General features: G+C 50.2%; 9 protein-coding genes, 1 long non-coding RNA gene, 3 other non-coding genes and 2 pseudogenes across 25 annotated transcripts; 9 read left to right on the top strand and 6 right to left on the bottom strand.

The window, feature by feature from the left end:
• The first annotated feature begins 2,021 nt into the window (after positions 1-2,021).
• LOC120690100 (beta-glucosidase BoGH3B-like) lies at positions 2,022-5,676 on the top strand. 2 transcript variants are annotated; one of them, XM_039972620.1, is made up of 10 exons: positions 2,022-2,197; positions 2,611-2,869; positions 2,960-3,164; positions 3,273-3,363; positions 3,484-3,626; positions 3,761-4,004; positions 4,091-4,195; positions 4,387-4,569; positions 4,665-4,869; positions 4,975-5,676. In XM_039972620.1, the coding sequence occupies exons 2-10, from the start codon at positions 2,656-2,658 to the stop codon at positions 5,454-5,456; spliced, it is 1,872 nt and encodes a 623-aa protein (XP_039828554.1). In that variant the 5' UTR covers positions 2,022-2,197; positions 2,611-2,655; the 3' UTR covers positions 5,457-5,676. The 2 variants fall into 2 exon arrangements, with proteins under 2 accessions (XP_039828554.1, XP_039828555.1); XM_039972621.1 differs by lacking the exon at positions 2,022-2,197 and adding an exon at positions 2,376-2,500.
• A 5,152-nt stretch (positions 5,677-10,828) lies between these two features.
• Positions 10,829-15,743, top strand: LOC120690099 (beta-glucosidase BoGH3B-like). 5 transcript variants are annotated; one of them, XM_039972618.1, is made up of 7 exons: positions 10,829-11,244; positions 13,158-13,621; positions 13,719-13,809; positions 13,914-14,059; positions 14,153-14,396; positions 14,478-14,582; positions 14,668-15,743. In XM_039972618.1, the coding sequence occupies exons 2-7, from the start codon at positions 13,197-13,199 to the stop codon at positions 15,532-15,534; spliced, it is 1,878 nt and encodes a 625-aa protein (XP_039828552.1). In that variant the 5' UTR covers positions 10,829-11,244; positions 13,158-13,196; the 3' UTR covers positions 15,535-15,743. The 5 variants fall into 5 exon arrangements, with proteins under 5 accessions (XP_039828552.1, XP_039828548.1, XP_039828551.1 ...); XM_039972614.1 differs by lacking the exon at positions 10,829-11,244 and adding an exon at positions 11,260-11,473; XM_039972617.1 differs by lacking the exon at positions 10,829-11,244 and adding an exon at positions 11,303-12,007.
• Positions 15,744-17,249: 1,506 nt separating this feature from the next.
• On the bottom strand, positions 17,250-27,248 carry LOC120690095 (serine/threonine-protein kinase TOUSLED-like). Of its 2 annotated transcripts, XM_039972610.1 has the most exons (16): positions 26,590-27,248; positions 26,218-26,307; positions 25,887-26,087; positions 25,684-25,734; positions 24,857-24,964; positions 24,726-24,770; positions 24,369-24,481; positions 24,071-24,137; positions 21,960-22,026; positions 21,476-21,573; positions 21,217-21,396; positions 20,604-20,814; positions 19,081-19,345; positions 18,640-18,694; positions 18,164-18,325; positions 17,250-17,748 (listed from the first exon to the last, which is right to left on the bottom strand). In XM_039972610.1, the coding sequence occupies exons 1-16, from the start codon at positions 26,806-26,808 to the stop codon at positions 17,653-17,655; spliced, it is 2,028 nt and encodes a 675-aa protein (XP_039828544.1). In that variant the 5' UTR covers positions 26,809-27,248; the 3' UTR covers positions 17,250-17,652. The 2 variants fall into 2 exon arrangements, with proteins under 2 accessions (XP_039828544.1, XP_039828545.1); XM_039972611.1 differs by lacking the exon at positions 25,684-25,734 and having other exon boundaries at positions 26,590-27,217.
• Positions 27,249-27,402: 154 nt separating this feature from the next.
• Positions 27,403-29,125, top strand: LOC120690097 (annotated as a pseudogene).
• LOC120690098 (universal stress protein A-like protein) lies at positions 29,113-30,308 on the bottom strand. The gene is made up of 3 exons (XM_039972613.1): positions 29,749-30,308; positions 29,446-29,671; positions 29,113-29,370 (listed from the first exon to the last, which is right to left on the bottom strand). The coding sequence occupies exons 1-3, from the start codon at positions 29,996-29,998 to the stop codon at positions 29,280-29,282; spliced, it is 567 nt and encodes a 188-aa protein (XP_039828547.1). The 5' UTR covers positions 29,999-30,308; the 3' UTR covers positions 29,113-29,279.
• Positions 30,309-30,432: 124 nt separating this feature from the next.
• LOC120690096 (tetratricopeptide repeat protein 4 homolog) lies at positions 30,433-33,630 on the bottom strand. Of its 2 annotated transcripts, XR_005681574.1 has the most exons (8): positions 33,216-33,630; positions 32,940-33,131; positions 32,662-32,862; positions 32,475-32,555; positions 31,505-31,652; positions 30,938-31,030; positions 30,709-30,846; positions 30,461-30,630 (listed from the first exon to the last, which is right to left on the bottom strand). XR_005681574.1 is itself a non-coding variant. In XM_039972612.1 (7 exons), the coding sequence occupies exons 1-7, from the start codon at positions 33,552-33,554 to the stop codon at positions 30,776-30,778; spliced, it is 1,125 nt and encodes a 374-aa protein (XP_039828546.1). In that variant the 5' UTR covers positions 33,555-33,630; the 3' UTR covers positions 30,433-30,775. The 2 variants fall into 2 exon arrangements, 1 of the variants encoding a protein (XP_039828546.1); XM_039972612.1 differs by having other exon boundaries at positions 30,433-30,846.
• Positions 33,631-33,702: 72 nt separating this feature from the next.
• On the top strand, positions 33,703-33,775 carry TRNAR-CCU. Its single transcript has one exon. It is a non-coding gene; the product is annotated as a tRNA-Arg (tRNA).
• A 5,271-nt stretch (positions 33,776-39,046) lies between these two features.
• LOC120690094 (kinesin-like protein KIN-12G) lies at positions 39,047-46,874 on the top strand. Its single transcript, XM_039972608.1, has 21 exons — positions 39,047-39,315; positions 39,489-39,644; positions 39,740-39,823; positions 39,932-40,051; positions 40,146-40,259; positions 40,712-40,804; positions 40,965-41,054; positions 41,182-41,252; positions 41,381-41,455; positions 41,584-41,671; positions 41,839-41,897; positions 42,004-42,067; positions 42,144-42,209; positions 42,338-42,490; positions 42,572-42,676; positions 42,789-43,024; positions 43,343-43,412; positions 43,512-43,565; positions 43,721-43,780; positions 43,889-43,968; positions 44,645-46,874. Exons 1-21 carry the CDS (start codon positions 39,205-39,207, stop codon positions 46,491-46,493), a joined length of 3,798 nt encoding a protein of 1,265 aa, XP_039828542.1. The 5' UTR covers positions 39,047-39,204; the 3' UTR covers positions 46,494-46,874.
• A 1,525-nt stretch (positions 46,875-48,399) lies between these two features.
• Positions 48,400-49,536, top strand: LOC120690091. The gene has a single exon (XM_039972607.1). It carries the CDS (start codon positions 48,634-48,636, stop codon positions 49,093-49,095), a length of 462 nt encoding a protein of 153 aa, XP_039828541.1. The 5' UTR covers positions 48,400-48,633; the 3' UTR covers positions 49,096-49,536.
• Positions 49,537-49,825: 289 nt separating this feature from the next.
• LOC120690090 lies at positions 49,826-52,586 on the bottom strand (annotated as a pseudogene).
• An 11-nt stretch (positions 52,587-52,597) lies between these two features.
• LOC120690093 lies at positions 52,598-56,939 on the top strand. Of its 6 annotated transcripts, XR_005681570.1 has the most exons (6): positions 52,598-53,504; positions 53,612-53,753; positions 53,972-54,114; positions 54,189-54,286; positions 55,012-55,071; positions 55,742-56,911. It is a non-coding gene; the product is annotated as an uncharacterized LOC120690093 (long non-coding RNA). The 6 variants fall into 6 exon arrangements; XR_005681573.1 differs by lacking the exon at positions 53,972-54,114; XR_005681568.1 differs by having other exon boundaries at positions 53,612-54,286.
• A 1,907-nt stretch (positions 56,940-58,846) lies between these two features.
• On the bottom strand, positions 58,847-64,830 carry LOC120690089 (transcriptional adapter ADA2-like). Its single transcript, XM_039972606.1, has 12 exons — positions 64,485-64,830; positions 64,157-64,400; positions 63,494-63,559; positions 63,296-63,421; positions 63,141-63,216; positions 62,206-62,272; positions 62,061-62,119; positions 61,886-61,951; positions 61,231-61,453; positions 60,765-60,975; positions 59,583-59,882; positions 58,847-59,441 (listed from the first exon to the last, which is right to left on the bottom strand). The coding sequence occupies exons 1-12, from the start codon at positions 64,535-64,537 to the stop codon at positions 59,235-59,237; spliced, it is 1,698 nt and encodes a 565-aa protein (XP_039828540.1). The 5' UTR covers positions 64,538-64,830; the 3' UTR covers positions 58,847-59,234.
• Positions 64,831-66,406: 1,576 nt separating this feature from the next.
• On the bottom strand, positions 66,407-69,117 carry LOC120690088. Its single transcript, XM_039972605.1, has 4 exons — positions 68,199-69,117; positions 68,025-68,113; positions 67,139-67,288; positions 66,407-67,042 (listed from the first exon to the last, which is right to left on the bottom strand). The coding sequence occupies exons 1-4, from the start codon at positions 68,932-68,934 to the stop codon at positions 66,794-66,796; spliced, it is 1,224 nt and encodes a 407-aa protein (XP_039828539.1). The 5' UTR covers positions 68,935-69,117; the 3' UTR covers positions 66,407-66,793.
• Positions 69,118-102,352: 33,235 nt separating this feature from the next.
• Positions 102,353-102,456, top strand: LOC120693672. The gene has a single exon (XR_005683128.1). It is a non-coding gene; the product is annotated as a small nucleolar RNA Z194 (small nucleolar RNA).
• Positions 102,457-103,951: 1,495 nt separating this feature from the next.
• LOC120693670 lies at positions 103,952-104,056 on the top strand. Its single transcript, XR_005683126.1, has one exon. It is a non-coding gene; the product is annotated as a small nucleolar RNA Z194 (small nucleolar RNA).
• Positions 104,057-123,272: the final 19,216 nt, after the last annotated feature.

The following is a 123,272-nucleotide window of genomic DNA, read 5'->3' as shown; positions in this document are numbered from 1 at the left end:
AGTCCGTGGAGTTTTTTGCACTATCATCTTATCTTTCTGCAAAAAACAATGTTTAGCCTAATGTTTAGCCCTTTTAAATGTAATATCAAGATTGCTCAGTCCCCCTAACAGTTCACCCTGGCTTCACTGACTACCGGCTACTCGCGGCGGTGCGGCCGTAGCTGGACGGTGGGGCCGGCCGGCACCTGCATGCATGTGCGCACACTGCTCGTAAAATGCTCGTGCCAGCATATACTGCCGGCCCCGTTCCGTTTCATCTACCCCGTTCGTCATTTCCACCGCATTTTTTGTTCACGTTCCGTTCATGTGGGCGGCTGTCTTGTGGCGACGTACTACTACACTTTGCACGAGTTTTGAACTGTTGAGAGCCAGAGCCTGAAAAAGGTGACCACTTGCCTGATCCCAGCACTCCAGCAGCATGCACGGGTTTCTTTACTGGTTAGCGCCTGCGGGAGGTGGCCACAGGCCACCACTTGCCTGTACCACAGCGTGACAACATCACCTAAACTTCGTGACCTGTTGCCTGTTGGGTGTGATCATCACAGACGTGACGACGGCGGACTCGTCGCCCTCGTGCGGTTACTGTTCTCGGTTACTCGTTGCCTGTGTATGGGGATGGATGCAATGCAGATAAAGCGTCCCTTGAGTAGGGGAGGGACAGAGGGCACGTGCTGTGGCGCGTCGCTATTATGGCTCCAAGTTGCGAGTGCCGCCTCTAGTAGCCTTTAGTCTGCTGATCCTTGGGAGTATTCCTCTTTTGCGGCTGCTGCAGCAACTGAAAGCTGCAGCCTGCAGGGTCTCCTCATCCGCTGCCGTGATCTCCTTTTCCGGGGATCAGATCGTCGTCAGGGAAAGATCACATCCTTCGCGGGAGATTTCATGACCGCGTGTGTGTGCCGGGCCGCCGGGACAACGATGGGAGGACAACGACGGGACATTCAGCGCCCGTGCGGCGCCAGACGCCCAAATTTCCCGCGCGGGCGACGTGGTTTCGTGCCATCGACAAGAGCCCGAGCGTTGCCAGCCGCCCGGCGCAGGAGGAGAGAGAGTCAAGAGAAGATCGCGTAGGGGCATTGATGAGAGCAGCGGAGCAACGATGGAGCCTCATCTGTTTTGATGTTGCAAAAAAAAAAAAGATGCCGTTGGCTAATACTCGACACTCGACCGTTGGTTAGTATAAGCCGACACCGGCAGCGTGCCAACGTCTCTATTTCTGGAGTAACCACTAATTAATCCCGCACCGTACCGTATTAACCAGACCGCTAATCTCGGCGTTGGCGTACGAGTACAGATTTGTTTAAGGCAGCTGGAGTAGTTAACGGGGTACGCTTCGCGCCAGGAAGACGTATGCCGGGGAAAGAAACCAAAAGCTGGAGTAGTTAACGTCTATTCAATACTTCCCCAAGTGGTTAGCCCGTCCCATTCTGCCATTCCACGGTCTGAACCTGGCGATGCAGAGCAAGAAGAGTGGAAGGCTTGGCGTGCTGAGACCTCCACCGCGTGGTAGCATACCACCTCTTCTGGTCCGGCGTCCCTGTCGTGGAGATGAAACAATTCGATGCCGGCCCGGCCAGTGAAGCACTATAATCTATTTAGTGTCTCGTGGACGAGCTGTCCCTTTTTCAAAGGGCTGCGCGGCGCAGGCACACTAGAATACTGTACTGCCCAAATATCCTAGCTCAGTGGGTAGAGTGGTCAGTGGGAGACGGCCGGATTGGATGATCGCAACTTGGATTAATGAATACGATGGCCGGGCTGATTAATCATGGCCGCTGATCTTACCCACAGCGACAATATCCCAACTGATTGGTGCCGCTCATGGTGAGCTGAGTGGTGGAGGACTGGACGTGGAGGTGGAGGTGGAGGGATCGTTATGCTCGGCTGTCGCTAACGACAGCTCCTCAGGTCTACCCCTACTAATCAAGGCCATGATTTCTTTCCATTTTCTTTGATTCTGTTGCCTCGGCATCCCCATGTCGGCGCGTCGCGCATGGGCCACTGGCCGGCTCATTCACTGGTGCTTATAAGAGGGATCGGAGGGGTTTCCGTTTCTTTGAGGACATTCTCACCTTTCCCAGGCAGCAACCGTTAAAGCTGTGGAGGAAGAAAGAACCTCTATGCGGTGCTTTCGTGCAGGAAATATTCCTGCCTTTTGTGTTTGAGGGGTGCTAGTTCCTCACTTTGAGTATATTGTGAGGTATTGATTGTGCTAGCTTCTAAAAGAGTCTTATGCCCATGATGTGGCAGTGCCCATAATATTCTGTTTATACTGCATGCATCGCCTTTTCTTTTATGCCGTCTCAGTTCAATCAATCAAGGTTAGGTAGCTTTGGGTTTGTTTTCCCTATAAACTTGCTGGGTTTCGGCAACTTTACGCGGTTTTGGACAAAGAAAGGGAGAAACCCACCTGGTTTTAAGCTATCTGCTCCCTTTGTGGCTTGTGCCTATTTTCTTGTTTATGATGGTTACAGACTTACAGCAGCATCTTCATCTTGAACTGGTCTAATATTAGATTTTTTTTTCAAACCAGAGAATTCTATTATTGTCGCACATATTTGTTGGATAAGTTCCATTGAACGTTGACTCATCTGTTTGGAATCCTTTCCCCAGGTCTATATATAGGTCGTTCGTCGTGATCAGAACCACACAGGCAAGATGGCGAGCTTGCACAAGATCACACTTGTTCTCATGTTCTGCCTGGTAGCCCTGGGAAGAGCAGAGTACCTCAAATACAAGGATTCCAAGCAGCCTGTTGCTGTTCGTGTCAAGGATCTGCTTAGCCGGATGACTCTTGCTGAGAAGATTGGCCAGATGACCCAAATTGAGAGGAAAAATGCCACGGCCGATGCATTGGCTAAATACTTCATAGGTATGCCAGCCATATTATTCTAACACTAAGAAAATGCAAAAGGTGAAAGACTGGTGAGTATGCGTTTGACATTGCTGTGCTGTTTTGCAGGCAGTGTACTGAGTGGTGGAGGCAGTGTGCCTGGTCCTCAAGCATCTGCTCAGGCTTGGGCCTCCATGGTGACTGAGATGCAAAAGGGTGCTCTTTCCACCCGTCTTGGCATTCCGATCATCTACGGTATTGATGCCGTGCATGGTCACAACAATGTCTACAAAGCTACTATCTTCCCCCACAACGTTGGGCTTGGAGCTACAAGGTACTGGCTGCATCTACTTGTCATATGCCTCCAATATGCTAGATTGATAAACTTCGAAATATTTGTCTGGTATCTACTATTATGTTGATGTGTGCCATCTTGTTCCAGGGACCCTGATCTTGTCAAGAGAATAGGAGAAGCAACAGCTCTTGAAGTTAGAGCTACAGGAATTCCTTATGTCTTTGCTCCCTGTATTGCGGTAATAGGCAGTTCTTCCTGTTGAGTTTGTCGATGACTGGATATTTCATTTCGGTTGTAAATGAGCCTTTCTTGTTATGCTTGTGAGCTCATTTCTGTACCTTACATGATATATTGCCAGGTTTGTAGAGATCCAAGATGGGGACGTTGCTATGAGAGCTACAGTGAGGACCCAAAGGTTGTCCAATCAATGACCTCACTCATCTCTGGTTTGCAAGGCGAAGTTCCGGCGAATGACGTGGGAAGACCATATGTTGCTGGAAGGTAATATACACCAGAGAGATAATAGTTGGATTATCTTCTTTTGGTCCTACTTGAGCCCCCTGTTTAAAAGTGTGAAGTAGTATTAGATTACAAGGCTGAACTAAATCGTTTTTTTTTACTGTCATACTCTGCAGTAAGAATGTTGCTGCTTGTGCAAAGCACTATGTTGGTGATGGTGGCACGTATATGGGAATCAATGAGAACAACACAATCATCAACACACATGGACTGCTGAGCATCCATATGCCTCCTTACTATAATTCTATTATCCGAGGCGTCTCCACTGTCATGGTCTCGTACTCAAGCTGGAACGGGAAGAAAATGCACGCAAACCATTTCCTAGTCACTGATTTTCTCAAGAACAAGCTCAAGTTTAGGGTCAGCTACTCATTACAAAGGCTGGGGATTTTTCTGTTTATATATTTCTTCAGCTACATAATCAGATTGCAACTTTTCTTAAACAGGGTTTTGTGATTTCCGACTGGGAAGGCATTGACCGCATCACTAGTCCTCCTCACGCTAACTATTCTTACTCCATTGAGGCCGGAATTGGTGCTGGTATTGACATGGTGAGAATAAGATAACCGAATCGTGTAGTTTTATATTTTTTTTAGGAATTGCAAAGCACATGCCTTAAGATTAGTCCATTCGACCTTTCTTTTCTTTGATTTAGAAAGGTTATATAGGTAGAACTTATAAATCATTATTTGGGAATGACTACTTGCCCCCTGCTGACCATGCCCTGAACGATTACATGCAGATCATGGTTCCATATAAATACACAGAATTCATTGACGATCTCACAACACAAGTTCAGAACAAGGTCATCCCCATTAGCAGAATCGACGACGCTGTTTACAGAATTCTCCGAGTCAAGTTCAGCATGGGTCTATTTGAGAACCCTTACCCTGATCCCAGCCTTGCCGGTGAACTCGGGAAGCAAGTGAGTTCTGAAAACCTGATACTCTTACTCTGAAATTGGCACATCTCATCAGACATGCAGTGTGGTTACTGATGGATTCCCTTCCATCTTGATAGGAACACCGGGACTTGGCACGTGAAGCGGTCAGGAAATCCCTGGTGCTTCTGAAAAACGGAAAGTCCTCGTACACTCCGCTGCTGCCACTCCCGAAGAAGGCCGGTAAGATCCTGGTCGCCGGTAGCCACGCCGACAACTTGGGCAACCAGTGCGGAGGATGGACAATCAGCTGGCAAGGACAGCCCGGCAACGATATCACTGCCGGTGAGTGGCGCTTCCTTTTGCGTTCTGCTCGCTGCTACTCTGCTGTGCAGTTCAGACTTTCAGATAAGGATTCCTCAATCTGAAGAACGATTTGCAATGGAACAGGCACGACGATCCTCTCTGGAATCAAGGCCGCCGTTGATCCGAGCACGCAGGTGGTGTACTCCGAGAGCCCGGACAGCACCGTGCTCGCCGACAAGTACGACTACGCGGTGGTGGTGGTCGGGGAGCCGCCGTACGCGGAGACGTTCGGCGACAACCTGAACCTGACGATCCCGGCGCCGGGGCCGAGCGTGATCCAGTCGGTGTGCAAGGCCACCAAGTGCGTGGTGGTCCTCATCTCCGGGAGGCCGCTGGTGGTGGAGCCGTACCTGGGCGACATGGACGCGTTCGTGGCGGCGTGGCTGCCGGGGACGGAGGGGCAGGGCGTCGCCGACGTGCTGTTCGGGGACTACGGCTTCACGGGGAAGCTGTCGCGGACGTGGTTCAAGTCGGCGGACCAGCTGCCCATGAACGTGGGCGACGCGCACTACGACCCGCTCTTCCCGTTCGGCTTCGGGCTCACCACAATGCCACGAAATGAGTGACGGGCTGTGACCCGTGAGGGTCTCGAATTGGTTGGTGGGGAGGGATTTGGGCTCGCCGCACACACATTGGGCTGTGTTTTTTTTTTTGGGCAACACACATTGGGCTGTGTTGGGCTTGTGGGTAATAACAGTGAGTGGTGCATTCTTCTTGAGGCGGTTGTTGTTAGCGTGGTTTTTTTTTCTTGGAAATGAACAGCAAGATCTGGCGCGTTGGATTGCATTCGCTCGCTCTGAGTTTCTCTTGTTCTCTCGGCGTCTTCGTGCTTCTCCGCGTGCAAAAGCAAAAAATGACATGTCGTGTGGCGGCCGGCGCAGAGCGTTGCTCGACGATCTTGCGGCAGCTTCAGCTCCGGCGTCCCTTTTAGAAGCGGAACAGCTCGTTATCGCTGGCCGGCGGCAGGCTGGGCCGGTGGAAATCTCTTAACAACGGTGATCAGTCAAACGCCCACACGGACCTGTAAATTTGTCCCAATTTACAGGTGAAAGGCTCACCTCTGACATACCTGATTAACTGATTGCCTGCTTCAATCGATTCTCAATTCCGGAGCGTTGCTGTCGACGCCACTCGCCGATTCAACCCTGGCCCAGTGGTGTTTCGAATTGTTTTCCTTTTGCTCTGGGCCAATTCAGCCGAGGAATTGGTAGAGATTCAGAACCACCTCGACCGAGCTTGGGTTCGCGCCATGATCAGCAGCGGTGTTCAGCTCGTTTGCCGGCTGCCCCCAGCCGAACGACCCAGAGGAAGAAGCTTTGCCGGAGACGGATGACCCAAGGTACGGCCGGCCAGACATGGCATATTGGCATGAAGCGGGAGTAGGCACTGGGATAGCGGCCGCAAAGCCAGGAAGGATCGCCATGGGACGGCCGGAGCGCGGCGATGCTCAGGCGAGCCATGGCGTTCGGAAGGCAGGGGGTGGACGGTATTTAAAATACCGTCCACCCCATGGAGACCTACGAGCCGTCCGATCGGACTTGTGCGGACCAGATTGAGCACAGCTCAGCAGGCGTCTTCGTCGTCAAGCTCCGGACGGTACCCACTTGGCAGCGGGTCAGCCGGCGCGGGGGAAGCGGATCGCCTGCTCCCTTGGTGGGCGAAGATCGACGGTGACCCGGGCCGTGTTAGTTTGTAGAGTTTTCGCAACCGCTCAGGCTCCGCCGCCGAGCCTGGTTCTGTCACGGCCGCCGCGGGCGGCGGGAGCTCTTCCCGGGAGCAATCTCTGAAAAATGCTGCAGCTAGCTCCACGCCGCGCAGGCGGCACGGATCAGTGGCAGCGTGGCGCAGTCGCCTGTTGCCGCGCGAGTCGAGGCCATGTTTGGTTCACATCACGAAATTTTTTAAAAAAAACGAATGCATGCATAGAGTATTAAACGAAATTTATTTGCGAAATTTTTTTACGGATGAATGTAATTTTTCGAGACGAATATAATAGCGGTAATTAATTCATGATTTGCTACAGTGATACTACAATAACCATTCTCTAATCGTGCGGTCAAAGACTTCATTAGATTGGTCTCGCGAATTTACCAGGAATCTTGCAAATGATTTTGTAATTAAATTTTATTTAATACTCTAAATTAGTGGTCAAAAATAAAAAAATCGCGAGAGAGGTGCTGGCCTGCTGGGCCACAGCTGAGCCCACAGGGTGCTGGGTCGGGGTCGCGAGGAGCGAGCAGCCTCTGGACTGGTGGACGCGCGGGCCGTAGCGAGGCGTGGCTTTGCAACTATTGGCAATTTGCAACTGCGTGCCAAGGTTAAGAAGTTGCAAGCCATAGCCATCCTGTCCCAGCTTAACAAGCTCCTCCTCCTCTTCTTCTTCACATTGTTTTCAAGGTCAAAATTGAAAGCTAGCTCCGGTCCCAAATTATGGTTTTACCTCATCTTCCCGTAGCTTTCGGCCAAGGACAACCAGATGACGTCCTTTTTGAGTGCGCAAACACGCTTATCCTATAGATGTTTGTCTGCTTGTCCCCGTGTCCCGTTTAACCGTGGCGCGAGTCATTTGCGTGCCGTGAAATACGTGTCCTCTTTTGTTCTGAAAACACGCACACGTATTGGTCGAACAGGAATTCAGGATTACGCCACCACGCAACGCAAGCCGGTGGATTAGGCGACCCACGTGGGAGTACATACTACTCCCTCTGTAGTATCTAGAAGCAGAGAAGGACACGAGCATGCAGCGACCCGCGTTCGTCGCGCCAAGGACGTCAGCGTCGACCGTTGGACTGATGCTAGCCCCGTCCTGATCAGGTGATCGTGCCCATCCGCACAAGCACAACCAAGCAAGCGTGAACGATAAACCAAGTCTGAAGAAGGAGTGCCTAGTTTGTTTGTGCAAGGCTAGCATCAGACTACCTCTCTCGACCGGCGACGGCAAGCGCGCGCGAGCTCACCCGGGCGAGGAGGAGCTGACTTAGGGGTTGTTTGGTTCCAGAGGCTTTTATTGTGCAGCTGGCTAGTGTCCTTGGGAAAGAACTAGCGGACCAGGGTTCAAATCCTGGTTCCTCACATTTGTTCAAGGTGGGTATTTAATACCTCCCTGTAGCCCACATCATTTTTCACCCGGGCGAGGAGACGCGAGAGCTAGCGTCGTCACGTGCGACGACGGGCAGGCGGAGACCGGCACCTCTTTCCAGTTGGGCGTCCTGAGTGGATCGGAGTGGGGACGTGGGGTTGGCTGGAAGAGAGCGCAGCGATCGTGGCGCCTGAGCGTCTCGGGCTGTCGGCGCATGCCGCGCATGCGTGTGTGAATGGCGGGCCAGCATTATATTTTACTGTGAGTAATAGCATAGGGTTTGCCGTACACAGACAGGGTCGGTGGCATGCCGCGAAATCTGAGCCCTCCAGTCTCAACTCTGCCACTCTGGGTGGGCGTCCGTTTAATGTTTATCATTACTAGCCTCTGAGGCTCTGACCCGCTTTGGCCCTTCTTCTACCTCTCGCTTTCTGTATAATAGGGTAGGGGAAAAAAGGCTTTGGCGCTGAAAAAAATTCTGACGTAATCGTTTTTTTTCTGGATTACCAGATTGATTTCGTTCCATGGATCGAGTACCCATGCACGTACGCTAACCACTTCACATCAGGGCTAGTATTTTCCTACCGGATCTCTTTGTTCAAGAGCTAGACAAGTCACGGTACACGACCAGCTAGCTAGCTAGGTCATTGTAGTGACGCGAGTCGTATATATCATTTTGCTTGCGTGCCGTGAGACGATGCCTGTCCTCCGGAAACCCACGCGTCTTACGTGACGCTGGTGGGGTTAGCTAGCCATCCACGTAGGAGTACGTTACGGCGCCCGGACGCCCCCATCACGTTCACGTACTCCTGGCCAGATCGAGGAGAAACTAACGCAGCAGGACAAGAACGTCGGCGTCGCCGATCGTACGGAGTTTGGCATCTCCGAAATGTGCTGCTCCGTCCTGATCGTGCCCGAGCGCGAGGACGCGTGAATAACGCAGAAGATGGGCCGGAATGGACGACTATCCTGACTGACTCTTTAATTTATCCGAGTATTCACCCTCTGGGCTTAGCCGGGTACATTCCTCCACCCGACTGTGGTTTGCCACACGGAGTCGGACCCCAGGGGTCCGGCTACTCAGCTCCTTAGAGCGTATTTACGGATAACTACACAAGTCTTGGCACAGTAGGAGTGGGTACCCCAGCTACAGGGTACCGACAGACGTGATTAGACACTAAATTGCTACAGTAATACTACAATAAATATGCTCTAATGATGGATTAATTAGGCTCATTAGATTCGTCTCGTAGTTTACGGAAGAGATCTGTAATTAGTATTGTGATTAGTCTACATTTAATATTTTAAATGTTGAAGATTTCCTTCCAAAAATCCAAAATGCAAAGTGATCCAAAATGCAATAAAGTTTTCAACTTGTGGGACTGCTGCTATATATGTAGGTTCATTCGAGTACTAATAACTAAATAAACAAACGTGGTTAGAAGGGGCAGGTCAAGGTTAAGATAGTGTGCAAGAGACAGGAATGGCAATTCTAGAATCGGTTGTTATTGAGCCATTAAAAAAACGTAGTTAGCCCTTAGCACAAAGATATTTAGCGAGCGTAACGAATTTGCATGCTTAGGATATGAGCGTATTACATTTCAGGGCGGAGGGACATCCACATTTTTCCGCAAACGTGATGACGCGCACTACAATTTGGTCCGAGTTGGTAATGATAAATGCAGATCTCAACTGCAATCAATGGAAGGAAAAAACACGGCGTACGTCCCTATCATATCATTCAATCATGCACGTTCCCTCACAGGATCCTCCTCTCAAGTCTCAAGTCCTCTCTCTCTCTCTCTCATGATTTTGCCTTCCGATAGAAGAAACACTGACCTGCTATCAGTTAAAACTTAAACGGAGGGGGGGGGGGGGGGTTAATTTCCACCGTACTTTGTCTTCTCCACTTCTTGAATAGTATCAATTATTCAATTTAATCTTTAAAAATTTGCTTCTTCACCTGTAGTAACGGGATCTGGGATGATGGCGACGATGGTGACATTTAGAGTTCAGAAATCATTGATCAGACAGCGCAATTACTGATAACAGATGTCCGGATGCTGCACAAGTTCATCATATTCTCTGTTTGGGGCTCTGGTCTTTTTGCATGCATGTACTTTGCCTTTCCCATAGAAGACTTATGGATTTTTCAAGCATGACAATTTGTTAGATGTGGCAGCATTATGCTTGCTGGCTCTATCCATCCATTGATACTAGTACATTGTAACTATTGGCATAGTTCAAGATGTACGCTGTATAATCCTCAACCAGGAAGAAGAAAAGGAAAAAAAAAAGGGAAACTCAAACAGCACAGCTCCCTAGTTCAAATATCAAAACACACATTCAAGGGAATCAAATCTTCCGCGTCTCCCAAACAAACAAAAAGAAACCTCCATCCAACACGAGAAGCCTAGAGATTTGCAAAGCTCTAGTACAAATCAACAAAAAAAAGTCCCCTAAACGTCTGTTTTTTTTGAAAAGATTAAACGTCTGTTTTGCAACTAACCGTTGGCTTTTCGCCCAAAAGCGCAGATCGCCAGAAAGAAGCCCGGACACCCAAACCCAACATGGCGCTCACGTTCCCCCTCCCCGCCCCACCTACCGCCGACCCCACGGCACGCTAGGCGGATCCCAGCCGTCCGATCCACCAGCGGACGGTCCGGATGCGCCCCCGATTCGAACGTTGGGGTTTATTGCTATTCAACGAGACTCCCCGCCGGGTCCTCTGCTCCCCTGTCCGCCCTGCCGTGCCCGCGCGTCCGTTGCTGCAGCGCTCGCCGGTGCCCGGTGCCCGTTCCTCGATCCCTTCGCCTCCTCCGGCTATAAATCATCGCGCCCGCCATGGCCTGACCTCGCATCTTCACCACCCGCACCACGCCTAGCCGTTGCGTAGCGCGCCTCCTCGTCGTCTTCCTCCCCCGCACTGTGTCGCTTGGCTTGCTCGAGGTGTGTTGCTTCTGCGCGCACTCCTCCACTTGCCGAGATAGTTTGCTGCCGGCTGGCGGGCAGGAGGACGGGAGGAAGGAGGAGCAGGATAAGCCTCCGCACTGTGCGGATAGGGCTCGGATTAGAGGAGAGGTGTGGTGGAGGAGTGTGTGCTGCCGTCAAGGAACAGTGCGGCGGGTTGCTGATTGGGAGTGGGACGCCGTCGCTTTCGATCGACCGGGTCCCCCCCCGCTGCTCCCCACCGGCCACCCGCGCCCATCTCCGGCGTCGTGGTCGCACGCAATCGGGTTCTTGTCTTGATCAAGACGACTGCCTAGCGCCAGCACGTAAGTAACTGCAGCCCCCCTGGCTCCTATTTAAATCTGGCACGGCCACCATGTAGTCATCTTCTACCCCGGGCCGGCCTCTCTGGGCTCTGGCTTTCCCCCATTTCCGGCACTGCTCGACCTCGCGCAACTCCGGCTTGGTTGTGGCGCGCTGCTCCGGCTGGCCGTGTTGATTTTCTGGGGGGGTCCCCACGGTCACATGGGGATGGGGATGAAACTGCTGGCCCGAGTGAGTCCTCAGCTTGGCAAAAGGAGAGAGCGCGGGATTTTCTTGCGTTCTTTCTGTGCTTGTTCACAAGGATTTTGTACTCTAGCTGACTCCGGCGGCTCTCCTCGTCGTCGTCACCTTGCAATCACCTTGGGCCTGCATAGTAGCCGTGGTAGTTAGTACTCGGTAACAACCCAGTGCCGGTAATTCTCGCCGCCGAGAAGGGAACCGGCCGGGGATCCGATCCATCACGGGTTGCTTTCGCCGCGCGCCCGCGCCGGAAGGCAACAAGCCGGGACGACGAGCGGGTCCTCTATCGCGGCGCGGGGGATATTTCCCGGCGGGAGGAGTGGCTCGCATTGGAGCTGCCATGGCGGCCGCGGTCCCTGCTCCAACCACAGCCTTATCCGCCATACCTCCCGCTGCCCCGGCTTCCTTGCTCCGTTATATAAAGCGCACTCGCCGGGGAGGAGGAGAAGGCACGGCAGCCTCCTGCTCGCCTCCTCCTCTGTTCTTCATCTTCTTCGTTCTTCACATCCGCCCTCCCTCTTTCTGGTAAGACTCGGGCGGTTTCTTGCTCCATCGAAGTAGTGGTGCATGCTCGTAGCCGTCGCCGTAATTGCACGAACAATCGGGCGCCGCCTGTCCTCATGTTGATGGCATGTAGCGCTGCGCTGGAGTTGGAAGTCTCGGAGGGGGGGCCGGCCGTTCACGCGTGTTGGGCTTTTGGAAAGGGGGGAAATGGTGGCTTTGTGTGAGGGGATGGGATTCCAAACGGTTGCAACAAACCCATTGAAGTTTGCTCACCTTTTTCGTCATAGGAGCTGTGCCTGTGCTCTGAAACGCACGGTGTAGTTGCTTCATATAAACCCAGGCCCCCCTGTACTGTTCTTGCCGGGCTCACACATTTTGTGGCACTGCAGGGCTCCATCTCTGCTTCTGGCGACTGATTGGTTCGTCCTCATGGCTCTAGCTCCCTTCTTCTTCATCCCTGGTTTCACTGCCTTGAAGCAGCAGTAGCAGTGCCAAGCAAATAGTTTGATATTATCGTGCTGGTTTTTCTTTCATTGCACACTAATCTCTTCTTCGATTCCTTTTAGTCTTTACTAATACGCACAATCTTTTGTTTTGCAATTGTTGCTGTTTTTTTAACTGTGGCCAGATTCCTGTTCAGCCAGCTGGTACTGTAGTGTGTAGTGTTATGAATTTACAGAGACTGCTGCAAGAAAACACTAGTCTCCCTAAATTTTTAATCCCTTTGTGTTTTATTAAACCATGCTGTTCTGTCAGCAAAACACTAGTTAAAACTAATGATACCATCAATTCCCATCATCTGGGGTTTCTCAGAGCGCCTATTGCTAGCGCAACGGCATGGATAGAAAAGGGCACCTTGATTGATCCTGACGGCCTACCAGTTAACTATTTGTTAATTACTCGTCCATGTCCATAATCCATTTGCAACTTGCACGCACTACCAACACATGGCACGGGCAACACAAGTCGAGCTAGGCGTCCTAATTAGTCTCGTTAGCACAAGCCATGATGGTTTCTTGGATCCCTGCATCTCTGCATCCCCGTTTCTTGCCGACGTTGACCGGTCATGGGCGGCGAGCTCGCCGGCCGCATCAGGTCGGGCGTCCTCGAGCCCCTGGAGGACCGCTTCACGGAGATTCTGATCCGGTCGCTGCAATGCTACGACGCGCAGGTCCGGAGGCGCCTCGTCCCGCTCCTTCGCCGGCACAGGATGGCGCTGCTCACGGCGCCGGCGGTGGCCGCGCTGCTGCTGCTCTTCTGGTCCGCGGCGTACGGTGACGCCCAGCTGCCGTACAAGGACCCCAGCCTGCCCGTGAAGGCCCGCGTCAAGGACCTCCTCGGCCGGATGACGCTCGCCGAGAAGATCGGGCAGATGACGCAGATCGAGCGGAAGGTCGCGTCGCCGCAGGTGCTCAAGGACAACTTCATCGGCAGCCTGCTCAGCGGCGGCGGGAGCGTGCCGCGGCTGCAGGCGACGGCGGCGGAGTGGGTGAGCATGATCAGCGACTTCCAGAAGGCGTGCCTGTCCACGCGGCTGGGCATCCCGATGATCTACGGCATCGACGCCGTCCACGGCCACAACAATGTCTACGGCGCAACCATCTTCCCTCACAATGTCGCGCTCGGAGCCACCAGGCAAGCACACATTCTGGATTGCATTGCCAGCAGCTTGTGTTGGCTTGCTAAGTTTGACTGAATTCCTCATGTTCCTTTGAACTGCTGCGTTGTGCAGGGATCCTGATCTGGTGAAGAGGATCGGTGCCGCGACCGCGCTCGAAGTGCGAGCCACCGGCATCCAGTACGCGTTCGCGCCATGCATTGCGGTGAGCATTCCCAATCCTTGAAGCGACAATGCCAGCTTCACTTTGCTCCTAATTGGTACTGCTTCATTGAATTTCATGGCGCTGATCTTGCTGTTGGTGGGCAGGTGTGCCGTGATCCGAGATGGGGGCGGTGCTACGAGAGCTACAGCGAGGACCACAAGATCGTGCAGGCCATGACGGAGCTCATCCCGGGCCTGCAGGGCGACGTTCCGCAGAACTTCACCAGCGGCATGCCCTACGTTGCCGGACAGTGAGTGAAACAGATCACGGCAGCGTCCGGTGGTGTTCTGCAACAACCATCTTGCATATATTTTGAAATGGCTCGCCCAAATTGATTGTGCAGGAACAAGGTGGCAGCGTGTGCCAAGCATTTCGTCGGCGACGGCGGCACGCACGACGGCATCAACGAGAACAACACCATCATCGACAAGCAGGGCCTGATGAGCATCCACATGCCCGCCTACCTGGACTCGCTCCGGAAGGGCGTCTCCACGGTCATGATCTCCTACTCCAGCTGGAATGGGATCAAGATGCACGCGAACCACAACCTCATCACCAACTTCCTCAAGGGCAGGCTCAACTTCAAGGTGAACAAAAACTGTAACTTCAAGGAGCCCATTGGTCTGGATCACGTGGTCTTGAGATGCTAATTCTTCTGCTCTTTGCAGGGCTTCACGATCTCAGATTGGGAGGGTATTGACAGGATCACCAGCCCTGCAGGGGCAAACTACTCCTACTCTGTCCAAGCTGGAATTCTTGCTGGCATTGACATGGTAGGCAAACTTTGCAGTTCATGATCTTGTTACTTGTTACCATGTCTTGGAGATGAAGCTGATCCATTGTTGTGATGTGCGGTAGATCATGGTGCCTAACAACTACCAAAGCTTCATCAGCATACTGACCGGCCACGTCAACAGTGGTGTAATCCCGATGAGCAGGATCGACGATGCCGTAACGAGGATCCTGCGCGTTAAGTTCACCATGGGCTTGTTCGAGAACCCCATGCCCGACGCCACCTTGGCCGACCAGCTGGGGAAGAAGGAGCACCGCGACCTGGCCAGGGAGGCGGTGCGGAAGTCGCTCGTGCTCCTCAAGAACGGCAAGCCAGGCGCCCCGCTGCTGCCGCTGCCCAAGAAGGCAGCCAAGATCCTCGTCGCCGGCACCCACGCCGACAACCTGGGCTACCAGTGCGGCGGGTGGACCATCGAGTGGCAGGGCGACACGGGGCGCATCACCGTCGGCACCACGATCCTTGACGCCGTGAAGGCCGCCGTGGACCCGTCGACGACGGTGGTGTTCGCGGAGAACCCCGACGCCGACTTCGTCAGGAACGGCGGCTTCTCGTACGCCATCGTGGCCGTGGGCGAGCACCCGTACACGGAGACCCAGGGCGACAGCATGAACCTGACGATCCCGGACCCGGGGCCGAGCACCATCCAGACGGTGTGCGGCGCCGTGCGGTGCGCGACCGTGCTCATCAGCGGCCGCCCCGTGGTGATCCAGCCGTTCCTGGCCGCCACGGACGCGCTCGTCGCCGCCTGGCTGCCGGGAACCGAGGGCCAGGGCGTCACCGACGTGCTGTTCGGCGACTACGGCTTCACCGGGAAGCTGCCGCGGACGTGGTTCAAGTCGGTGGACCAGCTGCCCATGAACGTGGGCGACGCGCACTACGACCCGCTCTTCCCGTTCGGCTTCGGGCTCACCACAAAGGGCAATGCGTACTAGAAGGGGATTGGTGGTAGCCTGTAGTGATAGGAAAATTGAATTTTTAAACAGTGCTCAGCTCACACTGTGGAGTAGCATCCACTAGATGAGCGGTCTCATTCTTATATGATAATATTGCTTTGATCTTTGTTCAATTCGCTCAAGGGCCGTTTACTTGTACGGTGGCTTGGCTTGTAGTTGAATCGAGTAGAAATCATATTTCGATTAAATGGACCAGAATCAGAAATGGGATAGGTGCAAAAGAAAACTGATGTCTTCACAAAATTCAGAGCGCAAAAAAAAAAGATGCCTGAACATTTTTCTTAAGTGAAAGCAGGAGACACTGCCTGAACATTTCGAGGCCAAAATAGATGGAGCATCTCAGAGCTAAAACGGTAAAACTGGCATCTGTCAACATAACTACTTAAGAATGGCTAGAAAGAAAATGTAGGAGATCCATGACCTTGGAGCGGACAGAAGAAACGAAAATATTTTGAGTACAACTAACCCCTGCATCTAAGTCATTCAATGAGCTATCCAAGTGACTTCTATCCATGTATAGTTCTGCAGCGGTGCTCGAGAACAAACTAGCACTAGAAGAAATATGACCAAAAAAATTTGGTACCTCGTGTTCCTTACCTCCAGAAATCGTCATTTCTCATGTTCTTTCAGACTTAGAGCCGTGGCTGAGCGTCTACAGTGTACCCGAATTAAGCCGTATTTATAGAAGCTATCCTGATGCTTGTTCTAGCCATACATCCGGCAGTGGCGGAACTGGAGGGGCTAATGTCTTTTTCCTTCCTCTCTCTATTTTCTTATTCTCCTCTCTTCTCCTTTCCTACTTCCCCTTGGGGGGGGGGGGCTGGAGCTCTCCCTCGGCCTCCTAGGGTGCGTTTGGTTGGAGAGCGAGATGGAATGGAGTGGTTCCATTCCTAATTCTAGGGATGAGATAGTTCTGTGCTTCATGTTTGGTTGAAGGGATAGAACGGGTCTATTTTTTGTTTGGTTGGAGAGATAGATATAGAACCGTTAGTACTCCATTAACCACCGTCATATGGGTCCGTCTGTCAGTCACCGATCCCTCTTCTTCCTCCCTCTCCCCGATTCCCTCTTCTTCCTCTCTCTTGCCCCAATTCCCAGCGTTGCCCGGCCTCATGCCGGCCGCCCCTGCCCGAGGCCCGCCTCGGCCCGTGCTCCGCCTCCGCCTCGTGCTTCGACCGCGCCGCCGCGTGCCGCCTGAGCTTCGTCGGCGGCCGTGCTCCGCCCGCGCCGGGGCCACGCGCCGCCCGAGCTCGGCCCGCGGCCGCGCACCGCCCGAGCTCCGCCGGCGGCCACGCTCCGCCCGCGTCGCAGCCGCCCTCTGCCCGAGCTCCGCCCGCGCTGCCAGAGCTCCTCCCGCCGCCCCTGCTCCTCCGCGGCTGCACACCGTCCGCCCGAGCTCGTGGGGAGAAGGACGCACGAGAAACGGGAAGTGACGGAGATGAACGGGAGCGAACTGGTTCGATGGATTTGGCTGAGCGAGCTCATCCCGCATATTGAGCGAATATTCGCTCGCGGGGATAGCTCCGTTCACACATCCGCGAACCAAACGAAGGAGGGAGCCGTTCCATCCCATTCCGCTCCCCAACCAAACACACCCCTACTGGATCCGCCCCTGACATCCGGCCGGGTAGGCATCAGTATCACCTCATGAACAGCCAGCAGGTCGAGATTTTTTTTTGAAGGTGAGCAGTGCGTTCACAAGTCATGCATGATTGTTAATTTGGCAGACCTTGCCGACAGTATGAACAAACAAAACCTCTACCATCAACAGGACCACTGGCCACCAGCCAAAAAATCACGTTACGCATGGGGAGCAAAGCACAAGGGCGTCAAGACATGTCACAGTACATGGACCGTTCAAACCAATGCCTGCTTCCTCTACGCTAGAAAGAAGCTTGGCCTTTGAACTGACGCCTTCAGGATTTCATGCCATTTGCTGTTGTGGGGCTGACTAAAATTTACAACATATACAATTACACCCTTTTTGGTCTTCTTGAGCTTGTGGAACCCTTTGCTCCTTCGCGAGAGTATCCATCCCCATACATATTCTCATTAAACAAGCAGCTACCCGCACTAAAATTTTCTCCTGCGTGGTGGCTACCGCTTTGCATATGAGAGATAAGGATCTTGGGCTATCGTTAGGACATCTGGCCTCTCTGATTGGTTGTATGTCAAGCAGCGGCGTATCAGATCCTGTGAAATCAGGTACGGATAAAAGATCAAACTGGCTCACAGATGACTGAAACAACTGTAGAATGGAAACAAAATGGGAACTTAGCACTGAAGATATCCTATAGTACAGCTTATTTATTTCATTTGTGGTAAGGAGAGATCACATTTTTGCCAAACTAATCAACATCAGTAGATCTCAGTGCAAGCTGAGCGCAGAATGAACACGCAAGTCAAACAAGAGGTAAAATGTAAATAACACAAATAGGGCTTGGAATTGAATAAACTATATAGAGCTAGATATGTCTAATGCTTTGACCAGTTCATGATAAAATTAAAGCATACACACTTCACATCTAAGAATTTTGTATTGATGGAACTGATTAGTGCGATGGATATGAGAAAATATTTACACCATCTGAACATATCGGAAACGGACCTTTGCTTCATTTGATACAGCTGGCTTCGAAGGGAATTCCACCCTGCGTGCGTTGATAATTGTATCTTCCCGAAGTATTCTCTCCTGAGTCTGATCATGACCAAAAGGACGCCTTCCAAAGAGCATCTGATAAAACATTACACCAGCTGACCAAACATCTACCTGCATTAAAGCAAATAGAAAAATTAATGCGACATTGCTAATCAGGATGAAGGTCAAATGTTAAATATTATTTTGAAAGTTGATTGAGTTCAGGAGGCTCATAAATGAGTCCAGACCTACACATACAGTTTTAGCTAGGGAGGATGTATATGGCTTTTACGTAAATTGGATAAAAGTAAACCACCTCATGCTAGCTCACACAAACTGTATCCCAAACTACTTACTAGTCTACTAGTGTGGAGTTGAGTAGAGTTAACTAAGGAAAAAGAAGAGAGAAATGCACCGCCGGTCCTCAAACTTGCAGGATGGCTTACCTTAGATGAAATAAATGGTGTTTTGCTGAGATCAAAGCATTCTGGAGGAAGATACCTGAAAAAAGAATGGAAAAGAATTGTTGGACATGCCTGCCATCCTAAAGGAACAATGGCCAAAAAGGAAAACAATGATGTCCTGCCATAAATAAAAACTAAATATATGAATTGCCCACTTGTTCAAATAAGGCATTATATGAAACTAAAAAGTGATCTAGTAGCAATGCAACAGTGACTGTACTCCATAAAAAACAAAAAGTAATTATTTTGGAAGGTTTAAGAATGATACACAAATGCCACAACTCTAATAGTAGCATGCATTACTGCACCAGGTATATTGCCAAAAATACAAATAGCTAAAAGATTCCATAACAGCAGGTAGCCTGAAAGTTTCCGTGAGCCACTGCAAACGATCAACTGGACAGGTCACACTGACTGACTCACCAATAGGTTCCAGCTCCCTGAGAAGTAAGTTCCATTCCCTGAGAACCAACATCATCCTCCACTATCTTGCTAAGGCCAAAGTCTGTAACTTTTGCCACACCAACCTCATCGAAGAGAACATTGCCAGGTTTTAGATCGTAGTGGATGATCTTTTGACCCCTCTTGTTAAGATAAACCAAGCCCTGAAATATTTGAACAATTATGATTCTTGCTTCTTTTTCTGGGAGAATTGGTGTTGCTTTAAGGACCGCATCAAGATCCTTTCCTGGATAAAAGAATAGCAATGAAGAGAACATTATTACATTTCACAACTCACAATTTCCTGATCAGTTCTAGAAAATTAGGAAGGAAAATCATCATTAAACACTCTAACCAAAAAGCTTCACAGGACTGACTAATATATGTGCCAAATGGAATGTATGTAAACTAAGAAGATAGTGTGCATTCGAAGATATTTTGTTGGTTTTCAATGAGACAAAATGTAACATGCACTTAATTGTGTCGGCAGTGGCTACTAAAACAGTTGTGGCTCAAAATAGAACTAACACGGAATTGTTAGCAGTCAATACAGCAGAGTTGGTGGCCCATATAGTTTTCGGAAGTTACATTCGCAAATTTATCCAAATATATCAACACAGTGCATGTAAATTAATGCGTGGCGTTTATTTAGCATTAATTTAGAACCACTAAGACTTTACAAACATGTATAACTAAAAAATATTGGTATGCTCATTATTATTTCCACTATTCTAGTGTAGTATGTAGCATCCAGGGCCACAACACCTGCTATTCGATAGTCACAACACCATAGCCTATTCGATGCTAAGAACCTTGTCCTCTCTATGCAGTGAAGTGAACTCAAGCTTTGTTAAGGAGTCCTACTAGAGTGCTTTTCCTACTTCTAGTATATTACACTCACGTGCTCCTATATACGGATACAGCCCCCATGGGGCTATTGTTCAATATAAGTCCTATTCATAACCCTTGTAAAAAAAAAGAGTCATATTCATAACAAGTTCAATGAATGTCATGCACAGCACTCAAAGACAACAACCAGCTACATTAGACACCAGAAGGATTGAAAACAGTCTAGCAAAAATATTCATTATCTCACAACTCTGATATGCTTTTAATGTTAAATAATCAAACATAGTGGCCTGTGACTGTTATGTGTTAGAGACTCGAGTTTTATTCATTAATTTCGACAATCTATCCATTACGCATTCGGTTCAATTTTATATGGGTCAGCAACTTTTCCATTACCTCTCCAAGAACCACCAACTTTTTAACTTAAAATGGAAAAAATTCACCCAAGAACTTGATGACTAATCTGGCCAAAAGCAATATATGCCTGGCAAAAGGTTGCTCTCTATCTAGCACGTCTGAATTATGAGTTTATGCCAGCATAAGACTAAAGACTGAAGTCCTCTGCATATAGGTAGCAGCAATACCAGACAAATAAAACAGAGAATCTATGTTGTCATATCAAAGAGGATTTAGAAAGTCATAGAAACATATAATACCACTGCAATATTCTAGGACGGTGCAGAATGTATTGTGATCAATCTCAAATATATCCCATAGCCTGACAATGTTTGGATGCACCAGAGTTTTGTGAATGTTATATTCACGAATTGCATGGCGTATGTAGCTCTGTTTTTTCTCCTCACTCCATTGAGCATTCAAACCATGAAGCTTGCACGCCACATATTTGTACTCCACCAAATCAAAAGCCTGCCCAAAAGAACTTATTTCATGTAATTGTTGGCACTTTCAACTCAAAAATCTATGAAGCGGACTCACATGCTATACCACTACACATTGGAGTGACTTCATGAGGAAGAAGATAGCTCCAAGAACTAGCTAAATGTTCCAACATGATATAACCACCAAAGCTAGTTTAAGATGGTACGATGTAAGTTATTCTACCACATAATTTTTCCACAAAAATGGGCCTTAAAGTAACACCTACCCTCTTTAAGCAGGTTCTCCTAATAAGGACACATATGTAACTAAATAGCTGCAAATTTCAGTGTTTCCTCTTTATAAGCAAAGAATGACTGCTTTTATATTGGCTAAGCCTAGGTTGATGTCTCAAATTTAGTTTACAATATTATTGGTAAAGCAAGAATCTACCTTGTAAACCTCACTAAACCCTCCCTTTCCAAGAAGATTCAAGAGAGCATAACGATGGTGAAGAATTTGGAAGTTGTTAAAGCGTGATCCATCTTCATCTCTGAGACGCTTCATCTCTCGTATAAGCCTCCCCTTTTCAAGCTCATACCGATCTCTTTCTTTTAGATACTGTTCTTCCTCCTGAAATACAGTCATGGAAAGCAGCTTAAGATAGGTGTACCTATTAGGCAAGTAAACCATGCCCAAAAAAAATGTTTACCCGTTTGATACTTGTTAGCCGAGATTTACATATTTCGTCCTGTAAGAGGATGTCCTCCTCAGACATGCTAGTCTCAGCATCACTGCCATCACCTTTGTCTGAACAGAAAGTGATTACAAAAAAGATAATGAATAACAAAAATGGAGAACAAAGGAAATAAATTGCCAGAAAAATTATACAATTAAGCTAGTATGCACTTTTTTTTATTTTGTTAAGATGCTATTAATTTCTATTGCGCAAGTGATAATGGAGGAAGTTTCCTTTGCACAAAAAGAATGAACTGGGATGTCATAAGAATATATCTACATCAACTGTTATTTCATTTCAAACCTTCTTCATGCAAAATATTGACAATTTGGCATGTATTGACATTGTGTGCAACTGCAAAACATATGCCAGATAGTACACTTTGAAGCTTATGAAGAATTCAAGTCGACACAAAGAAATAAAGGAAACATATGAATTTAAGGGGGAAAAGAATTACCAGATTGTCTTTTTTTAAGTGATTTACGATGCCTTTCAATAGTCTCTTTAGTTTCCAGCAAAGATTTCTGCAGAAAGATCCAGCATACATAAGCAACTCAGAAATTTGAAAATACATGTACCAGAAAGGGAAAAAAAGTAAGATGGTGTAGAAGGCAACAGACAAGACTATAAAGATATGGATTTCATTTATACAGTTCACACATGAGGAAGGACTATGATGATATGCTTATATAGGAAAGTAAGAATAAACAAGTAAAACCATAGATGATACCATGATTGATTGTCACAAGACTAGGGTGATGTCAAACTTAAATACTAGTCATCAACTGACATGAATCCAAGGTACATAAAGTTGCATAGCAGATTAGCAGTCAAAATTGTCTCAATACATGAAGCTTGGTGAAAAAAATTGAATTGCACAAATTGTGTCAATAAAATCACCCCCAGAGAACAAATGTGTTCTCTGAGAAAGATGCTCAGTATACAAAGGGCGTACCCAGTGCCGTAGGCTTCCCGCACTGTGCGGGGTCTGGGGAAGGGTTGTCTTTAAGCCCCAAGCCTTACCCACACAAATGTGCAGAGGCTGGGGCTCGAACCCGGGACCTTCCGGTTACAGACGGTAGGCTCTACCGCTGCACCAGGCCCGCCCCTAACTTGACCCTTAAGAAACCAATCTCTAAATTTAAGGAAATAACAAACCAATCTAATCTAATCTTTCCTAATATCTGGACGCTATTACTGTTCACGGCGTGAGCAGTACTTCCTACCCATGACATCTCCCCCCTCCTTCGAAGACAGCTCGCCCTCGAGCTGTGGTGGTCTGGTGGAGGCCATGGTTCCAACCCTTCATAGTCCCCTGGTAGCTCGGACATGCACGTGATGCTTATTTATCCTGGATCCCATGAAAAACCACCAAACTTGCCTGCAGCCATCCAGAGCCAAAACCAAGAATGTACAGATCTACTAACGTGGAGCAAAATGACGACTGGAGGCTCCATGTGGATGGTTGTCGGAGTGGCTCCACCCGTGATTGCCCCCCCTGCGCAGAATGATGTCCTGCTGCTCCGAGCAGATGGCCAGCGGCACCACAAGCACGAGTCCTCCGACGATGTTGTCCCTGCGCGGAACGATGGCCAGCGGCTCCCAGCAAGCCACTGACGTGCCGATTTGAAGGAGCGGTGCCGCCACCTCCGACGGCTGGAAACAGGTGCAATTTGTTCGCTTGGTCCCGCGTAGAAGCCGCGCCCGCTGTCGTGCGAGGAATCCATGTACCGCCGCCTGTAACTGCACCGCCGCATCTTTACGCCGCAAGCTCTCCTTCAACTTCAAGAGTACGGTTTGGATCTGTGCACAACAATCCAATATGTCGACACACAAATCCTTCGCCGAAGCTAATGGATCACCGGCAGCAGAAGCCATGGAATCAGATCGAAACCAAAGCTCTCTGATACCAGATGTTATGAACCTTGGTTCATTTGGGGATAGGGAGGATAACCATTGCCAGGAAGATGGCCGGGCAAAGTTGGCGTGGGGGGAGACTAGAGTATTTAAGGGATTTGGATTGTTTGTTCTTTCTTCCTTTCTCAAAAGAGATACAATCCCATCCTTATATAGATGGGCTGACTTGACCCTTAAGAAACCCTGACTTGACCTTAAGAAACCAATCTCTAAATTTAAGGAAATAACAAACCAATCTAAACTAATCTTTCCTAATATCTAGACCCTATTACTGTTCACGGCGTGAACAGTACTCCCTACCCATGACACCAGAATTGCAAACAACTAGAGTATGGAACAGAAGTTATCTGTACAAAGAAAGATAGAAAAAATCCAACACAGGGAGAAGATGTCCCCCTGCCGTTGGGACTACCGAACACTTTAGGAAGGTACTCACATGACCTGCAAGCACCTGGGTTTGAACCTAGGTGGGTGGACTCCCAACTGGAGGCTCTACCAACTGCTGGTCAGTTCTCAACTATCACATATCAACAAATGGACAACCATGGAAATAAAAGGTCTATCAGCCTACAGGTCAAACCATCATATGATATTGTGGCTAGCTAATATGTGTACGCCAGTAGGCATATCTATGGAGTTGTAGAAACTTACCAGGTGAGAATTAAGATCTTTTATTGCCTGTCCATCTTCCCAAGTTTCAGATATGATAGTTCCAGCTCTGAGTTAGGAAAGAGGATATATAATTAACAAAAAAAACCGCAATAGATTATCCATACTAAAACAGAAAAAGAGTGAAGAAACAGTGTTTGCTATGGTGTAAATTTTAGGAGGCATAGTAGATAAAGAGCTGCAGTTTGGGGAACTCTATGTGATGAAACTACTATTTTCCCAATAAAAGGATCACTCTGGATACTATTAAGAATCAAGCACCAGAACAATGGAAAATTACCTCATAACACCAACATTCCCAAGTCTGAAAGATTCCTGCCTTATCCTCATTCGGGCTTCTTGCCTCTCTGCTTTCGACACAGCTATCAGCAGATCAGACAGGACCTTCATTTGCTTCAGTAATGAAAACGAGAACAATTATTAGTACATGGGTAGCATGGAACAAATATATTGCACACAAAACTTCCTAACAGAATTCAAGATCATGTGAATAAAGAAGAAAGCAAGGTATTCCTTATAGTTATTCAACATGATATGTCTGGACAGTGAATATAGAAGTTTTCAGAATATAGCAGACCAGCGTAAGAATGGACGGCAGCTAAATAAAGTATGGTAAACCATAAGATAACATGCCAACCTTTGATCTCATTTGTTGATCATGATCTTTGAGATCCTTCAATTCCTAGCAGAATAATTCAAACCAAACATGTCAAAGGCACTAAAAAAAGGGCGTGTTTAAATGAAAATTGACAGCAAGCATCTCCTTACCTTTGCTAACCTATCACTAAGCTGATGATAATTGGTTGCTTCTTGATGCGATTTAGCAAGCTCCTCCTCCAAAAATGCAACTTTACCACGTAATATTGATAATTCTTCCTATTCAATGGAGGGTGCTTAAGAAGAGAGTTTTGAAGAAAAAGAAGAAGAAAATATGTTATACATGTTCTTCCTATCCACATGCATCGCAAAGTGAAATTGGCATCAGTAAAATATTTCACTAAGGCTGGACATGTCCAACGAAGGCCTCCTGAGGCGCCGGTGCGTAATGGGGTTCTTGAGCGGGTCGATAATGTAAAGAGGTGTAGAGGTAGACCTAAACTGACGTGGGATGAGTCGGTTAAGAGAGACCTTAAGGATTGGAATATCTCTAAAGAGATAGCTTTGGATAGGAGCGCTTGGAGACTAGCTATCAATGTGCCTGAACCTTGAACTTATTTCTTTCGGGTTTCATCTCTAGCCTACCCCAACTTGCTTGGGAAAAAAGGCTATGTTGTTGTTGTTGTTGCTTATGCTTTCTGACTTGTAAGGAGTAACTACAGCATATTAGCTTACAGAAAGTGAGTGGAAACTATCCCAGCAAATGTGAGGAGAAAAGAGGAAGAAATCATGTACAGAAGCCATCTGAAAGATTTCATGTTTATGATTTATGTATTAGACAGATCCAAAATAAACACATTCAGAAGCAGCAGGCAGATCCAACATAACATGAAACATAAGGTTCCAAAAGGACACATCCAGATCCATTCCATGATTAAGAAAAGATGGAGATATTTACAAAATTTAACAGAAGACAATGATGTCAAGCAATGACTTACCTGTGAAGCAGCTTTGTCGTCATGGCCAGGTAGAACACTCAATCGGGGTTCCTGATGGAACGTGTTCATGAATCATGATTAACAGGTTAGGATAAATTGACAAATTATTGTGTAATAGGTGCTATCAAACAACTGTTTATCGTTTAATGTTTTTTTAAATTGCAGAAGATCGAGATCTTGGTAGTAATAATTACTCAGCATACCTTGTTGGTTAACTTATCTAGTTGACCATTTGTTACAACTGAGGAAGCTGAAGTCGCTCGTGTTTGATCAGCCTTTGAGCCACGGCCTCGGCCTGTACCAGCACGACCCCTTCCGCGGCCTTGTTTTTTTCTATTTGTGTTGTCTGAAGACGGTCTTGAATCCATGACATCTAGAATCTTTGCTGCCTCATTTGCCGATCCCTGATGCTCAAATTACAAGAGGATGCACCGGGAAAAAAAATCAGAATCATGACTTTATGAGTCCGCCAAAGAATGCAGGAGAGAATCATATTACAGATTAACTCTATTTAGTCCCATCAGATGAGCCCACCTCAAAATTTCCAAGAGCAAGGATGTGGTCACCATCTGGAGATCTCGGACGCTTCAGGGTATTCTTTTGTATCAAGAATTCCTCACCATTCTGATTAGCAAAAACAGAAAATAATGGGATCAGGGCTAGGGTAAGGATAAAACTAGAGATGGAATTATCTGACTAATTTGTGGTCAGTTACACTAGCAAACTGCGTGCACATGTTTAATTAAAGAGCACAAATAATTCTGGCCAGCAAGAGATCATGGCATCATATGCAATGAACGAGCAAAGGACAATAGGAAATCGAAGATGCTAAGTAAGCACGCTACTGTACTTGGCCAGAAAAAAAGAAAAGGGAATTAACAGGGGAGCTCAAGGTTTTGGGCTGACATCGTCATCAGAAGAGGAGGTCTCAGGCAGCTCCTCCTGGTCCATGAAGGCAACGGTGGGGGCGGAGGCAGCCATGGGATGGTGCGGTGGTGACGATGGAGCGGATAGAGCCTTCCCGGCCATGCGGGCCTCGAGCTTGGCGAGCTTCGATGAAGACGGGTTGGAATTGGACGATAGGTGCTGCACTATATCCTCCCCTGCCGCCGACGAGCCCGACATTGCCGCCGATTGCGCCCAGGCCGGATCGCGCGCCCCGAAGCTTCTAGAAGAAGGAACCGAAACCGCGCGAGCCAGGCACTTCCTCTCTTCCTCCCCGCACCACGGCGCGCGTGCACACGAACCGGCAGGCGGGATCTATCTCAAAACCCTAGCCGTACATGCCACAGGCGACGGCGAACAGAGGCGGATGCAGCGTCGGGTATGCTACGAGCGGGCGGCGTCCGGCCCAGGCAGCAACCGCCTGCTTCCTTCCCGCGCTGCTGCCTGTTGAGTCGCTGGTCTCCGCTGCTGAGTACGGCGCGGCGGCGGCGACTGGAGCTGACGCCGCGAGGCGCACGCGGCGGAGGCGAGCCGCTTGCCTAGCTCGTCACGCCCGGATACGGAGGCGCGGCGGTCACCCACCTCTCTTTCCGCTCCCTTCCCCTCCCCTCCCCTCCCTTGCGAGCGATTCCATTGCCACTCTGCTTTTATTGCTGCTCCTTTTTTTCAGGCTCTACTGGGCCTGCTCCCTTTCTCAGGCTCTAATGGGCCTTCGAGCCAGACAGGCCCATCTACCTGAGTCCATAAGGCTCATTTTCATTTCGTTAAGCCCATTTGCTGCTCGTCTCGAAGTGGTGTGGGACTGCACGATTGCCCCGCGCCGCCGCCGCCTGAGTCTTCGCTGCGCAGTGGTGAATGCGATGGCGGCGAGCGGTATGGAGGATGAGAGGGTGACCGAGGAGGTCAGGAGGGAGGAGGAAGACGACGACGTGCCGCAGTTGAGTGCTGCTGCGATGGAGGCGCTGCGGGAGTTCCTGGCGGAGCAGCAGCGGCCGGAGGAGCAGGATGAAGGGGAAGGGGGAGGTCGGGTGGAGCTGGTGGCGGAGGACTGGCGGCTGAGCCAGTTCTGGTACGACGAGCGCACCGCGCGGGCGCTGGTGGAGGAGGTCGTCCGCCTCGTCTCCCCCTCTGGCTCGGGCTCCGCTGCCGGCGCCGTGGCCTGCATCGCGTGCCCGACGCTCTACGCCTACCTGAAGAAGACCGACCCCGGCGTGCCCGCGCAGCTCCTGGAGTACGACGAGCGGTTCGGGCAGTACGGCGGCGACTTCACCTTCTACGACTACAACCGGCCGGAGGATCTGCCGCCGGCGATGAAGCATGCATACCGCGTCGTCGTCGCGGACCCTCCTTACCTGGTATGGTTTCTACCTGGAGATTCCCTACTAGTATTTAATTATTTATTGGCATTTGATGTTAGTGTAAAATTCGAGGAGAAATGAGGATTCGTTGGTTGTGTAATTGCAGAGTAAGGAGTGCTTGGAGAAGGTTGCCAAGACAGTGTCTTTCCTCGCACAGCCTGAAGGTTCATTCCTGCTGCTGCTCACAGGTAACTGATGCTCGAGGCAATTCTGCTTCAATTGATGAGATTGGTTTGACGCTGAATTGATACTTTCATATTGTTTTGCAACCAATAAGCAATCGTGTTGAACTCCTCATGATAGTTTTACCACCTCATAATCTAGCCAACAGGTCTGTTGGTTGATAAATTTAACTTGATTATGCATTGTTACTTTTGCTAAATGATCAATTAAACTAATGTCTTGCAATGGGGCCAGAGACACATCGGTTGACTGCAACATTCAAAATAACATCACCTCTATTTGTATGTAACTGTATGTAGCTTAAACCATTGCAGCATCTATTTTGAAGTGTACTGGAATGCGGTATCTCTTGTAGAGTTGAAGTCGTAACCACAATACCATGGTAGTAAAGTTTATTCATTCCGTACCAAAATGCATAATGGAGCACTGTATTGTCAAACGAAAATTTAAACGGTTTCATTCTTATATTGCCAGGGGAAGTTCAGAAGGACAGGGCGTTGGAGCTCCTGAATGTTCATCCCTGCGGTTTCAGGCCTCAGCACTCCAACAAACTGGGCAACGAGTTCAGGCTGTTCACAAATTACGATCCCGCGGACAGACTTGGCGGTTGGGACCTGGGAGCGAAGTGATGGTGCTCCCATTCTGTTCCTGGCACTTGTTGCTGCTAATCTGCTTAGAGAATGGTCGCATCCTTTGGCCGATCCAGAGTTGCTCCACCTCCATCCAACACGCTGCATCTTTGTTCCGCAGTTCGCTAAGCGATCACTCCAATTTGAACTGTAGCGACGGTTGTTTGATGAATCTGTGTGCCTCACTTGTGTTTTTACACCGTCAATGTGCCTCATTTTCCCGTGATCATCTTTATGGGGGCTATTAGCCTGTGCCGATGAACAATCTGAGACAAGCTTCTCAGCAAGCAAAAGAACCGCTCTGAACAATTTGTGCAGACATGCAATGCATCGATTCCTTATTCACTTTGTACATTTTTGTACAAATATTAGTAAGATACACACACAGCTTGTTGCCTTGATCACACTTATCGACGGCTCATACTCATAGTACTGCTACCAATACCATTACTAGTACTTGACAGGCGTCGCCGGCCGGAGTTCACTTGGCCTGCCCTTTGGTCGGCTTGACGACCAGCACCGGGCAGCAGGCGTGATGGCTGAGGTAGTCGCTCACGCTGCCCAAGAACGCCCTGCAATGGCCGTCACCAACAATCATGAGCCACGGAGAATTTGGATTTTACATCGTGCAGATGGGGTGCGGGTACCTCTTGATCTTGCCGAGGCCCCGGCTGCCGAGCACGAGGAGCCCGGCCTGCATCCTCTCGACGGCCTGGCAGATGGCCTCCTTGGCGTCGCCCTCCACGATGGCCGCCGTGGCGTCCACCTGCCGCTCCTTGCACATGTCCAGGGCGCGCGCCAGGATCTGCCGGGTGTTCTCCTCCTGCGTCTTCCGCATGGACTCCACCGCCAAGGGCGGCGCGTACGCGATGCCTTGGGATCAGCAGCACACGGGTTACTCAAAAGCGTCAGCGTCATCAGTGGCCGGGCGGTGAGTAGACTACCGATACCGTGCGCGGCGACGGGGTAGACGAAGTGGTCGACGGCGTGCTGGGCGTGGACGACGACGAGCGCCGCGTCCGGGTGGCACCGCACGATGTTGTCCAGCGCCCACGACAGCGCGTGCAGGCTCTCCTCGCTCGCGTCCACGGCCGCCACCACCTTGAGCGCCTTGGCCACCGGCCTCTCGGCACGGCCACCATCCTCCGCCTTCGCTTCAGGCGCCCCGCTCGCCGCCGCCGCCGCGCCGGTGTCCTCCATGTCGCGCTCGCGAGCAGGAACGTGGCTGGGTTAACGACGCTCGGCTCGGTACGGGTACGGCCGGACGAAGGGGATAGATATGAGCGGAGGCGGGGGCGGCCGTTCTTGTTCGCTTGCTCCGCTTGTCACCTCGTGCTCTGCGTTGGTGCCTCTTGGCTCCCATGCACGCGTCCGAGGTTCGCAGAGCAGACACCTGCCCCCGGCTCTGGTGCTCCATCGCAAAGCCGCGTGGCCGTGCCGCCGCTGACCAGGCGTTGCAGGTGCAGGCTGCAGGCATGCAGTGAACCTGACAGCACAAGTGTATTGCCTTCTCACGCTGTAAGAGCAAACATGTAAACTTCAGTAGAGAGTCGAGCACAAACAAAACTTCAGTAGAGAGTCGAGCACAAACAACCGGGAGCGAGCGTCTACAGACAGAGGGAAGCTAACACAAATTGACAGCTCAGTTCCAAGTCCATTCGATAGCTAGGAACACCAACATTTCAGTTGAAACTTGAATACCACACCAGTATCATACTATCTCCAGGCCAAATGCTGAATTGGTCCAAGAAAAAATTCATATTACATCGCGTTCTCTTTTCTTTCTATCACTATCTCGATGAACACAATTACTCCTTGGTCATAAATCAAGCAGAAAGGTTGTTTTGAAGATACTGAAAGAAGTGCACTCCTTTAAAACCACAAGATGATGATCAATCGGGTATCTTCTGTTGTCTAGCCAATATCCGCTGCCATCTTCCAAATATGTTAAGCAGAACCTTGGCGCACCGATTTTTTTCATGGCAAAGACCAATTTCCAGCCCTAAAGTCTTTATAGAAGGTGGACTTTCTTGAGACAACAAAGAATACTGCATGCAAAAAGATGGGGTTTTAGTTCTCATTTTGGTACTACGGATTCTACATGAATTATGTAGATATATACAAATATTAGGAACAAACCAGGAATTGCTGGAATAATATAGTCTTTGTCCTGCAGCACTTCTTGAAGTGTTTTTCCTTCTTTTACTTTGATCCACCTACTGGAGCCTTCAGCTGCACAGAATGCAAAGAATTGTATCAACACTCATTAATACATGGTAACACAAGAGCTTCTCTCTCAACTGTACTTCAGCTAATAGAAGAATATAGCGCAAGATCATTGTATCACCTTCCTAGCAGCAATAGAAAGGACAGCAGTGTTGATACACCGTGTTATTTTCTAGTCTGAACTGTTCAACTTAATAAGCTACTCCCTCTGTTTTTATTTACATGTCGTATTTGGTTTGTCCTAAGTCAAATTTAGCAAACTTTGACCAAACTTATAGAAATAAATAATAACATCTACAATTCTAAATTTGTTTCGTTGAATCCACCATAAAGTGTATGTTGATAGTGTATATGTTTGGTAGTATAGTTGTTGCTATATTTTTCTATAGACTTGGTCAAAGTTAGTCAAGTTTGACTTAGGACAAACATAATACAACGGAGGGAGTAAAATAAAATAAGGAGCATGCTTAGTATACATACTTGATGATGAAATTGTGCTGATCTTGCTAATCCCATGTTCTTCATCCTCCCCATCAAGTAGACCATCTGGAAGAGACTTCGAGTCTACAGTGCCTTCTAGAAGATATCTTAATATCTCACTTTTGGACAGAGGTTTTCCAAAACCACCCTAATGTACCAAGGTGGATAATAGTCAATAAAAGATTAATGAGTGAGCTTCCTATACCTGATCTGTCACAAAATCCTTCACTGGTATGCCGAACCTTTAAAGTAATGAGGGACAACCTAAAAGTTTACTTGTGGACTAGATGGTGAAAACAGCAATCACCATGATAATATTGAAATCTGAGTTGCTAATATCTCTTCATTTCTCACCACAGGTTTTAATTTCAGTATAATGCGATGTCATAGTTTTAATTTTTCAGGATGTCACTAATAGGCACTAATAACAATGATTCAACCAATCAACAATAGTTTCGGTGATTTTGGACTTGTGTTTGAGACTGGAACTCTTTTCTTTGAGCTTGGGACGTACTTGTGCGTAATAACATACAGCTATAGGCATAGTTTCATGCAGAGGCTGGAATATTGAAATATATTCCCTTTTCTAAAAAAAATCAACAATAGTTTAATTATGACAATAGCAATTCAATTACTCACAACTGCGGATGTTTATCTTGGTCCCTAATTCATGTCCTGTGATTGTTAGACTACTACTGTTTCCTAATTCTGGGGACAGCTTAAATGTGCAGCTATTACAAGTTCAATACAACATGTTATCTGCAAACCGACAAGGCTTACTTATGGTTCACCTAACCTCGGGATTATTCAACATCCGAAAGGACAAAATATCAACACTTGTTCATACGCATCATGAAGCATCAACACTTGTTATTAAAACACTTTTTATCACAATGCCCAACTGGGAGGCTACATCCCATGATGCTTAGATTTTTCTTAAGCAACTGTAAGCATAGCGCTTAGTACATACCTGATAATACAACTCAATGGCATCCCTTGTGTAAGCGTGGTTCTCATCCCATGGCAATGGTGGAGAACTTTCTGAGAACATGTTTGATAGTTAAGGTTACCATAAATTCAATCATGCAACTTATGCATCTACACATTTAACTCAACCAAAGAATGCATCATGTAATTTCACAATGCCAGAAGGATATGACATCAAGATGGGGCAACAAAGTATCCGTCTCCGGAAAATCCTCGATGAAATCACTCGACATGACCTCTGGGTAAAGCAGAAGAACAGGCCAGTGAAGCGTGCCCTGCTCGTCCAGCTTCGGCTTCTTTACCCCTGTCAGTTCTTGATAGGCCGCCTTCCCAAGCTTCACCCCTCTCTTCTCCATGGCAGCAGCAAGCTCCTATACACAACCCAATAGCACCAGTCATTCCAACGCATTCGAATGGAGAAAGTGTTATTCATTTGGCAAGAAGAGACCTTGGCTGCGGCGAGTGCTTTTGCAACTTTGTCTCTCTGACGTTCTTGCTCGCTCTGTTTTGCATCCACTTGCGCCAGTAATTTCTTGAGCTCCTCATTAGCGGGGTCCTGCTCGAGGCCCCTCCGGCAGAAGGACGCGGCGTCCGGCAACAAGTCGAGCGCAAGCGCCGCCTTCACCGCCCGGTAGTACGCCTAGCTACAAGAACATCTCACATCACGCCGCCAGCTCCTCCACAGGATCCATAATGTCGCTGAGCAAAAAAAATGGACGGTTACCTTGACACTGGAGGGGGAGAGGCGGATGGCCTGCTCGGCGTCGTCGAGGGCCCGGCGGTGGTTGCCGAGGAGGAGGTTGACATGGGCGCGGTTCGCGAAGAGGACGGAGGCGTCGGCGGCAGCCCCGGTGTCGAGAGAGGAGAGGGGCTCCATCTGGGCGATGGCCTTGGTGTAGCAGGAGACCGCCTCGGCGTAGTGCTTCCGGCCCATCCGGACGAATTGGTTGCCCTGCTCCTTGTACTCGCGCGCCGCTGCCTCCTTGATTGCGGCGATGCCGGCCAGGTCGGCCTGCTCGCTCTCGGTCAGGGGCTCGGCGCCCTGCTCCATCAGCAGCGCCATGGCCGGTGAGTTGAGTTTTCTCCGCGCTGCGGCGCTCTTCGCTTCTCCCTTTGCGCCGCCGCCGTTCCGACGGCTTCTAGACTCCTCTTGAATTGCTTCACGGATAACACCGTTATGTAAATCATGTATCAAGAGTGTTACACAACAGGCGCCTGTAGCTCAGTGGATAGAGCGTCTGTTTCCTAAGCAGAAGGCCGTAGGTTCGACCCCTACCTGGCGCGATTCTTTTTCAGTTTTATCCACTTAATCATTTGTACAATTTTTTTTGCATATCAAAGTTGTCAATAGACCTAGTTTTTAAATTATTTTCTTCCTTGCTTTTTTCCTAGCACACTTCCTTGCATTGAAATAAAAACTACTCCTACATAGCATTTGCATATTAAAGTTGTTAATAGACCTAGAATTTTAATTATTTTCTTCCTTGCTTTTTTCATAACACACTTCCTTGCATTGAAATAAAAACTACTCCTACATAGTAGTTTTAGATGAGTCACTTATTTTGAGACAAGTGTATTAGTGATTTACGGACTATTCCATCTTGACTAACTCGAGATATGTTAGCAACTTTTCCCTTGTATAAAGCATGTTACTATGTTAGTGATCTTTTTTGAAAAAGTTGGACATAAGTGGGGCATTAGTTAGATTTGTTGCGGAAATTGTAATATGTCTAACTGTCAATATGTAATAGTCAGATGAACTAAAATATAATAAATACTAAAAGAATCGATAGATACAACGTACCATTAGAGTGATATAGTTATAGGAGGCCTTAGCCAAAAATAAATACATGGGTTTGTAAAAATAGACAATTGAAACTTTTAAATTGCAACACACCAAAACATACATGTATACTCACCATTGCGAACACATGTCACTCTGTTCGCTTGGCTTGTCAGCCAACCAGCCCGCAATGTTTTCTCTCGCACCAAATCAGCACCAGCCACCAGCCAGTCAGCAGTACTTTTGTTTCATAACAAATCAGCACCAGCCATCAGCCACAGACAACATTTGCGGACTAAATTGATACTTTAAGATTGATGAAGTTACTGGAAGCACCTTGCTTTCAATAAGCATATCATTAACCACTTAAAGAACACTTAGCTGAAAATACAAATATCAGTGATGAATCAAAAACTCAAAACTTTGTACTAGATATGTTCCACTACAATATAATTAAGAATTGCGAGGTTAAAAGTAAAAATACACGTAAGTGAAAATAATAAAACTAAGGATAAAAAAAAGATGATGCATAGAGGACGGGGAAAAGGAAATGATGTTAAGCGATCTGTTCGGTTACCTCAGGCAAGGTTCATTTGACCACTTGACAAAGTATCCCCGTTTGAATGTGAAGCCTCAAATATTTAGAGCAGCATTTGTAGATCTTGTTTAGTCGGCGACAACTAATAACTCCATTCTAACATATATTTAGATTTAGAAAATAGAATCATGTTTTGGATGGGTCTTTTGATATCCTTTCTTCATTAGAAAACAAGCTTAAATTAAAGATGCATAGTGTAAATAAGATTGTATATAAAAGTTATTTGAATAAGTCACATTAAAATGGCACCCTCAAAGCAATTCCAGCAATAACTCTGAAATCAGAACCTCTAAATACTACATGGGGCCTCCTTTATTTTTATAGACTTCAAATTTGCTTCAACTCTAGCAATACTGTAAATATTATAGAGGGATCGGACCCCTAAGAATAGATGGTGGAGAAAGGAATTTGGAGGACTCTAAAAAATAGAGGGTCTAAGGCTATCTGCACTCGTCATACTCTAAACTCATTCTTTAAAAGGAATATTCTGTCCTAGTCATCAAAATTATCTACTCTATCTTCAGTTTCACTGCACTCATTCATCCTCTATATCCTACTCTATATCAACTACCACGAGATGGGACCCATATGTCAGATTTTTTTTACTACTCTATCTCCCTCCCCGTTCTCCCCCGCGCCATCCCCTCTCTGTTTCTCTCTCGTCGGTGCTCCCTCCTCTCCTCCCCCTACCTCCCCTCCCTCGCCGGATACGCACCAGGAGCAGGGAGCAGCGCGCGGCAGTGGCTCCGGGGCGTGGTGGCCCCTCCTCCGCTTGCTCTCTACCCGCACTTGCGGATCTGGGCGGACGCAGGGCCGCCGCGCGAAGGCCTAGACCGGCCGGCAGCAGAGCAGCCAAAGCCGGCACGACGAGGTGATGCGGCGGCCAGATCCGGCGCCGGCGAACCCTCTCCGCCACGGGAGGGCGAAGCGCGCGGCGGCTCCTCGGCGGCGAGCTGCTGCAGCGGCGGGCGGCCGGCCCCTCGTCGCGCGCCTCCTCTACTCCTTGTCTTCGATTCCGGCGACGATAAGGCTCCGCCTCCTCTGCCCGGCCGAGCAGCGGCCGCAGCGCGGCAGGCGGAGTGGCCGGCGAGCGGACCTTGTCGGAGCGGCGGCGGGGGGGGGGGGGGGGGCAGAGGGGAGCCAGCGGCCGTTGTTGATGGCGCACGCAGTGGGCCCAGCGTGGGGTAGCGTCCGCCCTGGGAGCACGCTACGAATAGCGCTCGTCCGCAATGTTTGCAGTATGGCTCACCATACCCGCTGCAGCAGATCGGTACGCTAAAACGTACTGCAGGGTGGGATAGAGTTTGCTATCCCGTACCCACCGCGGATAGTCCAATAGAGGTTCAGCTCGAGTACATTATTTTTTAAGAGTTAAATACACCAGCGGCCCTCGAACTTGTCCCCAAGTGCCACTTAGGTCCACGAACTCGCAAAATCAAAATCTGGCTCCATGAACTTGTTAAGTTGTGCCACTTAGGTCCATACCCCTTCAAGGGGCATGAATATATGCAAAAAGGCCCTTGAGTTTTGACGTCTTCTACCTTCACATCCTTGAGGGATATAAGGCAGGGCTGCCGCACACAGCACGCGCCTGCCTCTGCGAGCCGCCGGCCTCAACACCGCGAGCGCGCCTCCCGAGGCCGCAAGCCACCGGCCTCCATGCCGCACGCCCACCTCCGGCGAGCCGCCAACCTGCGCGCCGCTCCTCCCTCCGCCGGCGCGCCTCTCCTCTCGCACGCGGCTGTCCTCCGTCCCGGCGCGCCCTCCTCCTTCCCTTCGCCGGCCAGGAGCTGCAGTGCACGGGGAGAGGGCGAGCGCGCGAGGGCTCCTCCACCTCCGGCCACGCCGGCTCCTCCGGTCAGGCCCCTTCCTCCGCGTGTCCATGGCGCCGGCGGCCAAGCTCCGCGGTGGGGGAGGACTGTGGTGCTGGGGTAGGAGACCCGAGTGGATCCGTCGCCCCCTGGTCCTCCCTCCTCCACCCCCCATGGCGGCGGCCTCCGTTCTCCCATGGCGGCGGTGTCCATGGCGGGCCCAGCAACAGCAGCGACGAGGATGAGGATTGCGGGCCGACGCCCACCGCCGACGCCGTTCCTGCCTAGCTCGCGGCGAGCAGGGGCACAACCCCCTCCTGCCTCCCCCTCCCCCTCCCCCTCCCCCTCCCCATCCTCGAGCTCGGCCCTCCCCGGAGGCGAGAGCCGCGAGCCACGCCGCCGCGGCGTGTGTGGGGGCCGCAAGCTCCGCCGCCGCCGCCTGCGCGGGAGCCGCCAGCCACGCTGCCGTGGTGCGCGTGGGGGCCGCGAGCTCCGCCGCCGCCGCCTGCGCGGGAGCCGCGACCCACGCCGCTGCGGCGCGTGTGGGGGCCGCGAGCTCCGACGCGCCGCCTGTGCGGGAGCCGCGAGCCACGCCTCCGCGGCGCGTGTGGGGGCTGCGAGCTCCGACGTCGCCATCTGCGCGGGAGCTGCGAGCCATGCTGCCGCGGCGCGTGTGGGGGTCGCGAGCTCCGCCGCCGCCGCCTGCGCGGGAGTCGCGAGCAATGCCGCTGCCGTCGTGCGTGCCGAGGAGGGGCTGCGTTGGCGCGGAGGTAGTGGCGAGATAGTGGGGGAGTTTGACGACCTCCTCCGTGGCCGCGCGGGCGAGGCCTACAAGCTCCGCCGCCGCCGCACAGGGCTCGCGAGATCGACCGGCGAGCCAGGGGGACGGCCGCGAACTCTAAGGGCGGCGGTGAGCTCGAAGTCCGCGAGCTCCAGGGGGCAGCGACGTCCGCTAGCTTCGGGGGGCAGCGGCGTCCGCGAGCTCCGAGGCGAAGCAGGGGAGGCATGGGGAGAGAGAAAGAGAGAGAACGGGAGGGAGGGGACTGAAGGTAGAAGATAGTAATTTTAGAGGGGTTTTGTGCATATATTCATGCCACATGGCGTCATATTAAGGGCTGTGGACCTAAGTGGCACAACTTAACAAGTTTAGGGTGCTAGATTTCGATTTTGCAAGTTCGTGGACTTAAGTGGCACCTCAGGACAAGTTCGAGGGCCGCTGGCGTATTTAACTCTTTTTTAATAACCCTCTAAACTTCTAGAGGTATGCTAGAGTTGCTCTTAGGCCACTCTTAATAGTATTTCATGGAAAATTTCATGGTATTAAATATCATCAATGGCAAATAGAGAGAATGATAGAGTTTTATGAGATGTGAGGAAATTTTCTGACACAATTAACTAGTTCTCGGTCTAGCTAACTGTGCATTGAGACCGGCCTTATATTGCACATAAGAATTGGTTATAAAATATTACATTTCATTTTTAATTTAAAATAACACTTTGAAACTTTATTATCAAAGCTGTTTATAGATGCAGTTTCTACTGGCGCTGCAAATTTACAAACGCTTAGATGGAGGGACCAAATTAGTGGGCCTGTTGTTTGGTAGTACTATTAATGAATCTTTATTGAATATCGGCAATATATTTCGAGACGATGAGATACTTATATTCTCCGTATTTCCGTTTCTTCTATGAAAATTTCGAGTTTTCCTTTGAGGGTGTGTTTAGTTGGTAAAAAAGTTTGGGTTTTGGTACTACAGCACATTTCGTTGTTACAAATAATATCTAATTATAGACTAATTAGGTTTAAAAGATTCAGCTCGTGCTAATTAGTTAGACTGTGTAATTAGTTATTTTTTCAATTGCATTTAATATTTCATGCATGTGTCCGAAGATTCGATGTTACGGGTACTGTGCAAATTTTTTTGGAAGATGCCTGAGAGCCTGTTTAGTTCCCAAAATTTTTCATATGCTACAGTAACTTGTAACGTTTGACCACTAATTTGGAGTATTAAATGTGGATAACTGACAAAACCTATTCCATAACCCCCGAGTGAAATCGCGAGACGAATCTAATGAACCTAATTATGCAATGATTAGACAATGTTGTGCTACAGTAACCAACATCTAATGACAAATTAATTAGCTTTAATAGATTCGTCTCGCGATTTTCCATCCATCCGTATAATTAGTTTTATAATTAATTTATATTTAATACTCCTAATTAATGGTCAAACGACACAAAAAAAAAATTTTGGGAACTAAACGGCCCTACAGATCTGGACAGGGGACCCACCACGCAGCCGCAGCAATTGTCTTTGACTACTACTGTGTGGACGCGACCCCAAATTCGAAATTGGCCAACGTCCCGTCGCCTGACTCGCCTCCGCTCCCCATTTCAAACCAAAACCCAATCGCAGCTGCTGCCCCCTCCAGTCCCCCGCCGTCGCCGATCCGCCGTCGTCTCCGCCTCCGCCCAACCCAGCTGCGGAAGTCCTCATCCTCCTCCTCCGCTGCACTCGCGATGCCGTCTGACGGCGTCGACGACGAGCTCGGCGGCGGCAGCGCCGCTCCCTCCCCCGCGCGGTTCGAGCTCCAGGAGGACCCCGCCTTTTGGAAGGAGAACAATGTGCAGGTAGGGTTTCCTCCCCCTCTCCGCAGGATGCCTCCCCCCCTTCACTCCCGCCGCGCTTTCTCCTGCATTAGCGGCAGGGCTCTGGTCCAATTCGGCCGGTTCGTTCGGCTGTGTCCGCGAGCATTTCGTCGAGTACCTATCCGTGATTGCTTAACTGCTCTAATCTGCTGCAGGTTGTGATCCGGATCCGGCCTCTCAGCGGCAGCGAGATATCGCTGCAGGGGCAGAAGAGGTGCGTCCGGCAGGATAGTAGCCAGAGTCTTACGTGGACTGGTCATCCTGAGTCTCGGTTCACTTTTGATCTCGTTGCGGACGAGCATGTCACGCAGGTGCTCTTGCTACTCTCGATTCCCAGTAACCCATTTGCTTCTTCTTGACTTACTTGTACACAATGCCTAACTGTTCCTCATTTGGTGCTCTTCAGGAGAATATGTTCAAGGTTGCTGGAGTGCCCATGGTGGAGAACTGCATTGCTGGCTACAACAGCTGCATGTTTGCTTACGGGCAGGTTAGCTACCGGTTTCACTTGCTGCTGCAGATAATAATTTCTTTGGTTGTCACAGATTGTGCATCATTCTCTGTTTACCTTTCAACGCTTGGTATCTGCTTCTTCTAGACTGGCAGTGGAAAAACACATACAATGCTTGGTGATATAGAAAATGGGACACGGAGGAACAATGCGAACTGTGGTATGACCCCTCGAGTGTTTGAGCATCTCTTTGCTAGAATCCAAAAGGCAAGTATACATGACCTGTTGCTTTTTGGACACTTTCATTTTGGTTGATATGTCATGTTAATGTTACTCAACTATTCTTTGCTACTGTTTGCAGGAAAAGGAAATAAGGAGAGATGAAAAGCTTAGATTTACATGTAAATGCTCTTTTCTGGAGATATATAATGAGCAGATTCTTGATCTGCTCAACCCAAATTCTGCAAACTTGCAGGTGATTCACCGAAAAACACAACCAAATACCGTGCAAGGTTTCTGTTATTCAGATCTTTATTGTTTTCGCATATTCGGTTCAAATTGAAGGGGGGCCTGGTGCAGCGGTAGAGCCTACCGTTTGTAACCGGAAGGTCCTGGGTTCGAGCCCCAGCCTCTGCACAGGCTTGGTGCTTAAAACAACCCTTCCCTAGACCCCGCACTGTGCGGGAAGCCTACGACACTGGGTGCGCCTCTTTATATTTGGTTCAAGTTATGTCTAGACTACCAATAATATATTGACTGCCTTTTCTTTGTTGCATATTTGTACCCACCCAAAATCATATAGAGTGTAGTTTGTCGACTCATATTCTGTAGGAGGAGGTAGCATGCCACGCTGTTAGAAAATGTCTGCATTTCTAGATATATATTATTAAGATTATGAGCTGATTAACTCCAATTGCTTTCATTCAGATAAGAGAGGATGTCAAAAAGGGTGTCCATGTTGAGAATCTGACAGAACATGAGATCTCCAATGCTCGAGAAGCACTTCAACAACTAATTGAGGTTAATTGATAAAATGTTTTCATTTGGGTTTGAAGCTTGAATCTCTTTTATCAGCTTCAAATGCAATCAATTATTGCACTAGTCACTTTAATGTCTGGTATCCGAGTTTAAGGTTCACTACATGAGTTAAACCTTAATGCATTCTGCATTTTATTTCCAGGGGGCAGCAAACAGAAAGGTAGCAGCCACCAATATGAACCGAGCAAGTAGCCGCTCTCATAGTGTTTTCACTTGCCTTATAGAGAGTAAGGTATATGAAACAAGTAATTTCCAAATATCTTTCTATGGTTATGATGTCGTTGCACATGCAATCATGGTATTGTGGGTAACATCATATATGTGTTTCCCTTTACTGACTCTTGAAATTAACTATTTAGTGGGAGTCTCAAGGTATCAACCACCACCGATTTTCTCGACTCAACCTTGTTGATCTTGCGGGCTCAGAGAGGTAAGTTGCTCAAGTAGCACTGTCTATAATTATCTGATTTGACTTTAATATATTTTCAGTACAAGCACACAATTTTTCTTCATTCTCTTTCACCCTCCTATTCAGCATGTGTGACTTGTGCTTTTCAGGCAAAAGAGCTCAGGTGCTGAAGGGGAGCGCTTGAAGGAAGCTACCAACATCAACAAGTCACTCTCAACTTTGGGGTTAGTTGATCATCTTCTAGTATATACTCATACTAAAAAAATGTTTGAAGTTTGTTATGAACTGAGCACCGGAATCTCAATGCATTACACTTTATCTAAGATTATTTTGGTCTATGACATTCTTGCAGACTTGTCATTACAAACCTCATTGCTGTGTCGAACAAAAAATCACACCACGTTCCCTACAGAGATTCAAAATTGACATTCCTCCTCCAGGTAATATGCTTATATGCAAAAATTGAGAAAGTAAAGGTTCTAGTGGTTGTAAGTTGACAGCAACAGCTAAGGAGCTAATATGAATTAGAAAAAAAAACTGGATGCAAATTTGCGTTAGTGGTCATTTATCATAAATTTTTTGCTTATGTTATATCTCTGCTTTATAGGATTCACTCGGAGGAAATTCAAAGACGACTATAATTGCAAACATAAGTCCATCTTATTGGTAGGTTTCTAATTATGATATGTTGTTCTATTCAGTTGTCCATTGTCCTCTATTTTGAAACAACTCTACATGATATATTATGACAAAATTCTCCTTTTTTACCCAGTTGTGCTGCTGAGACACTAAGCACATTGAAGTTTGCGCAACGAGCTAAATACATAAGGAATAATGTATGTAATTTTTTGCATACGAGATATGATTCAACTTTTTTTGCTGCACGCATTAGCTAACCATTACTCTATGTAGGCTATCATTAATGAGGATGCCTCTGGTGATGTTCTTAGCATGCGCTTACAGATCCAGAACCTTAAGGTATAGATGAGTTTGAGCTTTCTCAGTTTTTTACTCTATATTGGATTCTTTTTCCCTAAATATTCTATTGCGTAAACATTTATAATATTTAATTTATCATGTATCTTGAAACTGATACAACATTGCAGAAAGAAGTTAGCCGTTTGCAAGGACTAGTGGGTTCTAATAAAACTGAAGGCATCGATTCCCATGGATTTGTCTGTGAGTCTCCTAGCACATTCAAATGGGATCAAGGTCATGGCACATTCAGTCCACTTATTTTTGATAAAAGGACTACACAGGTATTCATAACTGTTCTTGCTCGTAGAACTTGATATGATTCACAGGCTACTTACACTGGGTTTTTGGTGTGCCGTGTTCAGATGAATGATTGTGATGCTGCCCTTGTCGCTGCTTTTAGGAGGGAACACAAGAAGGAAGCACAATTGAAGGCAACAATAGCTGCAAAGCAGATTGCTGAACAGCTGGTCCGTAGTTCTTGATGGTTTTGTATCTCTACTTTACAAGCACTTAATAACCAAAGAAAAATGTGCACCGGTAGTCATGTTTTTTATAACTTAATATTTTGTTTCTCCACAGGCAGCTCAAAAGGAAGAAGAGGTAAGGAATTTCAAGATGAGGCTTAAGTTTCGTGAAGAACGGATCAAAAGATTGGAGCAGGTTGCTTCAGGGAAATTATCTGCTGAAGCACATCTTTTGCAAGAGAAGGAAAATCTCGTGAAGGAGTTAGAGGTCCTACGGAGTCAATTAGATCGCAATCCAGAAATTACGAAATTTGCAATGGAGAACCTACAACTAAAAGAAGAGTTGCGAAGGTTAGAATTGCTGTTAACATGGTGATTATTTAAATGACTACAGTTCTGTTGGCAAAGAATAATTGATTCTTGATCAAATTATTGGCTGAAATTAGCTGTTTTCACTTGTTTATTGTATTGCTACCAGTCACTTATTACTTTTTTTAATATTTATTATGTGATTATCAACTCAGTTTAAGTTTTTGTGGCACTGCTGCCAAGGAGTAACTGATTCTCGTATGCTTTATGTCTGAAATAAGCTCATCGGTCTGATTAGGTTTATCTGCTTTGTGTTTTGTTGGAAGCTTAACCACACTTTATTTGTTCTTAAAAAATCAGGTTGCAGTCATTTGTTGATGAAAGTGAACGGGAAATGATGCATGAGCAAATAATTGTTTTACAAGATAAGGTACATCTAGGTTGTTGATGGGGCTGACGCAGACTCCAATTACGTACAATCTGTTATTTTCTAGAAGTCTTGGGCTTATTCAACATCTCTAACTTGCAGCTGCTAGAGGCTCTTGATTGGAAGCTTATGCACGAGAAGGATCCTGTTAACAAGGTGCCAGTTAGAGATTTGTGTGTTTATTAGTAAATCCTTGACTTACATAGAAGTATAGAACTAACAGCCAAGCTATTATTTTTGTTATATTTACTTTACACCAATATTACATGCTTAGTTGGCAATGGACTTACTTAGATTTATAACTTATGCAGGGCCTCTCATTATTTGGGGAGTCAGCTGGTGATGAGGAAAATGAATTTCTTCGTTTGCAGGTTGGTGTAGAGTACTTCCACTGAAATATCAAACTCTGGTTACGGGCTTTTTTATATGATATGCGTGTTTGTTTGTGGCTGAATCCACTTTATAATTTTGTACTGCAGGCTATTCAGAATGAGAGAGAAATTGAGTCATTACGTAAAAAATTGACCTTCTGTGTCGAAGCAAAGGAAAACCTTGAGAGGTAACTATTTTCCTATCTTGGCATGCTGCCATTAGGAATTTTATTGCTTCATAATAAATATGTTTCCTTCTTCCATAGTCTGTTGTGATATTAATGATTTAAATATGGCAAATAATAGTGTATCTGTTAGAGAGCACATACAGGATGGATAAAATTCTGAAGACTCATTCTACTATGTTGCCATTGATTTACTTGTATTCATGTACTACACCACTTTACCAGCTATAGCATATCTTGTTGTTCCGGATTTGTGTGGTAATGTTAATTAGCACTCATAATGTTTGAGAAGGCCAATCAGTAGACTGTTTATTAAATCATTCATTTGCCCATATCATCATTGTGGCTGATTAAAAAAAGGACATACCCAGTGCCGTAGGCTCCCGCACTGCGCGGGGTCTGGGGGAGGTTATTAGCGGAAGGTCTTTTCCACACACTGTGCAATGTGTAGAGGCCACCGCTCGAACCTGTGACCTCTCGGTTCACAGGCGGCAAGCACTACCACTTGCACCAGGCTGCCCTTTTTATCGTTGTGGCTGATTGTTCCTGATAAATACACTCTGTGTATGTTCCTTTTCTCTCTAGGAACTATAAAATCATCCTTACGCTTCTATGGATTCCTTGTGTGCTATCAGCTGCTGTTCTGATGCCACTACCTGACATACTAATTAATGTGCAGCCGTGTTAATGAACTAACCATGGAGTTGGAGCTCACAAAGAAACATGATGGCAGAAATAATGAGTGCAAGGCTGTCGAGCTCCAGGAGCAAGGGGAGGCGGGTTTACATAACCTATCTGATGCTCAGACGGAACTTAAGACTTTGGTTGATGCAATAGCTTCTGCAAGTCAAAGGGAAGCAGAAGCCCATGAAACTGCAATTGGTTTGGCCAAAGAGAATGAAGAATTGAGGATGCAACTTAAGGTTTTGATTGAGGATAACAAGAGATTGGTTGAGCTATATGAACATGCTGTTGTCAATGTTGAGGCAAATCAAGATAATAACTGCCTTACCATTCCTAGAAATGAACATGCAAGTGATCAGCAAGGCAGTCATTCTAATGCCCCACCAGTAGGCACATCAGATTTGCATGCACATAACTCATCCAACATGGAGGAAGTGTCTAAGATAGCGGATGAGAAATGCATCAATGAGGATAACTTATCAAGGAATACATCTTCTGAATTGCGTCTTCAGCTGGAAGAAATGCACGAGGAAAATGATAGACTTATGGGTTTGTATGAGAAAGCTATGCAAGAAAGGGATGAATTTAAAAGGAAGATTTTAGAGCAAAGCAACTCTAAAACTGGAGAAGAGATTCGGTCGGATGACAAAGATGTTGAAATGAGTGAAGCAGCAGATCCTAAGAATCTTGAAGTGAAACATGTTCATGATTCCACAATTTTAGCTTTGAAAGAAGTGTTGCAGCTTGTTCGGGCTAAGCTGGAGCGTGTCCAAGACAAGGTCGTGTCTGCTCAGGATGCAGTAAAATACTTTGAGTTACTAGAAAGGATTAGTAGTAAGGCGGAAGAATTTTCTGCAAGCATTCAGCTACGTGGTCTAGACGTGCAGCATAGTCAGGAAGGCATCATTGCCATGAAGTCCGCACTGTTGGAATCACAGGGCAAGAAAGATACTTTTGAGGGCATGTATTTCTTGCCTGCAGAATCATGTTGGAACTTGGATTTGAAGACCAAAGCCATTATTTCATCCAAGTTTGACTCTAGCTTTGCATTGATGAATCAAAAGCAGGAACAGTTGAATCTTCTCCAAACTCGCAAAAACCAACTATCTACCATGAGAAGGAGGTCACATGAATCTGAAACTGAGTTGCGACACAAAATTGATGGCCTTAAAATGAAGCTTCGCTCTTATGAAGCTCAAAGGAAGGAAGAAGAAAGGGTTCTCTTCGCTATTGATAATCTGGATACTTCTACTTCTTCGACACATACACCCAAGAATTTTGGTAAGGCAACTGATCTGCTGAAATTCGAGGAGGAGCGGATAAAGCTTTCATGTGAACTGCAGAACTCTCGTGAACAGCTTCGCATGGTTCAAAAGAACATAAAAAGTATGCCGAAGTGTGATGATATTGATTGCGAGATTGCACTCCTTGAAACAGAAATAGAGGACTGCTGCCACTCCATGATGGAAGCTGACATCGAGATTTTTGTCCGTGACCATATGTTGACAGAGATTTGGGAGAGTGGGGCGAAGGACATGGAGGTCTTGCTGATTGACTACCAAGACTGTGTTTTCCATGTCAGGTTGAAAGAGGAAGAGATCAAGATGTGTGAGGAGTCCTTGCATCATCAAGTCAGGGGCTTGGATGAACTGCACTCGAAGCTAAATGAAGCGATGCGGGAGCTGGGTGAGCTTCTGCAAGACAGAAGAAGCTTAACCTCTTGCAGTGTGGATGAATCCATGCTGCCCATTGGCGAAAAGGTGGCTACGGATCTTCAGGCCGTCAGGACCTATGTCACCGAAGCTAAGCAGCTTTTGCTTCTCGACAGCCAAACCAATTTGTGAACCAGACCAACAAGTCTCAGATTACTTCACTGATGCAACGATTCCAAAATTTGGTCTGTAGGATGGAAACAACCTGAAGCCCAATGTTCTATTTTTTTTTCTGCGGCCACTCAACCTCTGGTTGGCTAAGCTTGAGTCATCAACAGGTCATGTTTCTCCATCGGTGTACACTACTAGATGCAGGACAGACTGATTTGACATGATACCGAATCCATGGAGGCTTGACCTTTTATTTCTGTAACTCTCTAGATTAGTAACAGCCAGTGAGTGGACTTGTATCATAACTTAATCTGAATTTTCAAGAATGCTGCTCTCCAGCATCATGTAGAAAACATGGTTTTAAATAGCAGGCTATAGCCTCACTATAGCTTTTTTAAAGGATCCCTGCTACGCTATTTGTATTTTTGCCGCTATGGTAGCTATGGATGTTAAATTGGACAATAGTTGTGCTAAATGTCGTAGCTTTAACGCCACTATAGCCTTATCCTTAGCTTAGTATTATTGTTTTGGTCTTTTGGATAAATGAATATTTAATTGTATGATTTTTATTGTATTGTTAGCTTAATCAATATTTCCGTAGTCCTAGAAACATATTTATGTTTATAAAATTCGCTAATTACTATGTTTTTTTTATCTATTACTTGTATTTTTATGATTTAGTAGTAAATCGTTATTTGGTATAGTCCGCTATAGTTTTCGCTATAACTTTTTAGCTTTGGAAAAAAATATGCTGCTATTTACCATAGTCCGCTATTTAAAACCATGGTAGAAAGCTTTCGGCGTGATCCTGGCTTTCATGACAAGTGTTCTTCTGCTGCAAACAGTGTGCCAGGTTTGTAGCGCGCTCTGGCTGTGTTTCTCCGTGTCTTTTTCTTTTGACTGTTTCATGATCTGTGGTTTGGACATCTCTGGAAGCTTTTTCAGCTCTTGTCACGTTGCTTAATTTGCCTCTTTCTCCACTCAATCAGTGACCACTGACCAGCAGCTGAACCGATATTTCAAACCGATGTCCAGCTGGCATTTTGCCATGGTTTAATCGAGACAACCAGGTGGCGCAACCTTGTAGCCCTAGACTTGTAGACCACAACCACCACCATTTGACCCAGTCAATCGATCCATCAATACGACGAGCACCAGCGACCAAAACATCATGGTATTGTTTGGCATTCTTCAAAAATAGTGTTCTCGTTTTTCGAAAAAAAAAAAATCGTATGCATGAAGTACTAAATGAAATCTATTTGTAAAATTTTTTTAGAGATGAGTGTAATTTTTCATGACGAATTTAATGACGGTAATTAATCGATGATTGACTACGGTGATGATACAGTAACCATCCTCTAATCACGCGGTCAAAGATCTTATTAGATTCTTTAAGGTCTAGCTCGGGGTTTTAGAATTGATTTTGTAAACTGCTTTTGTTTGATATCCTAATTAATGGTCAAAATATTATTATTTATGGTACGCTAAAATTCTATTGCGAATCAAACGAGGCCATATCCACACCTGCCCGGGGCATGCAAACCTGGGGAGTGGGGACAAGGCATTTTCCTTCGGTCAGGGCACGCACGGCACACCACGGAGGAGGAACCCGCGAGGCCGCGAGTCCTTCGCCAGCGCGCGGCCGACTCGGACTCCACCCATCCGCGGCTGGCACGCGACGGCGCCCCCGGCCGTCCCCATCGCGTCCCGCGTGGCGCCGGCCCGCGTGCCGACGTCAGAAACCCACCGTGTTTCGGCAAGAAAACGCAAATTTTCCAGGGTTTCCAGTTTTCTGAGCGGTCACCATCCAGCGGACGAGGGCCAGGGAAATACGTCACGGGTGGAGGAAAATTGGGAATTGATTTTTTCTTGCCCTCCCTGGCGGAGGAGCCGCGCGTGCAAGAAAGAAAAGGAAGCCGCCGAGGCCACGCACGCCATCGCCGCCTCCTCGTCCTCCTCCTCCTCCTCCTCCTCTCTCTCTCTCTCTCTCTCTCCTCCACCAACCAATAGAGACCGGCTCTAAATACCAGTCCATCCGGCAGGTTTGTTTAGGCAGCCGCAGCCGGCGTTGCTCCTGTCCGGAGCGCTAAGGACTCCCGAGAAGCAGAAGCTTCTATCGGCGGCGGGGCTCGTGGTCGATCGAGCGGGCAGGCGCGGGCGCATGCGCGAGTACGGGCGCGGGCACGAGGAGGAGGAGGGGGAGGAGCATGAGCCCCAGCCGGGGTGCGGGGAGGGGGCGGGGCAGGCGGCGGCCAACTGCGCGGCGGTGTGCTGCTGCTGCCCGCTGGCGCTGCTCGACGTGCTGCTGCTCGTCACCGTCAAGCTCCCAGCGGGCGTCATGCGGCGGGTGAGGAGGAGGAGGCGCCACCGCGACCGCGTCAGCCGCAAGAAGCGGTCGGCGGCGGCGGCGGCGGTTGAGCCCGCGTCGCCGTCGGGGAGCAGTGGCAAGGCGATGATCGGCGCGGCCCCGTCGCCGCTGGAGGCCGAGGAAGAGGAGGCGCGCGGCGAGGCGGCGGCGGCGGAACTGGAGCGCGAGATCATGAGCTCCCGGTTCTACGGCGCCGGCTTCTGGCGCAGCGTCTCCTCCGGCTGTAGCTCCTCCACTTCCATGCGCTACCAATAGCCAGCCAGCGCGCCCCTCTCCTCCTCGCGATTTTGTTGCGCACATAGCGAGTCGACAAGCACGCCAAATCGCCAACAACAACTTGATCAGTTCTTGAGGCTTTGGGGGCGTTCGTTATTGGGGTGCCAGTCAGAGCCCTACTATTTGGCCGTGCACTTGGTCTTGATCGACACGTGCGAATCCGTTCCGTGTGGATTAGACTGTTGGATTCGTACGCCATTGTTTTGGGCTAGCTTGCTTGGACCACACCGGCAGCGGCAGCATGCGATAGGGGGCGACCAAACCGGGTGGTTCTGGTCCCACATGTAAGTCACTGCTTAGATCTTCCCGTTTTCTTTGTTCCTGTGAGAACCAGCAAATGCTGGAACCTGAAACTGATTTTTGCACAACTTGTCGTTATTGATTGTGAGGCCATTCAATAGGAAGTTCGTTTGCACATCACAGTTCGTCTCCATCTGCGTGCCTTGTGATACGAGCTCTTCGCTAGCGTTCTTTGCGTCGTGCAGCGGGAATCACCCGCCGGCCGGCCGTTTGGATGTTTCTCGCCGCCGGCCGGACTCGTTGATTCGATCCCCCGCGAGCGACTGCAGATGACCCGGCAGCGTGCGCAACTCGCGGCCGGACTCGTTTTGGTCAATGCATCACTACAAAATAGAAGAACCTGCTGCGCCTTAAATTATTCTCAACGACCATGAGCTGCACATTGGGGTAGATAACCTCATCCTCACTCTTAAAAACTATGCATGCATTGACCAAGTAAACGTAGGAACAGATCGAACTCATTGAGCACACGTGACAAATCAAGGTTAAGAAACACGAACCTGTTCATTCCTAAAAGTTCGAGGGAGAATCTAAAACGTCAGCAACTTACATTAGTTCTAAAGAAAGATGCTAGAGCGTCAAATAGCTCCAGGACCAAATTATTTGGATCGCTGTTCCTCTCAGAGACGCGCGCAACCGTGTTTTCCAGCAAACCGGGTCTGCTACGAGCCTAAGACGCCTTGGCGAGGTCGAAGACAGCGATGAATGGCATCAGGACGGACCCTATCCAGAGCTTCCCATCCTTCTCCTCCACCTCGCTCACGGCTCTCACCACCTCCCCCTTGGTGTCCTCCAAGATGTCGAGCACCTCGCCCTCGGGGCTGTACTTGATGATCACCGCGTGGAGCTTGCCGCCAATCTGCATCAGGTAGTGGAACTTGGCGGGGATCGGGAGGCTGAGAAAGAACTTCCTCATCTTGACATGGCGGCTCATGAGCCGGGCGTACAGGCTGCGCCGACAGTGGATCACAACCCAGAACTCGCCCTTGTCGTTGGTCCGCACATTGTCTGGGAATCCAGGCAAGATGGCAAAAAGATCAACGGTTCCTGCCTTCTCACCTTTCAACCAGTATCTGCTCAACCTGCCTCCACAAGAACACAAACATTGAGTGCCTGATATGAAGTTGAAGAAAGCTTAGACAAAATATGAGAAAGCGAGTACATACCTGCCACGCGATCCTTCACAGAAGACAAAGAATGAGCCATGCTTGCTCATGGACACACCATTGGGAAATTGGATGTTGCGATGCAGTACTGTCGTTTCCTTTGTCTGCGGGTTATATTTCAAAAGCCTCCCAGAGGGATCTCCAGAGAAAACCAACTGCATGAAATTCCTGCAAATGAATGACCACGCTTACTGGTAAGTCACAAAACAGACTTCAATAAACAGGTTTTGCAAGATCCAAGGTGATACAGACATTGTATGCTCCCCCAATATAACAATGGAAAACAGAGTAGCGCCTTAAGACACACTGAAACAGGCGAGTGTTACATCAAAGTGGAACGGTTGGAACACCTTAATACGCAATAAAACAGGTAAAAGTTACATATGAGTAGGACTGTCATCCCCAAAGAAGCAATTGATCCAAGTGTAAGATGGTCAACCCTGAAGAAGCAATTGATGCAATTTTTTGTTTACTGTTGGAATAGATCTAACCCAAGAAGCAGTGAAGCACACCACCTGACAAATCTGGATCCAGAAACTCGAGCTGTTCATTCCTAGAAGTTCGAAGGAGAATCTAAAACATCAGCAACTTACATTGCTACTAAAAGAAGCTGGAGCGCCAAACAGCTCCAGGTTGCTCCAAGACCAAATTATGTGGACTACCGATACTCTCAGAGACGTGTGCAACAGTGTGTTTTCCAGCAAACCGGGTAAGCTAAGACGCCTTGGTGAGGTCAGATGAACAGCATCAGGACAGACCATCTCCAGAGGTTCCCATCCTTCTCCTCCACCTCACTGACGGCTCTCACCAAGAAGCAATTGATCCATTTTTCTGTTTTATATTGCTTACTAAAGTTTCCTCGTTGTTTTGTAGGAAAGCATGTGATTGTGCTTGCGCATACTTACGGGAAACAATGTTGTGATCAAGGGATCAAACAGATCATAGCATAGTGTCTACTGCCCTATCAATTAATAGTAGTCAAGATAAACAAGTATACTAACCCAAGTTGACCTTAGTGTTTCCGATTACCAAGTAATAATTCAGGTCTACTGAGCCCCAGGTTGAAATAAAGTGTTCAGCCAACCAACCAACTACAACCAACCAACCAATCAACACGGTGAGATGAAAATGAAACAACAGCTACGCGAAGCAGAGGAGAGGGCAGGGCATCACGCACGGACCGTCTCTGGTAGTGGATGCTGGAGTCAGTGAAGTAGACGTTGCCGTCCTCGTCGAGGTCGAGATCGTTGGTGAAGTTGAAGCGCACGCCCTCGGCCTCCGTCGCCAGCGGCGTGGCCAGCCCGCCCTCGGGGCCGACCTTGAGCAAGCCGAAGTAGGCGTCGGCGATGTAGAGGTCCCCGGTCCTCTTATCGAACCGGAGCCCGAGCGGGCGGCCGCAGATGTGCTCGTTGGGGAGGTACTCCATGGGCGACGCCTTGGGCCCGCCGCAGAGCTCCTGCGTCCAGCGCGGGGAGACCGTCGCGAAGGGCGCCCACCGCTCGCCGTCCCAGAAGACGACCCGCCCGTCGGCGACGCCCGTGTACGGCCCGCGCCCCCGCGGGTCGAAGGCGACGCTCTCGGGCCCCTGCACCTCGCCGCGGAACCGCACCTCCGCGCCGCGGAGCCGCTCGCGGGCGTCCGCGTGCGGCGGCATCTCGGCGGGCTCGGGGAGTTCGACGAAGTGCGCCTCGAAGCCCGGGAAGTCCACCATGCTGCCCGTCCGCAGCGGGTCCGGCAGAATGCCGCCAGCGCGGCCACCAGCAGCGCCGCGGCCACCAGCCCCGGCGACGCCATCTCCGCTCCCCCCGCGCCTCCTCGCTCGCTCGCTCGCGCCGCGGAGGCGTCCCCTGGGTTTCTCCGCCGCGCGCAGCTCGGACGCCCCGCCCCCGCAGTGGTCGAGGTGGGAGAGTGTGGAGTGGTGGTGGCTGGTGGGTCGAGGGGGCCTCGGGTCATCACTTCGTCGCGCCGAGGCTGCCGGGGCCTTTGTATATCTCGCCGTGGAAACAGCGCCGCGCGGCCAGCAAAGGTCACAGCCCGTGCGCTCCACACATTTCTATATATGATTCGAGCGGGACTCCGTGAGCAATGAGAGTGGCAACGTCAGCGAAAATTCTACCGTTCCTCTGATTTCTAACCGAGGGTGAAGATCGGTTCTCACCGTGGCAATTATAGCGCCGTCTTCCTCGTCGAGGCGTTCACACCGGCGCAGGAGCTGCTCAACTCAACTGCTTTTTTTCTCGTGTTCACACCGTCCTCTGCGCGCGCGATGACCTGTGAACGCCAGATCTGCGCGGCTTTTTTCTAGATGGTTCTCGTCGGGCTATTCGTGCTCGCGAGATCCGCGCGGCGGCGGCAGGGCGGAGGCGCCTCGCGCGGCGTCCGGGCCGCGGTGGAGGCGGAGGCGGTGCGGCGGCGACGGAACTCCCCATCCTCCTCCCTCCATCTCGGCGCGTGTGCGGCAGTGCGGCGGCGGCAGAGCACAACAACCGTGGCGGTGCGGAGGCGAGCGAATCCAGGTGCTGCCGGCCCTCCGACCCCTCCCTCCCTCTCCCTCTCCCTCTCCTTCTCCTCCCCTGCTCCCCATCATCCTCCCTCCCACTCCCTCGACGGCGGGGCATAGGGCCATGGCGGCAGCGGAAGGCGAAGGCCCGCGCGGGGCCATGGCGGTGGCAGCCAGATCCACGGGGGTCCTCGCTCCTCCTTCCTCGCCGGGGGATCGAGCGGCGGGCACGACGAGCTGCTGCAGCAGCCCGGATCCGCAGGCCCTCGGCCTCAGCTTCCCGCAACGGACTGTCGCCGCCCCTGCGTGCCGCCGTCTTCCTCTGGGCGCCGCCATCTCTCTCTCTCTCCCCCCCCCCTGTGCCGCGCGACGAGTGGGCGGCGGCCGGGCTCCTGCCCGAACGAGCTGCACAACTACAACAGGTATGCCCCGTCTGCATACTACCCATCCCCAATCAGCAGCCTCTCCTTGCTACCAATGAACGGATTTGCTCGTTCTTCCTCCAAGCTAATTCTGGGTCAAAATTCAGATCTTTTGCATTTCCTCCCCAATGCAAAAACGGCCAGTACAACAAAAACAACGACAGTGCAGGAAGGGGTGTGGATTGAACTCCATCGATGGAGCCACGGAGGCAACCGGTCATCAGTCATTCGCCAAACGCATTGCAGAAGGTAATTAATTAGCCAATTGGTCTTTGTATATGATGTTCGTCTATTAAGTATGTGTGAAACTATTAGTACCTGATTCCAACACCTGTAAAGCATGATAAAGTTTTCCTAAATTTTGTGCCGGTCTACTTGATTATATAATACATGTTTGCTATACATGTGACGAAATCTACAAAATAAACTTCAAATGTTGGCTTAAATGTTGCTCATTCTAATGGCAGGCTTTTATAGATGATAGTAAAGATCTAACAGAAATGGAAATATCCATGGACAGTTTAATATATGCAGAGGTGCTGAAGTTTGCTAACTTTGAATTTCGTTTGTCATTATTCCCTGATCCTGATGTAATTTAAGGCTCAGCCAGGTCTGCATTTTTCATCCCTCATTTGTTGGTTTGGTGAAAATAGTGTATGCACTTAACTAAGTCCATTTTTGAAGAAACAAAACCAGGGGGTTCAGGCTCTGGTGCACCATCAGAGAAGCATGACTGGGGACGGCCTCCCAGCTCTGGGAAGATGCAACAGTTAGCTTCTTTGGTGAGTTCCCACTGCCTTGCAATTTCACTTTGATATCCTGTACTTTATCGTAATTATGTATAGGGTTCAATCTATATAACAGTGTAACTTTATGATGCCCTGAACTTCTTGTATGATAGCATTGCTTGTTGGGTATGAATATGCTCTGGCCGCCTACTGTGTTTTCTTGAATCCATCCACACTGCATATTGTGCTATTAAGAGAACCTGGGACTTCACCTATACATTTTTTCCTTACAAATGTAGGATTATGAATAAATTGGAGGTTCTTGAATTGACTGGTGGCTCAGTCATGTTAAGCAAGTACTATATCTCTTTTGCTTCCTGGACTGTTCCCATGACAAAAATGAAAGAAGTGGACACTTTGCCTTACTAGCTTTAATTTTTTTTTGCAACCCCTTACTTTGTACAGAGAGGCTTAACAGATATCAGATTAATCCCTTGTATTTGTACCTTTTATGGTTTTTTAACCAATATATCTCCTGTATGCGCTGTCCCCCACTTACCTAATTAAGTCATCATTGTTTAGTTAGCCTTGCTCAGCAGTTTGTCCAACTGTCGTTGCCTTTTTTTATTAAGATAGTTTAATATATTAGATTTTAATTTGGGAACAAGGCATCCATCTATATTTCACCTGTTTGTTGTTGTTAATACATGTAAACAATGTTCTTATTCCTAGATTCTTGCTGGTTCTTTAAATAGCTGTATTTTCTTATTTTCCACTAGGTTCCAATTGCTGAAACAATCTCATTTTAGTTGGCTTCCAGCTCTTCATAAATTGTTAAGGTACCTTATTCTAATTGTTTATTACCTGCTATTTCAGTGTTGCCTTGCTGACGTAATTAGCTATAAAGGGAGCTACAAAACTATTCTTGACTATATATTTTCCTATACGCGTTGTTAGCTATTATTGGTATAGCACATTAATATTATTCTTGGCATATGTTTGTTTTTCCCCCTTTTTCAGTAACTGTTTTAGATCGTTGCCTACACGTAAATGATAGTTGAGATTTGGCCAATTGGCCTGTTGCATTTGGATTCCAACGTTTTAAATCATTTGCAACTTGGCTTCATGAGTTGTACTAGCAGTGAAATGCAGAGTTAGGTAATATTATGCAAATATTTGTTTTATTTCTTCCACTAACAGAGATGCATGGAGCAGTATGCTGAGTTCTTTTCGCAAGTTGTTGCTGTTCAAAAGTATGAAATAATCTCTTATGAATGATTTGATGATTTTATTTGTTTAGATGAGTACCTGTTCATAATCTAGATATGCATGATTACAGTAAGCTTACAATCTGAAAATGTTTTTTTCTTGACAAACTACCTTTGTTCGGATTCTTTAGATGAACCAATGGAGCATGCTTATACATTAGAATAATTGATAACTCGCCAGCATTAGGGGCTACTTTTATTTTTTTGTGCTCTACCTGAACAATTTTTCTCATCTTAACAGTTGCAAAACATCCTAGAGAAATATCAGATCTAGTGACATCAGTCTTCACTGCTTGAAATTCTTTCACCCAAGACTCCGAGAGATACTGATCATGTTTGCGAATTCAAATTTGGTGCTAGATGCAGACCTGGTTTTGTTTTGTTGCTTCTTACTGCCTGATATTCATTCACCTGAAAGATACTGATCAGGTTTGCCAATAGAATTTTTATGCTAATTGCTGACCTAATTTGATTTGATTGCCTGATAAAAGTTAATATACTTGGATCAATATACTTTGCATTCAAATTGTTCTGATTGCCTCGAGTACTGTCTACCATATAAATCTTTGATTACTGAAGTTGGGGATGATAGAATTGTATTATGTGGTGTAGAATTATAGCTACCACAGCTGGAGTTAGTCACACATCTCGGCATTGTTAATTCTTTTGGAGCGCTGCAGAGTAATCCTTAATCTTTGCCTATGAACGATCATCTTTGCAAGCTGTTCTATTCTTGTAATGTGTTTACAGTTTTAGTTTAGCAGATTACAGTCATTATGTGTTGGTTGTCTGCATATTGTATACCAAGTTATTGTATTATTTGTTTTTCTAGGTAAACCACCCTTTTTTTCTCTTTGCAAAAATGCTTCATTATAGTGATCTAAAGTTGAGTACTTGGTTAATCACATGAACTCCGTGTGTTAGTACTCTATGATTCAATTTCATTTTCAGAATGTTGGTATGGTACATGCTTAACTAACAAAATGTTTTGTTACCATGGCAACAAGCATTTGTCCTTTGTGCCAAACAAGCAATGAAAGTTTCATATTGTCCTTATTGAATTGTGTTGTTTCGGTCGATATTAATCTTTTGGTCGATTTATGAGTACTGGAAATAATCTTTTCATCTTTGTAGGCGAAAATAATCAACCATGGTGTTTGCCCGGTGCATAGAGTTAAATGACATGCATATAGCCCCTACAATACAATGGCGTGGACTCTTAGACACAACTTGAGATATAATTTCTAAATTTAAATGTAACTATCAAACATTCTGCACCTCTCTTGTTTTATTATCAAGGGATCAGGCAATGACTCCTATGTATCAAAGCCATTTGCCCATTTGTGTTTTGTTTCCTGAGAAGGATTCATGTGTATAATGATTCTAAGTTTTGGTGTGCGCTTGGGAGTTCTATTGTACGCACACTACTACCCTAAGTATATCTGGGCTACATCTACTATTTGGGATGTTTCCACGGAATGAGGCCAGTTATGATCTTATTAGGTTACACTAAAAAATTAGAAATGTCTAAAACTTTAAGTCCGACCTTCCTTTTTCCATTTGCTCATCAGATCTTATAAAGTGTATATACTACTTTTAATTTCTCCCTGTACTTCAAAACATCTACTATACCATATCATGATAATTACCACTAAGATGACAAATGAATTATGCGCGCGCAACGCGCGCGCAATCCACTAGTGCCAACTACCCCCGCGGATCCGGGATCCCTCACATGATCCCGTCCTCCGCCGGCACCTGTCTGGGGTCTCCCTGCCCGGCTGCACGTTACTGCCGTTCACCAATCAAGAGAGCTTCGTGCAAAATGGGTTGTTTGCACAATTATTTACTTTGTTTTTTTTATAAAAAGTGCGTATGGTTATCTTTTGAGCGACCACGAGATAACGGAGATTAGGTTATGAATAAAAAGTGCGTATGAATAGTTTTAAGATGTTTGCTTATATAAACAACCAAACGTGTAATAGGTGTGGCTGAACCGTAGCATTTCAGCCGAGATTTTTTTTATAAAAAAAACACAAGCTCCACGAAGTAGGCCCCGTTTAGTTAACAAAAATTTTCATCCAAAAACTTTTGCCTCCCCCTCTGAACACAGCCATGGAGCATTAAATGTAATTAAAAAATAAAATTAATTGCACAATTTAGATGTACACGACGAGACGAATTTTTTGAGTTTAATTAGTGCATGATTAGTCATAAGTACTACAGCAACTCACATGTGCTAATGATGCGGTCAAATGTCAAAAGATCCGTCTCGCGGTTTCCAAGTAAGTTCTGAAATTAGTTTTTTAAGCTAGAAAGCTGTCCACATGATTTGTTAGAAATTTATTATTTTTATATCTCGCAAACGAAGTCGATTTGGACAAGATATTTTAGAAGGTTGTGTATCATCATATCATCTACATATGTGATTTTTTTATGAATTTAGACGACTTTTTTATCGTAGTTTGCACGGATTTTCACGAAAGTTGTGGTTTCCACCAGATATGTTCTCTTTTTAATTAGTATCCAAAAATTCCTCTCGACATCTGGTCAAATATTCGATGTGACACTCAAAAATTTTCATTTCACCAACTAAACACACCCTCAACAGTACAGTCGGCTAGAACAGTGCCAGGTTCGGTAACCAAAACTTCGTACTCCCTCCGTTCAAAATAAGTAGACTTAAGTTTGAGATGGGGAGATTAATATTGTTGAAAAATTACATATATATCTCTATAAAGATGTAATCGTTGCACTTTGCGAGAAGAGAAAGCAGAAAAGACAACTAGAATTAGGCTGTCTCAAATCTAAGATGCATTTATGTTGCGATAAATTTTGAACTTCAAAATTACACTTATTATGAAGGAGGGAGTACAGTTTAAAAGAGGAGCTGGGTCCCTTTCTGTTCAGCTGCAATGTCAGAGCGAAGCGGTAAGTGCACCTGAAAACTTTCGCACCAAAGAAATTTCTCGCGAAAAGAGAATTTTTTATACGTGGAGTATTAAACAAAGTCTGTTTGCAAAATTTTTTTACAGATAAATGTAATTTTACGAGCGAATCTAATGAGCCTAATTAATTTATAATTAGATATAATAATACTACAATAATCATGCTCTAATCCTTTTCTAATTGTATGGTCAAAGACCTCATCAGCTACAGTACCCATGGTTGTGGAGGTGATTTTGTAATAAAACTTCATTTAATACCTCTAATTAGTGGTCAAAGTGGCGAAATTTTTTTGCGAAAATTTTCTCACCCACAACCAAACACGTCTCTCAAGAGCTAGCTGAAGGCTCTGCTATTAACTGACCCAACAAGCATTACACAGATGCAAAGCATCCCGATAGACACAACAAATACGCTGCAAGATGAATTGTAATAATCCATGTCTGATTGGTACAATGGCATAAAATAGGGCAGGAAATGTTACATACATGATGATACATAAACTCAGGCCCTATACCTACAACAAGGCACTAGCACATCCTCAACAGTACACTCAACAATGGCAACTACCCTCTGCAATGGCAACTCATACTACACATTATCGGCCGCACCATAATTTTACAATTTGGCTGGAATGCCTTATTGTGCTTCAGACAATGGACACGAATTTCAGTTTTAACTATGGTAGATTCAATTACAGCCTCCACCTTAAGCTATGGTTGCAAAGGGCAAAACTAAGACTTGATTTGTTGGCAAGTCACATCAGGCAGGCTGCTCAACAGCATAAGCTAGACAGTTGGAGCCTCCTCATGGTTACCAAGCTTTTTCGTTACCATATCATAAACCGTATCTACTTTGCTAGGATCAACCTTAAATAAGACACGGGCATCTTCTTTCTTGAGGCCATTATCTTTAAATATCTCCTGCATTAGCACCTCCTGCATTCTCAGGTAATGACTTGGTAGCAATCGGTTCTGACAACATAGCAGCTTTTCCTGAAATAAAATGAGTGGATCATATTCTTAATGTAACACACAGACAAAAAAAAAGAGAGTATGAACAAGGCTAGAATACTAGTGTGCACAAATGACGGCGCAGGTCACCGAACAGGGCACTTGGATTTGAAATGAACTTACACTAGCGCTTAAAAGCTCTGCCCCAGGAAGACCAACTATATCCCAGTCATCCCATTGCTTAACACTTGCAAGTCCAGTGGTTTTAGGAGAATCTAAGCCAGTGCCACCTTTCTTTGGATCCAAATTCCCATCAGATTCAATTTTCATAGGTCGATTCATCTTTTGTACTGATTTATTATTTGGAATAAGCTGGCCACTTTCCTTAGATTTTTGGGAATTTAACTCGTATTCCCTTTTCCTCTTTTGCTCTATGTGTATCTTTGCTTCAGCCAATGTACAGCATCCAGCAGAACGACATTCCTGAGAGTCAACAAAATAAAAATTAACAATTACATTTATATATTTGCACAACAGAAAATATGGATGCTAGACACACACACACACGCACGCAGGTAGTTAATCCTCTACATATGATCAGTGGGAATGTCAAGAACAAGATTGATCAGTAGCACAATTCATTCTATTGAATGTTTTCCAGGAAACGAAAAGGAAGCTTCATATGTGAAACCTAATACAAAAAATTGTACTCAAGACTGTACTATGCAAGAACTCAAGCACAACTTCCATGATGAGTTAACAAACATGTAATGTCAGTCCACTAAGATATTATAAGGTTCCCCTCACAGGAACATCCAGAAATGTAGAGTAGTCCATAAGAATAAGAAAAACAGATAATTGGCTGGGCAAATGGGTGGGTTGCGTGTACGAGTGGGAATACAAGAGATGGACAAAGAAACTTGCGAAGTTGTGATGTTGCAACATGTGCAGACCTTACATCCATCTATGTAAATAAGGAATGATTCAAAAAGTTTGAATTTAAAATCCTGTTGTATCTTTCTTTTGTTTAATGGAAAAGGGGACTGCAGTGTTAGTATAATATTCTCCTGTATGAGGCTGTGTTTTAGCTCATTGCACATTCCTACTCCTACATCCTAATTCCTAAGAACAAATAGGAATTTGTATAAGATTAGTTCTCAGCCAACAGTTTCAGTCACATTGAATTATTTGTTTATTTGCATAATTGCATGTAAGTTTTATCCACAATCACTTTTCAGTTTCATGTAGCCCAAACAGTTCTAGCAAATCAATAGTGAAACTTTAACTGCAATATTTCTATAATAAGAATAAAAAACAATTGTTGTAATCGATTTAGTAAGAGAGCGCAATGAACAAAAATAATACCTGAAGCTCTTGAATTCTCCTCCGAATTTTTCGCTCCTCAATGACACTCCTAACAAGGGCTTCATGTTCCTCCTTGGAAAGAAAACGCATAAATACCTTATAGCGATGATAAACTTCCTTGTCTTCATTTGTAAGATCTTTCTCCAAGGGATTAGGGAATAATAAATTTCTTTCCAATATGAACTCTTTTCTCCTTTTTCTTTCATCAAGCCTACAAAAGCAACAGTTACACATCACTATTAAACAATATAATAATTGAAAATCAACATGCAAACATTCCTACTTCAACTATTAACTCAGCAACTGAAGCATTGTCAACATAAAATTCATCTCAATACTAAGTATTGCAAACTTAGGCAATAAACACAGGACAAAATCAGACAACTAAGCTGCTAAAAGTTACTGCAATAATATTAGCATGTTTCCGGTTAATATGAACACAAAAATTGTCCCACATTAAACGAACCTGGACAAGTAAATACGCAGCACACGCAGTTTCAGTTCACGATCAGTTTCAGAATCAGTTTCTTTAAATTCCATCTCAGCAAGCGCTTGTTCAGCATCATTATCATACTCTGGGTCAAACTCATGTCTCTTTGAATTGTATCCACTCAATTCAGTCAATGAAGGGCCTTCATCTGCAGAATATCTGGGCTTCTTCACACCAACACTTCTATCAACATGACCATCTGACACATAGAAATTAAATATACCAAGGCTCAACATGTCATTTAGGCAGTAATAATTAGGAAAAAATCCAACAACCTTAATTGAAAAAGGATATATGTTTCTCCATTACATACAATGCCATAAAGAGATCATCCATTTCCATTTCATTTCTTATATCTTTCCAACAAAACCCCCTTTAATTAAAGAAAAGGATATAGCACTACTCATTTTTGAGCATTTCAATCTTAAGAATGTGGCATTCTTGATGAAACAGATCTAAAGTCTAAAAAGTGTATAATAATTGTTTTGTTTCAATTTTATTTTTCCATTCATCACTGAGAACAGCAAACTGGTGTCGCTAACTTGTTATTGACATAAGGGCACTAATAGAGCCTGGATGCTGAGTAAACTTAAAAACTACAAAATAACAGTGATGTATTTATCTATCATACCTTCAACTTTTGATACGTTAGAACTATCTTTAACCTGTCCAGCATTTGAAGCTTTTTTATTTGCACCTGCAGTAGATCAACCAGAATTAGCACAATATGATAGCATCTCTTGACATAGACCAAAGAAGCACTACTACAGGATTGGTTGGTCTAAGTAGTCATTCCCAATACATACCACCAGCCATGTGCGAAGGGGATCGACCTGCTGGACCATCTCCAAGTGCCTCTTCCAACCTATGCAAGAAAACTAGCTGGTAACAAGCCTCTTTGAAGCTTATGTGACATATTCAATATGTATTCATAGATAAATAATGGCATACTTGACCCTGGAGGGAGAAAATGGAGATTCAGCCTTAGGGGTCAGTTCACCGGGTAACAGCGAAGTCCCTATATGAGCAAAGAAGAAAGATGAGATATAAAGACAAGCCAAATATAGTAATATATCATCTTTCTAATATCTACTGACTGTTGTTATTCTTCTTTTCAGAATTGAAATATGACAGGACAGCAGTTAGAAAGTACCCACCATTCCAAATATCGGAATCATTAGAGTTTACAGACATAAAAAACTTACAGCAGCAGTGTCGTTCAATTTTTCTTATCCAATTATCAGCTCGTGCATATGTGCAGAACAGCAGATCCTTGTGTTCATGCCTGTGCATACAGGCAGAGAAGCTGCTGCTACTGCTAATGGCATTGGGTGTAATGAGCATGCTATTATCTGTGCATACTGTCATTCTTCTTTCTATTAAATCCACAGCATGCAAAATTAAGGTATGTGGATATGAAATTAAAACGGGACTTTTTGTTTTCCTTCAAAAAAAAAGTCATATATCCATTTGAAAGTACCTTTATGGCACTAGTTGGATGGATAGCCCAGTAACAAACATCCTATAATGGGGTTAAGACCACATATACAAAGGAATCTAGTTAGTTATAAGATTTTGTACAAATTACAGTTTGATTCTAGTGTCATCTCTCCAGAAAAGATATAACTTCAACTAAATACCATATCCAAAGTAGAAGTGCTTTTGCAAAACCACCACAATGGCAAACACAGCCTCAATCAATATATCAAGATATGAAGACAAATAGCAAGTGACCAAACACATGTTAAACTATACATGACTAGGTAGCAACCATGAACCAAACCCGATGACTGAATAGCACCGTGAAGTCAAGTCTTCACTCTTAAGGTGCTCAAAAAAAAATGTATTGACTGTTTCAATCACCTAGCAAAACAATCTTGGCTCACCTTTTTTACTCTCACCCTGCACTTTAGCCATAGCAAGAAGTTCCTTCCTGTTCTTGCCATTAACATGAGACATATCCTACAAGCATCAGGTAGCATTGAGTTAAGAAGTGCCAACTCATTTATTGCACATATAAACAGGTTGAGAAAATAGTTACCGGGAGGGGATAACAAGGTGAGTTCATATATGCTGTTGTATAATGATCAATGCACTGTAATTTTGACTTGGTACCAACATGCTCTGCAACTTCAAGCCAGTTTCCCAGACCATACATTTCGATTCCCTTCAATCATGACAGATAAACAATCAAAACACAATGCCAGGAAGTAAATGTACCAAACAGGTTCAACATTACCTCAAGAAGCAGGATTTCTTCATCTGCATTCCAATCTGGGCAAATAAGTGGGAAAGACAGGTTGTCCTGTTGCAAAATATCATTCAAATCAAGACATCATCAGGAATAACAACCTCCACAGAATACAACACTAAGTATTTAAGCACTCACATAGATATTAGTTAAGATTGTCATGTTAGCTACTGGGTTTAGAAAAGGTTGAAGTGCTACTAATGTAATTTGGCTAAGCAATGATGAAGACATGAGTATAAGACACTTCGGGTAAGAAAGGTCAGAAGAGTGAGATTAACTGGGTTAACTAAGAATAAGAACCAGTGTATACTTCAGCAAGCAAGCGCAAAAGGCTGAATGTTTGTGTCAGTGAAGCCTTGGGTGCTATACTTTTCTACTTTATTTCATTTTGCCTTTGGTCACTATTGGTTCTGAACTTTTGATTTTAACTGGTAACAGCTCTCAGCTCACCAGCTCAAAAGTAAACAAACAATCAACGATGAAGCTGAAGCCTGTATGTGCCCTCACAGCGCTAGCATTAACTAGGCTATTACAAACTACAACTGAGTTCAGAGGCTGGCAAATCAAATAAGCATTGTACCGCGAAAGTTAGTGGAGTGCTACAGAGTACAGAAAACATAAGTCAAGCAAAGACAGCCATGACCCACTAACCATGACCCTGTAAGGATGGTTGCTCCGGTGTGGGGTGACTTCAGCGCCAACGGAGAAGCACTCGACGCAGAGATCGAAGTCAGGGCACTTGGAGCATTTGATCCGTATCTTCCCGGAAATGTCCTTATTACAGTAGTTGCAGTGGTACAGCGCCTTCTTGCCCCCTCCCTCGCCTGCTCCTCCCATGGCCGCGGAAATGGTGTCAGTCGCATCCCCGCTCGACGATACCCTCCTCCGCTTCGACCTGCAACCAGCACCAGATCATCCCTCCGCGCGCGCGAGCTAGCAGAACGAAATCGCAAATCGGGGAGGGAGGAACGTGCCGAACCTGTGGCCGGTGTCGTCGTCGCCTGAATTCGGCACCCCGCGGGACCGCCCCATCGTGCGCCCAAACCCTAGTGCAAACCCTCGAAACCCTAACCCTAGGGAACGCGCCGGTTCGTTATGCCGCCGCTGCTAATCGCATCGGGCGGAATTGGGGTCGGATTAGGAGGGGTGATAACGACGAAGGAGGGTCAATTGGAGTTGGGGATTTTCGGGAGATCTGGGCATGGGTTTAGGATTGGGGATTTTTTTTTTCCCTTTTGAGATGTTGGATTGGGGGGGATTCGGGGGATCGAGGTGTCGCGGAGAAGACGACCATCGACGGAGGGGATGAAGAGGTCAGTCGGTCCAGGTTGGCAGGTTGACAGTTAGACTCGAGCTGTATTTGGTGATCTTAGATCCGAACCGTCCATTGCTTCATCCTACGGCTCTCACCGTCTGGGACTACGGTTTTTAGTTAAGCTCCAACTCTATGGAAAAGCTCATGCTAAAATGGTTTTGCTCAAGGAAAAACATAATTCAGAAATCTCTTCTGTCAAAACATGATTCAGCGAGAGAGTTGTCGTGCCAGCTCAACAACTTCCCGATCAAGTACCTCGGCGCGCCCCTGTCCACCAAATGTCCAAATCCCTGCCGAAGTCTGCAATCTGGCCGGTCATCAAGAAGCTGACGCCATTGCTTGGGTCTCTCATGAACAAAAGCGGCCACCTCGTCGTTGTCAAGCCTCAGCAGTTCCCATCTATCTATTGATGGCCAACAACCTGCCGTTGTGGGCTATTGAGGAAATTTGGGCGGCATTGGACATTTCGGTGTAGTTAGAGGTTCAGGCTTTCTTTCGTGCTTCTGCCTGTCGTGCTTGGCGATGGGACATCGATTCGCTTCTGGTAGGATAGCTGGTTGGAGGGAGATCTCATCCCCGACATCGCACCAAACCTGCTTGAGCTCATACGAGCAAGGGCCCAGAACTCTCGCATGATGGCTCAGGCACTTGCCGACCAGCGCTGGGTTCGGGACATCACCGTAGCGTGGACTGAGCCGGCTCTACAAGAGTATCACATACTCTGGAAACGCCTTTATATTTGGAGGTGGGACAACCGATGGTCACTACTCTGCTCGCTCGCCATATGGCGCCTTCCATCTCGGTGCGGCATCCATCCCAGGAGCCAAGCTTGTCTAGAAGTTCTGGGCTCCGTCTAAGGTGAAGCTCTTCCTCTGGCGGGCAGTTCTAGGCTAGCTTTAGACCGCGGAACAGCGGTTTAGGCATGAGCTGCAAGCCGACGCGATGGGCAAGCTCTGCGATTAGGAAGACAAAACTTGTGATAACCTTCTCATCCGCTGCTCCTTTTCGGGGCAAATCTGGTAGGAGATCCTGTGGAAGGTCGGCTTCCAAGACATCACACCACAAGCGCGCACGTCACTCCTGGGCTGGTGGATACACCTTCGCTTGCAGCTTTAGAAAGGGCAAGTGGGAAGGTTTCGACTCTCTCTTCGCCTTGATTGCTTGACAGATGTGGAAAGAGCACCATGCATGGACCTTCCGTCATGACGCTCTGTAGCCTTTAGTCTCGTTTGTGAGTAGTAGCCTTTAGTCTCTCTTTCCCTTCCCTAGGTTGTTTTGCTTTGTGTAATATAGCCTTTTGGGTTGGCACGGCTTGCTGTGCGTGATTGTAATTCTCAAAATTATTTTCTTCTTAATGTAATGATGCACAACCCTCCTGCTTATTCGAGAAAAAAATAGGATATAGAAATCAGGTCAAGTAAACATTTAGGGGTTACATTCGTAAGAGTAAAAGCTAACAAATGTCACTAGCAAACATTTTGCTTCTAGAAGAACGCCCCAGGAAAAAAGTTACTAATTCAAAATATTTCAAAAATTAGATATCCGTGGACAAACCACCATCAACACAAAAAAGGTTTATTTCTCCAATAAAAAAAGAAAGGTTTATATTATACCAGTTTCAACAATTTCACAAGCAAAAACCAAGTTGCACCTTACAAATCACATATTACCTACATCGATTGGCGAATGCAATCCAGCTATGTGCTACACTCTGACAACATCTGCTACACTTTGACAACATTATGCATATGCTATATCATTACCACACAGCTAAGCCAATAAGCCAAAGGTAGCAATCCAAACGACTGTGCACCATCTTCAAAAGAAAAAGAATTTGCACATGCATCTAACCATGACAATGCAGAGTCAAACTGGCACTGTAAATAACTGGGCAAGTAAGAACACAACATAACAAAACAAACCAAGATTGCATTCACCAAACCAGTATCCATGGACCATAGAAGTCCACATGCTTATAAATAATTCACATAGCAGAGGGCCAGAGGCCATAGGCTGCCTGTACTGGCACGTTCATGACAATGACAAACTTCAAACAGGTTCTGATAGATCTTGTCTTGGTCAGATTTGTATACTCTTCGTTTGCTGCTGGTGCCTGAGGTAGGCTTGTGATGATCAGAGCTCTTCGACATTGGCTTGCCAAAAGAATTGTGAGAGCGGTCTGCTCTTGCCTTGCTGCTGCTGCAATGAGAACCATTGGATTCCTGGCAAGTACATGATATACATGACAAAAGATGTTATTCTGGATCTCTTTGCTTTGGTTTGAGGTCAACATAAAAATGATAGGAGAAGAAATTCACCTTTGTGAAATGGGAAGAAGACTGGAATTGTGCAGATACATCGGATTTGCTCTTGACAATGCAGGGGGTCAGGCAAGGATTGAGATCCTTGCTGAACATTTCATCTGGGCTACCATAGTTTGGCGTCTCAGCTTCTCCGATGCTGCACTCCTGTGTTAGACATCAAAGAGCAAGAATTGATCATTAGTAAAGTGAAGTAAATCCTGTTTGTGATGACAACTAGGCACTCATTAACGTGAAACACAATCAGCGTATATTTTTATTGTGCAAAGGAAGACTGTGCAGGTTTCTCTTTTTTTTTTGCAGCAATAATAGAACTATAGAAGAGTATGAACCTATGTTTTTCTTAAATAAAGATGAAAGAACTAGGAGCTGAAACCAATCAAACGAATTCCGAATGTGCACAGCTTGTCTATTGCATCATCATTGGCATTTGAACAATAATAGGCGTACTTTTTTCACTATACACAGCGTGTCAGCGCCTATCTAATGTGTTAAGTAGCCATTTTCTGGACACAAAGCAATTATATAGAAAAATAATAATTATCAATGCAGCAATGCAAATAGCTGCTCTCGTCAGGAAGCGCAGAATGCAGGTTGAAAATAATATCAACAAAGTAATGCACCGATTCCCCACCTTACTTTGCCCAACTTACAGATTAATTGGTAATCAAGCATATTGCTAGGATAATCAGGCCGCATGGGAGACAACTTTTCTTTTGAAGTAAACTTGGGAGACAACTCAATAAGGTCAAATTTTGCAAACAATGTATCAACAATGCAATCATGTCATGCCATGTCAATTTAATGTATCAACATTGCAATCATGTCATGCCATGTCAATTTCAATGTAAGAACAAACAAATAGTGCAGCAGTCGAGCACACCAGAGAAAAAGCTGTCTCCTCGTTAAACCCCGGCGTCCTAGGGGAAGAGCAGTATCCATCATCGTCAAAACCCGCCCTTGCCGAGTGTTCTCGGCCTTAACCTGCACAGAATGAAACAGCAGGCAGCGAGAGCATTAGAAATCGACCACCTAGGCGCAAACGCCAAGAACACACGGCGAGATCGTGACAGAGAGCGTGCCTGGGCGAGCTCCTGTGCGAGGCACTGGATCTGGCTGGTGAGCGTGGAGATCTCGTCCCGGAGGCGGCGGTCCGGCTCCGGCTCCGGCTCCGGGAAAAGGACGGCGTCTTTAAGCGTCCTGATCTCCTCCCGCTGCCGCAGGCAGAGGTCCTTGAGCCGCTCCACCTCCCGGTCCTTGTTCTCGAGCTGCAGGCGGAGCGCGGCGATCTCATCCTCCTGCGCCTGGCTCTGCGCCAGGAGCTCCCGCTCGCTGCGCAGCACCATGGCGAGCGTCCGCGTGTTGGCGTTGTTGCCGCCGTTCTTGACGTCCGTCAGGGCCTTCGTCTTCTTGGCCGCCGCCGCATCGGCGGACGAGCCTTTCTGGAAAAGCTTCCGAGACAGCCCCGGCAGCTTCCCGCCGCCGTTGGTCTTCGCCGCGGCGGCGACGGCGGCAGGAGGGACCGGGAGGCGGGCCTTGGCGGAAGGCGGTTTTTTGTCCATGGAGATGAGCCGCCGCAGCACGGAGCCCAGGTTGCCCTGGTGGTGGGGCTGCGGCAAGCCGCCGGCGCCCCGCAGGTCGCGGCCGGATCTCCCCGCGACCACCAGCGCGCGGCTGCTGCTGCTGCTCCCGTGCGCTCCTCCCGGTGTCGGCGCGGAAGGCGCCGCCGCGCGGCGCGGCGACGGGGACGGCGAGTCGTAGGCCGCGTAGCGCGAGGCCGCGGACGCCTTCATCGCTGCCTGCGGACGGTGGAGGCCGGAGGGACAGGGGAGAGGATGGTAGGGAATGGGGAGCGGCCGGCGGCGTTCGAAATTCAAATGCCCTCCTCCCCTTCCGTGGCCTGCCGATGCGGCAATGGGGTAGGATGCCGGGCCTGCTCGACCCCTCGGTGTCCGCCGCTGACGACGCCTTTGTTTCGGAAAGGCTTTTGCTGCACGCCGAGTAGGCCTTCTCTCTCTCTCTCTTTTTTGAACGAGCAGGGCCTTCGCAAGTCTCTTTTTTCGCGACCGTGTCTTCTCTCTCTTTTTTTTTGAACGAGCAGGGCCTTCGAAGTCTTTTTTTTCGCGACCGTGTCTGAGCACGTATTTCATTAAAAAGAAAACAGTTTACAGACAATTTTTGATATGGCCAAACAAAATTTGACCAACACAAGATCACAAAAGACTAAAAACAGAGAAAAAACTGAAAAAACACAGACAAACACCCGACGGACGACAACCACAACAGACACGCAGCAGCAGAAACACGATGGAGGAGAACACCTCCAACCCTACATCCCTAACCGAGGCCGACCCAGCACCAATCAACAACTGAACCTACAAAAGAAACTACATCGCCAAAGGTGCGAAGATCTACAACACAAACAAGGTGGCAAAGCATCCAACCGACCAACCAACAGCGGCGGCAAATCATCCGCCCGAAGAGACATCCAACCAACGACGACGGCGTCAAAGCATCCACCAGAGCAGAACAGCGGTAAAGTAACCGCCAACCGACGACCAACGCGACCTGGACGATGAAGAGGAACAAAGCAAAGGCAGGCGCAGAAGCGGATCCTCTCTGAGAAGAGCAATCGACCGTCACCGGTAAGAGCTTCCAAGACAACGCCTCCAGCGAGGGAGCGACGCAAATGGCGCCGTCGTCGTCCGACCAACATGGTCTAGGTTTTCACATAGAGAGCTCACCGAAGAGGTAGGCATAGGGGAAAGAGTGGCGCCTTCAACAAGGTAAGCGACACCCTCAAGCGCCGCCGTCACCGGCCCGCAAACGGACCAAGGCTTTCTCCTTCACCCTAATCCCAACCCAAATCTGATGACAGCATACGCCCCTTCCAAGCCACAAGAGGCGGCGGCGACGCGACCAGGAGCCCCAGCCACCCAAGGCAGCGGCGGGAGAGGAGGGCAGCCCTGGGCGAGCGGCGCCGCGGACAGACGAAGCGGCGGCGGCGGCCACGAGCCCCCGGCCACGAGGCGGCTGCGGCCACGAGCCCCTGGCCACGAGGCGGCGGCGGCGACCCCGCCACGCCCCCCCGGCCACCCGAGGAGGCGGCGGCGGCGCGGCCACGGGCTCCCGGCCACTCGAGGGGGCGGCGGCGGCGCAGCCTCGGGCCCCCGGCCACGAGGCGGCGACGACGATGCAGCCACGCCCCCCGGCCACGAAGCAGCGGCAGCGGCGGCGTAGCCACACCCTCCAGGCCACTCGATGCGACGGCGGCGCGGTCACGAGCCCCGGCCACAAGGCGGCAGCGGCGGCGAGGCCAGGGGCCTCCTGCCACGAGGCGGTGGCGACGGCGCAACCACGGCCCCCCGGCCACCCGAGCCGGCGGCAGGGGCGCGCCCCCACCCGAGCCCGACGATGGATCCGACTAAGGGGGGCCCAGATCCAGCGAGGAGGAGGCCGTATCCGGCCCCGGCAGCCGGTGGCGACGACAAAGGGCAAAGGTCTTTAGGGCGGGAGGAGGAAGGAGGAGGGAGAGAGAGGAGAGGGCATGGGAGCGCGGCGGAGCCAACTTCGGCTCGGCCACGGGCCGCCACCGCCACCCGGACGGTTGCCGCCGGCGGTGGCGGCCACCGGAGGCGGGCCGGGGTGGGGCGGTGGGCGGCGGCGCGCGGCACCCCCTGAGTCGCCAAACGGGAGCAACGGGGGGGGGGGGAGCTGCTCTAATGGCCTTCACAAGTCTCAAGAGAGCGTTTCAAAGTTTCGAACCGGGGATCTAGCGCCAACCACGCAAATTCCTCGTCCCCGTTTCACTGAGACTGGCCCGGCCCAGTCGAGGGCCGTTGAAGGCTTTTGGAAGCTTTACCGGGTTGTACTTCTTAATCGGCACACTTAATTTGATCGGTACTCGCGGGTGTTTGTTTCCGCTTTTAATTCGATTTTGGATGGAAAAAAATAAAAAATCCCACCTAAACAGTCTGCTTAAGTTCGATTCTATGGGTCGCCGATTTCCACGAAAGCTCAAGAACAACGTGCAGGCCGACTCCCCCCATAAGCATCACAATACTCGCGTACCTGGTAAGCGGAAGGATTTTTCCCCGACTGCCCCTCTCCCAGATACCCCTTCTCCCCCGACGAAACTAACTACTTCTCCGAAAGCAACGTCAACAACTTATGCAAGAAAACTCCTCCTTTCGTAACTACTTTTTGGTCGAGGACTTCTTCCTACCAAACTGCTTTTGCCCTGCTCAAATAGGATATGCTCTAAGTCCCTATACTTTTCTATAATGACTGCAACGATTTTCTCCATTTTGCGAATTCCTATTTTGTTTGGATGCAGGTTTTGTTGGGTTGACCTAACTACCCGATACCCAAAAAATAAAAAATGGTGTAATTGCCCTATAGAGCCGACCCATTTTTTAGGAAAAAGTCCATTTTTGACCCCTCAACTTTTGGGTTTGTCCAATTTTAACCCCCAACTACAAAACTGGTGTCGGTACCCTGTAACAGGGATACCCACTCTTATTGCGGGAAGGCAGGACCCGCGTAGTTATCCGTAACTGCGCACAAAGGACGGAGTAGCCAGGCCCCACGGGTCAGGCTCTTTCCTCACCAAGCCAATGGTCCCGGACCCGTCCTCCGCCGGGGTATGGGTCCGGAGACGCCACATGTCCCTAAGGAAGGGAAACTCCGAGCTGACAGCCGAGGCCTCGGACCCCCCATAGGGGTCCGGTACCTCCTGCCTCCATCCGGACCTCCCTTACCGCGTGGAGGTCCGGAGCCGCCACGTGGCCCGGAGGTACAGGCGCGGACTCGTGTGCAAGTCTTCCGCTGGAAGACTTGCGCACCCACCGCATTTAATGCAGATAGTTGAGGCGTGCTCTGTCGCCACAGCACGCGGGACAACCTTTGTCAGGCCTCACTGTGCACCGCGTATTACCAAGGTACACAGTGTAGCCGCCTGTGCCGCACCCGCGCAGAGCCCGTCTGCCGCATTAATTGGATACGACGGCACGACACTTTTCCATCATGCCTCCTACGCCGCAAGCTACGCGGCCCGTTCAGCTACGTGGCAGGCAACGCCGCTAGCTATGCCTGGCGCCGCTCCGACAAGACAGCGCCTGGACACGCCGGACGGAGGATTCCGGGAGCAGGCAATGGAATCCAGAAGAGGGATCTCCTTCGCCTGCGACGCCATGATTTTGAACAGTACGTTAACTTGTACTGCATCGTTGGGCCCACCTGTCGGGGGTCCCAACGGCCATGTACGCGCCCCTTTGAGATATAAAAGGGGGGCGCTCGCTGTACAGGGGGCTCTCCAGACACACACAAGCTCTCGCGAACTCTCTCGAGGCAAGGCAATACAACACACAGTGGACATAGGGTATTACGCTCCGGCGGCCCGAACCACTCTAATCCCGCTGTGTTCATCGTGTTCTTGAGCGAGATCGAACTAGGACTAGCTAACCCCTGAGTACACACCCTCTGGGCTTAGGCGGGTGCCTTCCGCCACCCGGCTGTGGTTTGCAGCACCATGACATTTGGCGCGCCAGGTAGGGGACTAGTTGGTCGCAGTTCATCTCTTCCCCATCTCCATGGTTCGTGTGGACGATGTGGAGATGACGGAGGTTGTGGCGTCCTCCACGCCACGCGCCTCTCGAGTCCCTGCACCAGGGGCAACTGTGCCTGTGGGGTAGGCACCGTCGGCGGCAGCGCGCGCTGCTCGATGGCAAGGGACAGGGCGGCCGTCACGGGCCCCCTCGCAGGCTGCGAGCGGCGGAGCGCTGGCGGTGGCTAGGGAGTTGTTTCGCAACCCTCCGGCTGCTGCAGCCTCGCCAGACGCCCTGAGGTAGTGGCGGGACGACGTTGACCGTCTCCTCCATCTGGCTCAGGCCTCCCCCAGTTCTGCAAGGACTGGGCAACGACCTCCACCTGGCAATGCGGTGGTCCCCTACCACCAGCGCCAGGGCGGTGCGTCGGCATCTGTGCGCTCCCCCACCGTGAGGGGTGCACGGACAGAAGACTTGCGGGCGGAGCTCAACCGCCGGCGTAGGGCTGGAAAAAAAGCTCGTTAAGCTGGCTCGGTGGCTCGTTTCAAAATTGCTCCGATTACGTTCGTTCTTTTTTTTAAAATAAAGATTAGTTGATTTGGAACAAAAGTCATTTTTGGCAGGCTCGGCTCGGCTCGTTATGCTCGATTTGAAGTTGCATACCAGACAACGCGGGAGACTATAATAAATACGAATATATTGATTTCGAAGAAAGCTCGAAAAAAGTCGAGGCTCGGCTCGATTCCACCCCTACGCCGGCGCGCGGGAGAGGATGCCCGCATCTCCGTCGAGAGGGCGCGAGAGCGCCGCCTCAACATTGAGGGACGCAACCTCAACGCCGACTTGGACGTGGCAGCACCTAAGCCTCCAGTGAACGCCCGGATACAGGCATGCGCCTCGGTGGCTGGGGTGGGCTGTGCTGCGCTGGCAGAGCACCTCCGCGCGGTGGCATGGCCGTCCAAGTTCCGCCCGCACCTGCCGGAGAAGTACGACGGTACCACTAACCCGTCGGAATTCCTGCAGGTGTACGTTACCGCCATCACAGCAGCTGGTGGTAATGACGCCGTCATGGTAAGCTACTTTCATGTAGCCTTGTCTGGGCCAGCCCGGACTTGGCTCATGAATCTCACACCTGGGACGATCCAGTCCTGGGAGGAGCTTTGTGCGAGGTTCACAGCGAACTTCGCCAGTGCATACCAGCAGCATGGTGTGGAGGCACACCTTCACGCCGTGAGGCAAAAACCCGGAGAAACACTCCGGGCCTTCATCTCACGCTTCACCAAGGTATGGGGTACCATTCCTCGTATCTCCGATGCATCTATTAACACTGCTTTCCGCCAGGGAGTACGTGACGAGAAGATGCTCGAGAAGCTGGCGACGCACGAGGTGGAAAGCGTTACTACGCTTTTCCCCCTGGCAGACAAGTGTGCCAGGGCCGCTGAGGGTCGTGCATGGCACTCAGCCCCCCAAGACGGAGACACCAAGGCTGGTGGCTCCGGTGCAACCACTCAGGGCGGTGGCAAGAAGAAGAAGAACAAGAACCGGAGTCGCGGGGAGCCGCATTCTGGTGGACCAGTCGTTGCAGCAGCAGCACCAGCGGCGGCGCCGGCGGCTGCAGCAGCGGCCGGGGGCCAGAATGCACATGGCAAGCGCCCTCGCCCGCAAGGTGGAAGCGGAGGTTCATGCCCAGTGCATCCCACCGCTCGCCACAGCACCGCTGACTGTCGCGAGATCCAGAAGCTCGCGAAGCGGGTCAGTGGGCGGCGTGAGCAGTCCTCCAAGGACGGATCACCCCCTCCTCGCCAGCGGCCTGATAAGGAGAAGGCCTCCGACAGCGGAGCCGCTGCTGGGGAGAAGGAGCTGGGGTACCAGTCCCCCGCTCGGGAGCTGAAGGGCGTCTACCACGACGACGACTCCGATTCCGACAACGGCGACCGCCGCAAGAAGCTGTACGTAATGTATGGCGGGAGCTGGGAGCTTGTCTCCCGGCGAGACGTGAAGACCCTTCGTCGGGAGGTCCTTTCGGTGAAGCCAGGGGTCCCGAAGGCGGCGCCGCACCAGAGGTGGATGAACACCACCATCTCTTTCGGGCCATCCGACTGCCCGGAGAATATGGCTGGGGCTGGTGTACTACCTCTAGTCACCGCCCCTGTCATATCCAACGTGAGGCTCTATCACGTGCTCATCGATGGGGGGGCTGGCCTCAACATCATCAGCTATGTAGTGTTCAAGCAGCTGCAGATCCCGGAGTCCAAGCTAACTCCCTCTCGCCCATTCTCCGGAGTGGGCCCACATCCAGTGTTCCCTCTGGGGAGCATCACACTGCCGGTCACATTCGGGACCGAGAACTTCCGCACAGAGAGCGTTCTGTTCGATGTTGCGGAGGTGAACCTCCCGTTCAATGCCATTATTGGCTGGCCGGCACTCTACCGCTTCATGGCCATTACTCATTACGGGTATTTGGTCTTGAAGATGCCTTCCCCTGCCGGTGTCCTCACTGTGCAGGGCGACCGCACCGCTGCTGTCGCTGCAGTTGAGAGACTGCATGCTCTGGCGGCAGAGGCTGCTCGTTCCGAGGAGGACCCATCCCCCTCGCAACCCAGGGCGCCAGCAAAGGCACATAGGGTTCAGCCGTCTGATCTGGACGATGTACCCGTGAAGACAGTGCAGATTGGAGCGGACTCCACCAGGACCACCCGCATCGCGGGGAACCTGGAGGAGAAATAGGAAGACGCGCTCATCGCTTTCCTCCGGGCAAATGTCGACGTGTTCGCCTGGGAACCGTCGCAGATGCCCGGGATCCCCTGGGAAGTGATCGAGCACAATCTGAGGATCTACCCCAACGCCACGCCGGTGCACCAGAAGCCTCGGAAGTAGTCCGTAGAGCGGCAGAACTTCATCCCTGAAGAGGTCTGCAAGCTCCTACATGCTGGCTTCATCGAGGAGGTCCACCACCCCGAGTGGTTGGCCAACCCGGTCGTCGTCCCAAAGGCCAACGGGAAGCTTCGGATGTGCATCGACTACACCAGCCTCAACAAGGCATGTCCTAGAGACCCCTATCCTCTTTCGCATATCGATCAGATCGTGGACTCCACCTCCGGGTGTGACCTTTTGTCTTTCCTAGATGCGTACTCTGGTTTTCACCAGATTCAGATGTCTAGAGAGGATAGGAAGCATACTGCCTTTGTAACCGTAGATGGGCTTTATTGCTGCATTGTCATGCCGTATGGTCTAAGGAATGCCTTACCCACGTTTGTACAAGCTATGAGCAAAACCTTCTGTAATCTAATTAGAGATATTGTTGAGGTGTATGTTGATGACATTGTGGTCAAGACCAAGGTAGGGTCTACACTACTGGAGGACATGTCCCTCGTCTTCGACCGGCTCCACGCCACCCGCACGAAGCTAAACCCCGAGAAGTGCATCTTCGGCGTCTCAGTGGGGAAGCTACTGGGTTTCCTGGTCTCTCATCGAGGCATCGAGGCAAACCCAGCCAAGATCAAGGCGATCGAAGCGATGAGGCCTCCCGACCGCATTAAAGACGTCCAGAAGCTTACTGGATCTCTCGCTGCTCTTAGCCGCTTCATATCAAGGCTGGCTGATTGGGCCCTCCCCTTCTTCAAACTATTGAGGAGGTCCGGTTCATTCTCTTGGACCGAAGAGGCTGAGCAAGCCTTCCAGGAACTGAAGCGACATCTCACCTCACTGCCAGTATTGGTGGCTCCAGAGCCTGGTGAGACATTGTTTCTGTATCTTGCTGCGTCTGCAGAGGCGGTCAGCATGGTGCTGGTCGCCGAAAGGACGGAGCAAACTCGCCGGGGGGACACCAGGGTCGCCCCGGCCAAGGATGGTGAGCCGGACCCCAGACACGGGGGGCCGTCAGCCTCACCTCTGCCTGGAGCTCCGGAACCCGGACAAGGGGGTCCGGAGGAGCCTCGTATCAGTGGGAGCCCAGGACCGCTGGGGGCCCAAGGACCTGACGTGGAAGATAAGGGCAAACCGGACCCGCTCGCCAGGGTCCGGACCATCCAAAAGCCAATCTACTACGTCAACGAAGTCCTCCACGAGGCGAAGGCCAGGTATCTTGAGACGCATAAGCTTATCTATGCGATACTTATTGCATCCAGGAAACTGCGCCACTACTTCCAGGCACACTGAGTTGTTGTAGTTACCTCTTATCCGCTAAGAGCGATTCTGCACAACTCCAACGCCACGGGCAATATCGCCAAGTGGGCAGCAGAGCTGGCTGAGTTCCAACTGGACTTCCAGCCTCGCCACGCAGTCAAGAGCCAAATCCTGGCGGACTTCATAGCGGAATGGACTCCTTCCCCAAGTAATTCTGGGGGTCCGGACTTCAACGTCGGACCCCCGGAGCCGGAACTCAGGACACCAGTCTTCACCGAGCCCCACTGGACACTCTTCTTCGACGGGTCTGCCCACGAGAAGTGGGCCGGAGCTGGTGTGGTCCTCATCGACCCAGACGGAGATCAGCTGAAGTACATGGTGCACCTTGAGTTCAAGGCCACCAACAACATGGCGGAGTACGAAGCTCTGATCTTTGGTCTGACGCAAGCCCTGTCTCTGGGGGTCCGGCAGCTTCTGGTGAAGGGAGACTCTCAGCTAATCGTCAAGCAGGTCCGAGGGGATTGCAGCTACAACAATCCCCAGCTCGCGGCATACCTCATACACGTGAGGAAGCTCGAGAAGGACTTCGACGCCTTGAAACTGCAACACGTTCCCCGCAAACTTAACTCAGCAGCGGATGATCTCTCCACAAGAGCATCTACCTGGGAACCCGTGCCCTAGGGCGTCTTCTAAAGATGGCTGCTGAGACCTACCGCCCAGCCTGCCGAGCTGGGTGAAGGGGATCATGCTAGCACCTCGAAGCTAGCAGTCCCGGCGGCATTCCACCTATGGTGCCCAACCTGGGCTGTGTGTTCTATTGAGGATCCTGGAGACCTCATAGAGCCACCCCCATTTGCTCAGGGAACTCCCGATGCATGGATCTCCGAGATCCGGGGCTACCTGAAAGATAACATCCCCCCTGATGATGATGTGTCCGCTGAGCGCATAGTCCGATTGGCTAAATGCTACGCGGTGGTAGAAGGGGACCTCTACCGCCGTGGCGCCAATGGTGTCCTCATGCGATGCATCTCCCAGGGAGAGGGCCGTGAGTTGCTCGCGGAGATCCATGGAGGCGAGTGTGGAAGTCATTCCTCATCTCGCACGCTTGTTGGCAAGGCCTTTCGGCATGGTTTCTACTGGCCAACAGCACTCCAGGATGCGACTGAGCTGGTAAAATCCTGCAAAGCATGCCAGTTCCATGCAAAACAAATACACACACCGGCTCAAGCTCTGCAAATGATTCCGCCCTCATGGCCATTTGCCGTGTGGGGTGTGGATATCCTGGGGCCATTCCCCCGGGCCGTCGTCGGGTACCGGTTCCTCTATGTCGCCATCGACAAGTTCACAAAGTGGCCGGAGGTTACCCCTGTGATGAATATCACAAAAAAATCAGCAGTCGCATTCCTCAAGTCCATTGTGTGCAGATTTGGCGTCCCAAACCGCATCATCGCGGACAACGGGACCCAATTCAAAAGCAGACTCTTCCAAGAGTACTGCGAGGACATCGGCATCCAGCTATGCTTTGCGTCCGTAGCACATCCTCGCAGCAATGGACAGGTTGAGAGAGCGAATGCAGAGATCCTCAGGGGACTCAAGACCTGCACCTATAACTGCTTGAAAAAGCATGGTGCCAAACGGGTTGATGAGCTTCCATGTGTACTATGGGGCAACCGGACCACACCCAGCCGAGCCACCGGGGAGACTCCGTTCTTCCTGGTCTACGGGGCTGAAGCATGCCTTCCCCCAGAAATTCACCTGGGCTCACCACGGGTCCAGGCTTTTGACGAATCCAGGCAGGAGCAGCTGCGGCGTGACGACGTGGACTTCATTGACGAACGAAGGTGGCGAGCAGCAATCCGAAATGCACGCTGCAACCAGGCGCTCAGGCGCTATCATCAACGGTTCGTGCACAATAGGGAGCTCCGGGCTGGCGACCTCGTCCTCAGACGGATCCTGAGCCGAGTAGGGCTCCACAAACTTTCCCGCAGCTGGGAGGGGCCCTTCAAGGTTACAGAGGTATGCCGGCCCGGATGCGTTCGCCTCGCCACAGAAGATGGAGAGTCGCTGCCCAACCCATGGAACATAGAGCATCTGCGTAAGTTTTACACCTAGGCAGAGCAGGAAAATAAACTTTTCCTTTGTAATAAGTTAGAGTTAGTGTGCGGCCCAGAGCGGTTAGGGGCCACCCTCGTAAACCCGACCTCTGGCATCCATCGCACCGTCGGCTAACGCGCGGCTCAGAGCGGTAGAGGTCCGACCTCGTAAACCCGGCCTCTGGCATCCATCGCGCAAGGCCATGTACATCAAGATTGCAAAGGAAATAATTTCTCCTAGTTCTGTCTTTGTGTCAAAATTTAATTTTGCATTCTAATTCTCGAGATTTTACCTTTCTAACCCCCGCGTGGACCTCTACTCTTGTTGCTACAACTAAGATTTGTATTGAGTCGCTGGACTGCCGTACAGATCCGGACCCTCTTGCTGCTGGAGAGAGGTCCGGACCCCTAGGGACCTGCTCTGGAGAGGGGGTGCTCGTTTCCTGGGGTGGTCTAGAACCCTGTGTAGCCACTTAGCTGGTTCCGTACCCAAAGCCTACACACTCCACCACCCTGTAACGAGTGCTCTAGTACCTGGAGCCGGGTAATTAAGGGCTCGGACCTCATTCCAGCTCAGGAGTTGGCTTCCTAAATCCTACACGGCATGCCCAGCCCTATATCTCAAAGGATCGAGTGCAACAAAGTGACCTCACCCACTGCTGCGGAGGGTCTGGGACGATGAAGCCAGGTCCGGAAAGATCGTGCTGTTTCCTGGAGTGGTCCGGAGCCCTGTGTAGCGCCTTAGCCTGGTTCCGTACCCTAAGCCTACGCACTCCACCACTCTATAACAAGCATTGAGCTACCTGGACCTGTGCATCTAGAGCCCCGGACCTGGTACCAGCCTGGGACCGGTCCAGGATGAGTCCCGCGGGCCTGCTACTAAGCTGTAACTTTGAAATGGTACATAGGTTAAGCCCTGACTGGTGGTAGCTAGCCTCAAACCATTGAGCCTACCTACCAGGGGGTCCTGGCATCCGCTTCAAAGGTTTCATGCAGATCAAGGTCCAGTCTCAATGGTAGACAGACTCAAAACAACTGAGTCTATCTCCCAGGGGGCCCGGAGCATCCGCTTTGTCCCAAGACATCATGAATGGATTCTGCATGTGTCAAATAGCTAAGTTGCAGTGTCATTACTACCGTATAAGCGAATTTGATCCTTCTCTCTGTAGTTCTGTATGCTACACAGGGAACAAGACGCTTGCTCGCCTTGCAAACTATGCGGCACCTATGCCCAAATAGATCCGGAGTATCTTCTACGGCTCAGGTGGCAGACAGGTCCAAACAGCTGAACCTATCCGCCAGGGGGCCAGGGCGCCGGGGTGCTGCATACCGCAAATCTGCAACTGACAAACAGCTAAGTTGAAGTTTTCTTCTATTTCAAAAATTTCAACTAGTACAATGTTTGTTACATAATGCAAAAGATATAAAGATACAATCCCCAGCTCAAGGGTCTGCAGGCTCCCGCTTGAAGTAGGCGGCAACGAAGTTGACAACCCCTCGCACGCTGTCCCGAGCGGCGGCCTCCATCTCCGCTACAGGACCATCGACCACGGGCGTCAGCGAGATGGCCGGGTCGTGGCTCCGGAGGCAGGTCAGGATGTGCTCCGCCACCATCCGGATCAGCTCGCGACCCTCGGCTTCGAGCTGACCAGCAAGGACCGGCTCTAGACGCCGGAGCCTATCCGAAGCAGAACTCAGCGCTGGGAGGGCATCAGCTATCGAAGCTGGCGGCTCCGCCACCTGGATTGGGCTCATTCCAAGTGGCACCAGTGCTAGGCCGCTTCGGCCGCCCAGTCGGCAATCTGCTGGGCCCCCACGCGCTGGGTCCTCCTGGTGCTTCCGGACCGCCTCCTGGACCGCCTCTTGCATCCGGGAGTCCAGAGCCGCCTTGGCCACCTCCACCTCACGGGACCTCTCCTCGAGCTCGCGGGACCTCTCCTCGAGCTCGGCCTTCCTCTTCTCCAACCACTCCTTCAGCTTCTTGAGGGAGTTGTAACACCCGGTTTATAAAAGAACATAAACCGAGCAATCATATACGTGCCAGGATCAAGTCACACGTATATACAACAGAATGAACAGTATATCATAGCACATATCACGTAAAAAGACATAATAAAGCGAATACGAATGTTATTTATTACAATAATGACAAAATGTCTGATACAGCGGAAGCGAAGTACAAAATACGAATAAAGCTCTCCGAAGCTGAAGCAGGGCGCCACAGGGACGTCGACTGGGAGACGAAGCACCTAGAAGTCCTCGTAGTCCTGGTAGCGCTGGACGAACTCCCTCGTGTCGGCAGGAACTGAGCAGCAGTAGCGTAGCCAAGAGGAAAAAGTAGAGAAGAGGCAAGAGTGAGTACACAGCTTGTACTCAACAAGTATAACACAAACTATGAGGCTCTAGGCTGGCTGACTCAACTGCATTAGCTTTTAAGTGTTGGCAGATTTTATTTAAGCTATTTACTACTAGTTGATGAATTACCATTAACCCAGTTACATAGTAATTAATCAAGTTTAATCATACTACTACTGAGAACCAAACCAAGACCAAACCACCAAGGTAACCCCGAGAAGCACCTCCCTCGTCGGAAGGAGATAACTTCACTAATCAAAAGGAGGATCTGGGCCGCTCATAACCGTGAGCACGGCTAGTATACCAGTTTTACACTCTGCAGAGGTTGCACATCTTTACCCACAAGTCGTGAGCTACGCCAGTTGTTCATCACACTTCCTTAGGTGAGATGGCCAGCGACTCACTACGAGGCCTTTAAAAAGAATCTCGTTGGTAAGGCGTAACCGCGAGAGTTAGGTCGGCGACGATGGGGCCCACCTCCGGGGGTACAAGCACAGGAGCGCAATCCAAGCACAGACCAAGCCGGAGGAGCAGGGACCATTGAAGCTTACTACTCTTGCCCCGCAGGTAAGTTACTCCAAACCAAAAAGATCTAATTATTACGCCAAGTCTATCCCATTCTAGCCTTGTGGTAGCGCTGTTGTCCCAGGTTGTCGCTCTATGAACCGGTCCTTATGGAGAGTGGCCAACCAAGCACTAAGCACCGTGCTGGCCCCCTAAACCATGTTTCTAACAAAAGCCAATTTTAACGAGACGTGAGCCACTCAAGCCACACAGAGTGCCACTCTCAGAATTAAATTCAAGTAAACCATTAATCAATTTAATTAAAAAGGACCAGAGTGTGTTATAGCGCAGCAACCTAGCACAACTAACCAAAATGCAACCCAAAGGCATATATAAAGGATATAAAGTGGCTAGGAAATCCTTAAAGGCATACAGTATTAAAATGCAGTATGAAATTGTATTTAAAGGTGATAGGTTGTTCATGTTATACTTGCCTTCCTCGTACTGCTCCTGCTGCTGCTCAAACTGATCCGAAGACGGCTGCTCCGGGTACTGGTACTGGGGCTCCTCAACTGGATCAGCGTCTACTCACGAACACATGGCCAAAACAATGCACGGAAATGAGCATACAAACAAACATTAACAAAAACTAAGAAACAGTACATCAATACATGAAAACAGCGCACAAAACTATTCTAGAACTATTCTACGCGTTACAACGATCGCGTGGATATAAAGAACGCTAAAAACGGAGCTAAAACGCATTTTCTGGGCTAAAAACAAGTTCTAGGGGCTTATTTGTAAGAAAAACTAAGTTCCAGGGGCTTTTCTGCTAAAACCGAGGGCTAAAACATAAATAAACATTAAATCTAAGGGCTGACGTGCAAAAACACAAGGCCTGGACTGCGGGTGCTAATTCTAGGAAGATCAGGGGTGTTCTTGCAAAGTTTTGGGCCGATCAGTAATTACTTTTCAAAAGAAAAGGACCGCGGGTTGATATCTAAGAAAGGGAGGGGCTCTTTAACAAAAACACTGACCGAACCGGTATCTTGGATCTAGGCCCGTTGGATCTGGATCGGGCGGTCAGGATCTGATGGATCCAAGATCTAATCGCGCGCGTTGAATCCGGATCGGACGGATCTGGGCAGATCGGGCGCGGGGTGGCGGCGGGGCACGCCGGAGTTCGGTTTTCCGCGGCGGCGGCTCGCCGGAGACGCCCAATCCGGCGCTCCGGGGGTCAAAACTGAGCGGGCTTGGGTCGGGGAGGATCTACGCGTTATGCGTGATCCACCCGTGGCCTTTACTGGGCTCGGGGAGGTCTGTGGCGGAGGGCGCACCGGCGATGGCGGGTCAGCGCGGCGGAGGCTCGCCGGCGCGAGTGCGCTGGGCGACGCCAAGGGCTACAGGCTACGGCAAAAGGCGCAAAAGGGCAAGGGAGGGGCACTGGTTCTTACTGAGGGTTCAGCTTGGCCGGAGAAGGAGCGCAGCGTCGACGGTGATGCTGACCGGCGGCGAGGCGGGCGCTGAGCTCGTGGTCCCGCCGGCGTAGGGCTCCCCAGGGCTCCCAGTCGCCACGAAACGGTTCACAGGGGTCCTGCGGAGATTGCCGCGGGGGATCAGGGGTGCAGCAGTCACTGGTGGCGAGGGAATTGGGGCGGCGGCGCTTGCTTACCTGCGGCGAGGGGCTCTGCTCCGACTCCGGGAGCACGGCGGCGCGGCTTAGGGTTTTGGGAGTGGCGGCGGGGGTGGATGGGTGCAGGGTAAGGCTTGGGCCCCTATTTGTAGGGCGGCGGCCAACCTGGGCGTGCGCGCCCGGGGTGGGAAACCGGCGTGATCCCCGGCGGGGGGTTCGGGCGGCAGCTGCGCTGCGGGGGGGGGGGGGGAAGATGGACCTGCGGGTGGGGCCGGCCTGGCAGCGGGTGAGGCGGGGAGTGCGTGCTCGCGGCGTGGGAGCAGGCCGGGGCGTGCGGGCCGGGCGTGAGAGCAGGGAGGAGTGGGCGCGGCGAGCTGGGCCGTGCGGGTGGATCGGGCCCGAGTGAGAGAGGAGTGAGCTGGGCCAGGGAAAGGAAAGGAAGGATGGGCTGCTGCTGGGCCGGAGTGGGCCCGCGGGAAGGGAGAGGGAGACCTGGGCTGAGGTGGGTTTGGGTTTGGGCTGGGTTAAGGGTGTGGGTTTTCTTTTTCCTACTCTTCTCCTTTCTAAATCTAATTCAAACAAAGTTTGAATTCAAATTTGAATTTGAATTCAAACCACACTCAAATAAAATTATGCACCAGCATGAATGCAACAAAAATTTAAACCTATGATATATTTTAATTAATTAAGGAACAAAAATTAGATTAAATGCCAACTAAACACAATAAACCTTAGAAAATTAAATAAAGCCAATTAATTTATTAATAAATACTGAAATTTAAAATTAGGGTGTTACAGACCCTACCCCCTTAAAGAAATCTCGTCCCGAGATTCAGCTGGGCTGGCTAGCAAAGAGATCCGGATATGTCTTCTTCAACTCATCTTCTCGCTCCCATGTAGCCTCAGCTTCACTGTGATGACTCCACTGAACTCTGCACATCTTGATGCGCTTGTTCCGAGTAACCCTCTCTGATGTCTCCAGAATCTTCACCGGATGCTCAGTATAAGTCAGATCCTCCTGGACATCTACTCCATCCAGGGGTGCCTGCTCCTCGGGTACTCGCAGACATCTCTTCAGCTGAGATATATGGAAGACATCATGAACTCCTGAGAGGCTGAGAGGTAACTCCAGGCGATAAGCAACTTCGCCTTTCCGCTCTAGCACCTTGAATGGCCCCACATAACGAGGTGCTAACTTCCCTTTGACATTAAATCTGCGGATTCCTCTCATCGGAGACACCTTCAGATACACATAATCACCGATACTGAAAGTCAGGTCTCTCCGCTTGCCATCTGCATAGCTCTTTTGTCTGCTCTGTGCAATCCTCAGATTTTCTCGCACAGCCTGAACCATCTGCTCTGCATCATCTATGATCTCAGGACCAAAGAGCTGCTTCTCACCAATCTGATCCCAATAGAGAGGAGTCCTGCACTTTCTGCCATACAATGCCTCAAAGGGAGACTTCTTTAGACTGGCCTGATAGCTGTTGTTATATGAGAACTCAGCAAATGACAGGCACTTATCCCAACTAGTACCATACTGAATAGCACAAGCTCTCAGCATATCCTCCAACACTTGGTTGGTTCTCTCTGTCTGCCCATCTGTCTGAGGGTGATAAGCCGTACTGAAACGCAGCTTCGTATCCAACGAATCATGGAGCTGCTCCCAGAACCGAGAAGTGAACTGAGACCCTCTGTCAGATATGATCTTCTTGGGCACACCATGCAAGCAGACAATCCGAGAGATGTACAACTCTGCAAGTCTAGCACCGGAGTAAGTAGTGTTCACTGGAATGAAGTGAGCAACTTTCGTCAGTCGATCCACTACTACCCAAATGTAGTTGTACCCTTTCTGAGTACGAGGCAATCCAACAATGAAGTCCATAGTGATTTCCTCCCATTTCCACTCTGGAATCTTCAGCGGCTGCAATAGACCTGCTGGCCTCTGATGCTCAGCCTTGACACGCTGACAGGTGTCACAAATAGCCACGTACTCTGACACTGAACGCTTCATCCCATACCACCAGAAACGTTCCTTCAGATTATAGTACATCTTCGTGCTGCCCGGATGAATAGAGTAAGCTGTATCATGGGCCTCACTCAGAATCAACTTCCGGAGATCTTTCACATCTGGCACACAGATCCGGTTCTTGTACCACAAGGTACCCTGATCATCCTCTCTGAAATGAGGAGCCTTGCCCTTTCTGAGCAACTCACGAATCTCCTGCAGCTTCTCATCATCTTTCTGATGCTGCCTGATCTCTGACTCTAGAGTCGGTACTGCCTCGAATGCTGCACTGGAAGTATGATGCAAGAAGCCCAGACTCAACTGCTCGAACTCCTCGCATAACTCTGGAGGCATCTGGAAAGCAATGGCCATGTTGACATAACTCCTTCTGCTCAAAGCATCTGCTACAACATTGGCCTTGCCCGGATGATAGTGAATCTCCAGATCATAGTCCTTGACCAACTCTAGCCATCTTCTCTGCCGCATGTTCAGCTCATTCTGCGTGAAAATATACTTGAGGCTCTTGTGATCAGTGTAGATATCACACCGCTGCCCATACAAGTAATGCCTCCAAATCTTCAGAGCATGCACAACTGCGGCTAACTCGAGATCATGAGTAGGATAATTCAGCTCATGCCGGCGTAGCTGCCGTGAAGCATAAGCTATCACTCTGCCCTCCTGCATCAGAACACACCCAAGACCATCCTTCGAAGCATCACAATATACCGTGAACCTCTTCGTCTGGTCTGGCAGAGTCAGGACTGGCGCCGTAGTCAACCTTTTCTTCAGCTCATCAAAGGCCATCTGACGCTCATCAGTCCATACGAAAGCCACATTCTTCTCTAGCAAGGAAGTCAAAGGTTTCGCGATCTTGGAGAAATTCTCAATGAACCTCCGATAATATCCAGCTAAGCCCAAGAAAGATCTGACTTCCTTCACTGTCTGCGGTGTCTCCCACTCGAGCACATCCTTCACCTTACTCGGATCAACAGCAATGCCTCCCTGAGAGATAACATGACCGAGGAATGGAACCTCGTCAATCCAGAACTCGCACTTGCTGAACTTGGCATACAACTGATGCTCTCTCAGTCTCTGCAATACGAGTCTCAGATGCTCCTCATGCTCTTCTTCTGTCTTGGAGAAGATCAGAATATCATCAATGAAAATCACCACGAAGACATCCAGATAATCCATGAAGAACATGTTCATCAGATGCATGAAGAAAGCCGGGGCATTAGTCAAGCCGAAAGACATGACTGTATACTCATATAGCCCGTACTTGCAGGTGAATGCCGTCTTCGGAATATCCCCAGGACGGATCCTCAGCTGAAAATAACCCGAACGAAGATCAATCTTCGAGAATATACGAGCACCTCGAAGCAAATCGAAGAGATCCTCAATACGGGGCAGTGGATGCTTGTTCTTGATAGTGACTGCATTCAGCTCACGATAATCCACACACATCCTCTTCGAGCCATCCTTCTTATCTACCAGCAATAATGGAAAAGCCCAAGGAGAGAAGCTGCGACGGATATAGCCCTTGGCTAGCAACTCATCAATAGTCTTCTTAACTTCTTCATGCTCTATAGGCGCCATACGGTAGGGCCGCTTTGCAATAGGAGCTGTGCCAGGCAAGAGATCAATACAAAACTCAATGGCGCGTTCAGGCGGCATACCTGGCAGATCATCCGGAAAGACATCCGGGAATTCAGACACCACGCGAATACCGTCCGTGGGTCTAGCCTCCATCTGATGAAGAAATCCAGAAGGCTCTACTGCACTGATAACAACCTCTTGGCCACTGGAAGCTGATAGCAAGACTGTCCTCTGAGCACAATCTATCCGAACTCCCCATTTGGCCAGAGTCTCCATTCCCAGAATGACATCAATGCCCTTGGTGTCTAGCACCATCAGATCAGTACAGAACTCTACTCCCCTCAAAGAAACACTGACTCTCGGGCAGTAAGTGTGAGACCTCAACTGTCCTCCCGGTGAAGATACTAACAGGCACCTCTTTAATGTGCTAGTATGAATACCATGATGCTCGACAAAAGACTGAGTAATGAAGGAATGCGTAGCACCAGTATCAAAAAGCACTGTAGCTGGATATGAATTAACCATGAACGTACCAATAACCACGTTGGGAGCCTCGGCCGCTGACTCGGCCGTCACGTGGTTCACCCTGCCCTGTGCTGGCGCCCTGGGCTGAGCTGGGCGCCCCTGCTGTCCCGCCTGCGCCTTCCGGGGGCAAGCGTTGGCGTAGTGCCCCGGCTGGCCGCAGTGAAAGCAGGTGCGAGGGGGTCCCTGAGCCTGCTGTCCGGTAGGAGCTGCCGGACGTGGAGCCTGCGGTGCCGGTGGAGCCGGTGGAGCACGAGCCGGAGGTGCCGGTAACCTCTGGCCCTGACCTGCCTGCTGCTGTCGAGGCGGGTACTGCTGCGGTGGCCTCTGCTGGTACTGCTGAGGAGGCCGGTACTGAGGCTGGTACTGTTGGGGCTGCTGGAGTCGAGGACGAGTGTTGCTGCCGGAAGCAACGGGGACAACCTTCCTCTTCTTGTCCTCCATCTCCAGGTGCTTACGCTCAGTGTTGAGCGCACTGTCAACCAGATGGTTGAAGTCGTCGAAGCGGAGGTTGAGCAGCGCGTACTGGAGGTAGTCCTCAAGACCCTCCATGAAGTGCTCCTGCTTCTTGCGGTCATCCGCAACCTCGGCAGGGGCGTAGCGTGCCAGCTGAAGAAAGCGATCACGATACTCCGTGACCGACATAGTCCCCTGAATTCACAAAGACAGATAGATATTGGAAGATTAACTCAAGATTCATCAGGATAGATCAAGGGGCATAAGCTCAAAAGAAAACGCTGAATGATTATACTTAAGATTACCTGCTTCAGTGCAAGGAACTCCTTCTGCTTCATCTTCATAACGCCCGCGGGGACGTTGTGGCTGCGGAAACGCTCTCTGAACTGGAGCCAGGTGAGAGCCTCGCGGTCGTGAACTGGGTGGGACTCCCACCAGTCCAAAGCTGCCCCTCGCAGCTGTCCTGCTGCGTACAAGACGCGCTCACGATCATCGCACTGGGCGATGTCCAGCTGACGCTCCACTGCACGGAGCCAGTCGTCAGCCTGAAGAGGGTCGGACGTGTGAGAGAACGTCGGCGGGTGACCCCTCAGGAACTCAGCACGCCTGTCGCGAGGCTGCGGCGGTGGAGGAGGCGGAGGCTGAGTGTGAGCGTGCTGGAGAGCCTGAACAGTGTTGTTCAGGGTAGCCATCATCTGCATCTGGAGCTGGAAGTACTGCTCCGGAGTCAAGGGCGGAGGCATCGGGATCCCAGTACCCTGGTTGTTCTGACCCTGCTGCTGGCCAGAACCGGAACCGGTGCTCCTGGTGTTCACCATCTGATTTGAACAAAAGATTTCACGAGTAAGGATATTGCAGGAATAAACTCAGATGGATAGGATAACTCTTTGCGGAAAAAGACTCGGCCATGATAAAGTAGACAGGATAGAGTTGACTGTTTTACCCCCAACGATCTAACTCTTTTTATTAATTAGTTAACTTTAACATCTGAGTGATTTTCTTTAAGCAAATTTAAACTACTAAGCTATGCAATCAGTCAAAAATCCAAATCAAACATGTAGCATAATAACAAGCAGACAATTTTCACGACTTAGCCGAGTTTAGCAAAAGACTCGACTAACACAACGCGTCGCAGAACGTGCTATCGTGTTATTATAAAAAGGTCACCTAGCTAACTCATGGTGGTCAGATGACTGATTCAGGCCAAATTCTACGAAACTATTCTCCAGAGAGAGAAATCAAGGCGAGACGGGTAAAAAGTCATAGAAGTCAAGGGGTATAATAGTAAAATAGTTTCAGCAGTCAAGGATTGGAGAGAAGAAGTCCTAAAACTCGACCAGTTCTATCTAGGCTTCGTCCTACAGTCGATATGGCTCTGATACCACTCTGTAACACCCGGTTTATAAAAGAACATAAACCGAGCAATCATATACGTGCCAGGATCAAGTCACACGTATATACAACAGAATGAACAGTATATCATAGCACATATCACGTAAAAAGACATAATAAAGCGAATACGAATGTTATTTATTACAATAATGACAAAATGTCTGATACAGCGGAAGCGAAGTACAAAATACGAATAAAGCTCTCCGAAGCTGAAGCAGGGCGCCACAGGGACGTCGACTGGGAGACGAAGCACCTAGAAGTCCTCGTAGTCCTGGTAGCGCTGGACGAACTCCCTCGTGTCGGCAGGAACTGAGCAGCAGTAGCGTAGCCAAGAGGAAAAAGTAGAGAAGAGGCAAGAGTGAGTACACAGCTTGTACTCAACAAGTATAACACAAACTATGAGGCTCTAGGCTGGCTGACTCAACTGCATTAGCTTTTAAGTGTTGGCAGATTTTATTTAAGCTATTTACTACTAGTTGATGAATTACCATTAACCCAGTTACATAGTAATTAATCAAGTTTAATCATACTACTACTGAGAACCAAACCAAGACCAAACCACCAAGGTAACCCCGAGAAGCACCTCCCTCGTCGGAAGGAGATAACTTCACTAATCAAAAGGAGGATCTGGGCCGCTCATAACCGTGAGCACGGCTAGTATACCAGTTTTACACTCTGCAGAGGTTGCACATCTTTACCCACAAGTCGTGAGCTACGCCAGTTGTTCATCACACTTCCTTAGGTGAGATGGCCAGCGACTCACTACGAGGCCTTTAAAAAGAATCTCGTTGGTAAGGCGTAACCGCGAGAGTTAGGTCGGCGACGATGGGGCCCACCTCCGGGGGTACAAGCACAGGAGCGCAATCCAAGCACAGACCAAGCCGGAGGAGCAGGGACCATTGAAGCTTACTACTCTTGCCCCGCAGGTAAGTTACTCCAAACCAAAAAGATCTAATTATTACGCCAAGTCTATCCCATTCTAGCCTTGTGGTAGCGCTGTTGTCCCAGGTTGTCGCTCTATGAACCGGTCCTTATGGAGAGTGGCCAACCAAGCACTAAGCACCGTGCTGGCCCCCTAAACCATGTTTCTAACAAAAGCCAATTTTAACGAGACGTGAGCCACTCAAGCCACACAGAGTGCCACTCTCAGAATTAAATTCAAGTAAACCATTAATCAATTTAATTAAAAAGGACCAGAGTGTGTTATAGCGCAGCAACCTAGCACAACTAACCAAAATGCAACCCAAAGGCATATATAAAGGATATAAAGTGGCTAGGAAATCCTTAAAGGCATACAGTATTAAAATGCAGTATGAAATTGTATTTAAAGGTGATAGGTTGTTCATGTTATACTTGCCTTCCTCGTACTGCTCCTGCTGCTGCTCAAACTGATCCGAAGACGGCTGCTCCGGGTACTGGTACTGGGGCTCCTCAACTGGATCAGCGTCTACTCACGAACACATGGCCAAAACAATGCACGGAAATGAGCATACAAACAAACATTAACAAAAACTAAGAAACAGTACATCAATACATGAAAACAGCGCACAAAACTATTCTAGAACTATTCTACGCGTTACAACGATCGCGTGGATATAAAGAACGCTAAAAACGGAGCTAAAACGCATTTTCTGGGCTAAAAACAAGTTCTAGGGGCTTATTTGTAAGAAAAACTAAGTTCCAGGGGCTTTTCTGCTAAAACCGAGGGCTAAAACATAAATAAACATTAAATCTAAGGGCTGACGTGCAAAAACACAAGGCCTGGACTGCGGGTGCTAATTCTAGGAAGATCAGGGGTGTTCTTGCAAAGTTTTGGGCCGATCAGTAATTACTTTTCAAAAGAAAAGGACCGCGGGTTGATATCTAAGAAAGGGAGGGGCTCTTTAACAAAAACACTGACCGAACCGGTATCTTGGATCTAGGCCCGTTGGATCTGGATCGGGCGGTCAGGATCTGATGGATCCAAGATCTAATCGCGCGCGTTGAATCCGGATCGGACGGATCTGGGCAGATCGGGCGCGGGGGTGGCGGCGGGGCACGCCGGAGTTCGGTTTTCCGCGGCGGCGGCTCGCCGGAGACGCCCAATCCGGCGCTCCGGGGGTCAAAACTGAGCGGGCTTGGGTCGGGGAGGATCTACGCGTTATGCGTGATCCACCCGTGGCCTTTACTGGGCTCGGGGAGGTCTGTGGCGGAGGGCGCACCGGCGATGGCGGGTCAGCGCGGCGGAGGCTCGCCGGCGCGAGTGCGCTGGGCGACGCCAAGGGCTACAGGCTACGGCAAAAGGCGCAAAAGGGCAAGGGAGGGGCACTGGTTCTTACTGAGGGTTCAGCTTGGCCGGAGAAGGAGCGCAGCGTCGACGGTGATGCTGACCGGCGGCGAGGCGGGCGCTGAGCTCGTGGTCCCGCCGGCGTAGGGCTCCCCAGGGCTCCCAGTCGCCACGAAACGGTTCACAGGGGTCCTGCGGAGATTGCCGCGGGGGATCAGGGGTGCAGCAGTCACTGGTGGCGAGGGAATTGGGGCGGCGGCGCTTGCTTACCTGCGGCGAGGGGCTCTGCTCCGACTCCGGGAGCACGGCGGCGCGGCTTAGGGTTTTGGGAGTGGCGGCGGGGGTGGATGGGTGCAGGGTAAGGCTTGGGCCCCTATTTGTAGGGCGGCGGCCAACCTGGGCGTGCGCGCCCGGGGTGGGAAACCGGCGTGATCCCCGGCGGGGGGTTCGGGCGGCAGCTGCGCTGCGGGGGGGGGGGGGGGGGGAAGATGGACCTGCGGGTGGGGCCGGCCTGGCAGCGGGTGAGGCGGGGAGTGCGTGCTCGCGGCGTGGGAGCAGGCCGGGGCGTGCGGGCCGGGCGTGAGAGCAGGGAGGAGTGGGCGCGGCGAGCTGGGCCGTGCGGGTGGATCGGGCCCGAGTGAGAGAGGAGTGAGCTGGGCCAGGGAAAGGAAAGGAAGGATGGGCTGCTGCTGGGCCGGAGTGGGCCCGCGGGAAGGGAGAGGGAGACCTGGGCTGAGGTGGGTTTGGGTTTGGGCTGGGTTAAGGGTGTGGGTTTTCTTTTTCCTACTCTTCTCCTTTCTAAATCTAATTCAAACAAAGTTTGAATTCAAATTTGAATTTGAATTCAAACCACACTCAAATAAAATTATGCACCAGCATGAATGCAACAAAAATTTAAACCTATGATATATTTTAATTAATTAAGGAACAAAAATTAGATTAAATGCCAACTAAACACAATAAACCTTAGAAAATTAAATAAAGCCAATTAATTTATTAATAAATACTGAAATTTAAAATTAGGGTGTTACAGGAGTCTCGCTGGCGCCCAAGTTCCTTCTCTATGCCGGTGGCGTGGGCCTCACGCTTGGAGAGGGACTTCCGGTCCTCCTCCAGCTCCACCTCGGCAACGTCCAGCTTGCTGGCCCTCTCCTCCAGCTGTTTCTGCCTCCCAGCCAGGGTCCCAGAGAGCTCATCCAGCTCCTGCCTGCGGATCTCGAGACCCTGTCTTCGAGTCTCCAGCTCGGACTGCTGGGCCGCGAGGCGAGTCTCGAGGTCGGACCGCTGAGCTGCGAAGCCAACAACCTCCAAGGCAAAAGTCTCCTCCCACTGGGCCAGGGTCTTCTCCCGGCTCGATACTGCAAGCTCCCGGTTGAATACCTTCAGAAGGTTGGCTCGATAGGCCTCCTGGTCGGCTTTGAGCTTCGACTGGGTTTCCGCAGCACGGGAAGCTTCCGCCTTCGTGTGCGCCTCCAGGCGGGTGTGCCAGTCGGAGAGGCGCTGGCGTTCGCTCTCCAGGGTAGACCACTCCCGCCGGAAGGCCGCCTCGGCGGAGGAGGTTGCCTCCACTATCGACCGCCGGACCTGGGTCAGCACCTGGGGAAGGGGAGTCGCTTCCTCCTCCGGGAGTTGGAGCTGCAGGAGCCGCCTGCCAAAGACCACCTCCAACTCCTCCTCTACAACAGGACTGGAGCTGGAGGTGGGGGCTTCTGCTGCAGCACTTGTCTCCGGCGCCTCAGCCGCCGCCGCGTCGGGTGTGGCTGCGCCCAGCACCGGCGCCTCCGCCGCCGCAGAGTTGGGGGCGGTAGCGCCCAGTGCCGGCGCCTCCACCGCCGATGCGTCGGGTGCGGCTGCGCCCAGCACCGGTGCCTGCGCCGCCGCAGCGTCGGGTGCGCCAGCGCCCAGTGCCGGCATCTCAGCCGCCGCAGCGTCGGGTGCGGCAGTGCCCAGCACCGACGCCTCTGCCGTCGCCACGTCGGTGCGGCTGCGCCCAGCGCCGGCGCCTCCGCCATCGCTTCGTCGGGTGCGGCTACGCCCAGCACCGGCGCATCCGCCGCCGCTGCATCTGCTGCGCCCCACCACAGGCGCCCCCGCCGCTGCAGTGTTGTGTGCTGCTGGGTCTGGTAATGACGCGCCTGTCCGCACCATATCGGGCATCACCGAGCTGGCAGAGGTCGCTGTACCTGAGGATCCCGCACCCACCATTGCCGCTGCTGTCACCGCCGAGGCCACGTCCTCCTGGGCACCAGCCGACGAGCCGGCGATGATAGAAAAACTGCTGGGGCGAGGAGCCCTGGCAACAAGCGGAGAAACCTTCAGCAAAAAGCAGAGCACCTGGCATAGGGGAAGAGAGAAGAATAACACTAACCCAGAAGTGCCGGGTACCCAGCATCCTCGGAGGCCCGACCTCCGCTCCTGCTGCTGCTGCTGCTCCTGCTGCTGCTGTTCCCGTGGCTGCGGCGCGGGCGCAACTCGGGGTTGCACCTGTTGCTGCTGTTGCCACTCTCGCGCCTGCTGCAGCTGCTCCTGCAGCAGCAGCTGCTGCTGTTGCTGCCGGCAGGAGGTATCTCTCGGCGGCGATGGTGGCGGTGCAGTCGCCCCGGAGGACCCGCGAGGGTCGGTGGCCCGGGAGCTACCCTGGCCCGCGCCCTCAGAGGTCCTCTGACGCTTCGTGGCGGGCTCCGTGACTAGGGTCCCGTACTCCCGTCACCCCTGAGTAGCCTGCGCCGGCCTGCATCCCCCGACTATGCACCGGAGCTGCTCTGTACCTGGCTGGAACCGGCTGTAGCGGCGCTACTGGCCACAGCCTGCTTCCCCTTCGTGGTGGCGCCGGACCCCGCGGTGCTCTGTGTAGCTTGATCCCCTAATGCGCCAGGGATTTGGAGCCCACGGTTCGGATCACCCCCGGTCTGGCATGGGGCCAGCCCCCCGTTGTCAAGAGTTGGCAGGGTAGCCAGCAACACCACCCTCGCGGAGTCCTCGCAGAGGGGGACAATACCCTGAGGGAGGATTAGGTTCTCCGGGATGAAGGCGTCTCCCGTCACGGCCCGCACCAGGACCTCCAAGGCTTCCTGGGTCAGGTCGCTCCCCTCTCCGTGGTGGGTCCTGCTACAGTCGTTGAGGCCGGTGAAGCTCCAAGCAGGGCGCGGCCGCTGCTTCAGGGGGGCGATCCGGCGCTTCAGGAAATCTCCGAGCACATGCCACGAAGTGAGGCCGCTCTCCGCCAGCGACCTGATCTTGCCCAGCACATAGTCGAATTCCGGCTGCAGGGACGGCTTGGCCCTCCAGGATCCACGGTCGATGGCAGGTCCCTCGGTCGGCAGGGCGAGGCACTCGTTGGCTTCGGTGGTGGCGATCACCCAATCCCTGCGCCACTCCTCCCACTTTCCGCCAGTAAGGCCGGGAATGTAAGGCGTCGGCAGGTCACTCCTTATCTGGAAGTAGTACCCCCCACTACGTCCTTGCTCCTTCCGGACCTCACCAGGACGAAGAAGTAGCGGAAGAGGATGACGCAGGGCCGCACTCCCACGAACATCTCACACAAATGCACGAAGATGGACGTCAGGAGGAGGGAGTGGGGCGTCAGGTGCTGAAGTTGGAGGCCGAAGTCTTCCAGCAGCAGTAGCAGGAACGAAGAGATTGGCAGCCCCACGCCGGTGGAGATGTCTGAGATGAATAGCACAAACTCCCCAGCGCGGAGGTTGCCAAGGGGAACCGAGCCTGCTCGGACCCCCCAGCCGGTCTCCTGAGCGCTCCACCCAAGCAGGCGGCGCACTGTGTTCAACTCCTCGGACTGGAAACGGCGAGGATGAGCAAGGGATGCCATCTCTCTGTGGAGGTGAGGAGCAGCCTGCGTGGGGGAGCAAGGCGCAAGGAAAGCTCTAAGGCAAAGGGGCGCAAAGGTTGGAAGGAAGAAGATGAATACGGGAAAGTAACTGCGGTATACGGTTCGCCCCGTTATAAAGCCTGACTCAACCGGCGCACCCCGGAACCATCGCTGGAACCCAAGCGACGCCCGCACCTGATGTTAACCGCTCAGTCCCTGACAAGGGGGCCCAAGCCCATCTGTCAGGGAGGGCGGGTAACCAACAAAGGTGTGAAAAGGCGGGATCTGAACCGCCGCCCACGCGCGAAGCGAGGAGGAAACTGAGCTGACGTGCGCGTATTAAGCGCTGGCGTGGCCGAGCTTTTCGGGAACTGCGCCGGTGGTAAATGTACCGTTTACTCCGGCCGCAACAATGCCGAGCGTCGCGCGCGTGACGAGGTGAACCACTGTGCGTGGGGGCCATGAGTCAGTAAGCCGTTGCGATGTGATGAGGCAGCAAACAACCCGACGGATGGACAAAGCCGGTCAAGGCCCCTGCAGTAAGAAGCTTCAAGCTATGCAGAGCCAAATCTCAGTAGTGGCCCCACCTGCGGGTTCGTACCTCCCCCAAGGTGGGCCCGGGGGCCACTGTCGGTACCCTGTAACAGGGATACCCACTCTTACCCGCGTAGTTATCCGTAACTACGTGCAAAGGACGGAGTAGCCAGGCCCCACGGGCCAGGCTCTTTCCTCACTAAGCCAATGGCCTCGGACCCATCCTCCGCCGGGGTATGGGTCCGGAGACGCCACATGTCCCTAAGGAAGGGAAACTCCGAGCTGACAGCCGAGGCCTCGGACCCCCCATAGGGGTCCGGTACCTCCTGCCTCCATCCGGACCTCCCTTACCGCGTGGAGGTCCGAAGCCGCCACGTGGCCCGGAGGTACGGGCGCGGACTCGTGCGCAAGTCTTCCGCTGGAAGACTCGCACACCCACCGCATTTAATGCAGATGGTTGAGGCGTGCTCTGTCGCCACAGCACGCGGGACAGCCTTTGTCAGGCCTCACTGTGCACCGCGTATTACCAAGGTACACAGTGTAGCCGCCTGTGCCGCACCCGCGCAGAGCCCGTCTGCCGCATTAATTGGATACGACGGCATGGCACTTTTCCATCATGCCTCCTACGCCGCAAGCTATGCGGCCCGTTCAGCTACATGGCAGGCAACGCCGCTAGCTATGCCTGGCGCCGCTCCGACAAGACATTGCCTGGACACGCCGGACGGAGGATTCTGGGAGCAGGCAATGGAATCCAGAAGAGGGATCTCCTTCGCCTGCGACGCCATTGTTATGAACAGTACGTTAACTTGTACTACATCGTTGGGCCCACCTGTCGGGGTCCCAACGGCCATGTACGCGCCCCCTTTGAGATATAAAAGGGGGGTGCTCGCTGTACAGGGGGGCTCTCCAGACACACACAAGCTCTCGCGAACTCTCTCGAGGCAAGGCAATACAACACACAGTGGACGTAGGGTATTACGCTCTGGCGGCCCGAACCACTCTAATCCTGTTGTGTTCATCGTGTTCTTGAGCGAGATCGAACTAGGACTAGCTAACCCCTGAGTACACACCCTCTGGGCTTAGGCGGGTGCCTTCCGCCACCCGGCTGTGGTTTGCAGCACCACGACAACCGGGCACAATAAACATCCTAAGTTGTAATACCGTGCAACTTTGGCACCTGTGCTCGTTTTCGGTGGTTTTACGCTGACGTGGCGGCGGTTTTGAACACGTGGCGGACTTTGTTCATTGCTGAGGAGAGAGCGGGAGCAGAGCCTTTGCCGCCGCCGCCATGTCCGACGCCCGCACGCTCGCGCCACCGCTGTCGAGGCCGGGCGTTGCTGAACTGCTGCGACGGTGAGGGAGCTCCTCCTCCTACGGACCCGTGCATGGGTTCGGGCGCTCGTGGGGAGGCCGGACGGCGGCCGGGGGCGCAAGCCGTGGTGGCGTGTCGTGGCCTGCTCGACGGCGAGGCGGCACGGGGCGGCGGCGTGGAGCTGGCGGCTCGGTGGCACTGCGCAGGGGCGGTGCACGGCGCACACGCGGCGGTGGAGGCGCGAGGGCGCGGCGGCTAAGGCAGGCTCGGCCGATGTAGCGGCCATGGCGGGCGGTAGCGCAGCTCGGCGCAAGCAGGGGGCGGACCGGCAGTGGGGCAGGCGGGGCGGCGGTCTGCACGGCCGGGCGTTGCCGCGGCGCTCCGTGGCGCGACGCTGCGGGCCACCTCCGCAATCGACCGCGCCGCCATCACCAATCATGGCCGCTCCTCTGTTCTTCCCCGAGCCGAGACCACCGCCAACGATTAGCCAGCCCTGCACTACAATTGACCGAGCTGAGGCCATCACGAGCTCCACCTACCTCCACCGAACCTTCCCAGCCCCTTTACTCTTCTTCTCTTTGCCCGAGCAGAGCTCCCCACTAGCTCCCATGGCATGCGGCAAGCAGAGGCTGCGGCAGCGAGGCAGGGCCAGCGGCAAGCAGAGGCTGCGCGGCACGGCACGGCAAGGCTGTGCCCATGGGAGCCTGCGTGCGCAGCGAGGCAGCAGCCCGTGGCAGGAGGAGCTCCACGGCGAGCTGCACGCGGCCAGCCTAGGGGCGCGTGGGAGGCGAGGAGCTGGGCAACCACAGCCACCACCGTCTCCGGAATCTCTCGCTCTGCTCTACTCTCGCGCAGCTAGGTGGGGGGACCGGCAGCGAGGCGGGCGTGGCGGCGGTGAGCGCGGCCGGGCGTTGCCGTGGCGCTCCGTGGCGCAATGCAGGGGCGCGTAGAGGGGGCCCGCACCGTACGCGAGATGGCAGCAGGCTGGCCGACGGCGGTGCTGCCGCGTTCCGGTCACGGCAGCGGCGAACACGTCCATCTAGTGCAAGCACGAGCTACGCGAGAGACTAACGATGCTATTTGTGCCATCAATCAAAGATGAACGAGCCCGGAGGTGAGGTCTCACCATGGGAGTAGCTCACGGCAGCGTTGGCAACTCGGGGCTCATCGTCGGCAAGTGATTTCGAGGCACGACGAGCTGGAGCGAAGCGACGGGGAGGTGCGCGGGGTGGTAGAGGTGCTAAGGCCGAGAGGAACTGGCCTGAAGCGCGGAGACGGCGGCGGATTTGGGGGCACAGTGGCGGCGTGCGATGAAGGAGCGAGGTAGAGCAGAGCAGAGCAGTGGCGGCGGTGCTGGGGGCGGGACGCATCCTCCTCGGCTTCGGATGCGCCGGAGGCCGACCTCGACGTGGCGGCGGCGGCAACGGCCGGGCGCTTTGGGGCCATAGGGGAGGCGAGTGCGGAGGGGAGGTGCGGTTAGTGCAGTGGCAAGCGGGCGTCGGTGGTGTCGGTGGTGAAGAATGGAGAGAGAATGGGTATGTCAGGTCGGCCCCGCCACGTCATGGCTTAGTTGGCAAAAAAAGAGCAAAATCACTGCCATGTCATCATAAAACCACCCAGAAGGGGTCGGGGGCCAAAGTTGCACGGTATTAATTGTTGGGGTATCCATTGTGTCTGGTTTTGTAGTTGGGGGTTAAAGTTGGACAAACCCAAAAGTTGGGTCAAAAATGGACCTTTTTTTCTTTTTTTATTCACTTTGGATTCCAACCGTTGTGTAATTGGGTAACCCAAAACAAATGTAGCCTCTCCGGAGACTCGCGTGGAGACTCGCTCAACAGTAAAGCCAATCCACTCGTGGAGTCTGAGTTGCATGGAGCAGATCGGAGTAGCCAGTAATGGCAGCATCTGTTTCGTTGCCGTCCGCGAGTGCAGCCGCGTCGCAGGTAGCTACAGGGGGCTGCGGGGATCCGTTATGTGGGGTAGTAGTGGCCGTCACGATGAGCTGTCCCGGGCTCAGATAATAATGCCGACGGCGGACCAGCTGTGTGGGGGCGAGTGGCTAGTTCGTCGATCTTGTGGGGCCGTTTAGCTCAATCCAGTATGCACAAACCCAATTCGAGCACTTGAGAATGGAGACCTCAAATTCTCTAATTTGGTGACCGCCATAGACACAGATGGTTACAAAGCAGCGGAGATGGAGAGCAGCTAATAATAATGGAGGAGCAAAATGCATCGTAGGCACCTGAACTTGCAGCGCTGTGTCAAATAGGTCCATGAACTTAGAAACCGGACATTTAGCCCCTCGAACTTGCGAAACCGTTCACTCCAGGTCCAGCCCGGTTTTGCATGGCTTGCATGGCACTGTGCGGCCAGGATGTAATACAGTAAACCGGATTGCTACAGTACCATAATTTTGTTTTTTCCATTTCTAATTTATTTCAGCTGAATTTTTGAAAAATCATACCTCTTCGATACGACATCGTATAAAGATGATTTTTATATAAAAATTTTAGCGCTCGACGAGATCTACAACTTTCTAGTTTTGAGTTTTTTCATTTGATGAAGTTAAGTTGCCCAAAAAATTATACAAAAGTACAGCACCATAATAATCATGTACTTCTGCTTGTCACACTAGAAAATTAATATATTTTTCTGTTTGTTGTCAAATGAAGACACTTGTGTACTAAAATTTTAGCACTCTAAAAGATTTAGATTTTTATAGTTTAAGTTTTTATATTTGAAGTTTCTTATGATGCTTTATACTATTTTATCGACATCTTAACAACTTCAAATGTAAAAACTCAAAACTATAAGAATCTAGATCGTTAAAAGTGTTAAAATTTTGGTATACAAAGTGTCTTTATTTGACAACAAATAAAAAAATATATTAATTTTCTAATATGAAAAGCAAAAGTACGCGGTTATTATGGTGCTGTAATTTTATATAATTTTTTTGAGCATTTTAACATCGTCAAATGAAAAAATTCAAAATTAGAAAGTTGTAGATCTCGTCGAGGGCTACAATTTTCATATAAAAATCATCTTCATCTGATGTCGTATCGAAGAATTATGATTTTTCAAAGATTCAGCCGAAATAAATTAGGAAAGAAAAAATAAAACCGCGATTACTGTAGCAAATCCCGGCCTGGACAGTGCCATGCAAAACCGGGCTGGACCTGCGGTGAACGGATTCGCAACTTCGAGGGGCTAGATAGCTGGTTTCTAAGTTCATGGACCTATTTGACACAGCGCTGCAAGTTCAGATGCCCACTGTGCATTTTACTCGTAATTGAGCTTCAGAGCCACGAACGAAGCACAACAGGAGGATTAGTCGCCGACCATCGGCGCCAGTGGACAGCTTCCCTGACGACAAGGTGCCGGCGCTCGAGAGCATCGATGGTGTGCGGCGGGCCGAGGTCTGCGAGCATGGCAGCGGCGTGAGGACCACGACACCTCCAGGTGACCACGATGTGGACACTGAGCTTGACGCCGAGATGACGATGACATACATGGTAGACGAGTTCCCCACGCTGTGGCCCAAGGAGAAGCCTCGCTTCGACATGTCAGGCGAGAAGAACGGCGGTGACTTCACCGTCTCCGGCTACATCTAGAAAAACAGTAATAGTATTATTTGGGTAATCCAATAATTTTTAGGTAATTTTATACTTAATTTTGGGTCGACCCATTACTTATTCTTTTAGTATTGGTTCTTTTTGTGGTACTTTTAGTATTGGGTTGGATGAGTTGGGCACTAGTTGGCCCAAAACTAACCCACTTGCACCCATACACCCACCCTCCCCTGCGCCCCCTTCCCCGCCACCCCCATCCTGCGCCGCTGACAGGAATCACTCCGATCGTCGCCCCTGACCCTGGGTCTCTGACCCCGTCCCCTGCCATGCGCCGCCTCCGCCCCCAGCAAGGTGCGTCACCGCCCCTTTTTTCGATTGGAGTAGTGCCGCCGGCCCTGGCTGACGCCAGCCCCAGCCTTGCAGTGCGCCGCTACCACCCCTGTTGTGTGCCACCGCTGCCCCCCAAGGTGCGCTGCCACCCCTGCATTGCGCCGCCGCCACCCCTGGTGTGTGCCGCCGCCGCCGCCTCCAAGGTACGCTGCCGCTGCTTGTTGCTGGATGGATGCATATTTTTTATGCATTGGTGGGATGTGCATTGGACAGTAGTTGGTAGTACAATGTTGTTATGCATTGGTGGGATGTGCATTAGACAGTAGTTGGTAGTACAATGTTGTTTCGGTATTAAAGTTGTTGCTTTTATAGGATATCTCACCATGGCCAACATCGGAGTAGTTTCCAGCCTTGATGATGTTGCCACTGAGCTGCAAAATCTGTAGATCACTGATATTGCTCAGGTTAACAATGTCCAAATTCAATTGGATGAGCAAGCACCCCTTCAAGATGCAGCAAATATGAAGGTGAAGATCAGACCAGGAAAGCATGGATTTATATTAGTTAATCCAGAGCCATTGGAGTGCAAGTATTGTGCCAAGATGGCACTAGTGACGTCATTCAACCGCATGCTAGACACATCCATGGAGCGGATTGATCAAGAGCTGCAGCCAATTGAAGCGGGCATCGCAGCACTGAAGGTCCTTGTGCGCTACAATGATCATCAGATCCCACAAAATGGACCTCCACTTTGACCAAAGAAATCGTGGAGTGCAACATGTCATCTATCCTGCCCTCTTGTACGTGTTTCATGTTCTCCTCTCTTTTGGGATAAAGATCACTTTAAACCAGTTTTGAGTAGATCTTATGAAATTTGATTGCACCCTATTGGAAATGTTTCTGTTACTATAAGATGTTTAGAAAGAATTATGCAAGTGCTGTGTAGCTTGGTGCTTTCTTTAGATATTGTTTTGTCTCTGTTTTGCTCGTTTCAAAGTTATAAGCCATGGTTTTCATGTCACATCGTGAATATGTCTCCTGCGTCTGCTAGTACTTATATTGGGTGCATTTCATTGAGATAGACAACTTATAACCAGATGTCTGTATTAAGAGTATCATTTATTTATTTGGCAACTCTTGAGTTGGCAGGTTGGTGATGAAACAATACCCTAAGCGCTTTATTCCACTGATTCCAGTGATGGGAAGCTTTGTTAACATAGCTTTTGTGGTTTTCAATCCGAAACATCTGCAGCTCAAGTAGCTTTTTTTGTTTATTCTTTGATTATACTGGTATTTTTTTTCTGTTTCTTCCAGTCATGTCAAAATTAACTGAAGTTCAGTCTTCTTTTTGAATGTGTCTCGAAACATGGCAGAAAACAAAGGGGAACAGATCTTGCGACACTGGTTACTTATTTATCTAGAAAACTATTGTGATATGTTTGCTATTATGCTAGTGTTTGTCTGGAAAACTGTTGTGATATGTTTGCTTAGTATTGCGTTTTTCTCATTTTCAGTTCCCTAGTAAGCCTCGTTTTGAGCATGACAAACACCACCAAAGGGTCCTGTATCAAAATGCTTATGCTACACAACAAGAGAGGGATGCAACAGCTGCTCGTGACAGGCGTGCCCAGAGGGCCATCTGGGAGGTCAAACTCTGTATTTTGGAGGCAAGGCAATCCATCTTGGAGAAAGAGAAGATTGAGATGCTGTCAAAGATGAGGTCAGAGTTCAAGACAATGATGGAGCAATGATCTGACTTTGGGACTGGTTATGCGGAGTATGAGTTCCCTCCACTGACATAGGTAAGTCACCTCTGGTGTAAACAAGGTATTCACTTTGTTACTTCCTATGAATTTAACAGAAGTGCAGCATACCTAAGTAATGCCTAAGCATGTTAGCACACTGAAAACTAAAGCTCAAAATGGAAAAAGGCTGTAAACTTGATCAATAAAGGAATTAATGATTTGCGCAACAAGAACTACTGGGTCTAAGCCAAAACTACCTTTGTAAGAATTTTTTTCTTGCATGTTACACTACCATAAATCTCTCAACATCTAATTTGTCCTGTTCATGATGCATCTCTAATGGTATAGATTGCATCTGTGCTTGTTCCAGAATATGATGTGATTTTAGGGTCTTTCAGACTTTTTCCTTGTTTATCTGTAGCTTTATTCTGTTTATGATGCATCTCTAATACATATTGATTGGACTTGTGCTTGTTTCTGACAATGATGTGCTTTGGTGCTAATCTCTTGCTGCTATTGACATGCAGGTGTTCGGCAAGCAGAAGGTCCATCCTTTCTTTGTGGCTAATCTAGCACTCACCCTTCTCACTACTTCCTAGCACCACACATCTATCATACTCATGGAATGAATGACATGGCAAGAGAGGGAGGCTATATTTATAGGCAAGGGGAACCACGAGGTTGTGACAAGTGTCCCCATTCTAGAAATTTACTAGATATTACAACATTATCTAATTTATTTTATTACCAAGTCTAGACTCCTCCATGGTAAATGTCTTATTCTTGCATAGTGTGGATGATTCTAGAAGATTGCCTTGTCTTCTTTCAACATCTCTGTTTTGCTTGTTTCCAAGTTATAAGCCATGGTTTTCATGTCACATCGTCTGAATTCCTGCGTCTATGAGTACTTATATTGGGTGCATCTCATTGAGATAGACAACTTATAACCAGATATATTTATTAAGAGTAGCATTTATTTATTTGTCAACTCTTGAGCTGGCAGATTGGTGATGAAACACATACCCCAAGCGCTTTATTCCACTGATTCCAGTGATGGGAAGCTATGTTAACATAGCTTTTGTGGTTTTCAATCCGAAACATCTGCAGCTCAAGTAGCTTTTTTTGTTTGTTCTTTGATTATACTAGTATTTTTCCTGTTTCTTCCAGTCACGTCAAAATTAAGTGAACTTTAGTCTTCTTTTTGAATGTGTGTCTCGAAACATGGCAGAAAACAAAGGGGAACGGATCTTGCGACACTGGTGTTGACGCGAAAGATCTACACACCAAGCCCGAGAGCACCGTTCGCCAAGCTCAGGCTACAAATGCTTCAAACCGAGGCGTGCCAGTCAATTTGACCTGTAAATTGACAAGAAATCAATAAACTATCAAATTCGAGAGTGTATCGGCTAGATTTCCGAATAACTATCATGCAGCGTATCGGCAAGGCGCTGCCGATACAGAAAACGACAACAGATCGAATAGGATAAACAAATATTAAAAGCGATCCGCAGGAAATCGGCAAGAAGCTGCCGTATAGATGGCAACAGACGGTTAGATCTAACCGACACATACCGAGAGACAGTGCACAAATCCACGAATGTATGGATTTGAGCAAAGCTAAGCTCACAACAGATCTAATCGGCTCTGCAAGGTTTTTATCATGACAACAAAAGAATTAATAGCCAAATAAACAGATTATGAGCCAGATAAATTGTGAATAAATCTAGACGAAAAAACAGTGATACGCCAGAGATCAAAGCCTATAAAAATTCGATAACTTTTGAATAGATCTGAACGAAGTAACAGTGATACGCCCGGAAGCTAAAGCTCAGATTTACTCGGTAAAACGAATACTTACCAGCAAACCAAGTCGCTCGAATATGAGACGTCCTTGATCAGCTTGAAAGAACTTGCAGAAAAAGAAAATAACAAAGCCGCCGACGAAAAAGTAAATTGTAGGAAAGTATAAAGTTTTATTGATTGGATGTGTATCAATCTTCTACAATGACCAAGGGTACATATTTATACCCTACACTAACCAAGTCCTAGCCGATTACGGCAAATACATATTTGACGCAAAAGAAAAACTACCTCTAAACAAAATATTGCATGCCAAACCGGAACCCAACGAAATCTGGTTAACCTTATCTTTCCACCGGTCAACAAGATCTTTAATCGGCGACGCACCATCAGCTTGCCAAATCCAACGTTGCCTTCCAAACACCAATATTTTCTCCTTTTCGATACTCAATCACGACACATGTCAAAATCTGGTGTCAACAATTGGTTACTCATTTATCTAGAAAACTGTTGTGATATGTTTGCTATTGTGCTAGTGTTTGTCTGGAAAACTATTGTGGTATGTTTGCTTAGTATTGCATTTTTCTCATTTTCAGTTCTCGATTGAGCCTCTTTTTTAGCATGACACACACCACCAAAGGGTCTCGTATCAAAATGCTTATGCTACACAATAAGAGAGGAATGCATGATAGGCGTGCCCAGAGGGCCGTCTGGGAGGCCAAGCTCCGTATTTTGGAGGCCAATCCATCTTGAAGGAGAAGAAGACTGAGATGCTGTCAAAGCTGAGGTCAGAGTTCAAGACAATGATGGAGCAATGATCTGACTTAGGGACTGGTTATGCGGAGTATGAGTTCCCTCCACTGGCATAGATAAGTCACCTTTGGTGTAAACAAGGTAGCCACTTTGAAACTTCTTGTGCAGCATGCCTAAATAATGCATAAGCATGTTAGCACACTGAAAACTAAAGCTAAACAATGGAAAAGACCGTAAACTTGATCAATAAAGGAATCAATGATCCGCGCAACAAGAACTACTGGGTTTAAGCCCAAACCACCTTTATAAGAATTTTTTTCATGCATGTTACGCTACCATAAATCTCTCAACATTTAATTTGTCATGTTCATGATGGTATAGATTGCATCTGTGCTTGTTCCAGAATATAATGTGGTTTTAGGGCCTTTCAGACTTTACCTTGTTTCTCTATAGCTTTATTCTGTTTATGATGCATCTCTAATGCATATTGATTGGACTTGTGCTTGTTTCCGACAATGATGTGCTTTGGTGCTAATCTCTTACTGCTGTTGACGTGCAGGTGTTTGACAAGCAGAAGGTCGAGCATAGGGCTGGAAATGAGCCGAGCTCAGCGGAGCTCGGCTCGGCTCGCTATTTTTGCGAGCCAGAAAATCAGGCTCGGCTCGGCGGAGGCTCGCGAGCCGGCTCGAGCCGGCTCTCGAGCCACACTAAACAATGTGAACTAAACTCAAAATAAATTAATTTACTTTTTTTAATGATAACAATAATTATGTGGCATATATTTCTTATGTACATACAAATTGCTATGTTATGTGTATAAATATTAATTTATACCACTAATGATGAAGAATTAATTCATCAATCATCGTGAAATTATTCTTAAACTGTATTGGGTCGAGCTCGCGAGCCTGAACGAGCCGGCTCGGCTCGGCTCGCTATTTTTGCGAGCCAAAAAATCTGGCTCGGCTCGGCTCGTTTGAGGCTCGCGAGCTGCTCCGAGCCGAGCCGAGCCGTTCCGAGCCCGAGCCGAGCTACGAGCCACGAGCTATTTTTCCAGCCCTAGTCGAGCATGTGGTGTCAGACCCGGGACAGCCGGACTGCTTATAGGCGTAGAATGTTCTAGAGTAAGGGATAGCTCATGGATGAACCTTACCTCTCTTGTAACTACCCGAATAGGCGTAGAACTAGCTGCAGTACAAAGGAAACTACCCGATCGTGCTGTAGTAGGACTCCAACTGTATTCAGTTAGGACTTTCCATGTAAACCTGTCCCCCCGGATATATAAGGGCGGGCAAGTACCCCTCAAAACACATCAACACCTAATGCAATACAAACCACCACACAGGACGTAGGGTATTACGCAACTCGCGACCCGAACCTATCTAAATCTTTGTGTTCCTTGCACCATCAAGTTCCAGAGCCGTCGATCCCTACCTACAAACCCTACTGCTAAGGCTATCCCTGGGCAGGCTTGGCGGTAAACACCGACAGCTGGTGCGCCAGGCAGGGGACTCGGCGAGTTCGATGGCCACCTTCGCTTTCAGCACCATGGCGCCTCCTTAGGGCGCCACCTTCATCTTCGGCTCGTGGGTCTGCATCGCCAACGGTTCGGGCGGCTTTGACAGCCACCTAATCAATTCTCCCGCACTGAAGACCACCACGTCGGAAGACCTCAACAAATTCACTGGATCTGACGGTCACGGCGTCATGTTGCTTCCCGACCTCGCCAAGGAGATCGAGACGAAACTCGAAGACAACTCGAGTTCCACTCAGACTCAGATCGATCTCAAACCGAAGTCTACTCGGATTGGAACTCTTCTTGCTCAACCCATCTTTGGTTTGCGCAATTCATCATCTACTTACAAATAGAAGATTAAATCCATCTATGAAAATAGCTTGGATCATCTACTCCACGTCAAAAACCACTCAGTCACCGCTAGTCGGGAGGCACCCGTTTTCGACGTATACCCAGATCTAGTAGAGTCACCTCAAGACAGCCTGGATTTCATCACCAATGCGCTGGCTAAGATGCAACTCAAATCTTGCCAAAGCCATACCCTCGCAGAACTACTCGACAACCTGCGAGAAGTCGTCAGCATTGATGATCTTCCATTCCAACACGGTACTCCCCTCGCAAACGAGAGGGAAACTGGGTCCGGAGAAACTTTCCTAGCTGACTACGATTCAGACATGGAAAGCTTCTCTCCTGAACGACTGGTTCCAGTGATCATCCAACAACCTGAACCTAGTCAGTATGATCCAAACGAAGCCTTGGATCAGATTTCAGCAGACAATCTGACCCAAGATGCTCCACCAGATGAAGATGAAGCTACTCGCATAGCCCACAGGGCAAGGAATCAACATAAAGAGAAGCGCAGGGTTCATGCGGCCGAACATGCTCGTCTTTCACCGCGCAACTTCAACAATGAATTCAACAATGTCGCGGACCCTGTCTTCAGAACACCAATTGCTGCGATGACAGAAGCAACCTTACGACTCATGCAAATGCCTCAAAACCCGGACTTGGAATGAGTCATAAATCTTGCCAAGAATGCTGTTGAATAACTCGAGAGACAAAACCCATTGTCTTCACTTCATGGTACACGGTCAAGGGCCACCGCAATAGGCATACCTCAGGCAAGTCGTACTCCCGGAGGCCACAATCGTCAACAACAGCTAGAGCAGCAAAACCAAAGGAATCAAGAGGATCAGGAAGCCGCGAGCAGCCATCGCCCCAGGGGTGACCAACCACCGGCAAACCAAGCCCCTGGGCCTCAGCCAAACCGCAACAACAATAATCGCGGGCGCAACAGGGAAGAGGTAGCCGATTCCATCATGGACGCACGAGACATCATCAACGCAAGACGCAGATCGCATCTGGCAGAGAACTCCGATCGCTTCCAAGCCCTGAGCAGAGCTTTCGACAACATTGAGTACCCGAAGGATTTCAAGCCTACGAACATCCAGAAGTACGACGGTAAGCAAGACCCTGCTCAATGGTTACGTTTATACTCGAACGCTGTTAGTGTTGTAGGAGGAAACACGAACACCAAGGTCCTCTTCTTCCCGATGGCCCTGGAGCCCGCACCCCTCACGTGGCTCGAAAGCTTGACGCCCGAGTCCATACACTCATGGGAGGACCTCAAGAAGGTTTTCGTCGACAACTTCCAAGGGTCGCTACATCGAGTAGCCACCCGTCACACCCTGTCCATGTGCAAGCAAGAGCAAGGTGAGTCGATCAGATCCTATGTGAAGCGCTTCTTCGACACAAGAGCTACCATCCCCAACGTCGCCGACGACGACGTCATCGACTACTTCCAGAGCGGCATCACCGTCCAGTCTCTGTACCGTGACTTTGGGCGCAATCGCCCCAAGACGGTAGTGGATCTACGAGACATGATGCAGCGCTGGGCGGACGAGGAAGAGCAAGAACTCAATCGCTTCCCACGCCACAACAATGACAACAATGGGAAGCGCCACAACGACCGTGGAGGGACCAGCAACCAGCGGTATCCTGCGCGCAAGCGCAAGCCTGACGACACAGTCGGCACTATGGATCGCACTCCGCGCGGTAAGAAGGGCGACAAGCCGCAGGACCAGTTCAACAAGATTCTTCACAACAAGAGATGTTCAATCCACCCCAAAAGCAACCACTCGATGTGGGAGTGCTCGATCCTACGCAAATCCTTCCAATCGGCGCCCACGGACGCTCCTAAGAAAAAACAAGACAAAGATGACGAAGACGACAAGAAAGACCATGACAGTTTCCAACAAAACGTCGTCAACATCATATTTGGAGGAGACCCCAGCTTCTCCAAGCGAGCTCAGAAGCACCTACTCAGAGAGATCCTCTCAGTCGAGCCAGCAATTCCAAGGCCATTGAAATACAGCGAGGTCCCCATTACCTTCTCCAAGGAAGATCAATGGACCAGCTTCTCCGAACCCAAAAAATTTCCGCTAGTACTCGATCTAGTCGTCCAAGGCTCCAAGATTACTCGAGTACTCATCGACGGCGGAAGTGGGCTCAACCTGATCTTTGCAAGCACATTGGCAAAGATGGGCCTCAACTACATGAGTCAGCTCACTCCAAGCAAGGCTCCATTCTCCACACCAATTGGCTCGGTTACTCTCCCAGTCACATTTGGCACAGAACAGAACTTCCGGACAGAATATATCAAATTTGAAGTAGCCAACTTTGAATCTTCCTACCATGCTATTTTGGGAAGACCAGCACAAGCCAAGTTTATGGCAGTACCACATTACGTGTACCTGCTCCTCAAGATGCCAGGCAACACAGGAGTACTTTCCTTACGCGGAGACCTCCTTAAGTCCTTCGAGTGCGATAAGGAAGCAATAGATCATGCTGCCACAATACGAGTCCCTAGCTCTGTCAGCGAAATACTTGCCGCTGCTAAGGAACTCTCACTCAAGGACTCGATGCCTTCCAAGAAGCCAAGCCAGTCATCGGTTAAACCAACTGGTGATGTGGGCACCAAGACTATCCAACTACAAGAGGGAGACGTCTCCAAAACTTCCATCATCAGAGCGGGACTGGGCGACAAATAGGAACTCGAGCTCGTCAACTTCCTTAGGGCCAACCAAGACGTATACGTGTGGAAACCAGCGGATATGCCAGGGGTGCCCAAGGAGTTGATCGAGCATGCCTTGAAGGTCGACCCTAAAGCCACACCCAAAAAGCAGTGGTTACGGCGTTTCTCACCGGACAAGCGAGAAGCCATCAAGAAAGAGCTGGCAAAACTACTCGCAGCAGGGTTCATCAAGGAAGTCTACCATCCTGAGTGGTTGGCTAACCCTGTGCTCGTCCAGAAGAAGAACAACAACGAGTGAAGAATGACATGTGGTCAAGAGACTCCGGAGGTCGCGAAGCCGGCAATAGTTGAGACTCACCGAAGGGGTTCTGATCGTCTTTGGGAAAACAAATGTAAATGATCTTTGGAGGTGTTCTACGGTGACGAAAACTTGAGACTTTGTTGGTCTCCTTAGAAACTAGTATGTTAGTTTGTCTAGCTGTTCGAAGTAGTGGTGTGGGCATCGTTGGTCCAATAACTTGTCATGAGAACTATTTGTTTCTGGTTTTCTGCATCAAGTTCTTAGAATGTGAACCTTAATCTGCCTGGAATGGAATGGTTACTGAGCCCATTTGCGATGATCTGGTATTGTTGCTTACTTTTCTGTTGATGCCTGCTTTGTCTTTGAATTTAGCTCTTACGTTCTTTAGTAGATTCCAGTGGCGAGTATGTCCAGTTATGCTTGTTGAATGATGGTCTGCTCTGTACAGCTGGGTGTGTTTTATACAACGATCTGACGCTGCAATTGTATTGACGGCGTGGAGGACACAGATTGTAGTCTGTCTCGACCAAAGAACCAAATGCTTTGAAGCAGTTTTGCTCTGAAAAAATTAAGCCTGAATGAAGGTAATGGCTGTGAATGTGACTAACATCATCTCAACTCACAAAGTTGTCCTGTATGCAAATGGCAGAGTTTCTTATGAAGATCAGCGTATAAGAACTTTCCCCATTAATTCTATTGTACCACACAAGATTGCCAGTTTGGCTTCATGAATGCCATCCAGTCAGTCGATTATGATCATTTGGACTGGGTCAACAACATATCGGCATATGCCATGAGTAGACAACATATAAGCTTCCATTACAAAAGTCACCAGTGCCGAACCTATATATAGCACTACCTATTTATAGCTGGGGAGTTCAACAGAGATCTCACGTCAATGCATAATTCAAACCAATGTTTTAAATCGCCGGCTAAGGTGTTTAGTGGCACGTCTGCCGTTACGGCATTTAGCGGGCTATAGCCGGCTTTAGCGGGTTAAATGCCATAGCGGTAGCTCTTCCTAGCAGCTATAGCCATCTATAGCGGAAGCTATAGCCGGCTATTTAAAACTTTGATTCAAACATATGGCACGTCAAGAACCAAATAATACATCGAAACCGATGAGCGTCATCACAATGCCAGAAGTTGAGTTCAAACTTCTCAGTTGGAGCAACGGTTTTGGGAGAATCACATTAGAATAGGAATCGATGATGATCAAAATCCACACTGAGTCAATACAATATCACTATCACCTATAATCAATTTGACATCAACACTAAAAGAATGGAGGGTTCTAAAAATACCAAAATCTGAGCTCCTTTATATAGTATATACCAAGCCTCAGAAGATTTACTCAATAGCCTGCACCCAAGGAAAAAAAGGACAAGACAAAAGTGAAATACAGTTACTTTCCACACTGTCCATGCAATCAAAGGGAGATGCGTGCTCAAAGACTTCCAATAGATTTTCCTCGGGAAGAAGAGCTGAGCAACTCCAGCAGACCCTCTAAATAGCCCCCTATTCCAAGTTTAGATGGCTAAACCAAAAAATGCACTCCAACAGACCCACTACTTCACCCTCTATTTTGGGGAGACCTCCAAAAGCCCTCCTCCACCCTCCATTCCTAGGGGGTCTCTAGGGAGCCCTCTATTATATATTGGAATTGAGGGCCATTGCTAGAGTTGAAACAAATTTAGAAGCCCCTAAAAAATAGAGGCAGCCCCCATTTAACATTTAGAGGGCATGATTTAGGGGCTATTGCTGGAGTTCCTCTAACCAACACAGCAAGATCAAGCAATAATGGCGGGGCCCTATTTCAAGGAAACAAAAAAGTTCCTTAAAATTATGCAAAATATATAAATATATAAATCAATAAGCTTCATAAATGGAGCACACTAGATCAATTGGCTTTAATTGAGCTATGAAATGAGCAATTTTTTCATAGAGCTTTATGATTTTTCCTTGATCTGTGGCCCCATGGGATTAGCTTAAGGTAGTATCTTGCAACTTCAGAGTTTGCAAATGTCGCTGCGGGAAATGGGCGACTACAAAACTACTCGATTGCTTGATTATTGTGTGCTTGATCGGACATGGTCTAGCACGCAAAGGCTCGAGGATTTAGACTGGTTCGGGCCTGAAATGCCCTACGTCCAGTATGGGGGTGGTGTTCTTGCTTTATTGCCCTCGAGCCCGGGTGCTCAAAATTCAGAGGGGAGCTTACAAGCTGGACTAGTAGTGCCGAACCCGTGGGGGTCCAACCCTTTCCTACGTGGAGGGCCTTCCCTTTTATAGTCCAAGGTGGTGCCCCCATTTACAGTTATCTAGCATTGTGCGTTTGCACCGTCGGGGCGCAAGTCGTCCTCGTCAGTCATCAGGGCCCACTCAGTCGGTCGGGAGTGGGCGAGCTTGATCCTGGCGATCTTCTGGTGCAAGGATTGATCCCAGCGATCTCCTTGAGCGGTGTGTCCCCCTAGTGCTGTCCCATCTTGGCTCAGTCGGGGCAGCGTGACCACCTGGTCGGCGCGCCTAGTGAGGAGTGTCTTACCGAGGCCTGGCCGGGAGCGTCCAGTCACGGTCACTGGCGTAATGGACTGGCACGCAGAGGCGACCATCATTACGGCGAGGGGAGGCAGCGTCTGTGGACGCCCCCTCCCATTGTGTCAAGAGGCCCGCGCGAGCGGCACTATCCCCTTGTCAGGGAGGCCTGCTGGCTTGGCCCTTGGCGCAAGATAAGGAGATCTGGCGCCTTGGGGCTTGCACGGATGCTGTCTTGGCCAGCACGCCTGTCAGGGGGCGCGTCGCCCTTGGAGCGCACGTCTCGGGCCACCAGCCTGGCCTTGACCTAGGCCGCTAGGTCGGGGGGCCGCCACGTGTCTGGGAGGTCGGGCTCCCAGACCCGTTCACTTAGCAGTGAAGGCAGTCCCCCGCGCGATTTATCGGGCCATCCCGTCCTTGGCCCAATAAGTCTGCTGGGCCTTGCGTCACGCAAGTCGGGCCCGCTAGGGACCCCTGGTTTATTCCCCCGTCAGAGGCCCCCGAGTGGTTCTATGATTTTGAAATAATCGTGGAGCTGTTGGTCTCGGCTTTGATGGTTCCTGAGCGGGACGTCCCATCCAACTGCTCGTGCCTTCAGCTTTCGGCGTGCGCCAGGCGAGGCGTGATGGGGTCAAGCCCGTCTTGATGGCCGGCTGACGGGTCATGGAATCTCAAGGCCGGTCATCGCGTCTTATCGTTGTACCGCGGACGCCTCGTTTTCCCCCGCTCGGGGCCACCTCCCATTGGTGGGTCATGCAGCGATCGTGCCCCGAGTGGCGCGGCAGTTGCCGGGCGCGCTGGCGCCGTTCCGTTGGTATTTAAGTGGGAGTTTGAATAGGTGAGGGCTCTTGGTGTGCCCCGTTCTGGCCGACCCACTGACTGCTGGGTCTGTTGGTGCCTTCGTTGGCCTATAAATAAGGGGATTGTGGATACATGGTTCCACACAAGTAGGCGGATCATGGAGTTCTATTTAGCAGTTCTCTTCCACACACCCCACACCCGTCCACCAGATGAGAGTAGGCATGGCTCGTTTTTCTGGTGCTAGAAGAATGCTTGCGAACGGCGGGGGGTCTTGCTCAGGCATGACCTCGTCGGTGAGTTCATGCTGGTGACTGCTGCATGGCGCCGAGAAGTTCGAGGGCCTACTGTTGGAGTAGTCAAGCCAGGCCACTGGTCTGCCCGCTCCCTTGCCAGCAGGCGAGGGGGGCTCCCGGCCTCTCGTGGCCTCCTTGGACTCCTCTCGGCGCCGGCCTAGAGACTTGGTGGTGGTGCGATGCTTCCCTGCCGTGGGGGTTACTCTTCTGCTCTGCGTCCTTCTTGCGGTTGCCGCTCCCCCGAAATCTCGGGTGGGCAGTTCACACGTCATCGACGCGGAGCCGTAGATCCGCTGCCTCATCTCCCAACCTATGGTTGGAAGGCTGCACAGCTCAATGCTGTGCGCCGTGGCAGCGGGGGACGGTGAAGAGTTCCTGTCTCTCATCAGGCAGGGTGGTCTTGCCACCACGACGGGTCTCCGCGCCTCCGCCCGGAGGTGGGCGCCATGCCTAGTAGAAAGGAGAACACGGCGCGTCTTTCGGCGCATGAGGAAGATACCCAGGAGTGGGCACCGGCGGGGAGTTTTAGGGCTAACCATAGCCCCATTAAACTCCCCTCATCGGCATCGTCTACCTCCTTCTCCGCCAGGGGTTTCTTGGCACGGCTGGTGCTAGAAGAAGGCTTGCGAGGTGCTACAAGAAGTCTTGCGATGTTCTTTGGCCATGTCCTCCAGCTTGCCAGGTAGCAGTCGTTGCCTTAACCCTTTTTGTTGCTCCCTTGGTGGGAGTAAATGGATTTGATCCATTGTATCCGCTGTGTCCATGAGTCGAGGACAGCTAGCTTTTGTTTATTGTAATGGCTTAGAGCCGATTTTTGTAAAGGAAGATTAATGAACCAAAGTTGTCCCTAAGGCGCTCTTGTTTGTTCATTTCTCTGCATTGTTTTTTCATTTTCGTGCCTCAACGATGAATGACTCCACTGCGACCGGTAGCGATCGGAGGAGGTGAACCATACCGCTTGACCTAGATGGCCCGGAACGGCGAGTTCGGTGAGCTCGATAGTGGGTAGGCCCAATTAAGGACAATCCAAGTGAAGTCCGACCCTGCCGCAGATGAACGGGTCGACGGAGCCCCAGATGGGAGCACTCCACTGCTCTACGTCCCGCATCCCAGACAGATACCCGAGCCGTCAGCCAGCTCGGGGGGTCTAGATGGCCTCCCCCCAGGAGGGGATTCCGTAGAACGCTAGAGGCCAGATCGGACAAGAAAAGTTGAGACGACCCGAGTACTGCCGGGGCAGGTCGGGAATGGGACGCTTGGTGCTCGTCTCGGTCTTTCTTCCCTGGCTCTTTGAGTCAAGGCAGCGCAGAGCCCTTGACGGACTGTCTTTCGAACCTTGAGATCGAATCGTGCGGTTGCGATTCTTTTGAGGCATCGAAACGGTCCGCCGTCTTCCCTGCAATCGGCAACGAATAGACGACGAGGATTTAATTGAAAATGTGGAGTACGTACCCGTAGAGTCGATGCGTCGCGCTAGTTGCGGCGGAGAGGTCCGTTTGTTGCGGCTCGTGTCTCGAAGCGTCGCGTCGCTCGGGAACCGCTGCGGAGTGATGACGGTGTTCGCATATTTAATCTTCTGCCTTCCGCCGCCTCGTCTCCGTCGACATTTCTTCCTGCCATTTTCTTGGAGAAAAGAGAAAGAGAAGAGGGGAAGGCAAAGGCGCAGGGAGAAGGAGAAGAATGAGGGATTCTAACCGCACCAGTTGTCACCGTCGATCCTCCTTGATGGCCGGCGACAAGCATCCCCGCGATAAGGAGTCCGTTGCTGAGCTGCGTGGCTTGCGGCGGGCACACCACGAGTTCTTCCGGGGGAGGTACCTTTCGGCGTTGTCCTCGTTCTTCTGTCCCTGCATTTTGTTTTATTGTGTTCACAATGATACCTGCGCGGTGGTAGGGTGCCGTCGTCGGGTCCCGGAGCATGGATTGCCGGTCAGGGCGGCGTTGGGCCGTCGGGTGGCCCTGGCGTCTCCGAGTCTTCTTCGTCCGGCGGGCCCCCGATGTGGGATGGCGCTGGGGCGTCAGGTGTTGCTGTTGGCGGCTCGGCGTCGTCCTCCGTCGCGCCGCTGCCGCCGGTCGTTGCGGTTCCGCCAGTCGCGGCCGCTGGAGCGCCGGGCTTGCCCGCGCCGGATTCGCCCGTGCAGGGTTCGCCTGCTGTGTCTGCCGCCTCCTCAGGGTCCGACCCCGGGGGAGTCAACCCGGACATAGTGGCTCTGTAGCGGGAGTGCGACCTGGCGCGCGGTCGCTTTTCGGCCGCCATGGTCGAGATCGAGCACTTGCGGGACAGCCTGCAAGCGGTCGAGGTGGCTCAGGGTGCCGCCGAGGGGGAGGTGCGCGCGGCGAGGGACGCCGGGGCGGACGCGCAGGCCCGTGCCTTCGGTGAGTTCCGTTCTTGATCGTGTCTTCTTTCCCCTGTTTTTCCCTGCATCTCATGCATTTTACCTGTAGTGCTGGAGGAGGAGTTGGAGGCCGTCCGCCGTGAGGTGACGGACCTACAGCGCCCCCTCAGCGAGGTGGAGGACCAGTGCGAGGCCCTGGAGGAGGCCGCGCTCACCGTTTTCCGCATGGTGGAGCTGCGGGCGCCCATGCAGGTGGACTAGCTCCATGCCCTTCCCGAGATCATACGGTCGTTGGTGAGGCTGGGGATCCGCCGTGGCTGCTACTGCACTGGCTGCCGTCTGCCTGCGCACTGGGACGCACCTCAGGGGAATCGACCCCGGCTTCCCGGAGACCTCGAGCGCGTCATCACGTCGGCTGGCCATGCGGGACTTCGCTGGGTTCGGACGGGTCACCGCAGCGGAGATGGACGTCGACGAACTCCTGCAACGCGGCGCCGACCCGGAGCTGGACGGGCCGTAGGGTCTCGGCGGGATGGCAACGGAGCGCGGGGCCGATCGGCATCCACTTCTCTTTTTATTCTGTTTAATTATGTAAAAGTGTGCAAATGTTGTGCCCCAAGCCGTTCGTGTGGTTTGGGTGAACGTCTGGGCGTCCACCGTGTGCGTGGTGCCCCTTAATTATCTTTAAATTTGTGTTCGTATTTCATCTTTGCTCCGTTTTTCGTCTCGCTCGAGTTTTTCGAAAACGTTTCTGTGTTTGCTTTTCGATTTTGTTGCGAGAGTTTCCGCATGTTGTGGGACGAGGAAAAAAGAAAATGCGTGTGCGCTGCACGGTTTATCCCAATGAGGGCCCCGAGCACCTTGGCCTGAAAGTGTTCAGGGCAAGGGGCTGTAGAGGTGGGAAGCAACAGAAAATAAGATGGTCGAAGACCATGGTCTGGTTCCCGAGTGCTCCGAGCCAAATGTGTATGGGTCGAGGAGCTGGAAATCAGCAAGTTTGTGCGTGCTGTGAGCATGCAAGAAAAAGAAGATAGTTGTCTGCCCCCCGAGTGATTCTGGGCAGTGAGTGGCCAGGTCGGGGCGCCTAGTGAGTGCACTGTGTTGTGCAGGGAGAAAAAATCGACGGGTGTCGGGCCCCCGAGTGCGCCGAGCCGGAAGTGGCCGGGTCGAGGCACATGGACTGAGCCGCTAGTGCTGCTTACGGAAAGAAGCGACGTAATTGTTCTATATTCCAAGAGTTGGTCAGAATGTTACCGTCGAAGTCTTTTAGCTTGTAGGTGCCTGGTCGTATCACCTCTGCGATGCTGTAGGGTCCTTCCCATGGCGGCGAGAGCTTGTGCTTGTCCTTCATCGACATGACCCGTCGTAGCACCAGATCTCCGACCTGCAGCGTCCTTTCCTGTATGCGCCTCTCATAGTACCTGCGTAAAGTTTGTTGGTAGCGAGCCGATCGGAGGAGCGTAGTTAGCCTTGCTTCTTCCAAAACTTCCATCGCGTCCCTCTGAGCTTCGGCTGTCATTGCTGGGTCGGAGGGCAGCACGGCTTCGGAGCCGTATGTTAGGAAGAAAGGCGTCAGCCCTATGGATCGGTTGGGTGTGGTTCGCAAGTTCCAGAGCACTGCCGGCAGTTCTTCCACCCAACGACCCACGAATTTTTTGAGCATGTCAAAAATGCGCGGTTTGAGCCCTTGGAGGATTAAGCCGTTAGCTCTTTCTACTTGCCCGTTCGTGCGTGGGTGTCCGACCGATGCCCAATCGATTCGGATCCTGTACCCTTCCGTGAACTCTTGGAAGTAGTGACCCGTGAAATTGGTCCCGTTGTCGGTGATGATGGAGTTGGGCACTCCGAACCTGTAGACGATGTCCCGGAAGAACTTGACGGCTTTCTTAGAGTTGATCATGGTTATCGGTTTTGCCTCTATCCATTTTGTGAACTTGTCGATTGCGACAAGTAAGTGGGTGAACCCTCCTGGTGCCTTTTTGAGTGGCCCGACCATGTCTAGGCCCCATACGGCGAATGGCCATGTTATGGGGATGGTCTGGAGCGCCTGGGCTGGTAGGTGGGTTTGTTTGGCGTAGAATTGGCATCCTTTGCATGCACGGACGATGTCTTCCGCGTTGCGCAGGGCTGTTGGCCAGTAAAATCCCTGTCGGAATGCCTTTCCGACCAAGGAGCGTGGCGCAGTGTGGTGTCCGCAGATCCTGGTGTGTATCTCGAGAAGGAGCTCCTTGCCCTGGGCAATGGGGATGCACTTCATGAGAATGCCAGCCTCTGAGGGGCTGCGCTTGTAGAGTTCGCCGCCGATTACAGCAAATGTCTTGGCCCGTCGGGCGACGTGCCGGGCTGCATTGCGATACTCGGAGAGGACTTTGTGTAGGAGATAAGCCAGTAGGTCGGCTCTCCAGTCTGTGTTGTTTGTCTAGCCTGGGTCGGATTGCTTCGTGGCGAGACAGGTTGGGCCCCCGAGTGTCTGGTCGGGGGCTGGGTTGGAGGGAGCGTGCTCTATTTTTTGCGCATGATCTGTTTCCTCTGTTTTTGCCTTGTCTGCAGCCGGCTGTCTTTCACGTGCTGACGGCGCCTTAAGGTCGTTGATAAAGATGCCGCTGGGTGCCGGCTTGCGCTCAGCGGCCATTTATGCGAGAGCGTCCATGTAAGGGTTTTGTTTCCACAGGATGTGGTGAAGCTCCAGACCCCGAAATCTCCCTTTCAGCTTGCGGACCTCCTGGAAGTATGAGTCCATAAGAGGGCTCTCGCAGTTGGAGTTCTTCTTGACCTGGTCGATTACCAGCTTGGAGTCGCCATAGACGTACAGGCGGGTTGCCCCGATGTCGATGGCTATGCGGAGGCTGCTGATGAGTGCCTCATACTCTACAACGTTGTTGGATGCAGGGAAATGGAGTCAAACCGCGTACTGGAGCTTGCCTCCTTCTGGAGAGAACAGGACGACCCCGGCCCCCGCGTCGGGTCCCATGACCGATCCGTCAAAGTAGAGAGTCCAGTACTCGTGGGAGATTTCTGGGGTCGGGGCTTGGACTTCCGTCCACTCGGCGATGAAATCGGCCAGGGCCTGGGATTTTATCACTGTGCGTGGCATGAACTTGACGTCGTAGCCCAAGAGCTCGACTTCCCATTTAGAAATCCGCCCCACAGCGTCGCGGTTGCGGACAACTTCTCCGAGCGGAAATGAGGTGACGACCGACACTTCGTGCTCGGTGAAATAGTGTTGGAGCTTCTTAGCTGCCATGATGATGGCGTACAGAAGCTTCTGTGTCTAAGGGTACCATGACTTAGTGTCTGTTAGTACCTCACTGACGAAGTAAACGGGTCGTTGGACCTTCAGGGCGTGTCCTTGCTCTTCCCTTTCGACTACTAGCGTGGCACTGACCACGTGGTTAGTGGCTGCTAGGTAAAGTGAAAGGGGCTCGCAGGGCTCCGGTGCTACAAGCACCGGTGGAGAGGACAAGAGAGCCTTGAGGCGGTCGAGGGCCACCTGAGCCTCCTCCGTCCAGACAAACGTGTCTGATTTCTTGAGGAGTTTGTATAGGGGCAGGTCTCGTTCTCCCAACTGAGCGATGAATCGGCTGAGCGCCGCCAGACATCCTATTAGCCTCTGGACGCCCTTGATGCCACAGATGGGTCCCATGCTGGTGATGGCCGTAATTTTGTCGCAGTTGGCCTCGATGCCACGCTCAAACACCATGTATCTGAGTAGTTTGCCCTTAGGCATGCCGAACGTGTATTTCTCTGGATTCAACTTGATGTTGAATCTCTTGAGATTTGTGAATGTGGCGCTTAGGGTAGATACCAGGTCATCCCCACGTGGTGTTTTGATGACGATGTCATCGACATAGACCGCGACCGTTGCCCGAGGTGGGTCCGACCGGTCAGGATCGATCGGTGGGTTGATCTAGTCGGAGAAGCAGGATTGCATGCATTGCTGGTATGTTGCTCCCGCATTTTTTGAGACCGAAAGGCATCAATACGTAGCAGTATGAGCCGAATGGTGTGATGAAGGATGTCACGAGCTGGTCGGATTCCTTCATCGCTATCTGGTGATAGCCCGAGTAAGCGTGTAGAAAGGATAAGATCTCACACCCGGAGGTAGAATCGATTATCTGGTCTATTCTAGGCAAAGTAAAAGGGTCCTTGGGGCAAGCCTTGTTCAAGCTGGTGTAGTCAACACACATCCTTCATTGACCGGTTTTCTTTCTTACAAGGACTGGATTAGATAGCCAGTCGGAGTGGTAAACTTCTTTAATGAAGCCGGCAGCTAATAGCTTAGCTATCTCCTCTCCTATGGCCCGGCGCCTCTCGTTGTCGAAGCGGTGCAGTCGTTGCTGGACTGGCTTGGATTCCGACAAAATGCGGAGCTCGTGCTCGGCGACCTCCCTAGGGATGCCCGGCATATCAGACGTCTTCCAGGCAAAAGTGTCCTTGTTGGCGCGGAAGAAGTCGACGAGCGCGTGTTCCTATTTAGTCGGCAGCTGGGAGCCAATCCGCACCGTCTTGGTTGGGTTGGTGTCGTCGACCGCGATCGCCTTGGTCTTGTTGATTGAGACGAAGGCCGGTGCCTGGCTGGGCTTGCCAGGGTCGGGGCGGCACTCGGCTGTGGTGGCGCAAAGCTAGCCAAGCTTGGCCGAGTTCGCCGTGGTGGTGGCGAGGTCGTAGTACTTGCGGCTGCTCACAGTGATGACCCCATTCGGACCCGGCATCTTGAGCTTGAGGTAGGTTGTAACACCCTAATTTAAATTTCAGCATTTGTTAATAAATTTAATTGGCTTTATTTAATTTTCTAAGGATTTTCTGTGTTAGTCTGGCATTTAACCCAAATTTTTGTTCCTCAAGTAATTAAAATTTGTCTAAGTTTAAAAAAATTGTTGTTGCATTCATGCTGGTGCATGGTTTTGTTTTGTTTGTTTGTATAGGAGTTTGAATTCAAATTCATTTGAATTCAAATAATTTTGAGTTGAAAGGAAAGGAACCCAAAATCCAAACCCAACTCAAACTAACCCAGCCCAAAACTCAGCAATCAGGCCTAGCCCGCTCTCCCCTCCCGGTCGGCCCAACCGAAGGCAGCCCAAGCTCCTTTCCTGGGCCCAACTCCTCCCGCTCAGCGCTCGCACGACCCGCTCCTTCTCCCTCTCCCGCGCCCACCTCACACCGGCCCAGCACGCCCGCTCCACAGCCACCCCGCCCGCTCCGCGCACGCGACCCACCTGAGCCGCCGGCCCCACCTGTCGGCGCCGCACACCCCGCTCTGCCCGCTCGCCGCACCGCGTCACGCTCTCGCTGAGCACTCGGGCCCACCTGTCGGCCCTTCTCCTTCCTCCCGCAACCGCCGCTCGCACAACCGCCCGCCCGCGATCACGGCCGCGTTTCCCGCCGGCCTCTCCCTGGGCGCGCCTCCCCAAGATGCCCGGGGCCCCCTTTAATTGGCCCCGCAGCCCTGTGCCTCCATCATTCCTCCCATCCGCCATCACCAGAGTCGCCCCAAACCCTAGCCGCCGCCTCCCTTTGCTCCGCCGCGCGGAGGCTCTGCTCCGCCGCGCATCACGCCACCCCGCTGCCTCTCCAACCCGGCAGACCCTCGCAGGAGCACCGCCGTGCACCCAGGGAGCTTTCTCGAGCTCGCTCGCCCCGGTCCAAGCCACGCCCTCGCCGGATTTTGACCCGAAGTCCACCGCCGGTGAGTTGCTCCTCACCGAAATTCCTCGCCGCCGGCCCAGCTCTGGTCCCCCTGACCTCCTTCCTCCTCTGCAGAACCACAACGCAGCGACCCGAGGGGATACGAAGCCCGGAGGACCACCCCCGCGCCCGGACCGCGAGCTCCGCCCAGTGTCGCCGCCGGTCCGCGACGCCGACGCCCTGCACGGCCCGTCTACTCTTATCCAAGCCCGGTGAGCACTGGCAGCCTTCCCCGGTCTCTTTTGCGCTAGAGAGTGTTAGGCCGTAGCTCCGGAATCCCGCAGAACACCGCTCGCCGGCGAGAACCTCTGTGCAGCTCCGCCGCCGTCCACGTTCGCGTCGCCTCAGGTCCTCCCGCGCCCAAACTCTGTCCCAGGTGGACTACGCATGTCGCGTAGTCCCTAGCCGACCCAGATCCGCTCCATTTTGAGCCCAGGAATGCCGAAACAACGAAGTCCGGCGAGGCGCCGCCGCGGGAAAGAGGTTCCCAGCGATCCCCGCCGCCGCCGGCGCCCGCGAGTCTCCTAACCGTCCGATCTTTTTCCTACGCCCCAGATTAGAATCCGTCTCGAGCCGATCTGGACCATTAGATCTAGATCCAAGTGCCCTGAATCAAAGATAACGGTTTGCCCAGTCTTTTTGCATATGAGCCCCCGTGCTTTCTGGTAATCAACCCGCAGTCCATCTCAGTTGAAAAATAATTCCAGATCTACCCTTCCTTTTACGTTTTAGACCCTGAGCTCCTTCAAAATTTAACCCGCCGTCCATCCCCGACCTTTTTACTGGTTAGCCCCTAGATCTACCCTTTATTTATGTTTTGGTCCCTGTTTTTTTTGCGGAAAGCCCCTGGAACCTGTTTTTCTTACAAATAAGCCCCTGAACCTTGTTTTAGGCCTAGTTTATGCGTCTTAGCTCCGTTTTTAGCGTTCTTTATATCCGCGCGATCGTTGTAATGCGTAGAATAGTTTTAGACATGTTTTTCTTGCTGTTTTTATGTATTGATGTACTGTTCCTTAGTTTTTATTAGTGTTTGCTTGTATGCTTATTATTGTGCATTGTTTTGGCCATGTGTTCGTGAGTAGACGTTGATCCATCTGAGGAGCCCCAGTACCAGTACCCGGAGCAGCCGTCTTTGGAGCAGTTTGAGCAGCAGCCAGAGCAGTACGAGGAAGGCAAGTGTAACATGAACAACCTATCACTTTTAATTACATTTTCATACTGCATTTTAATATTGTATGCCTATAAGGACTTTCCTAGCCACTTTA

Source organism: Panicum virgatum, chromosome 9N (assembly GCF_016808335.1).
Source record: "Panicum virgatum strain AP13 chromosome 9N, P.virgatum_v5, whole genome shotgun sequence".
In the NCBI taxonomy this organism is placed as follows: Eukaryota; Viridiplantae; Streptophyta; class Magnoliopsida; order Poales; family Poaceae; genus Panicum; species Panicum virgatum.
Note: the sequence above shows the minus strand (reverse complement) of the source record. Positions and strands in the feature narration are given on the sequence as shown.

What these genes read in the sequence shown, in the direction of transcription:
- LOC120690100 (XM_039972620.1), top strand. Translation starts at nt 2,656, where the DNA reads ATGGCGAGCTTGCACAAGATCACACTTGTTCTCATGTTCTGCCTGGTA. An exon ending in TCTTTGCTCCCTGTATTGCG is followed by an intron (nt 3,364 to 3,483) that starts GTAATAGGCAGT and finishes ATATATTGCCAG; the next exon opens with GTTTGTAGAGATCCAAGATG. An exon ending in TTGGTGCTGGTATTGACATG is followed by an intron (nt 4,196 to 4,386) that starts GTGAGAATAAGA and finishes GATTACATGCAG; the next exon opens with ATCATGGTTCCATATAAATA.
- LOC120690099 (XM_039972619.1), top strand. Translation starts at nt 12,992, where the DNA reads ATGATGGTTTCTTGGATCCCTGCATCTCTGCATCCCCGTTTCTTGCCG. An exon ending in GAGCTCGCCGGCCGCATCAG is followed by an intron (nt 13,082 to 13,157) that starts GTCGGGCGTCCT and finishes TACGACGCGCAG; the next exon opens with GTCCGGAGGCGCCTCGTCCC. An exon ending in GTCGCGCTCGGAGCCACCAG is followed by an intron (nt 13,622 to 13,718) that starts GCAAGCACACAT and finishes TGCGTTGTGCAG; the next exon opens with GGATCCTGATCTGGTGAAGA.
- LOC120690095 (XM_039972610.1), bottom strand. Translation starts at nt 26,808, where the DNA reads ATGTCGGGCTCGTCGGCGGCAGGGGAGGATATAGTGCAGCACCTATCG. An exon ending in TAGATAAGTTAACCAACAAG is followed by an intron (nt 25,735 to 25,886) that starts GTATGCTGAGTA and finishes ACGTTCCATCAG; the next exon opens with GAACCCCGATTGAGTGTTCT. An exon ending in CGTCCTAGAATATTGCAGTG is followed by an intron (nt 19,346 to 20,603) that starts GTATTATATGTT and finishes TCTTTTATCCAG; the next exon opens with GAAAGGATCTTGATGCGGTC.
- LOC120690098 (XM_039972613.1), bottom strand. Translation starts at nt 29,998, where the DNA reads ATGGAGGACACCGGCGCGGCGGCGGCGGCGAGCGGGGCGCCTGAAGCG. An exon ending in CTACCCCGTCGCCGCGCACG is followed by an intron (nt 29,672 to 29,748) that starts GTATCGGTAGTC and finishes GCTGATCCCAAG; the next exon opens with GCATCGCGTACGCGCCGCCC. An exon ending in GGCCTCGGCAAGATCAAGAG is followed by an intron (nt 29,371 to 29,445) that starts GTACCCGCACCC and finishes CGGCCATTGCAG; the next exon opens with GGCGTTCTTGGGCAGCGTGA.
- LOC120690096 (XM_039972612.1), bottom strand. Translation starts at nt 33,554, where the DNA reads ATGGCGCTGCTGATGGAGCAGGGCGCCGAGCCCCTGACCGAGAGCGAG. An exon ending in CAGCACAATTTCATCATCAA is followed by an intron (nt 31,031 to 31,504) that starts GTATGTATACTA and finishes CATTCTGTGCAG; the next exon opens with CTGAAGGCTCCAGTAGGTGG. An exon ending in TATTATTCCAGCAATTCCTG is followed by an intron (nt 30,847 to 30,937) that starts GTTTGTTCCTAA and finishes TTTTGCATGCAG; the next exon opens with TATTCTTTGTTGTCTCAAGA.
- LOC120690094 (XM_039972608.1), top strand. Translation starts at nt 39,205, where the DNA reads ATGCCGTCTGACGGCGTCGACGACGAGCTCGGCGGCGGCAGCGCCGCT. An exon ending in CTTGCCTTATAGAGAGTAAG is followed by an intron (nt 41,055 to 41,181) that starts GTATATGAAACA and finishes TTAACTATTTAG; the next exon opens with TGGGAGTCTCAAGGTATCAA. An exon ending in AGAAGGATCCTGTTAACAAG is followed by an intron (nt 43,566 to 43,720) that starts GTGCCAGTTAGA and finishes TAACTTATGCAG; the next exon opens with GGCCTCTCATTATTTGGGGA.
- LOC120690091 (XM_039972607.1), top strand. Translation starts at nt 48,634, where the DNA reads ATGCGCGAGTACGGGCGCGGGCACGAGGAGGAGGAGGGGGAGGAGCAT.
- LOC120690089 (XM_039972606.1), bottom strand. Translation starts at nt 64,537, where the DNA reads ATGGGGCGGTCCCGCGGGGTGCCGAATTCAGGCGACGACGACACCGGC. An exon ending in CACCTTGTTATCCCCTCCCG is followed by an intron (nt 63,217 to 63,295) that starts GTAACTATTTTC and finishes TGATGCTTGTAG; the next exon opens with GATATGTCTCATGTTAATGG. An exon ending in CTGCGTATTTACTTGTCCAG is followed by an intron (nt 60,976 to 61,230) that starts GTTCGTTTAATG and finishes TTGCTTTTGTAG; the next exon opens with GCTTGATGAAAGAAAAAGGA.
- LOC120690088 (XM_039972605.1), bottom strand. Translation starts at nt 68,934, where the DNA reads ATGAAGGCGTCCGCGGCCTCGCGCTACGCGGCCTACGACTCGCCGTCC. An exon ending in CTCTCTGTCACGATCTCGCC is followed by an intron (nt 68,114 to 68,198) that starts GTGTGTTCTTGG and finishes GTTAAGGCCGAG; the next exon opens with AACACTCGGCAAGGGCGGGT. An exon ending in AGGAGACAGCTTTTTCTCTG is followed by an intron (nt 67,289 to 68,024) that starts GTGTGCTCGACT and finishes TGTCTAACACAG; the next exon opens with GAGTGCAGCATCGGAGAAGC.